Source organism: Schistocerca piceifrons, chromosome 6 (assembly GCF_021461385.2).
Source record: "Schistocerca piceifrons isolate TAMUIC-IGC-003096 chromosome 6, iqSchPice1.1, whole genome shotgun sequence".
NCBI lineage: Eukaryota > Metazoa > Arthropoda > Insecta > Orthoptera > Acrididae > Schistocerca > Schistocerca piceifrons.
Window position 1 is genome coordinate 485,017,386 of NC_060143.1, and position 131,851 is coordinate 485,149,236.

The 131,851-nt window shown below is 44.0% G+C and overlaps 1 protein-coding gene across 1 annotated transcript; it reads right to left on the reverse strand.

Moving 5' to 3' along the window:
• Positions 1 to 40,097: 40,097 nt before the first annotated feature.
• On the reverse strand, positions 40,098 to 119,086 carry LOC124803398. Its single transcript, XM_047264582.1, has 6 exons — positions 119,036 to 119,086; positions 101,865 to 101,970; positions 74,282 to 74,922; positions 63,959 to 64,255; positions 59,215 to 59,409; positions 40,098 to 40,712 (listed from the first exon to the last, which is right to left on the reverse strand). Exons 1-6 carry the CDS (start codon positions 119,084 to 119,086, stop codon positions 40,098 to 40,100), a joined length of 1,905 nt encoding a protein of 634 aa, XP_047120538.1.
• Between the last annotated feature and the right edge of the window lie 12,765 nt (positions 119,087 to 131,851).

A 131,851-nucleotide genomic window follows, 5' to 3' on the forward strand; every position in this document is an offset into this window, starting at 1 on the left:
TTTGGATTTGAACATCAATATGTTCTATTGGCTCATAGAGTTCTGGTTCTTCCTCAACAAAGATACGACAATTTACAACAACAATGACGATTGTTTCTAGGCCTACCCTCCTCTGTTGTCCTGCGCCTTTTAGGCAGATGCCCTTTCCGTAGTTTCGCAGATCCCTTAAACCCTTAAAACCACACAGTTTCCTCCCCACAGCCCCCACTATCCATGTAGCCGCTTCCTGTGTGTAGTGGACCTCTGACATATTAAGCAGAAGCTGGAAAAGCCACCACTATGGGGCCAGTCGAGATATCTGCAGCCTACACGGTCGCGGAACCGCATGAGCCTGCGCTAGGCTCTGTAACGAAGGACCGCAGTCGGTTCAGTCGACGATGCTACAGATGATGAGCTCCATCTCGCAAGCAATACTCGCAGTCCTTACCGCTTCAGCTAGCCACCCGAAACCAGAGAGAATCACTTCCGATGCACAGCGACACACATCGTTCGTACCGACTTAAGCAACCACCTGTAGTTGGCTGGACCCTGTGGTCTTCCTGTCACCCACAATCGGTCTTTTCACATCTGCGTATGTGCAATGACTGCTACCGCTATGCGCAGGGAGAGGTTGTAGCCCGTGTCTATTTGTTAATTACGGAATACGTTATGTCACATCAGGTCTATTTCTTAATAAAAATTTAAGATTGCGTCATTCGAGACACAGCAGGGGCCACACCAAAGCAGGCAGGTAAACACATCCATTCTTCCATATTTTCCACAGTTTTACACATTTTCCACAATTTCTCACATTTTACCCAACTACGGAAGTTCTTACCCACTGTTCTGGAAATCGAGTTGCTGCGTTGCATCGCATCACGTCACGTAACGTCGCATCATGTAAATGTCACGGTGCAAAATGTGACCGATTTGTTTGTCACTAATAAACCACCACTTCACCGCTGATGTGTGTGACAGCGTAGTGTGTTAGAAACGAATACGTTTGATGAAATAACTACGTCATAGCAAATTCTATAAGCATTGCAGTTTTACCAATTTCTGATGAAAGATTCTGCACGCATACGAAATACCACACTATGTTAAACAATTCCCTGCAAAGTCACCTCTGCGTTACATGATTGTGTGACGACGTTGTAAAAATCTCACGCTTCCAAGCAAAAATAGTATATGTGTATAAGAACAGTGATACAAAATACGCACCTAGAAAGAACGAATTTATTTATAAATTTGCCTCTTGCGAGTTGTTAGATGTTTTGTAAAATCGTAGTCTGTTCACGAATATAGGTGAATCGTGTGCGTCCATCAGCTCGATGAGGTTGGGCTGTTGGGAACACTTAGGAAAAATACCACAGATCGATACATGAAACTCTCGCAAAGCCATCCCTGCAGCACTAGGGTGCATTAAAACGAGTTCGTTATCATATTGGTGCAAGTAACGAAATCACTGCAAAATTATGATGTTCCCCACTTAACATATTGTGTGTGTAGCACAGCGCTACAAAATTATACACCCGTAGAGGTGAGCAATATCTCAAACAGAAAAGCTTCAAGTAGCCTGAAAAGATACCCACGCTTCAAACTCCGACATGTGATGTATGGTCGCGGACACTGCTCAAACCCAGCAATGGCCGATAAAGTAGCATACTTAAAAGTGTTATCATCTCTGCCCTTGTGGCTGGCACAAAAGGTATTCAATCGATCACGGAGGGGACATCCTGCCACATAAAGCTATTCGTAACTCTCCAGCGGCTTTGCTGATAAACACTGCTAACAGTTTAAGTGCCAAGCTTTCTCTCTAGATCAATAAGAAGCAAAATCGCACTTCTTCCCCGAGCACCATGCTTCTCACATTCGCGCTCGAGGGTGGGCGACGGCGTTTTAGCCGGGCAGCAGTCCCAGGTGAAATGAAACATGTTTATAATTAGGATATCGAAGCAAAATAAACGCTGTAATGAGATTTTCACTCTACAGCGGAGTGTGCGCTGATATGAAACGTACTGACAGATTAAAACTATGTGCCGGACCGAGACTCGAATTCGGGACCTTTGCCTTTCGCGAGCAAGTGCTCAACCAAATGAGCTACCCAAGCACGAATCACGACCTGTCCTCACAGCTTCAATTCTGCCAGTAACTCGTCTCCTACCTTTCAAACTTTGCAGAAGTTCTTCTGCGAACCTTGCAGAACTAGCACTCCTGGAATAAAGGATATTTCCGGGACATGGTAGAGCACTTGCCCGTGAAAGGCAAAGGTCCCGAGTTTGAGTCTCGGTCTGGCACATAGTTTTAATCTGTCAGGAAGTTTCAAAATAGACGGTGCATTATTATTAGTATTCCACATGAAACGTCCCCTTTTGAAAAATTACGAGGGCCGTTCAGAAAGTAACCTCTGGTTGATTTAAAAAAATACACCAAGTTAAATTAAAATATTTTAATATATACATCTTACAACTACATCTTTGCATTATTTTTCTACATAGTCTCCATAGCGATTGAGGCACTTATCGTATCTCTTCACAAGCTTTGAAATTCCTTCTGCATAAAAATCACCCGCTTGAGCCTGGAGCCAGCCTGTGACCGCATCTTTGAGCTCTTCGTCATCATCAAACCGCTGTGACCCGAGCCATTTCTTCAAATGCATGAAGAGGTGATAATCACTTGGCACCAGGTGTGGGCTGTAAGGTGGATGGTTGATAACGTCCCACTTGAAGGACTCAAGAAGGGCCGTTGTTCTGCGAGCAGAGTGAGGACGGACGTTATCGTGCAAAAAAACGATACCGGAAGTCAGCATACCATGGCGTTTGTTCTGTATAGCCCGTCGTAACTTTTTTATTGTTTCACAGTACCCGTCTTGATTAATGGTCGTACCACGTTCCATGAATTCAACCAACAACACCCCTTCGGCATCCCAAAACACCGTAACCATCAGTTTTCTGGCAGAAAAATCTTGCGAGGCTTTTCTTGGTTTGGTAGGCGAATTTGAATGTGCCCACATCTTTGATTGTTCTTTTGTCTCAGGGTTCACGTACTTAATCCAGGTTTCGTCACCGGTCACGATTCTGTTTAACAATGGTTCTCCTTTGTCCTCATAACGTGACAGAAAGTCTAATGCAGAGGCCATTCTTTAAGTTTTGTGGTGGTCGGTAAGAATTTTGGGCACCCATCGTGCACAGAACTTACGGTAACCCAATCTTGCTGTCACTATCTCGTACAAGAGAGTCTTAGAAATCTGTGGAAAACCAGTAGACAACTCCGACATTGAGAAACGTCGATTTTCACGAACTTTTGCATCAACTGTCTGAACGAGTTCGTCAGTCACCAATGATGGTCTACCACTCCTCTCTTCATCATGAACGTTTTCTCGTCCACTTTTAAATAAACGTACCCATTCACAGACAATTCCCTCACTCATAACTCTTGGTCCGTACACGGCACAAAGCTCATGATGAATAGCTGCTGCAGAATATCCTTTGGCTGTAAAAAACCTTATGACAGCACGCACTTCACATTTGGCGGGTTTTCTATTGCAGCACACATTTCAAACTGCCACAAAAACTAAACTAGCGCAGGTACGACGTTCACTCGACCACGGCTTGATGCCGACTGACCTGTTGAGTGCGTGAACGCACAGATGGCGTCGCTACTCCCCCCACAACCCGCACTGTGACCAATCGGAGGTTACTTTCTGAACCGACCTCGTATATACGACTGTGCTTAAACTGACACACAATATTTTTAGCGCAACGCAATCTGACTTTCAATAATCCCTACAAAAAAATGGCCCTGACTAACATTAATCTATACGTTTCACAAATCGCTTACCTCACAAAAATCTTGCTTACTCGAACTACTGCAATACAGCGAGCGCCACGACTGCCAGCTAAATAAAAGATTCAAACTACGGAAGGCACTAACTACTGATAGGCATAGTTAGCAAATGAAAGATTTTAATAGAGAACAAACAATGTATTTACCTTAACAGTGTTGAAAAATCATAATATACATAGCAGTTCATGACATCCAGTCTTACAAATTTCAAAACTCGGGCATCTCTCTCCCCACATCCACCACTGCTGGCGGCTCACCTCCAACTGCCGAACGCTATGCGCTGTTAACATCCAGCTGCCCAACACTACAATGGCAGACAGCAATAAAAACTAGCCACAGACTGCACAGAGCACAGCCAGTGATTTTCATACAGAGCGCTACGTGGCGTTACCAATAAGAAAACCTTAACAGCCTACTTACATAGCCCCATGCTTCCCACAAAAAAATTTACAATTTTTTTTTGGGCATTGGCCAATACATATTTGTTAAAATCTTTTTCACAATTACAATAACAAAGCAATCAAATGCACACACTTATTGATACAATGTTGGTCAAAAGCTAAAATTTTCTCACTGTCCATAAAGACAGTCCTGATCATCCATCACAGTAAAATTGCAGTGCTTTTTTTCTCAAAGTCTGAGCAGTAAAAGAAAATGCACATGGAAGTAGTGGATTTCCATGCAATCTTGAAGAAGTAGTGTTGTCCTTCCAACGGAAAGACAGTGCTGACTCTTGACATGCAGACAGGTATTGGTCCACAACAGAGCAAACCCACAGCAGAGTCAGTCGAAATTTTGAAGAGTATTGGTAGGTAGGTCATCACAGAGCAGACCCACTGTGGTCCTGGTAGAGATTACGCTATTGGTGGGCCACCAGAGGTGCAGACCCACTGCAGTCCTTGTAGAAATATTGGTACTGGTGAGTCAGCAAAGGTGTAGACCCACTGTAGTCCTTGTAGAAATAATGGTATTGGTGGATCATCAAAGATGCAGACCCACTGTAGTCCTTGCAGAGATGGCCAGCAGCCTTCTGTTGTGACTGTGCAGGTGCACAATCACCACTGCGGACAATATAGCAAGTCCATAACCACCACTTGTGCACTCACGAAGTTTTTGGAATTGTCCTTAGAACCAGCAATGCTGTTATCCAGTCCATGGGTGAATTATTAACACACGTGCAAACACTAACAGTCCCCACTTCTCACGTATTGTCCATATACTATGACCAACAGAAATGTGCGTAGTGAAATGTAACTTACAAGAACAGAATTAATAATGTCTAACATCTTTACAAAGCAAATAAGATATTATTAATGCAAATTATATTTGAGGATAATAGTATCCTCATCATAGTTCATGTAGCTGAGTATTAGAAAAATTCTACAACATAAGTCTTATCAGATAAACATATAAAGACAGGAAGAACATAAATACACAAGGGTACACAAACACATAGTGGGATAACACAAGGAAAGGACAGGGTTTGTTTTACTGCAAACAAATCTTTCTCTACTTCTCGGAGATCTCCCTTCGTTCTTCATTATATCCAAAAAGTCCTATCTATACCTGCTTTCTGTACTTTTCTTGTATAGCCTCTCAGTGCATTTCTTCAAATTCATCACAACTCATTCTCTTATAGGCTACCCCCTCTTAATCTAACTTAAATCTACTGAGCTCAGACGCTAAACCAAGGGACGAGGCAATGCAGCAGCACAAAACAATTAACACAAACAGCAATGACAAAAAAAAATGGAAAATTGCAAAGCAAGCTACAGTAAATCTAAGTTACCAAGCAATACAACATTACAACTAATATGAGCCAATGTGCAGCAACAAGAAAAATTAATCAGTAGTAAAACTAGCTTAACAGAGTAGTACAAAGTGAAATTTAGTAGCACTATGCCTGGCAAACAGTAGCAGCAAATGCAATAACTTATATCTGAACATGACATAGCTCAAGCAGAAAAAATATTACGCTAAAGACAACAATGCAGACAAGGGAAATGTATATTCACATCTTAATGTCTATGTAATTAAAGTGGTGCACCACAAGAAGTTATTCTACCAAAAAAATTGCCATGTAGTTGAAAAGAAAATTCTGTATGCAATTCCTGTGAAGGGAAATGTCTTTTTATGCTCCTTCGTTTTTTTTAATAGATCATAAAATTATTTACTGGATCTGTAGGCATAAAATATTTATATTACTACATCTATGAAATTTTATTTTAACCAATGCTGCTGCAGCTAGAAACTTGATATTAAACAAAATGAGCAAACTCTCAACTAGAAAGACAATAGATGTAAAATGTTTCTCATCATTTCATTAGGCATTTTAGTAAATATCATAAATTAAAAGCTCCACAGTATAATCATATGTTTTCAAGTTTGAGCATGTCGTATTTGCGATGTTTTCTACAAAGAAATGTCAATAGCGTGGGTAATGGCCTCTTTTTTTTTCCACCTGTGCCTCTGAAAGGCACACACTAATGGCTTTTTTTTCAGGTGATTGTTGCGCAGCTGCGCACGACGCATTACATGCAGGTAGTCACGTAACTTTCTTACGGAAATATTTACGACAGCAGTTTCCGCTACAGTGACAGTCTCATATAAAATTTCACAGGTCGAGAATTTGCGTTGCAAATGTGTAGAAACAAAATCTTATGAATATAACAGTGTCCAAAAAATTTTCGACGGCATTGTGATACATTCACGCATTTACACACATTTCATAACTCTTAAAGTACGATTCTTGGTTTCGAACATCCTTTTTAACAAGTCAGAGTCCCTAACCACTATTCATTACTCCTTACCTTATTTGTCGACACTTCTTCAATATTTCATCATAACAGATACGTAGCATACTCAAATATCTCATATAGCATCAGCTTATTGACCATAAACATACCGCAACAGCATAATACACATAGTCATCGTAATAATAACATCATAACACCTCAGTCAACTCTCAAAATCGTCGTAGCTTCCTCCAATAATTTCAAAACAAAAAAAAAATTCTCTGCTCATTTCAGTAATGTCATCTACCTCAAACGTATTTTAAAATCATGATCCCATACCAAATACATCATTCAAAGCTCTCATAGTATCACAATGGTTCCAAAAAAATATGAACTTATTCACAAAGTACAGACAAAATACAATTTCATAAGTGTGATGTTATCCAACTGATTACGTAAACATTTGTCACTGATGTAGTAAAAAAATGTTTATCTCTCAGTTAAATGATCAGATAGCTGTGTAATTCTGTGTTGGAGAAATATGCTACCGATGTGTAAATTTGTATAAGCATATACCATATTAGCTAGGGCTCCTTGTGCTTGACACACACATGGTACACAAAGTAAGCGTGTACCCCCATGAGGATTAATGTAATTATACCCTCAGGTGTTACAGATTACAGCAATGGAATGAAATGTATCATGGGAAACTTTCTTTGTAATTCAAAAATCTTTAAAAATAAATGTTTTAAGTATAAAATTAATCACTCAAATATGTGTACTGTAGCGCTAAACTGTGCGTCTTGTTGCAACATAATCTCTGTGGAAGTGTCGTAGTTATCGTCCTCCGAAAGGTAAGTTCTGCAGAAGTCAATGTACTTACCTCATGATAAACAAAAATGAACTGCTTTTCGTATAGATATCGTAGTTATTATGCTTATTGGCGTGATGAAGAAAGTACTGTACAGTAACGTATTGTTGTGCCACGAAAAAGGCTGTCTCATTGTTGCTATACCACAAAAGTTACTACTAAAACAGGTTTTACTTTCCAGAAGAATTCAGAAAACTATGCAGATATGAAACAGATACACCGCAAAAGCAACATTGTAAATTGTCACTCATTAGTAGCGTCGTGATAAAACCGAGTAGTTGTCACATAAACTAACCACTGTGTCGTCTGGTATCTCACAGAAAGTACTTTAAATCCAGAATGTATTTTCAAGTAAACCAAAATGTTGCATTAAAATCTCATTAGCAGTACTGGTAAATGTTCTCAGTTGTGAGCCTTATAGTCGTTACGTAATCGTGCAACTAACAAGCAAGAATGTACACACGCAATAACACTGTGACATCTGTTCACAATAACAATGCATTTGTAATTTCTGTTTCAATACGTTCTCTTGGTTCTTGACTGCATATTTAACTTCAAACATTGTTGCATGTAAACAGATTCTAAGTCTGACAAAGCATACTAGTTATGTAAAGTGAAAAATGTTATGGCAAAGACTAAGTTATAAAGCAGATTATCTTTCAATAAACGGTTTTACATGTGAAATGTGGTGCAATCCTTTACTCTTCCTAGTACGCAGAGGTTCAACTTGAACGGAATTATCATGCGGTATACGTCGGTGAGGAATGCTAAAATTTTTCTCAAGGTTAGCGTCTATGTTATTTTTCACTGAGCCAGCCGGAGCACGCCGCTACCTGCGGTGAGAGTCATTGTCTGTTCCTTTGTTGGTGCGCGTCGTTATTGGGATTAGGAGACCTAACTTCTACAAATTCACCTTGACGAGAAGGCCCTGCCCTGTTTGAAGCTCGCCAGTTCTGTTGCAATTGAGGTCTGTCATTACGATTATATCGTCTGTCGTCATTTCGGTAGATTCCATAGTTTCTTTCTTGTCAGTTATGTGGTGGAGAATTTCTCCCAGAATCGTGACTGCGTGGTGGACCGTTGTGTCTGAAGTTATTCTGTCTCCCTTGATAATAATTATTTTGGTTCCCATATTGTCTGTTTCTATGGTTGTCCCTGTCACATTCATTACTACGAAAATGCGATCTTTCTCTGTAACTATTACTCTGCCAGTGGTTGTCATACGGGTGGTGTCTGTTTCGGTCACGATTTACGTTGTAAGAATAGCCTTGTCATGTCCAGTAATTATTTCTGTCATTGTGGAATTGTGATGGATGTGACCTGTAACTGTTGTGCTCCTGTTTTCGCGTTCCACGATTGTCAGTGTCAATTTCCAGTTCTTGTAAGAGCCCCTGAAAAGCTTCAATGTCGTCTTTGCAACGTCCTGCCAAAATAATATGTCGTAAATGTTCAGGTAATTTGACTAAGTAAATACGGATGATTTCTGAGGGGCTGTATGGGTTTGAAAGATACTGATTCATATGCAACATGTCTTCAAAATATTTCATAAGACTCGAAAATTCAGATTGTTCGAAACATTTCATCATTATGATGCTATGTTTTACTCGGTCTTGTGTAGCTTGAGACCAATATGCTGAGAGGAAGGCATGATAAAATTCTCCTTCACTGTGACAATCGTGAATGACCGATCGCATTTTTTCAGCTGGTTCATTGTCTAAGTAGACACACATAAATTCTAATCTGTGCTCTAACGACCAGTTGGGAGGAAAACAATGAGAGAATTAATGGAGCCATGCTTGTGGATGAATGTCGTTGCCAGAATTCTTAAATGTTTTGAATTTACGTGTAGTAATGAACTGCTTATAGTCAAAATCATCATGTCGGCGAGTCACATGTCGGTCATTGTTACGTCGTTTCGGCGGTTCCATCTCAAAATTCGGTGTGCCTTGCCAGTTTCTTTCATAATTTCCGAAGTGTCCTGTGTTATTATATTGTGGTTGTTCCGTATTTCTAAGTCCCTCTTCCCATGTTGGAACGCGAGTGTCCTCTGAAATATGTAATTTTTGTATTACTTGTGCCAACTGATCTTGTACTCCCAGATTTCTCTTTTGTGTTGCATATTAATTTGATTCTGATTTTGTTTGAATTTCTTAATTTGTTCATACTCTTCTGCGTCAGTGGTGGCTACAGGTCTTGTGTCATTCAGATCATCATCTACCTTTGCAGATAAGTTAGTGAACTGATTTGAAAGTTCGGCTACTTCATCTGTTAGTGAAATTATTTCCTCTGTGTGTTTTTCTGAACCAAATTTCAGAGTGTCCATTTGTGTTGAAATCGTGTCTACTGTGTCCTTTAAGTTTTCCTGAGTTTTTGCACGTTGCATAACCGAATCGGTAGATGCAACTGAGTCAATTTTAGTTTGCAAGATGTCGTGATTTTCATGAACAATAGTTTGCAGTTCTTTTATGGCTGCTTCGTGATTTTGTAATGCATTTTCATGACGCGAAAAAATAGGTTGGAAATGCACACAAATTTGTGTTTTTACATCATCACAGACTTTTTGATATTTTGATTCGATTTTATGTAACTCAGTAGTTAAATCTTCACGTGTTTGTTCAAGTGTGGTATCTAACTTTTGAAGATTTTGTTCCATTGCGTCTAACTGTTGCTGTGTTTGTCTCTGGTGTTGTTCCATTGTGTCTAACGTTTGAAGATTTTCTTCCATTGTTTCTAACTTTTGAAGCATTTGCTGTGTTTGTCTCTGGTGTTGTTCCATTGTGTCTAGCTTTTGAAGCTTTTGCTGTGTTTGTCTCTGATTTTGTTCCATTTGTTGCATTAGCTGTAATAACAATGCATTAGTGTCTGGAATCTGTTCCTCTACGCTTTTCGGCAGTGCATTTGCACCAGCAACATTCACATTTTGAAAAGCAGAAAATGTGTCTTGACTTATTTGAGAAAAGGGTGAGGACGCAAAACCTGAATCTACAGTATTTGCAAAATTGTGTCCTGTCATTTCGGATTCCTGAGGCGAGCTGTTGCCGACCGATCGATCGATAATGCTTCCCTGTTCACTAATTCTTTCACTACATACGCCATTGTTTGCCACCCACTCCATTTCCCTATGCATAATTACCAAATTACTATGTTTAACATTAGTTAATTCATTACACGGTGGCGCTAACACACTGCTTTCGTCTTCACTGTCATTTCTCAGTTTTCTTTGGAGCCTTGTATTACGTTTTTCAAACGCCATTATTGTCACAATATTTCACACGACAACACAGAAAAACACAATTTGAAGAGCAAAAAGGAGAACACATTAACATAGCACTGAAAATAATATCTAGTTAATTGCAAGTGCAGCTGCGAAATACTGGCTGCAAATCTACATACATGCCACAACTGTTTTACTGTACAACAATGAAAAACTACAACTACAAAGGAAATTCTATCTATAATTATGCACTAGCAATAAACAAAAGCTACACTAATTACACAAACTACAAGAAAAAATCAGTAGATTCCAGTGAAGTATCCTGGCAGGGTCGCCATATGAAACGTCCCCTTTTGAAAAATTATATACGACTGTGCTTAAATTGACACACAATATTTTTAGCGCAACGCAATCTGACTTTCAATAATCCCTACAAAAAAATGGCCCTGACTAACATTAACCTATACGTTTCACAAATCGCTTACCTCACAAAAATCTTGGTTACTCGAACTACTGCAATACAGCGAGCGCCACGACTGCCAGCTAAATAAAAGATTCAAACTACGGAAGGCACTAACTACTGATAGGCATAGTTAGCAAATGAAAGATTTTAATAGAGAACAAACAATGTATTTACCTTAACAGTGTTGAAAAATCATAATATGCATAGCAGTTCATGACATCCAGTCTTACAAATTTCAAAACTCCGCCATCTCTCTCCCCACATCCACCACTGCTGGCGGCTCACCTCCAACTGCCGAACGCTATGCGCTGTTAACATCCAGCCGCCCAACACTACAATGGCAGACAACAATGCAAACTAGCCACAGACTGCACAGAGCACAGCCAGTGATTTTCATACAGAGTGCTATGTGGCGTTACCAATAAGAAAACCTAAACAGCCTACTTACACACAATACAGTAGAGAGAGCTGCTGCGTTCACGAGGCGTTTGCTGACAAGGATCTGAAAAAACTTCGGAGCAGATCCTGCCCGTCTGTGTTGGTGCAACTGACCCATGGGCCGCAACCAGCGATGTGAGCCACCAGTCAGCCCTGAGGATGCTGACCAGACAGCTACTGCCCACCAAACTTCTGCCATAGTACTTCTCGCGTAAGGGTAATGGCTTGTCATGGGTAAGAAGCACACAGCCTCAAAGTACGGACACTGCTTGACAGCATCTATGGGAGAACGTCATACGAAAATTAATAAATGGGGGGAAGGAGGGGGAGGGGGGGGAGGGAAGTGTGGTGTCACCGGCCTGTGTGTGTCGCTAGCAGTAGCAGACAAGAAATTCCTTCCCCGCCCGTAATCGGCGAGTCTAGAATACTGAGGCCTGCTCTGCGGCTGTTAAGTAAACGCGATCTCAGCAATGTCTGCGCACTAGTGATATGCTTGTAACTAACCTGTTACTAACGGTTATTACGTTATTACTGGGAATGTAAATACTTATTGCTTGTGAAGTTAACATGAGAAGATTAGGGTCGCCACCGACTCTAACCATACAACTAATCGAAGGTTTGGTGAAGTCGGAAAATAAATTAATTTGATCACAGACCAAAAACTCACAAAAATGCATACGTTGAGAGGTCGCTCATAGCGGATACGATGTAATTAATAGTATTGCCTGTGCACTGTTCACGACAATCAAACATTTAAAATAAAATAGAAAATGCATAAACACTGCATAAGATCAGCTCCCAGCAACACACCTGAAAATAAGACTTAATCTAAAGAATTTGTTGTGAAATACAAGGGGAGACTAATCACTGGACCTGTGCATAAGAAAACGCTTTGAATGTGCTTACGGGAAAGCTACGAGGTGAGTGGCTTAGGTGCAAAAACGTAATCTCGGAACACAAGAGAAAATTGTAGATAAAATCATTTATTCTTAAGATAAGGGTGTGAGGCATGTACACGATTCCTGATAACTCGTGGTTTGTGGAGACACAATTCCAACAATATCACATCATACAATCATGTTAACATTTTCTAAAACAAACATGCGGTCGGACAGTTAGTGATGCCGGTAGCCCAACAACTATAATGTTCTACCACGTGGTTGGCTCCCCACGGACGAAAGACACATAAAGCAAGGAAAATTTACGAGAAGGTAAGGCTCTAAATATTTAGAAAGGTGAAAGCTTATGCAGGCACAGCTGAAGGCAAACAGACATTCATACAGAAGCGAGTGCTCACTTCGTATCGACACCTTTGTGTAGCGCTCTTCCGGCGGATCCAAGTCTGCTACAGAAATTTGCTAAAAGAAAAATCTGCCAAAGTTTTGCATTCCTTGCTGTGACAAGGCAAAGCAATCTTCCAGATTTCAAAAGCGAGACCAAAAGCTAACAGCTCTCCCCTCGCCAAGTAACAACGCGCCACGCGGTCAGTCTAACTCACCCTTCTTCGACTGGAGCACAGCTGTGAACGCTTCCCGTACCGGCGGCAGACTGCCTCCCTGTTTCCTCTCCAGCCTCCTCCACGCTCCGCGTTGACCGGAAAGCCCAAAGATGCCATTTCCGCCACCAACCTAACGCAGGTGGATTTCTCACAAGTAGCGCAAACCTCTTTGCCTACTTGACCACTACGAGAGTTGGCTATTCTGTACCAGTGCTGCTGAATCTGTACGACTATCGCAGACTTTCTGCAGCAGACTACGCCACCGTCTAGCAACGTGACACACAACCACATTCATTCAATCACGCCACTATGAGAGTAAAGAGAAAAGACAAACAAGGAAAAGAAAGAGAAATACTTGTGAATTTGGGCTACCGGCCTAATGAAAGGTGGCTACAGGACACTTTCATCACCCCAAACGTCCCGGAGAAGACTGTGCCGCGAATTTTCTCGCCATGCTAGGAGATTCGCCAAGTCTTCGAAACAAACATACCCTAACGAGTAACAATTGCAACAGCAAACAGCAGCACAAAGGAGTTGATTAATCTCTTGTATCCAAGTGAGCTTTATCTGACCTTAGTCAATAATTGTGACCTCATGCGGTCCGCAAAGCAAACAGAACAAATTAAATTAAGCGTGATATACTACGCTAACATCATGTCATCTGGCCTACTACAACCACAACCATGAGATATTATTTTAAAATTGCTTTAACCAATTATCAAAAGTTAACATAGAGACATAGATGAACAAGTACATAATATATATAAATATATAAACAAATACAATGATGCAAAATCATTATCACGAACCAAAGCAGTATCATCTGATGCTGACATATATAAAAACATGCAAGTGAAAGTGCAAAATACAATATTCACAACAAATACAGTGATACAAAATCATTAATGAACCCAATGGAATGACAGCTGGTAAATAATCACCTATGGAAAATAAGACATGAGTACAAAAACACATCCAGAAACAACTCGTTGACACGCTGTCATTTTTCAGTTTCGTCACATGGTTGTTTCACTGAGTATTCTCTTTAGGTGCTGGGGTGGGCGTCTCTTCTAACGGCGACTTGAAGGATAAGCTACTAGGGGACCACAACACTGAACTTGGGAGTTCGCAGCGGCGTTGATTGTAACGTCCTTTGTAACCCAGGTTGTTCATCCTAGACAGCACCCCGCGACGTTGCCTCGCGCCCGTTTCCACCCTCTGCGTCCATACTGTGGGATGCTTCGACGTTGCAGATTTGCAAGACATCGTCGCCTGTGGGCCCTGCCTCATCATCGAGAAGGCGGCTTGGCGGTCGTCGTCCGTGTGTTGTAGAGGAATGTGTTTGACGACACACGCCCCTGTCTCCGGTCGTGTCAATGGAGAGACACGTGCTCTTCTCCGTCGCATCGAGGTCGACATAAACTCGTGCGGGTGTCAGGCTTGAGACCCGCTTATCATCTCTTTGCACCGTGTCAGCTGATGCGTCAGTGTTGGGACACGCGTCCCTCCGGGCAGTGGGCGTTACCTCGCCGAAGCGGCCGTCTGGACTAGCGGCGCTCAGGGATCGGCGGCCTCGCCTGGCGTGCGTCATACTTTCCCTTTCGCTTGTCAGATGACTAGCGGTTGGAGGGGAACGCCAGCCATCAGCTGGCGCTGCCGTGGTGACACGCCTGCGGGCCCCGGTGTGAGCCTGGGCTCTGAGGAAGACCAGCATCCCCCCCCTCTGATGGGGAAACAGCTGTGACCTCTCGCCGCACAACTGCCTCCCCGTTGATAGCAGGGTTCTGCAACGCCTGCCGTTTGACCAAGCCCGGTGCTTTCTGATAAGGAGGCTCCGTAGGCGGCCTTGCACCCACTTGAGAACTGCGCTCACATACTACTAGGTACGGTTGAGGGCACCAGAATGTGAAACCCCAGAAGACGTAAATGGAAACAGCTTATTAACTCAAGCAACTTGATATTTAATAGAGAATCAGTGCGACTACCTCCAAGCGGGTCTCATGCCTGACACCCGCACGAGTTTATGTCGACATCGATGCGACGGAGAAGAGCACGTGTCTCTCCATTGACACGACAGGAGACTGGGGCGTGTGTCGTAAAACACATTCCTGTATGATTAAATGATGATGGCGTCCTCTCGGGTAAAATATACCGGAGGTAAAATAGTCCCCCATTCGGATCTCCGGGCGGGGACTACTCAAGAGGACGTCGTTATCAGGAGAAAGAAAACTGGCGTTCTACGGATCGGAGCGTGGAATGTCAGATCCCTTAATCGAGCAGGTAGGTTAGAAAATTTAAAAAGGGAAATGGATAGGTTAAAGTTAGACATAGTGGAAATTAGTGAAGTTCGGTGGCAGGAGGAACAAGACTTTTGATCAGGTGATTACAGGGTTATAAATACAAAATCATATAGAGGTAATGCAGGGGTAGGTTTAATAATGAATAAAAAAATAGGAGTGCGGGTTAGCTACTACAAACAGCATAGTGAACGCATTATTGTGGCCAAGATAGACACAAAGCCCATGCCTACTACAGTAGTACAAGTTTATATGCCAACTAGCTCTGCAGATGATGAGGAAATTGATGAAATGTATGATGAGATAAAAGAAATTATTCAGGTAGTGAAGGGAGACGAAAATTTAATAGTCATGGGTGACTGGAATTCGTCAGTAGGAAAAGGGAGAGAAGGAAACATAGTAGGTGAATATGGACTGGGGGGAAGAAATGAAAGAGGAAGGCGCCTTGTAGAATTTTGCACAGAGCATAACTTAATCATAGCTAACACTTGGTTCAAGAATCATAAAAGAAGGTTGTATACCTGGAAGAATCCTGGAGATACTAAAAGGTATCAGATAGATTATATAATGGAAAGACAGAGATTTAGGAACCAGGTTTTAAATTGTAAGAGATTTCCAGGGGCAGATGTGGATTCTGACCACAATCTATTGGTTATGAACTACAGATTGAAACTGAAGAAACTGAAAAAAGGTGGGAATTTAATGAGATGGGACCTGGCTAAACTGAAAGAACCAGAGGTTGTAGAGAGTTTCAGGGAGAGCGTAAGGGAACAATTGACAGGAATGGGGGAAAGAAATACAGTAGAAGAAGAATGGGTAGCTCTGAGGGATGAAGTAGTGAAGGCAGCAGACGATCAAGTAGGTAAAAAGACGAGGGCTAGTTGAAATCCTTGGGTAACAGAAGAAATATTGAATTTAATTGATGAAAGGAGAAAATTTAAAAATGCAGTGAATGAAGCAGGCAAAAAGGAATACAAACGTTTCAAAAATGAGATCGACAGGAAGTGCAAAATGGCTAAGCAGGGATGGCTAGAGGACAAATGTAAGGATGTAGAGGCTTGTCTCACTAGGGGTAAGATAGATACTGCCTACAGGAAAATTAAAGAGACCTTTGGAGAGAAGAGAACCACTTGTATGAATATCAAGAGCTCAGATGGCAACCCAGTTCTAAGCAAAGAAGAGAAGGCAGAAAGGTGGAAGGAGTATATAGAGGGTTTATACAAGGGCGATGTACTTGAGGACAATATTATGGAAATGGAAGAGGATGTAGAAGAAGATGAAATGGGAGATATGATACTGCGTGAAGAGTTTGGCAGAGCGCTGAAAGACCTGAGTCGAAACAAGGCCCCGGGAGTAGACAACATTCCATTAGAACTACTGGTGGCCTTGGGAGAGCAAGTCATGACAAAACTCTACCATCTGGTGAACAAGATGTATGAGACAGGCGAAATACCCTCAGACTTCAAGAAGAATATAGTAATTACAATCCCAAAGAAAGCAGGTGTTGACAGATGTGAAAATTACCGAACTATCAGTTTAATAAGTGACAGCTGCAAAATACTAACGCGAATTCTTTACAGACGAATGGAAAAATTGGTAGAAGTGGACCTCGGGGAAGATCAGTTTGGATTCCGTAGAAATGTTGGAACACGTGAGGCAATACTAACCTTACGACTTATCTTAGAAGAACGATTAAGGAAAGGCAAACCTACGTTTCTAGCATTTGTAGACTTAGAGAATGCTTTTGACAATGTTAACTGGAATACTCTCTTTCAAATTCTGAAGGTGGCAGGGGTAAAATACAGGGAGCGAAAGGCTATTTACAATTTGTACAGAAACCAGATGGCAGTTATAAGAGTCGAGGGTCATGAAAGGGAAGCAGCGGTTGGGAAGGGAGTGAGACAGGGTTGTAGCCTCTCCCCGATGTTATTCAATCTGTATATTGAGCAAGCAGTAAAGGAAACGAAAGAAAAATTCGGAATAGCTATTAAAATTCATGGAGAAGAAATAAAAACTTTGAGGTTCGCCGATGACAGTGTAATTCTATCAGAGACAGCAAAGGACTCGGAAGAACAGTTGAACGGAATGGACAGTGTCTTGAAAGGCGGATATAAGATGAACATCAACAAAAGCAAAACGCGGATTATGGAATGTAGTCAAATTAAATCGGGTGATGCTGAGGGAATTAGATTAGGAAATGAGACACTTAAAGTAGTAAAGGAGTTTTGCTATTTAGGGAGTAAAATAACTGATGATGGTCGAAGTAGAGAGGATATGAAATGTAGACTGGCAGTGGCAAGGAAAGCGTTTCTGAAGAAGAGAAATTTGTTAACATCGAGTATAGATTTAAGTGTCAGGAAGTCGTTTCTGAAAGTATTTGTATGGAGTGTAGCCATTTATGGAAGTGAAACATGGACGATAACTAGTTTGGACAAGAAGAGAATAAAAGCTTTCGAAATGTGGTGCTACAAAAGAATACTAAAGATAAGGTGGGTAGATCACGTAACTAATGAGGAGGTATTGAATGGGATTGGGGAGAAGAGAAGTTTGTGGCACAACTTGACTAGAAGAAGGGTTCGGTTGGTAGGACATGTTTTGAGGCACCAAGGGGTCACCAATTTAGCATTGGAGGGCAGCTTGGAGGGTAAAAATCGTAGAGGGAGACCAAGAGATGAATACACTAAGCAGATTCAGAAGGATGTAGGTTGCAGTAGGTACTGGGAGATGAAGAAGCTTGCACAGGATAGAGTAGCATGGAGAGCTGCATCAAACCAGTCTCAGGACTGAAGACCACAACAACAACAACACAAGTCACCAAGTCGCTTCATCAACATCGCAGTACATTTGAAAAATCTCACTGAATCATGCTCACCTAAGGGGAATAAGAACATTACAACTGTAATTTATCATCAAGAATTACCTTACTTCCAATGACTCGCCACGTCAATACGCCCGATACCTTTTTAGTCATCATAAAACAAAAGCCATCTTACTGTAATAGGATACGCTTCACCTGAACCTCATAATCATTCACATTCATACGTTATGAATCTGCACAACACTACTCTTTTCTGCTCAGAAGAAGAAATAACTACACATATATTGGGGGACCCTTCACAATTCACAGAAAATATACACTGTAATTTTAATCACACCAGAGTGATTCAAAACATTGGAAAATATGCACTGTAATTTTACTCACGAAAGAATGAATGCGAGAAAAACATATGGGCAATACGTCATTCCGACCTCCGAGGCGCAAGATCGTCTGCTTCTTATTCAACATCAGGTTTTGCGTTGGAGATGTGGTGCAGGCCCTTCGACTTTCGTGAGCGGAGTTTTTCTACTTCAAGCGCATTCGGATGTTGAATCCACTTGATTCTGTATGGCCCGTTGAATAAGAAGAAGAACTTCTTTGACAACCCAGCCCATTTATTAGAGAGCTTGTGCGAGCGTACAAGTACTTTCAGGCCTACGTGAAATGTTATGTTCCGCACCTTCTTTTTGTAGGCTCTTATCCGAGCCTCGGCGGTACTCTTTATATTTCTCAGGGCAAGCTCCACAATTGCAGATCTTCGTAACCTGGGTTCTGCTGGCCAGGGAACCACCTCTTTTATTTTACTCGGAGGCTCCTTGTTTTTCAGGACCAGAATCGGTGGCAACATCGTCGAGGCATTTGGCAACTCATTTAATATGTTCTGGAAACCGGCTAGTTTCATGTCCCACGTCCGGTGGTCACGGTGTCAGTATAACCTACACAATTTTCCAATCTCCTTTATCCACCTTTCACAAGGATTTGCTGAAGAGCAGAAAAGGGAGATAAAGATCGGTTTTACTCGCTTTCTCCGAAGCATATGCTCCCAGTGACATGACCTGAATTGTGGCCCGTTGTCCGAAATCACACGCTTCACAGTGCCAACCTCTCGTAAGAAGTGATTTGCGAACGCGGCAGCTACTGCCTTCCTGGTGGCCCTACGCAGCGGGGTGAGGCAGACGAATTTTTACGTCAGCTCTACTGCCACAAAAATGTACGCAAATTCGTTCCTAGAACGCACTAGCGGACCGAATAGATCTACTGCTGCGAGATCCCTGAGTTTATTGGGAACGATCGGGTGTATTGGTGCGGCAAACGACACAGTGGGCGGCTTGGCTTGCTGACAGGGCTTGCATACCCTAATTACTTTACGAATACGCCGAAGCATATTATTAAAGTAACAGGTTTCCCGCAGCTTCTCCAAGCATTTCCTCGCACCAGAGTGACCGTAGCTCAAATGCACGTACCACATGAGCTTGTTCACCAGTTCCTCCGGAATCGCTAACAGCCACCTGGAGTCATCCAGAGCTCGCCTCTTAAATAGGATGCCATTCCGGATAATATAATACTGCCTGATGGCCGCGTGGGATTTATCATGCCATTTCTCTTTGTTGTCATGCAAGACTTCGTCCTTGTCTTGTTCCGCCCCGATATTGCCTAGTGACGTAGTGACATAAATCTCGAATGCCACATTTGGAAGGTATAACACACTGAAATTATTTTCATCAATAGCGTTATCCTCAGCATGGGTGAGCCCAATAGGCATCCGAGATAGAGCATCAGTAATGATGTTCTTGTGCCCCGGAATGTACTCTATCGTGAAGTGGTATTCCTTGAGGAACACCGTCCACCGTCCGAGTCTACCGTGATTGATTTTGGCGCTCATTAGGAATTGTAGTGCTCCGTGGTCGCTGTACACCCTGGTCGTGCGCCCGAACAAATAGTAACTGAATTTCTTGAACGCCCAGACAATCGCCAGGGCTTCAAGCTCCGTGACAGAGTAGTTCCGTTCATTCCGCGAGAGCACACGGCTGGCGAACGAGATAGTTTTCCAGGTGGACGGGTCCTTTCCACCATCCGTCTGGAACAACACCGCTCCCAGCCCCGTCAGTGAACTATCTGTCATCAGGCAAAACTCCTGATTCAAATCCGGATGGGCGAGCAATGGAGTGTTAACCAATGCATTCTTTAATTCGTCAAATTCGCTCTGTGCGTGTTCGTCCCACATCCAAACGGTGTTCTTACCCGTCAGTGCACATAAACGAGGGGTGGACAAAACATTGAGATTTATAAATCTCTTGTAGAAATTGCAAAGCCCCAAATAACCCCTGAGCTGACGCTTTGACGTGGGCGTTGCGCACTCCGCAATCGCTGAAATTTTTTTGGGATCCGGATGGATTCCATCCGCCGACACAATATGACCCAGAAACTTTATGCTTTCGCGCCCGAACTGGGATTTGCCCAGATTCACGGTCACCCCCGCTTTCTCGAATACTTCGAGCAATCGATTTAGAACCCGGTTGTGTTCCTCCCATGACTTCTCTGCAATTAGAATGTCGTCCACATACACAGTTACGCACGCTCTTAGGTCGCCAGGAAGTATGCTATTCAGGCCTCTTATGAAGGCGGCTGAAGAAACATTCAACCTGAAAGGGTGGCGTTTAAACTGGTAGCAGCTCCCATAGCAGAGGAAGGCAGTGTACTGCCTGCAAGACGAATCGAGCATAATTTGCCAATAGCTGTTTCGGAGGTCAACGGATGACAAAACTTTCACGCCATGAAACCTTTGCAGCAGTTCCTCCAATCCTTCTGGCCTATCTGTCTCAGACATGATTACCGTATTTATTTGCCGCGAGTCCAACACCAAACGCACGGACTTGTCCCGCTTTGGCACAACGAGTAATGGCGAGTTATACGAACTCCTAGCTCGCTCTATTATACCCTGCTCCAGCATCCTACTTATTTCGGCTTCCACACTGCCCTTGTGCACCAGTGGGATGGGGTAGGGCTTAACAAAGAAAGGAAGATGCTCGCGCACCGTCAAGCAGTACAGAAATCCATCAATTGCCCCCGGTGAATCCGAAAATACTCGGGAATGGCTTCTCAGAACGCGACACAGTTCCATACGATTCGCTTCCGAGGCTCCCGCACCAGGAATACACCTTTTCACAGCGCTCGTGAAAACATCGTTCCTACCATACTCATTAGGTTGTGAATCTAGGTCACTAATCAGATTGACCAAAACCTCCTGCCCAGGTTGCGACTCAGTCCTAACGTGAAATTTCAGACAGCTCACCTCAGACTCCTTGAGCAAAACACATTCCTCGAGAATTAGACTGACAGGGTTGCTCCCGGCAACGATAGTCATAACACCGCCAGCCACGTCGATTACGGCGCGGTGGGCATTCATAAAGTCAGTCCCCAATATCATCGCCACGCTCATTAGCGGCATCACAAAAAAATTGAATTCAAACTCATGTCCTTGACAGACGAAGTTTACTCGAGTCTGAACTTTAATTTTAACACTTTTTCCATATATCGCGCCCCTGACTGTGGTTCCTCTCACCTGGAAAGTTGACCAACTCCACGTTTCCTCAGACTTCCGAAACGCCGCCTCACTAATCAGCGAAAAAGGGCTGCCTGTATCGAGTACACATCTAAGACTGACTCCCCGAATGTAAACACACACGACTGGGTTTACCGCGGGCACACCAATACTGTGGTCCTCCCTCAACGAATCATCCCTAATATCGTCTTCCTCTATCAAATGCACATCAATAGCACTGGTCCCCATTAAGTTGACGCCAACCGAGTCAGCCGCTAGTCATTGATCCCTTTGATTAGGGTCATGTGGCGGATTGTGACGCGGGTTTGCGGGACGAATTTCAACACCCACTGGCGGACCACCCGTACTGTTTACGGCACCCCTGTTGTTGCTTGTTCGATAATTATTCTGTGGTCGATCACGACTACCGTTCCTAGGTCCACTATAATTGCGCCTAAATCTCTGCTCATTACCGTATCTTCTAAACTCCCCGGGGTGTCTCTGATTTACTCTCGGCGAATGACGACCATTGGCATCGTTTGTTCTGCCCGCGTTCCGTGAGGAGTCGCGACGCTGCCAACGCTCGCGCGCCCTGTAACTCTGAGGCGACCCGATACGTCTGGAGTGCCACCTGTCCCTACGGCTGCGGCTTCGCTCGCGCGGCCGCTGCTCGTAGGCGCTCTGACCGTAATTCTGCGTGGTGCCATTCGCATCGCACTCAAGCTCTAAAAGGAAATTGCGAAACCCCTCTACGTCATCCTTACATCGTCCTACAAGGATAACGTGCCGCAACTGCATTGGAAACTTTCCCAAGCAAATACGAATAATTTCCGCAGGTCCATAAGGATCGTCAAAATGTTCATTCGCCTGCAGCATGTGCTCGAACATCTGCACAGGACTGGAGAATTTCGATCGGTTTAACTCTGGTAGCACAATGAGTCCGTGATTTACACGACTTTCCGCTGCCACTGACCAATAGATCGACAGGAAGTGTTGTCGAAACCCCCCAACAGTATAGCAGTTGCGTGCAATTGACCTCATCCGCGCCGCTGGCTCACCTTCGAGGTAGCCGCACATATACTCCATCTTGTGCGCACTGGGCCACGTAGGAGGAAGGGAGAACTTGAAATGCTGTAACCAGGCCCGCGGGTGAATCCCCGTAGCCGAGTTACGGAAGACTTCAAACTTCCTCACCGTCAGAAAATGTTTAAAGTCAAATTCGTGAGTTTCCCTTGGCGAACGTTCCTGAGGGGATCCGCTCCGTTCCCACCTGGTACGAGATCCGTGATCGTGACGATGATCAAATTCGCCATCGTTCCCGGAATCATCGTCGGAATAATGGCCCTTTCGTTCATTTCTTTCAACTTCATGGGCCTTTAACCCTTTTAGGTGAAGTTCTAAACGGGCCATGCGCTCACATATTCCCTCGGTAACCACTCTTTGTTGTATTTTTATTTCACACTGTCCACGCGGACATTTCGTTATCGACCGTATTTCGTCTGCATCCGCTGATGACGAGGTAATCGTTTCCCATTTATTGTCAGACTTACGCGCCACTGCGTCTGAGATCCTGGCTATTTCTTCTCGCATCTCTCGGTGGGCCGTGTCTTGTTGTGTTTGCGTAAGCCCTTCCTCTCGCTCGAGAGCTATTATCGCTTGGCTGAGGGTTACTACCTGCACGCTAAGGTGGACCGGGTACTTAGCCGCAGTGTCCTCTATTCGGGAAACAAGAGCCGCGTGGTTACTCTGGCATTGTTCTGCTAACTAGCGGAGATCGCTGGAGGAATTTTGTCCTACTCGGGACTCAAGAGCCGCTTGTTCACTCTGGCATTGTTCTGCTAGCATACGTATATTCCCAGCGAACCTTTCTTCTTGCTCCATCACCTGCTTGCTAATGACTTGGTGCCCCTCTTCTAAGACGGAGATGCGTTGGTCAATGATCGCCAGTTTCTCCCCAACACCCTGTACTATTTCACTAGTCAATCTTTTATTTGCTTCCTCGATATGCCTCCTATTTTCTTCTGCTTGCTTTTTATTCACTTCCTCGATATGTCTCCTGTTTTCTTCCGCTTGTTCTTTATTCACTTCCTCGATATGTCTCCTATTACTGTCTAGTAATTGTCGTAGCATAGTCTGTAATGAAATTGCATCTATCGAATGATTCGAAATCACTACAGCGGGCACAGGATGGACAACGCTTGTACTTGCGTTTTCCGCGTTTCGTTCCTGGTCGGACTCGACGTTTTGACCTCGTCCTTGTTCAGGGTTATTGTCTGGCAGGTTTTTCCGATCGCGGCTCCCTGAACAGCTACGCGTCTCCACCATAAGGATAGATACTCCGTGCTCCAAAATACGACAAGAATAATGCCAAAGTCTCCTAATGGACTCACAGTCCCCACGAAGCACCCAAGATTTACTATATGACACCGATACACGACTCAGGACAAGAATCAACCCACACTTGTAACACAACTGAATACTAAATCACAATGTCGATACAGTAATACATATACAAGATAAAATATGTAAGAAAATGCAGACCTATATCATAAATTCACGTAAATTCTGTATTACAGAAAGACAATATACCAATTAGCACATCCAACTGAAAATAAATAATCCTCACTGCGCATCAGAAGATCTCTGGTTTACCGAAATCCGTGAGCAGGGTAAGCCACGTGTAACTAACCTGTTACTACCGGTTATTACGTTATTATTGGGAATGTAAATACTTATTGCTTGTGAAGTTAACATGAGAAGATTAGGGTCGCCACCGACTCTAACCATACAACTAATCGAAGGTTTGGTGGAGTCGGAAAATAAATTAATTTGATCACAGACCAAAAACTCACAAAAATGCATACGTTGTGAGGTCACTCATAGCGGATACGATGTAATTAATAGTATTGCCCGTGCACTGTTCACGACAATCAAACATTTAAAATAAAATAGAAAATGCATAAACACTGCATAAGATCAGCTCCCAGCAACACACCTGAAAATAAGACTTAATCTAAAGAATTTGTTATGAAATACACTCCTGGAAATGGAAAAAAGAACACATTGACACCGGTGTGTCAGACCCACCATACTTGCTCCGGGCACTGCGAGAGGGCTGTACAAGCAATGATCACACGCACGGCACAGCGGACACACCAGGAACCGCGGTGTTGGCCGTCGAATGGCGCTAGCTGCGCAGCATTTGTGCACCGCCGCCGTCCGTGTCAGCCAGTTTGCCGTGGCATATGGAGCTCCATCGCAGTCTTTAACACTGGTAGCATGCCGCGACAGCGTGGACGTGAACCGTATGTGCAGTTGACGGACTTTGAGCGAGGGCGTATAGTGGGCATGCGGGAGGCCGGGTGGACGTACCGCCGAATTGCTCAACACGTGGGGCGTGAGGTCTCCACAGTACATCGATGTTGTCGCCAGTGGTCGGCAGAAGGTGCACGTGCCCGTCGACCTGGGACCGGACCGCAGCGACGCACGGATGCACGCCAAGACCGTAGGATCCTACGCAGTGCCGTAGGGGACCGCACCGCCACTTCCCAGCAAATTAGGGACACTGTTGCTCCTGGGGTATCGGCGAGGACCATTCGCAACCGTCTCCATGAAGCTGGGCTACGGTCCCGCACACCGTTAGGCCGTCTTCCGCTCACGCCCCAACATCGTGCAGCCCGCCTCCAGTGGTGTCGCGACAGGCGTGAATGGAGGGACGAATGGAGACGTGTCTTCTTCAGCGATGAGAGTCGCTTCTGCCTTGGTGCCAATGATGGTCGTATGCGTGTTTGGCGCCGTGCAGGTGAGCGCCACAATCAGGACTGCATACGACCGAGGCACACAGGGCTAACACCCGGCATCATGGTGTGGGGAGCGATCTCCTACACTAGCCGTACACCACTGGTGATCGTCGAGGGGACACTGAATAGTGCACGGTACATCCAAACCGTCATCGAACCCATCGTTCTACCATTCCTAGACCGGCAAGGGAACTTGCTGTTCCAACTTGACAATGCACGTCCGCATGTATCCCGTGCCACCCAACGTGCTCTAGAAGGTGTAAGTCAACTACCCTGGCCAGCAAGATCTCCGGATCTGTCCCCCATTGAGCATGTTTGGGACTGGATGAAGCGTCGTCTCACGCGGTCTGCACGTCCAGCACGAACGCTGGTCCAACTGAGGCGCCAGGTGGAAATGGCATGGCAAGCCGTTCCACAGGACTACATCCAGCATCTCTACGATCGTCTCCATGGGAGAATAGCAGCCTGCATTGCTGCGAAAGGTGGATATACACTGTACTAGTGCCGACATTGTGCATGCTCTGTTGCCTGTGTCTATGTGCCTGTGGTTCTGTCAGTGTGATCATGTGATGTATCTGACCCCAGGAATGTGTCAATAAAGTTTCCCCTTCCTGGGACAATGAATTCACGGTGTTCTTATTTCAATTTCCAGGAGTGTAGTTCCGTACGGAATACGTGTGTGTGCGTGCGTGTGTGTGTGTGTTTGTGTGTTCTAGAGAAATTTTGGTAGAGGTGTCATGATCGCATGCTCTTCTGACCGCAACACATTTGCGATGCGTATGTTTCTGCCAACCACAGCTGAGAGTGCATAATAAAGCGTGTTTCACAGACTTGTTGCTGCAGGAAATAACGGGCCTGGGGAAATGATTTCGGACACCAGGTAGAGTAACCGCGCATTAGATCATCTACAACAAAGCTGTCAGTATTGAGGTTGTGGGTAATCGATTTTGACGTTAAAACTGTATGATTACAGTGCATGGTTTTATGAATCATTGTACGTTCTGAATGACTTTCTTAAGTAAAGTAAAAGTAACTAGCTCTTTATTCGCATGAAGTGTTGAGTGCTATTGACAAGGGATTTCAGATCGATTCCGTATATCTGGATTTCCAGAAGGCTTTTGACACTGTACCACACAAGCGGCTCGTAGTGAAATTTCGTGCTTATGGAATACCGTCTCAGTTATGTGACTGGATATGTGATTTCCTGTGAGAGAGGTCACAGCTCGTAGTAACTGACAGAAAGTCATCGAGTAAAACACAAGTGTTTTCTGGCGTTCCGCAAAGCAGCGTTATTGGACCTTTGTTGTTCCTCATCTACATAAACGATTTGGGAGACAATCTGAGGAGACGTCTTCAGTTGTTTGCAGATGACGCTGTCGTTTATTGACTAGTAAAGTCATCAGAAGATCAAAACAAATCGCAAAATGATTTAGAAAAGATATCTGAATGGTGCGAAAAATGGCATTTGACCCTAAATAACGAAAAGTGTGAGGTCATCCACATGAGCGCTAAAAGGAATTCGTTATATTTTGGTTACACGATAAATCAGTCTAATCAACAAGCCCTATTCAACTAAATACCTCGGTGTTACAATTACGAACAACTTAAATTGGACGGAACACACAGAAAATGTTGTGGGGAAGGCTAACCAAAGACTGCGTTTTATTGGCAGGACACTTAGAAAATGTAACAGATCTACTAAGGAGACTGCCTACACTACGCTTGTCTGTCGTCTTTTAGAATACTGCTGCGTGGTGTGGGATCCTTACCAGATAGCACTGACGGAGTACATCGAAAAAGTTCAAAGAAGGGCAGCGCGTTTTGTGTTATCGCGAAATATGGGAGAGAGTGGCACAGAAATGATACAGGATTTGGGCTGGACATCCAATCACCAACTTTCTCCTCCGAATGCGAAAATATTTTGTTGATACCTACCTACATAGGGAGAAACGATTACCACGATAAAATAAGGGAAATCAGAACTCGTACGGGAAGATATAGGTGTTCGTTCTTTCCGCGCCCTATACGAGATTGGAATAATAAGAATTTTGAAAATGATTCGATGGACCCTCTGCCAGGCACTTAAATTTGATTTGCAGAGTATCCCTGTAGATGTAGATAGATGTGTTGCATTGCATTCTACCATTACCGAATAATCCAGTAAAGCTACAGTCTTCCACAACATCTATAGATACAGCTAAACATATTACACTTAGGTATTCTAATTTTAGGATCTTAACGAGAAAAGACGTCATTATCAGATGATCAACAACTTCTAAGCTAGTATTACGTCCCAGGATACAAAATTATAGAGCGACCTTTAGACTAAGTATTTTAAAGCTCGACACACATTGCGCCTTTTACATATGCGGAAGGTATAATTTGGTCTATATCTCTGCCACAAGACAGTCAAGTTCCTACAGATGTATAGCTGTTCTTTGCATTCTCAGGTCTACTACCGTTAGAAGTTTCCATATTCTTAACTTAGAAAAAGGCTCTGGTAAGTTATTGTATCCCATACTGGTTGGCGTATGGCGAATAGGCAGTAGAACTGTCGGCATCGCTGTTTGGTAGTTCATGTAATCGATATCCAGAAAAATAATTAAAACTATAAATATACGAAAACTAGCTTTCTCACCAGTAATCGGTCCTCTTTACCTGTATTGTATGCGCATCCACAGAAGCCCGCACTATTTACTTTAACTTTCCTGAAGATGCTAGTTGACACCTGACGTCAGTCTGTTTAATAATTGTATAGCAACACAACCACATACAGAAAATGCTTTTGTGTGTATGTGTGTTTACAACGGAATGACGTCGGCACTTTACTACAAATGCAAACCATATACGGGAATGTGTATTTTAACGTTGGCTGTGGCACTCAGTGTTGAGTTTGGAGAGAGCGGTTTGTAGGGACCCTTGCTGATTTGGGACTCCGTATCACAACGGGATGGTAGAAAAGAAGTAGCAAGCCACACTTAGTTACATAAACAATAAGAGCATATATACACTGTGCATTTACATGAGGAATATGCAAAATTTTAGGAAAATATGGAAAAAATCGAAAAAACGTAAAAAAAATGTGGAAAATGACACAAAATTCTGTGAAATCCGGATACAGCATGATTATACGGGACATCTGTATTTTATCACAGTGTAACCGAAATTTTATTTGTCGTAAGTAATAGGTCAAAGGGCTGGAGATCTCTTTTATAGCTTTCTAGAAAGCCACAGGGAAGAGAGAACTATTATAATCACAGCACCATATGCTTCCAAAGTAACAGAGATCTGCGCAAAAGGTTGATACATGTACAGCAGGCCAACCAGATTACGTAAACAATAAGAGAGCATATACATTGACATTTACATAAGGAATATGCAAAAATATGGAGTTAAGAATATGCAAAATTCTGGCGACAGTAAATCTGAGAATTCAGAGAAAACTATACATCTCTAGAAGGCTTGACTGTCTTGGTGGCAAAGATATAGAAGCAAAGATATAGAACACATTATATCTTCCCGATAGGTAAAGGCGGCAATACGTCATGAGCAGACTTTGACTATTACCTGTTCATGTTTTCATATACGTAGTCCAAATATCGCTCTACAGTTTTGTCTACTAGCTTAGATGTTGTTGATCATTTGATCATGACGTCTTTTGTAGTTAGGAAACCCAAAATTTGAATACTTAAGTGCTATATTTTTAGCTGGGTGTGTACATGTTGTGGAAGACCGTGGTTTTAATGGATCATTAGGTAAGGGCAGAATGCAATACCATACATCGGTGCTCTACTTAAAAAAGACACTCAGGACGCATAATGGTTTATAAAACCATGCCCTGTAAGCCTATAGTTTTAACGTGAAAATCGAGTACCCAAAACAGCAACAATGACAGTCCTTTTGTAGGTGATATAATGCTCGGTTACTCTGCCAGGTGTTTGAGATCATTTCGCCAGACCCGAGAGATGTAAGAAAATTTCCTGTGGTTGCTGTCAGCCGATGTCTGCACTATGAGGCGGTCGTAGTTCTTATCCATCATTAGCCGTTTAATTTACGTGAGCAGTACCGGTGCAGCACTGATATTGGTGCCCGTCGCCCCTGGATCGGTAGCGTCGACACAAACGTGCACTTTCTAGTCCGAGATTTTTCAGAGGTTTTTCGAGAGATGGCTAATGGACGTTTCAGCTCTCTACGACTGTGTTTTATAGCACAGCAGCAGAGTTGTCGTAACTTTATTCCGTCTGGGAGCCTGGTACATCTTACCCACAGTCAGTGTTCTTGTAGGAATTTATTAATACATCTTACGGCGTCGCTACAAACTAATTATATTACAGATTTTAATTGTATAAATATCGTGTTGTGGCAGGTTAGTAGTAATGCCTAGTAGTAGAACAAAGTATGTGTGGCCCCACATTCCATTGTTGTCAGATGTATCGACGATGGCACGATATGAACTAAGCCAGTTGGGCTCTGGAGCTCGTGGTGGATACACTGGGTGCAGCCATCTTGAATGACAGTACTTGTGTCATCAGCAGATGTCGTGGTGGCGTCGTCTGCTGGCGCTGACCCAATGGAGAACACACCTGCTTGAAATTGGTTAAATAATAAATATGCCATCTTGATTGAAGTCACAGTCGCCATCTGGAGTGACCTGCTTTGGGGTTACATCATCTTGGAGTTGTGTCTGTGACGTCACGTCCGCCATCTTGGATGATGTCATGCACTGTTGCCAAGTACACACTACTCCATCTTGGATGACATCATCGTCGCCATCTTGGATACATCTGGCAACAATGGAATGTGGGGCCACACATACTTCATTCTACTACTATGCCTTAGTTTCCACTATTAAAGCACAGTTACAGATGTGTCTTCACTTGTTGTTACTGTCCAGAAAGTTTTCATAAGAATAATTTATTTATTTTATACTACAGTGTGCTAGTCGCCCAATATGTTTCTCTGGAATTCTATGCATCAGTCGAAACTACAACCTCGAACATACTTAGATTTTCCTGTACTTAATGTATGCAACTCAGAGTAATGCCAAATACGCTAATAATAGTACAGGGTGTGTTTTATCCAGCATTTTTCCAACAGCGTGAAAACAGGGGCTCATGAAATAATTACCCAAGAAGGAAACTTCCCAACAGCCCTCCAACTGCAAACCCATTTGCATTCTACCAGCATTATCAAAAGTTGTGGAGTGCGTAGTTCACAACAACTTACTAATTACTTAACATCAAGTAGGCTTTCTTAGCAAAATTGCAGCACCACGAGTGATGAACTGAAACAAGCTATGGGTAAACAGCAGGCCACTATTATGTTATTTTAGTGTTTAAGCAAAACTTTCGACACTGTCGACTCTGACATTCTACTTGCTAACCTCACAAATCAAAATTTTGCTTGAAACGCTGTACAGTCATTTCACTCATAGCCCACATCTTGCCAACAGTGTTAACGACAGCAACAAGTAAGCTCCAGTGGAGGGATGTAGTATCAGAGGCCCCACAAGGATCAGTATTGGGCCCAGTACTATTCTCATGAAATGTTAATGTGCGTCAACTATTCTCTCCCACTGAAAATATCATCAATACGCTGACGACATTCAGTTATACCTAACTGCAAGTCCGACAAATCTTCCCACAATCATCCAGCATATAAATGACGATTTACTTCCCTATCAGTGTGGGTGAAGAGCATATGCTTAAAACATAACCCACCTAAACGCAAGCGACCTTAGTCGCTCACAAACCTTACTACCCCTCAGTTCAGAGAATCTCTGTCACTAATCATCCTAAGCACAAATAGCCATTTCTTCTTCTGCAACGGATTTTCGGATAATTCTGAACCATCAGTTAGACTCGACTAAATGTACAACTGTAGTCTGTAACTGCAGAAATGTAAAAATGTATCTTTCGAGCTTAAAAGGAAGCTCCTAGAGACACTAATACTCTCCATACTTGACTGTGGCGAGGCCTTTCTCCAAGAACTTTCGTACGAGAGCTCACGCAAGCTGTAAACGGCAATGAACGTTTGTGTACGATACATTTGTAACGTGCACTTTTTCGATCAGCTTGTGAACATTTATCAGTGCTATATGTCGATAAGAGTAGAGAACATCATACTCTATGTTTGCTCTACAGTCATCTCAGTCACTGCACTCTCTCTTGTCTTGAGCTCATAGTCTACTATCTGAACAGCACAGCAGAGATACTCGTTCTCAACAAAGTAAAATTTCCTCTGTACCATCACATAACACTGTCACATTCCATAAATATTTTTCTCTATCAGGTCCACCATATGTCACAAAAACCATCATTCCTAAATTCTGCGTAGCTCATTCTTGTCAGTCCCCCTCCTCCAGGACTTTTCCCTACCCCTTGTCGGCAGGTTTCTCTACTTATATCATGTTGTTTCCTAACTGCGACTATCGCTGCCATTTGAATCTTCTCCTCTTTCTTCATTCATTCCGCTTCTGATAACACCAAACGTGGCTTGTTATTATCATCGTAATTTTTATTATTATTGTTATTATTGGGAAGTTTCGTAACATTTTTTGAATGACTTGCTCCTCGTCAGATGTAAGAGAGAGCCGTAAGGCCCTAATCTGATCAGGCTAAATAAGCAATAAATAAATAAATTAAATTAAATCGGGCGGAAAAATTAACACTTTAATCTTGCAAACTCTGATTTCTCCTATTTTATTACGTGATGATTTCTTCCTGTGAAGTTGGATGTGAATCATATTTTCGCAAGAGGTGAAAGTTGGTGATAGAAATTTCGGGAAAAGATCTTACCGCAACGAAAGACACCGTTATTTTAATGACATTCGCCCCAACACCCGTACCATATCCGTAACACTCTCACCCCATTTCGCCACAATACAAGACAAGCTGCCCCTCTTTCTTTTTCGATGTCCTTCGTCAGTGTTTTCTGGTAAGGATTCATTACCGCGCAGCGATAATTCAAAATAGGACGGACAAGAGTGGTGTACGCCTCTTCTAATTGTTCTATCAATATAACAAAGTCTTATGTTCGACTCCTCAACTACATTATCTATGTGATCCTTCCAGTTTAAGTTGTTCGTAATTTTAATCCCTAGGTACTTGATTTTATTGACAGCCTTTAGACTTGTATGATTTATCGAGTAACAGAAATTTAAGGAATTCCTTCTAGTACTCATGTGGGTAACCCCACGCTCTTCATTGTTTATAGTCAATCGCCATACAGAAATCTTACTTAAATCATTTTGAAACTGGTTTTATTTTCTGATGACTTTGCTAGATGATAAACGAAAGCATTATCTGCAAACAATCTAAGAGGGCTGATTGGGCGTCTCTTAATTCGTTTATAAAGATTACTAACACCAGAGGGCCTATAACACTTCCTTGAGGAACACCAGGTATCTCTTCTGTTTGCTCGATGATTTTCCATCGATTACTAAGTACTGTGGCCTTTGTGAAATCACGAACGCAGTCTCACAACTAGACGATACTCCACATGCAAGCAATGTGATTAGAAGTCACTAGTGAGGAACATGATCAAAGGCCTCCTGGAAATGTAGAGATATGGACTCTTAAGATCCCCTGTCGATATCACTCATTACTTCGTGTGAATAAAGAGCTAGTTGTATTTCAAAAGGACGATATTTTCTAAATCCATGCCATTGTCAGTAGATCGTTTTCTTCAAGATAATTCATAAGCTTCGAACACAATATACCTGAGCGAGGTGGCGCAGTGTTTAGCACACTGGACTCGCATTCGGGAGGACGACGGTTCAATCCCGCGTCCTGCCATCCTGATTTAGGTTTTCCTTGATTTCCCTAGATCGCTCCAGGCAAATGTCGGGATGGTTCCTTTGAAAGGACACGGCCGACTTCCTTCCCCGTCCTTCCCTAATCCAATGAGACCGATGACCTCGCTGTTTGGTGTCTTCCCACAAAACAACCCCAACCCGAACACAATATATGTTCCAAAATGCTTCTGCAAATCGGCGTCAGTGATATGGTTCTGTAATTCAGTGGATTTTTCATTTCCTTTCTTGAGTATTGGTGTGACCTGTGCAATGTTCCAGTCTTTAAGTTACGGTTCTTTCGTCGAGCGAGCCGTTGTATGTCTGGTAATCTTCTCAAGAAGAAGTGGCGACTTTCTGTAATTGGTTTCAGATCGCTGTTAGCGCAGGAAAAAATAACGAAGGTGCAGACGAAATGAATAAACAATCTTTTCAAAATATTTTCAAACTTCTCTTTATTTTCACTGAAGTCGTAAGAAACTTAATGTAATGTTACGCATAAGAAATTAATGTAAAGACTATTTAAAAACATAGTACAGGATACAACTTAATAAATGATTAATTTTGTGCATATACTAACAAAGATCGTGTATAAATCAAAATTTAGAGAGGTATGTATTAGGGGCGTAAAATCTTCGGCAGCATCATTTGAGTTTGGCACTTCAAATGCATAGTTCCATTAGTAACAACAGTTGTTGCAGCTTATTGAAAGGTACAATATGTGTTTGAAGACTATTAACGTGTAAACAATGGTCCGCTATTTGAAACGTTGGCCTCTACTGCATAGTTAATGATTGATAGAGCCACCTTGATGAAGTTTATGTTACGGAAGCTCAGAAATGTTGCTTTTCATAAATTGCTGATTGTCTTATATTACGCATAGTAACGGTGAACAGTTCACAGGTTAACATACACAGTAGCTAAGCGCTGCATTTCACTAACTGTCAGTACTAAAACTATCTCCAGCAAGTGCTACACACATTCATTCTGATCAACAACAGATATTAACATTTTTGTAATCCTAAATGTTTCTTATTAGCTCGGCACATAGTTATTACGAAAATATATCTTGCTATGGATGTTTCACACATTCCTTACATGACACTGCAGCATCAAAAACATAAAAATGTCTTAATAAGTGTCTATAACAGTGGAAGCAATGGATATCTGCGAATGTTGTCTTTCTTCTAACTCCATATTGATCAGGCAAATACACACTTTCTTAAATTCAAAATCAAACACCTCGAAGACGCCCATCAGCGGGGTAGTATACTGATATCGACAGTTTATTAATCATCCATTTTTAAGTATGAAGTATTTGTTCATTACAGTAATGCAACAGGTGGCCGATGTAGTGTCTTTCCAATACTGCCACTAGTGAACTGTTGTGTTAATGTCACAGTATCTAACACAATGTGGCAGGAGAAGCATTGTTCTTTCATTTATATTTTGAAATACTTGTGTCGTATTGGTTATAACAAACGTATTTAAAAATACGTTCACAAACGGAAAGAAATGCACGCTCACATCTGGTTCCTGACGGTCCATGAAGAAACAACATAATTTGAGACAGTACTAAGCAATTACATTTTTCAAACACAGACTCATAATTTCTAGTTTTGTTGTACTTTAATTTGTTTACGGATGTAATATAAGGTAAAAATTTGTTTTTCTCCTATAATTATCCATAAATCAGCGTAAGACGACATGGCGTGTCCTGACAAAGTCCGCATGACGTCCTTATTTCTTGACAGTGAAGTTCGGACTCCAATATGCCCTAGCCCAAGAGTACTATTACGAATGTCATTTGAGAGAGTCATTTCAATGATTTTATCTGCGTTCTATGAACATCCTCATGAAATGGAAGACAGGAAACATTTGGCACAGCTTTAGGAATGGGGTTCTGAAGTACGACTAGCAATGTTTGGGTGAAAAGATGTAGAACAGCAATTGTCGGAGTAGTATAGCATAGTGTTCCGTAGATATCAAAACTGGGAACCGCTAAGTACTGAAAGAAGTGAAACGATTGTGCTGTGTGGGGAGTAAGATTGCTCAGGATGATAGGAAGGAGGAAGATCGAAGATATCCGAAGTAATTTGGTGAAGGCTCTCCCGGTTTCCGATGTTGAGATTGAAATGAGGAAGACTTTCCTGCGAGTAGCTGGACATCGTATGGAAGCGAAACGTGGACCACTGGAAACCGGGAGCGAAAGAGGCTGGAAGCTTTTGAAATATAATGCATTTTATGGATGACAGAAGCGAAGAAGACAGTTAAAATATGAAATGAAGTGATATGAAGGATAGGTAGAGGAAAAGACATGTGGATGATTCTTATGAGAGAAAGATACTGTTTAGGGAGGCATCTGATACGTTATCCACTTACAGTTGCTTGAGGCTGGAAGCAACAATTGAGGGGAAAAGAACAGCACAGGCACACAAAGACTTGGATATGCAAAACAGAGTATAAGAAATGCTGAATTTAGCAGTTACGAAGACATGAAAACATTAGCGCAACATAGAGAAAGGTGGAGACCAGTGTGAAAACTGTCAGAAGATTTATAACCCTAATGATTACGTGTATATGGTGAATCATAATTAATAGCGAACTATGGCGCGGGTGAAAATATACAAGTAGTAAAACCATTCCAGTAAAAACGTGTATCTGCAGACGAGACGATTACGAGGGCCTACAGTGGAAAGTGTGCAGTAAATTGGCATATAACGGGTGTCTATCCTAAGATTCGTCAGGCACATGTTGCCTGGCGTTTCTGCAGTTATTTTCAATTTCAGTTATGCTCTTTATAGCTCCAGTCGGACCAAACAAATGCTGCTCGTCATATCTTTCATGGGACGCCCAGTATCAACAGAAAGCGTCGGTTTGTTTCAAATTCCAAAGAAAATTATTTTTAAATCGGGATTTTACGTGCCCATTCGACAGAGTGCTCCCAGATTAGTCCAGTGCAATATTCGTTTTAGTAATATAGAGGGGTCCAAAAAAATGCATCCACTGTTTAAAAGTCCATAACTGGCAAACTAATTGACGGAGTTGTCTCATCTTTGGTAGTGTAATAGTTTGTTAGATTGTAGTTCCGGCAATCGCCACACAAGCATTGTATTGCATTGTTTTGTTTTGTCAGATGACAGTCGCCAGATAGTAAGTGTTTTGTTCTTAGTTGCACCTAGTTACTCGAGTAAACATGGCTGGCGCAAGGCTTACGTTCGATGAAAGGAAGTCAGTTTTGAAGTGGTATTTTAAGTACGAAAACACTAATGAGGTTCAACGGCAGTGGCGAAATGAGTATCAAACAGAGCCACCGACACGTTTAGCGATTCGTCGCATTCGAAACAAATTTGAATCCGAAGGCTGTGTTAAAGATGTACACAAACAACGATCTGGACGACCTGTAACAGTAACAAGTCCAGTTAACTCCCGTCGTGTGTTACAACAATTCACTCGCTCACCACAGAAGTCTGTGAGACAGTGTGCCCGTGAAACTGGAGTGAGTCGCTCAAGTGTTCGGCGAATTTTGAAGACAGCAAAGTGGAAGTGCTACATCCCACGATTGCTACACGGAATGAACGAGGACGAGCCAGATCGTAGAATGGAGTACTGCGAGTGGTTTACTAACATGGTGCGCAACGATGAAGAGTTTGCAGAGATGATTGTGTGGTCTGATGAGGCACATTCAAACTCAATGGTACAGTAAATCGCCACATTTGCATCTACTGTGCCGCCGAAAATCCGAACGTCCATGTAGACAAAGCCGTGAATTTGCCAAGAGTAAATGTGTGGTGTGGGTTGTCTTAACGGGGCTTGATTGGGCCATTCTTCTTCGACGGCACAGTTACCGGTGAGGTGTACCTTCAGAAGCTTCAGACATCAATTTTACGTGCCATCCGAGACTTGTATGGAGACGGGAGAGTTTACTTTCAACAAGATGGTGCCCCAGCCCACTACCAAAATCGTGTTAGGGCGTATCTCGATGAAAATCTACCAGGAAGATGAATAGGCCGTAGAGGTGCTGTGTCCACCACGTTCCCCAGACCTAACTCATCTGGACTTTTACCTGTGGGGAACACTAAAGGCCATCGTTTATCGACAAAAGCCACGCACATTGGATGAACTTCGAGAATCCATCGTACATTCATGTGCAAATATCCGACTGAACACGTTGCAGTCAGTAGCTCGTGCTGCGATTCGGCGGCATCGTTTGTGTGTGGATGTTAATGGTGACCATTTGGAACACCTACAGTGATATCTTTAAGTTGGACTTCGAGCTACACTTTCACCAAAAATGAGACAACTCCGACAATTAGTTCGCAAGTTATGGACTTTTAAACAGTGGATACATTTTTTTTGACTCCCCTGTATATTAGGAGGGACAGTAAAACGCGAGGGTTAAACATCAATCCAAGAGCGACTCAGCACCTTTGAGTGCATGGCAGTAGCAGTCAGCGCGGGCCAGGGTAGTGCTGTCGTTTCTTCTTCGTGTTTCACCGTCCCTGCTAATACACATCGATAAAACGAACATCGCACTGGACTAATCTGGCAGCACTCTGTCGAACGAGCACGTGAAATTCCGCTTTAAAAATCATTTAGTTTGTAACGTTGAACAAACCGTCGCTTTCCGTAGGTACTGGGTCTCGCATGAAAGACGTGCTGATCACTAATTGCATGGGCTGACTCCAGCTGCACAACGCGAAAAAGAAATTGCAAATGACTGCGGAAACAACAGAGAAAATTCCCCTACGACTATTAGGACAGACGCGCTGCATAAGGTTCTCGAAGTAGTACTGTATATCTTGTTATGGTAGTCTACAGGTGAGATTCACCCACTAACAGAGGGGGAATTCATCGAAAAGTTGATATTTCAAATACATTTCTACTAACTAGGAGAATAATTCATACCGAAATCAGTGGCGGCTCGTAACCACGCATTAACAAATACATCGCAAACGGCTCCTTTTAATACATCGCAAACGGCTCCTTTTCAACCCTTGCCTCGCGGAATATTTTGCTCCTGTTACTGCGCACTTTCGCCGCTGCCAGTTACCGCTATTAACTATACTAACCCTAGCCTTATGTATCATGTTCCATGTTTCACAAAATGTTATGTGAGACAGACGCGCTTCTTCCATGAAAACGTCCTAAACACGTATCCTAGTGTGTGACAAAAGTAGATGAAGTGACGAATCACAAATTTTAAAAAATCTGACGTACTGCCCAAACAGAGGTGTGAGACCTTTTAGATATTTCTGTAATAATAATTCATTATGCCCAAGATTGCTTAAACACACAGTGTTTATATCACCGGTTTCAGAACTCGACTGCGATTTTCAGAAATGATTCATCTGCTAACAACTTCGGTAAGACATATAAGAATACCATCATCAGTGAAAAAATCCACTACAGTTGTAAATATTATTTATTTCTAAACAGGAAAAGCAGAATCCGGTTTCGGTTTCTGAGCTTTATCCCATCTTCAGCGGGAACTGTGAAATATGATATCGACAATAGCACGTATCCACATATTGTTAACATAAGAAAAGCTAGACACAACCGACGGGAATTCATTAGAAAAACCCCTGTATTTACTTTCATATGCGAGGCCATAAACTGATGCTGCGTACCCACCCACCGGACCTGTATCAAGCACTGGTGAGTCGAAAACTTCACTTACGGGGCTTACATTGTGTTCTCGCACATTCTTGCAGGTGTACAGTCTATATACCCATATCTTCATACGGATACATGTGTGGCACGCCTTTATGCCCGGACCGTTGGGAATTTGGGATGTCGGGCCGTAAACATAATTGATCTGGCGGGACTGGGGTAGAAGAGGATATCTTGCTTATCCCATGTACCTCAGACGCACTATTTTAAGATACATTAAACTCAGTTATGCGTTATCTTATGGACTAACATTTTAAGAAACGTACGGGAGTTTCTCTAACGAATTCCTATCTGTTCTGGTTACATTTTCGTATGTTAAATGTGGCCAGGTGCTATTATCCTTTTAAAATTTGCAGGTGCACCTCAAGATGGCGCAAATCTAATAAAACCAGGTGGTGTTTTCCTTTTTAGAAATAAATAATTTTTGCAACTGAGCAGATTTCACAATTTACGCCTATAAAATACGCCAATAAATACATCCTATCGTCGCATATTAAGGAACTGTATTCATGATTTTCAGAATGCTTGCGTGCAATTGTCATATGAAAGAAGATGCACTCCGTCTTCAGGCCACAAGTGGCCCATCGGGACCATCCGACCGCCGTATCATCCTCAGCTGAGGATGCGGATAGGAGGGGCGTGTGGTCAGCACACCGCTCTCCCGGTCCTTATGATGGTTTTCTGTGACCGGAGCCGCTACTATTCGGTCGAGTAGCTCCTCAGTTGGCATCACGAGGCTGAGTGCACCCCGAAAAATGGCAACAGAGCATGGCGGCCCGGATGGTCACACCCGACAGCGCTAAACTTCGGTGATCTGACGGGAACCGGTGTAGCCACAGCCCTCAATTGTCATATGCCATAACAAATGTTTAAGCGGATTAGTCACATATGAATGTGGCAATGAAGTGCTGAAACCGTTTATGTAAACATTGTAATTTTAAATGATCTCGTGCGTATTAAATTTTTGTTATATGATGAATCATGTTTTGTACACATTCCACTGACGTCACTTGAATTAAGAACGATGCATCGCAACAACGACTCGTAACATTATTACCGAAGCCCTGTTACAAAAATACTTGTCGCAGAAAATACATGTCTTAAAGGATTTCCCGCAGGGCCACAATATACTTCATTCGCGGTAGGCAGGGTTCTCGTGTCCGGCAGGAGTGCTGAGGGGCTGCAACAGGTCTTTGGTCGGAAGACCAATCCTGCGAGGGGGCAGTAGCAGGCTGGTGGAACGGCAGCTGAAGAGGCGAAGCCTGCTGGCCGCGGGGGCGGACGGCGACTGCTGCTGCTGCTGCTGTGGTTGGAGGCCAGACGTCCAGGAGGCGGTGGCATCGGCGCCGCTGCCGGCGAACGAGCCCGAGTAGATGACGGACGGCGCCCCGGGGGCGGCGCCGGTGGCGTCGGCCATGCGATGGTGCCGCAGGCGCCACGGCGCCGACAGGAAGGACTGCAGCAGCGCCTCGCCACCGCCGCCGCCGCCCCCGGCGCCGGCGCCGCCCCCGGCGCCGCCGCCCAGCAGGCAGGCGGCCAGGCCGCGCAGGTAGCGCGCCGAGGCGAGCAGCAGCGCGCCCACGGCGGCCACGGCGCAGGCGCCGCCCAGCACGCAGTACGCGGCCAGCTCGCCGTCCGTGTAGCGCTCCGCCGCCTCCAGGTCCTCCGCGTCTCCCTCTTCCTCTTGGTGGCCGCCGGCGCCGCCGTCTCGCGAGGACTTCCGGGAGCGCAGCGGCAGCATCCGCACCTGCAACCGGGTTCTCCGTAGTGGCGAGCGGCGACTAGACCCGCAACAGCAACGATGAACACGTTTTATTGACATTCATTTCTTACAGATGTAAGACGTGTATATTTCTATTGTCTATTGTCAAACCACAATTTATGAAAGATGATTATATTTTATTAATAGGATTAAGTAGGAATAATTAATATTTGTTATTGTTGTTGTGGTCTTCAGTCCTGAGACTGGCTTGATGCAGCTCTCCATGCTACTCTATCCTGTGCAAGCTTCTTCATCTCCCAGTACCTACTGCAACCTGCATCCTTCTGAACGTGCTCGGTGTATTCATCTCTTGGTCTCCCTCTACGATTTTTACCCTCCACGCAGCCCTCCAAAGCTAAATTGGTGATCCCTTGATGCCTCAGAACATGTCCTACCAATCGATCCCTTCTTCTAGTCAAGTTGTGCCACAAACTTCTCCTCTCCCCAATCCTATTCAATACCTCCTCATTAGTTACGTGATCTACCCATCTAATCTTCAGCATTCTTCTGTAGCATCACATTTCGAAAGCATCTATTCTCTTCCTTTCCAAACTATTTATCGTCCACGTTTCACTTCCATACATGGCTACACTCCACACAAATATTTTCAGAAATGACTTCCTGACACTTAAATCTATACTCGATGTTAACAAATTTCTCTGCTTCAGAAACTCTTTCCTTGCCTTTGCCAGTCTACATTTTATATCCTCTTTACTTCGACCATCATCAGTTATTTTGCTCGCCAGATAGCAAAACTACCTTAAGTGTCTCGTTTCCTAATCTAATACCCTCAGCATCTCCCGACTTAATTCGACTACATTCCATTATCCTCGTTTTGCTTTTGTTGATGTTCATCTTACATCCTCCTTTGAAGATGCTATCCATTCCGTTCAACTGCTCTTTCAAGTCCTTTGCTGTCTCTGACAGAGTTACAATGTCATCGGCGAACCTCAAAGTTTTCATTTCTTCTCCATGGATTTTAATACCTACTCCGAATTTTTCTTTTGTCTGCATCACTGCTTGCTCAATATACAGATTGAATAACATCGGGGAGAGGCTACAACCCTGTCTCACTCCCTTTCCAACCACTGCTTCCCTTTCATGTTCCTCAACTCTTATAACTGCCATCTGGTTTCTGTACAAATTGTAAATAGCCTTTCCTTCCCTGTATTTTACCTCTGCCACCTTCAGAATCTGAAATAGAGTATTCCAGTCAACATTCTCAAAAGCTTTCTCTAAGTCTATAAATGCTAGAAACATAGGTTTGCCTTTCCTTAATCTAGCTTCTAAGATAAGTCGTAGGGTCAGTATTGCCTCACGTATTCCAATATTTCTACGGAATCCAAACTGATCTTCCCCGAGGTCGGCTTCTACTAGTTTTTCCATTCGTCTGTAAAGAAGTCGTGTTAGTATTTTGCAGCCGTGACTTATTAAACTCATAGTTCGAATAATTAATGTTTTTCATGTAGGAAATAATTGTGGTAGCAGGGAATGTCTGCAACAAAGTATTGTTGGTAGGAGAGACCGCACATTGATATAATTTTAAGAAGGGTGGAGGAGACCGCGTATGGATACATTTTAAGAAAAGAGCGGGAAAGACCGCGCATTGATACATTTTGTAATGGTAGCAGGGATTTTCTGCATCAGAAAGCATTGTTGGCGGGAGAGACCGCACTTTAGCGTTCGTAGGAGTCAGTAGCAAGCGAGATGTGAAGCGAGTCGGTAGCAGGTCTGAAGCGAGAGGTTGAGAGGAGCGGTGTGCCCGCCAACCACCAACAATGATTTACAGGAGATTATAAACGGATGTACAGAGACATCTGCTACCTATTATTATTATAAGAGGAACTAATATTGTTGAATTATTTTCTTTGCGAAACTCAAGACTACTGAAGGTATGTTTCGCGCAATGCTAGTTGTAAGATTATTGTAAAAAGTAAGTCCCATTTGAAAGTTTGTAAAATCATTTCATTCAGAATATAATTAACTTTTGCCAGCGATATTGCGTTACTGATCATAATCCATCCCAAAAACCATCAACGTAAAACTTTGCAAAATTTTATTGTTGCCAAGAAAAAGTTTAGCTATGAATTACGTAACTTCAGTCAAATGAATTAAAGAATAACGTCAACTTTGGTATTAAAGAATGTCAGCTTTGGTAATAAATACAGCCACTTATTATGAAAGCCCACCAGCAGCTAAAAGAGTACAGTAAAACAGAGTAAGTATATTCACGACGCAGTTCGATGTAGCAGTCAGATGGCGATTCAGTAACAGTAAAAAAGGTAAGAAACAGTTTTGGGTTATTGCACACAACGACTGAGGGACACGCCGACGACACATCCAATGTTTCTTCGAAATAATCAAAAAATCACTTTTAATAAGTAGCAATTAAATTTGTATGCGAAGATAGAGAAAGAGAATAAATTTCAAAGGGAAGATTTCATTTGTTATTATTAAGCAAGAGATAGAAATCCTAAGGAAAGGTTTCATAGTTTATTGTAAAAGGGAAGGTTATCATTAACAAAAGTGGTATAGAGGAGAGGGGAAGGTTTCAAAGATAAGTGCATTTTGTAACTCCACTGTTACACTCTGGTCACTCACATAAATGTGAATATCTCTCAAAAGCCTGATTAGACACCTTTTGCTGTGCGGAGGCGCGAGGCGTGCAAGGACGTAAGTGAGGTTCTGGAATGTGCGACAGCGACGAGGAGCCTTGCCAATTTCAGTGCTGTGACCAGGTTTCTCGGTCGAGGATCTACGGCGCGAACAGGTAATCCGGGGAGTCTCGTGGTTAGGGGAATCGGTAAACTTAACCTGGTGCTCTTCGAAACAGGTCCTTTATCATTTAGCTACAATATAGCAGGTCAACAACTGGAAGCAGTTAAGTCCATAAATTATCTGGGAGTAGGCATTAAGAATGATTTAAAATGGAATGATCATATAAAGTTGATTGTCCGTAAAGCAGATGCCAGACTGAGATTCATTGGAAGAATCCTAAGGAAATGCAATCCGAAAACAAAGGAAGTAGGTTACAGTAGACTTCTTTGCCCACTGCTTGAATATTGCTCACCAGTGTGGGATCCGTACCAGATACGGTTGATAGAAGAGATAGAGGAGATCCAACGGAGAGCAGCGCGCTTCGTTACAGGATCATTTAGTAATCGCGAAAGCGTTACGGAGATGACAGATAAACTCCAGTGGAAGACTCCGCAGGAGAGACGCTCAGTAGCTCGGTACGGGCTTTTGTTGAAGTTTCGAGAACATACCTTCACCGAGGAGTCAAGCAGTATATTGCTCCCTCATACGTATACCTCGCGAAGAGACCATGAGCATAAAATCAGAGAGATTAGAGCCCAAACAGGGACATACCGAAAATCTTTCTTTCCGCGAACAATACGAGACTGGAATAGAAGGGAGAACCGATAGAGGTACTCAAAGTACCCTCCGCCACACACCGTCAGGTGGCTTGCGGAGTATGGATGTAGATGTAGATGTAGATGTAGATGCATGTACACTGCGAGCTGGGTGACACGTTTTACTGTCCTGCTGGTAGATGTCAACGTGCGAAGGAGCAACAAACTGCATGTAGATGTTGTTGTTGTGTGAGCCGTGCTGGCCCCGGCTAATGTGTTGGTTTAAACCTTGACTGTTACTCTGCGTCTGGTTTCCCGCGGTTATTGCGGTTATGCCGTGGTTCTTCCTCTTTCTACGTGTGGCAGCAGTGGTGTGTATCGATATTTGCACCTTGTACTATCTTTGGTCTGGTGCCTATAGTTGCCAGCTAGCCAGTGTGCAGTAGTCGGTCGGTTGGTGTGGATCAGCCAGGAAATCTCCGCGCGGCGCAGTGGGCCGGGCCCGCTGGCGGTCTCTGCGCAGTGTCGGAGTGTGTGGGAGCTGTTCCGATTGCTACAGGTTTCGTGGCTCACCGACCCAGGACATCAAAGTTGGGCGGTGATTTAATTACCGAAGCCAGTGTGTTCATATTGTGCCGTGGGTTTTCATGGTTGGCTGTTGGGGGTATTCCCCTAGAGCAACAGCGAGTGTTCGAGTTGGCGAAAGTTTGGCCATCATCCGGTGGAGTTTAAATGTATTTTGGTTATTTGAAGTCCAAGTGCATCGGCGGAATTTTCTGCCTTTTGGCCGTTAGCGTTCCGGTTACCTGCCCTAGCCGCTGACATAAAATTCAAGCAGTGTCCTTTCCTCACCGTGTTGTCGCTATCCAACACGTGTGTGTAGTTTTGACAGCTTATGTGTACATGGTTGTGGGAGGCTACGTCTTTTACGTTTTGTCTTTGGAGTTCCTTGTGTACTGGTCGGGTGGAAACCAAGTCGTCTTCTCGGGGGCTGTCTCTTGGTTGGGTTGCCGGTGGATCGGATACAGTTGGGCCTACTACATGTCTCCCCTAAGCGAACGTTAATATTTCAAGTACAGACCGACCCCCGGAAACATCTGAGCGCCGCTGGCTGTACTGCCTTTTCTTATTGGTGTTTGACTGTGTATTTTCATGGCTCATAGCCGATGGTTTGAATTTGTATGCTTTTAGTTGGCTTTTAAATAATGGTTCTTCAGCCGTTTTAAACTGAAAGTTTCTTATATGTGAAGTCTTGCATTGTTTAGGCCTTCAGCCTCTTTTAAAATATTTTTGGATAAAGCTTTGGGCCTTCTGCCTTTTGAAAATTTATTGTAGTTGTGTCTTCCAATCATGGGCCTTCAGCTGTCTTAAAATGTAAATTCCTTACTTGTTAAGTCTTAGATTGATTGGGCCTTCAGACTCATTTAAAAAAATTATTTAAGGGTAAAGCCTTGGGCTTTCTGCCTGGTAAAAATTTATTGTAGTTGTGTTTTGAATCATGGGCCTTCAGCCGTTTTAAGAATAAAATTCCTTATCGTTAAGTCTTAGATTGTTTGGGCCTTCAGCATCCATTTTTAAAAATTATTTAAGGATAAAGCTTTGGGCCTTCTGCCTTTGAAAATTTATTGTAGTTGTGTTTCTAAATCATGGGCCTTCAGCCGTTTTAAAATTAAAATTACTTACTTGCCAAGTCTTACATTGTTTGGGCCTTGAGCCTCATTTGAAATTGCATTTAAGGATAAAACCTTGCGCTTTCTGCCTTTTGAAAATTTATTGTAGCTGTGTTAAATCTTGGGCCTTCAGCCGTTTTAAAAATTGAAGAAGTTGTGCCCTTAAGCCATAAGATTGTGTAACATATTCAGTAGATAGTTAAGCTCGGAAATTTGCGCCGTAATGTTTGGGCAACTAAATAAAGTTATATGTGTTCGCGTGTAACTGACAGCCACTCATTTTTGGCCCCTTTCCACAATTCCAGCTACCTGTTTTGCCCTGCGGATTTAACCAGGAGTTTGATTGTGCGGTTTGTGGGGCGTTCAAAAAAATGGTTCAAATGGCTCTGAGCACTATGGGACTTAACATCTATGGTTATCAGTCCCCTAGAACTTAGAACTACTTGCAACCTACGTCCTCAGCTATTTGTTTGATACATTCCGATCTGTCTTCATGTACAGTTTTTACCTCTATCCCCTCTCCTTGTCGGCGTTTTCCACATATTCCTTTTGTCGCCGATTCAACGGACAACCTCGTCATTCCTTACCTTATCAGTCAACCTTACTTTCTACATTCTTCTGCAGCATCACATCTCAAGTGCTTCGATTCTCTTCTGTTCTTTTCCCACAGTCCGTGCTTCGCTACCGTACAAAGCTGTGCTCGAAATGTACATCCTCAGCCGGCCGCTGTGACCGTGCGGTTCTAGGCGCTTCAGTCCGGAACCCTGCTGCTGCTACGGTCGCAGGTTCGAATCCTGCCTCGGGCATGGATGTGTTTGATGTACTTAGGTTAGTTAGGTTTAAGTAGTTGTAAATCTAGGGGACTGATGATCTCAGATGTTACGTCCCATAGTGCTTAGAGCCATTTGAACCAATTTTTGTATATCCTCAGATATTTACCGTATTTATCGCTCAAATTAAAGCTTTGTTTGATACTAGTTGATAGCTCTATCGTCGTGATATTACACGATGCCTAGAAGTGTGCTTCTGTTCTTTAAGCATGTAACAGATGCCGTAGAAGACTCGAGCGAAAACAGAGTTCATTTTTCATCGCTGACGATTATGGAACTTTGTTCTTGCTAGAGTCTACGCACATTTGTGTACACCTCCCATGAGGAAATGGTATAAAGCTACGGCGATAGGAGTTGCAATTGGAAATTGCAGATGGCTTACACTGATCATGTGATATAAAAGGGCAGTTATTGTAAGACAGGTAAGGTGGAAATCGGAACTGCATTTTAATAAATTTGACACCTGATATGTAAAAAGGTTATTATTTATTTACTGTAATCTCTTTCACGTATTCTATTCCGTGGGACTAGGCGAGCCAACGAATGAATCAAAGGACAGATGAATAAACGGAATTTTGAGAGGACATACGAATAAATAACGTAGGCTCACTGCAAAGAAAAGTGTTCAGTTCGTAGGACACACTCCTGTAAAGACAGAGACAATGTGCCCACCTTTCGCGCTACCGCAAGAAATCACCGACTCTCGCCACTAACAACAGCTATACGAAATATGGTTTCCATCTGATGATTGTTAACCATCGATATGTCCAGTGGATGAAGTAAAATGTGACTGACGGAGAATTATATACCTCGTCATGCCATAAAATTTCGAGAACGAATTAATAACAGTAGTGAAAAGTTAAGATACTGATTTTAATGCTTCAGGTGTTCTACATAGTCACGCAGCCCTCCCCAACCTTCTCCACACATACCCACACCTACCTGCACAACCACACCTACCTACAAAGCTCAGAACGCTTATACAGCCATATGAGACTGTGAGAAAAGCATTTCTTTGGGACTCGCGTGCTACATTTGCACCTTCTTTGGTCATGGAGACCCATTCTGCACATTGTCGTTTTATGGTAGGTTCGTGTTGATAACACCAAGTCTCGTCATCCATGATGATTTTTTTTCCAGAAAACTGTTGACCGCGATTTTTATTTCAATCAATTCGCGGCCGGCGTCCACGCGTCGTTGTTTTTTGTTTCTGAGTCAAGGTTTTCGTGACAAATTTTTCACACACGTTTGTCTTCTTCGAAACATTCTGGAGAATGTCTTGAACACGTGAGTTAGTTGTGTCCAGTTCGTTGCTCCATCGCGATTACTGAGACAACAACTTTGAGGCACTATGGTCGCACGCACACTATTTAACACTGCCTATTCACAACTGACTGGCTGGCCTTGGTGGCGAGCGCGGTTCTAGGCGCTTCAGTCTGGAACCGCGCGATCGCTAAGGTCGCAGGTTCGAATCCTGCCTCGGGCATGGATGTGTGTAATGTCCTTAGGTTAGTTAGGTTTAAGTAGTTCTAAGTTCTTGGGGACTGATGGCCTCAGATGTTAAGTCCCATAGTGCTCAGAGCCATTTGAACCACACGCCGGCCGGAGTGGCCGTGCGGTTCTGGGCGCTACAGTCTGGAGCCGAGCGACCGCTACGGTCGCAGGTTCGAATCCTTCCTCGGGCATGGATGTGTGTGATGTCCTTAGGTTAGTTAGGTTTAATTAGTTCTAAGTTCTGGCGACTGATGACCTTAGAAGTTAAGTCGCATAGTGCTCAGAGCCATTTGAACTATTTTGTGAACCACAACTGACTGGTCGAATACACATCTGGTGTTCACAGACGCCAGTTTAGGTTGCTATCTTAATCACTGCGCTGACGTCGTCAACATGCCAGGAATAAAATCAGTCGCGAAACCTTTTGGACGGACGATGTATTTTTCCAGGCTGATGTTGTCCATTTAGCCACCGAACTACAGCACGATACGAACAGATAATTTCTAAAATTCGTATGCGTGCCCAAAAGTAATCTACACATGTAATGTTACAATATTAAAACAAAACGAGACAAATACAATTTATTATTATTATTGAGCTTATCACTTAGAAACGGGCGAAATTTGAAATGAATACACAGAGATCATAAATAACTTGATTTGGCTTAGCGAGCAGTGTGAAAGGTGTAGAGGTATGAAACGTGAGGTAGACAGAAAAATAGGCTGCCAAATTTGAGGGTAGTTGGGTGCAGCAGTGTTTGGGGAGAAGTACCGTACTTTGACGATAGATTACGGATTAGTCAGTAAGTATTTCAAAAATGTACCGCCAAATACGAATTAAGAGTCATTTCCATTTTCCAGCTTAGGTGTAAGACGATCACAATAATTTATTTCACAGTATCGCGTTTTCAAGTGCTTACTCATATCCTCTCAATTTTACACAGTCGCCCTGTGTGAATGTATACAGTGTAAGTGAATGACGTACATTGTGTACATCCACACAGGGTAACCGTGTAAAAGTACGTTTACACACGTGTGAGTACTTGATACTGGCACTTCGTCGAAATCACCCGGTCGTGTAAAAAAAAATAATTGAGATCGTCTTACAACCAAGATATTTTCGCTAGAAAGAGTAGAAATGAAATAGTTAGCATCCCACTTAGACAACGAATTAATATCATTTAGTTCCAGTCCGATACATGCAGAAAAATTATGGGTAAAGCTTAAACTGACAATAATCTGCAATCTGGAGAACTACTTGCCGAGTATGTGGATTAAGAACAGAAAAGAGTCACCGTGGTTTAATAATAAAACCTGGTAAATGTTGAGGGAGCAAAGACTGTTGCACTCTCAGTTTAAAAAACAATGCGAATAAGACGACAAACAAAAGTTAGCAGAAATTCGTGCGTCCGTAAAAAGATCGATGCGCGAAGCGTGCAACAACTACCAACGTCATATCTTAGAAAAAGGTCTTTCCGAGAACTCGAGGAAATACTGGCCCTACGTAAAATCCCTAAGCGGGTCGAAGGCTTCCATCCAATCACTGGTCGACTAGTCTCTTGTGGTAATAGAAGACAGCAAAAAGAAAGATGAAGTTTTAAATTTTGCGTTTAAGATACCGTAAGAATTCATTCACTTAGGAGGGCAGTACAAAAATATCGTTGTTTGACCACACACAGTACCGTATGGCTGACAAAGTAATAGGCATTCCTGGCGTAAAGAAGCGACTGAAAGAGCTGAAAACAAGTAATTCGCCAGGTCCAAATGGAATGCCAGTTCGGTTTTACAAAGAGTGCTCTACAGCATTGGTTTCTTATTTAGCTTGCGTTTGTCGTGAATCTCTCGCCCAGCATAAAGTCCCAAGAGGCTGAAAGAAAGCACAAGTGACTTCTGTGCATAAGAAGGATATGAGAACGGCCCGCAGTATCCTAAACATCGTTTTGCTGCAGAATTCTTGATCATGTTCTCAGTTCAAATATATGAAATTGAGACAGAAAAGGTCCTATCGACAAATAAGCTCGAATTTAGAAAGCATCGCTCGTGTAAATCTCAGTTTACCCTTTTGTCACATGATATACTGCGAACCATGGATGAAGGGCAATAGGCAGATTCCATATTCCTACATTTCGGGGAATCGTTTGACATGGTGGGCCGCTGTAGCCTGTTAACGAAGGTACGATCATATGGAAGAGGTTCCCACATATTTGAGTGGCTCCGAGAATTCTTAATGGAACGCGGTACGTTGTTCCCGGCAACTAGTGTCCATCAGAGAAAAGGGTGTTGTTATCAGTGCCCCAACGACATGTGATAGAACTATTCATATTATCTACAAACATCAACGATCTGACGGGCCATATAACCAGCAGTATGTGGCTATTTACTTACGACGCATTGATGTATGGGAAGGTGTCGTTGTTGAATGGCTGTGGTAGGATACAACATGAGTTATACAAAATTTGTATATGTTGTGATGGATGGAATCTTGCTTTAAATACAGAAAAATGTAAATTAATGCAGATGTCTAGGATAAAATCCTACAATGATGGAATTCTGCATCAGTAGCGAGCTGCTTGACAAAGTCATGTCTGTTAAATATTTGGGGATAACGTTGAAAAGCGATATGCAATGGAATGAGTGCATAAAGTTGGTTGTAGGTAAGGCAAAAGGCCGACTTAAGTATATTGGAAAATTTTCAGAAAAAAGTAACTCATCTACAAAGGAGACTGCACTACAAAGGAGACTACACTACAAAAAAGACCGCCTACAAAGAGGACGCCACACTGCAAAGGAGACCGAACTACAAATGAACCGCACTACAAAGGAGACTGCACTACAAAGGAGACTGCACTACAAAGCAGACTGCACTACAGAGGAGACCACACTACAGAGGAGACCACACTACAGTGGAGACCACACTACAGAGGAGACCACACTACAGAGGAGACCACACTACAGAGGAGACTGCACTACAGAGGAGACCGCACTACAGAGGAGACCGCACTACAGAGGAGACCGCACTACAGAGGAGACCGCACTACAGAGGAGACCGCACTACAGAGGAGACCGCACTACAGAGGAGACCGCACTACAGAAGAGACCGCACTACAGAGGAGACCGCACTACAGAGGAGAGCGCACTACAGAGGAGACCGCACTACAGAGGAGACCGCGCTACAGAGGAGACCGCGCTACAGAGGAGACCGCGCTACAGAGGAGACCGCGCTACAGAGGAGACCGCACTACAAAGGAGACTGCACTACAGAGGAGACTGCACTACAGAGGAGACTGCACTACAGAGGAGACCGCACTACAGAGGAGACCGCACTACGGAGGAGACCACACTACAGAAGAGAACACACTACAGAAGAGACCACACTACAGAGGAGGCTGCACTACAGAGGAGACTGCACTACAGAGGAGACCACGCTACAGAGGAGACCACGCTACCGAGGAGACCGCGCTACAAAGGAGACCGCACTACAAAGGAGACAGCACTACAAAGGAGACTGCACTACAAAGGAGACTGCACTACAAAGGAGACTGCACTACAGAGGAGACCACACTACAGAGGAGACCACACTACAGAGGAGACCACACTACAGAGGAGACTGCACTACAGAGGAGACTGCACTACAGAGGAGACTGCACTACAGAAGAGACCGCGCTACAGAGGAGACTGCACTACAAAGGAGACAGCACTACAAAGGAGACTGCACTAAAAAAGGAGACTGCACTACAAAGGAGACTGCACTACAAAGAAGACTTCACTACAGAGGAGACCACACTACAGAGGAGACCACACTGCAGAGGAGACCACACTACAGAGGAGACCACACTACAAAGGAGACCACACTACAGAGGAGACCGCACTACAAAGGAGACTGCACTACAAAGCAGACTGCACTACAGAGGAGACCACACTACAGAGGCGACCACACTACAGAGAAGACCACACTACAGAGGAGAACACACTACAGAGGAGACCGCACTACAGAGGAGACCGCACTACAGAAGAGACCGCACTACAGAGGAGACCGCACTACAGAGGAGACCGCACTACAGAGGAGACCGCACTACAGAGGAGACCGCGCTACAGAGGAGACCACGCTACAGAGGAGACCGCGCTACAGAGGAGACCGTGCTACAGAGGAGACCGCACTACAAAGGAGACTGCACTACAAAGGAGACTGCACTACAGAGGAGACCGCACTACAGAGGAGACCACACTACGGAGGAGACCACACTACAGAAGAGAACACACTACAGAGGAGACCACACTACAGAGGAGACTGCACTACAGAGGAGACTGCACTACAGAGGAGACTGCACTACAGAGGAGACCGCACTACAGAGGAGACCGCACTACAGAGGAGCCCCCCTACAGAGGAGACCGCGCTACAGAGGAGACCGCACTACAGAGGAGACTGCACTACAGAGGAGACTGCACTACAGAGGAGACTGCACTACAGAGGAGACTGCACTACAGAGGAGACCACACTACAGAGGAGACCACACTACAGAGGAGACTGCACTACAAAGGAGACAGCACTACAAAGGAGACTGCACTACAAAGGAGACTGCACTACAAAGGAGACTGCACTACAAAGAAGACTTCACTACAGAGGAGACCACACTACAGAGGAGACCACACTGCAGAGGAGACCACACTCCAGAGGAGACCACACTACAAAGGAGACCACACTACAGAGGAGACCGCACTACAAAGGAGACTGCACTACAAAGCAGACTGCACTACAGAGGAGACCACACTACAGAGGCGACCACACTACAGAGAAGACCACACTACAGAGGAGACCACACTACAGAGGAGACCACACTACAGAGGAGACCACACTACAGAGGAGACCACACTACAGAGGAGACTGCACTACAAAGGAGACTGCACTACAAAGGAGACTGCACTACAGAGGAGACCACACTACAGAGGAGACCACACTACAGAGGAGACCACACTACAGAAGAGACCACACTACAGAGGAGACTGCACTACAGAGGAGACTGCACTACAGAGGAGACCACGCTACAGAGGAGACCGCGCTAGAAAGGAGACCGCACTACAAAGGAGACCGCACTACAAAGGTGACCGCACTACAAAGGAGACTGCACTAGCAAGACCCATCCTTGAGTAGTGCTGAAGTGCTTAGGATCCCCTCCACGTCCGATTAAAGGAAGACATTGGAACAATTCAGAGGATTCAAATGGTTCAAATGGCTCTGAGCACTATGGGACTTAACATCTATGGTCATCAGTCTCCTAGAACTTAGAACTACTTAAACCTAACTGACCTAAGGACATCACACAACACCCAGTCATCACGAGGCAGAGAAAATCCCTGACCCCGCCGGGAATCGAACCCAGGACCCCGTGCTTGGGAAGCGAGAACGCTACTGCGAGACCACGAGCAATTCAGAGGAGGCCTCTTAGCTTTGTGATCGGTAGTTTAGGTGGTCACATGAGTTACAATGATTCGTGAAATTAAATGGGTGTCTCAGGAGGGAAAATGACATTCTTTTCGCCGACACTATGGTGGATTTTTAGAGAACTGGCGTTTGAAGTTCACTGCAGAATGATTCCACCGGCGCCAGTGTACAAGGGACTGCTGAAAAGCAATGCCTCCGAATTTTTATGTGAAAATCCTTAAATCTCTTCGTATTGAACAATCGATATTATCATTCCAGAATGAGATTTTCACTCTGTAGCGGAGTGTGCGCTGATATGAAAGTTCCTGAAAGATTAAACCTGTGTGCCGGACCGAGAGTGGAACTCGGGACAGTTTTAATCTGTCAGGATTCTGTCACTCCGCTACAGAGTGAAAATCTCATTCTGGAAACAGACCCCAGGCTGTGGCTAAGCCATGTCTCCGCAATATCCATTCTTCCAGGAGTCCTAGTTCTGCAAGTTTCGCAGGAGAGCTTCTGTGAAGTTTGGAAGGTAGGAGACGAGGTACTGACAGAAGTAAAGCTGTGAGGACGGGCCGTGAGTCGTGCTTTGGTAGGTCAGATGGTAGAGCACTTGCCCTAGTTCGAGTCTCGCCCCGGCACACAGTTTTAATCTGTCAAGAAGTTTGATATTATCATTGTCTATCTTTATTGTTCATGTCTACATATTTAGTTTTCAACATACTCACCGTTGCGATGAATACATTTCACCCAACGAGAGACCAGTTTGCTGATACCGTCACTCTAGAGTGTTTGACTTTGTTGACGGAGCCGCACTCTCAACTCAGCTTTCACCGCTTCATGATTAACGGATGAAAACTGGGTGGGACGAAGTCGGGAATGTATGGAGAATGATCGACAACAGCGAACGCAAATTGTCGGATTGTTGCAGACGTCGCAGCGACTCATGCGTGTTATGGTATTGTCATGCTGACGGAGAGAGTACTCCATGTACGGAGGAACTCTTCGAATTGGAGAGTCAATTACAGCACGCTCTCACGCACCGATATAGTTACGTTACACACTTCCATGCTGAAATTTGGAGGCCTCTTGTGACAGAGGGCTGTCAATATGTATAAATTAATAATAAACGTGTAGAAGGTTAACTTTTGTGTTATTTAAAAAGCCTTAAGAGTTTTAGCATAAGAAATTCGGTGGCATTACATGTCAGCATGCCCCCGTAAATTTCGCGTAAGGATCTCAAGGTTCAAAATGGCTCTGAGTACTATGGGACTTAACTTCTGAGGTCATCAGTCCCCTAGAACTTAGAACTACTGAAACCTAACTAACCTAAGGACATCACACACATCCATACCCGAGGCAGGATTCCAACCTGCGACCGTAGCGGTCGCGCGGTTACAGACTGTAGCGCCTAGAACCGCTAGGCCACCCCGGCCGGTGGAACACAAGGGTAGGGGAAATAAGTGCTTGTACGGAGGCGTAGAGATAGTCCTTTTTCCATCAGTCTATTTGAGAGAGTAACAGGGCAAAATGTCTAGTAGCGGTTCAAGGTACCCTCCAAAATGTGCCACACGTTGGCTTGCTCAGTATGTATGTAGATGTAGATGTAGAAGGTAGAAAATGGAATAGTATTTTAATAAATTTGTGGCACGCGACATAAAAATCTTATTTACGTCAAATTTTTTCCTTTTTTAGGGCCAGCACCGTGATGTATGTCAGATAATAACGTTATTATTAGAGAAAAAAATGGTTCTGAGCACTATGGGACTTAACATCTGTGGTCATCAGTCCCCTAGAACTTAGAACTACTTAAACCTAACTAACCTAAGGACATCACACACATCCATGCCCGAGGCAGGATTCGAACCTGCGACCGTAGCAGTCACGCGGTTCCGGACTGCGCGCCTAGAACCGCTAGACCACCGCGGCCGGCCTATTATTAGAGAATAGCTGCTTATAATAATCTTTATTAGCGACAAATTGTTTCGGCATTTATCACCTGCGAACACAATTTTGGCGCGACCGTGTTTAAATGAGAATGCCAATTATATTAAAGTGACTACTTTGTAGTCACGTCTAGTATGATGTGACGTCCATGTCAAGTCGTTAGCGACAAGGTTGGAAACCATAAATTTCCGACTGCCCTTTCGAACAAATAAAAACCTTTCGATAAAATGACGTTCTGCCAGCACTAGAACATCTGAAAATGGTATCTTTTACACTGACCAAAAATGAAGAAATTTTAAAGTCAGATATAAGGAACACATTAGAAACAGCGAGAATAACCAATCGAGCATCTTTATGCCTTTAAAAAAGCGAAACCACGATGTTGATAAATAGAAAATACACAGAGTACCAAAAGTTGCGGAATTCACAATACTGGAAATCTATATACACACGCGAAAATACCCACAAGAAATATTAAATAGCATATAGAATTTAGACGCAAATGCTACCTCAAATATTTTGTTGAAGTTTTAGAACATGAAAAGAAATAATTCGGAAATAACACACGCAACAAGCAAAGATAATAGAGACAAAATTTAGTTACTAAAATTATATCTCCGTTCATCTGTGTAATCTTTGTAAACATACGAGGGTGAGTCAAATGAAAACCTTAAATATTATTTATTGTGCAGAATTGGTACAACGCTGTATCACTTTTCAACATAATCTCCCCCACGCTCCATGCAAGTCCTCCAGCGCTTACAAAGTGCATAAATTCCTTTAGAAAAAAGTTCTCTTGGTAGTCCTCGCAAACACTCATGCACCGTGTGGCGTACCTCTTCATCAGAACGGAACTTCTTTCTTCCCATTGCGTCTTTGAGTGGTCCAAACATATGGAAATCACTTGGGGCAAGGTCTGGTGAGTATGGTGGATGAGAAAGACACTCAAAATGCAGATCTGTGATTCTTGCAACTGTTGTACGGGCAGTGTGGGGCCCTGCATTGTCATGTTGCAAAAGGACACCTGCTGACAGCAATCCATGTCGCTTTGATTTGATTGCAGGCCGCAGATGATTTTTTTAGGAGATCTGTGTATGATGCACTGGTGACAGTGGTCCTTCAAGGCATATAATGCTCCAAAATGACGCCTTTTTCGTCCCAAAAGAGAGTCAGTATAACCTTCCCAGCTGATGGTTCCGCGCGAAACTTTTGGTGATGGCGCCATTTCTTGCTTGCTCTCTTCGTTTCCGGTTGGTGGAAGTGAACCCAAGTTTCTTCCTAGTAAGGATTCGTGCAAGGAAGCCATCACCTTCTCGTTCAAAGCGCCGAAGAAGTTCTTCAGAAGCATCAACACGTCGTACTCTCTTTTCAGGAGTCAGCTGCCGTGGCACCCATCTTGCAGACACTTTGTGAAACTGGAGCACATCATGCACAATGTGGTGTGCTGACCCATGAATAATCTGTAAACATGAAACAATGTCATTCAGTCTCACTCCCCCGTTATCCTTCACTATGGTTTCAACTGCTGCAATGATCTGTGGAGTCACAACTCGTTGTGCCTGACCTGTACGAGGAGCATCTCCCACTGAACTCACACCATTTGCGAACTTCCTACTCCATTCGTAGACTTGCTGCTGTGACAAATGTGCATCACCGTACTGAATCTTCATTCATCGATGAATTTCAATAGGTTTCACACCTTCGTTACGCAAACACCGAATAACAGAACGCTGTTCTTCCCTGGTGCAAGTCGCAAGTGGGGCGGCCATCTTTATACTGATACTGTGATGGTATGTGTGCATTTGCGCTATGCTGCCACCTACAGGCCATTCTGCGCGCTGTTTGTAGCACGCTTACCAACTTACAGAATAACGGCGCGAAATTTCGATTTGTTATTACAAATTTAAGGATTTTATTTGACTCACCCTCGTATAACCCCGTAGGAGTGGACTCCTCTCAAACCATAATTAACGTATTGTTTTAAATATATTTACATTTACCATCTATTCAAAACATTGACAGTTATATGATAGTTCACTAACGGGGTAATATGGACGTCACATCAGCCTAGAGATGAATACAATACAGGGTGAAAAGCATTTAAACCGACAAACTCTGGGAGGTTGTAGGGGACATCAAAAGAACTATGTTTCCCTAATGTCATTCTTTCCTATCAGAATTACTTAAACGGGTGGAGGCCGTATTACGCTCTTCAGTTGCTAGAGGCCGTATTATGATCTTCAGTTTTTAGAGGGCGTATTATACTCTTCAGTTGTAGGCAACTGCTGTCCACCAGTGTAGTAGTGTATTGTCTCTGTTTACTAATGGAGCGATACATCAGGAGTGAGTACACTGATATGGTTGGTACGTACTATGTAGCACACCACAACGGACGAGCTGCACAGCGGGTTTATCAATAACAATATCCTAATAGCCGTATCCCGCATCATACGACCTTTGCTGCTGTGTACCAACGTCTGCATGAGACCGGGTCATTTAGCAGATTACCTGGATAGGGACGCGCCGCACGGTAAGAACGCTGCAATTTGAGGAAGCTGTCTTGCAGCATGTGGAGCGGGATCCTTCAATCAGCACTCGTGCAATTGCACGTAACGTGGGGACGAATCAGACGAATGTAAGAACAGCCCTTCGAGAGCAATTGTTACGTCCATTTCACTTACAGCGTGTCCACAACCTGGAACCAGTTGATTATCCACCCAGAGCACAGTTTTCGCAGTGGTACCTGGAACAGTGTGAAATGCATCCTACATTTCCATCCTCTATGTTGTTTAACGATGAAGCAACGTTCAGGCGTGATGGAGTCTTCAACATGCGCAATTCGCATGTTCGGAGTCAGGACAACCGACATGCCACATTTACTAGCGCTCATCAAGTGCGGTTCTTCGTTAATGTGTGGGTCGGTGTTCTTGGGAACTGCTTATTTGGGCCGTATCTGCTACCTAGGCCATTAAATGGTAGGCACTATTACAATTTTCTCGCCAGAGCATTGCCAGAATTGCTGGAAGACGTCCCGCTAGCTACAAGACAACGCATGACGGGGATTTCAGGCGTCGTGTGCATCGATTCCTGGACCGACCGTTCCAAGAAACGTGGATTGGCAGAGGTGGTCCTGTACTATGGCCTGCTCGATCCCCAGATATGTCCCCTCTGGGCTTTTTTGTGTGGGAAGAGATGCACAACCTTGTTCACGCAACTTTTGTTGCATCAGAAGAGGATCTGGTTGCCCGGAGAGTAGCAGCAGTAGGAACAATTCAGGATACTCCTGGATTTTTTGCCCGTGTCAGACAGAACGTGATCCGACGGTGTAACCTTTGTTTACGTGTCAATGGAGGCATTTTTGAAAATCTACATTAATTGAGATTGGGTTGTGTTAACGTGTTGTCTCTTGGTCATAAAAAAAATGGAAAAGTGTTTCTTGGTTTAATTAATTTGCCGCCAGAGAAATCTTCCTCTACCGGTTTAAATACTCCTCATAGGAAAAATTGACATTAGGGAAAAATATTTGTTTTGATGTCCCCTACGACTTCCCAGAGTTTGTCGGTTTAAATACTTTTCACCCTGTATAGTCACTTTCATATAAGTGGCATGCACGTTTATACACGGTCTCGCAAACATTGACAATGGCGATGCACACCGAAACAGTACGCTGTTAATAAAGAGCAGCTACTCTGGCACATCTGTCTAGTAACTTATTTGCAGGTTAGGAGCAGTCCCCATTAGAGTGTCCACAGCCTGGGGCCGGCCGCCCACTTACCACGTGGTACTCCTCGCCGGAGAGCTCGAGCAGCGTGGCGTTGGCCTCTGCCAGCGCGTGCAGCGGCTCCTCCTGCTGGTCCTCGGGCTGCGGCCCGCCTCCCGCCGCCCCCGCACCGCCCCCGCCGCCCTCGTCTGGAGTGATGACGCTCACGTTCACCAGCAGGCGCGGCGGCTCCAGCAGCACGCGGTTCACCTGCAATGAAACAGCACGCACTCACTGAGCTGTCCTTACGCCGCGGAAGGAAATCAACCATGAGCTTTCAAAGAAACCACTCCGGAATTCCCTCAGAGGATTTAGGGAGACTACAGGAAACTCAAATCTGGAAAAATGGACGGGCATTTGTACCGCTGCCATACCGAATGGTTTAAATGGCTCCACGCACTATGGCACTTAACATCTGAGGTCATCAGTCCCCTAGACTTAGAACTACTTAGGCGGCCGGAGTGGCCGAGCGGTTCTAGGCGCTACTGTCTGGAACCGCGCTACCGCTTCGTTCGCAAGTTCTTACCCTGCCTCCGGCATGGATGTGTATGATGTCCTTAGGTTAGTTAGGTATAAGTAGTTCCAAGTTCTAGGGGACTGATGAACTCAGAAGTTAAGTCCCATAGTGCTCAGAGCCATTTGAACCATTAGAGCTACTTAAACCTAACTAACCTAAGGACATTACGCACATCCATGCCCGATGCAGGATTCGAACCAGCGACCGTAGCAGCAGCGCGGTTGTTGGCTGAAGCGCCTAGAACCATTCGTGGCATACCGAATACGACTCCATTATCTAGTCACCTAGGCGTGGTTGTCACTGAAGGGATACGATACGTGATGTGACTCGTGATGTGATGGATATTGTCTTAGTTGAAGCGGGTTAACTGGTTTATGTTGGGATGACGGCCAAAGAACAACGATAAGATTCCATATCGTATCGCCACGTGGAACATGGAATGCTGGTTGCTTCACGCAACTGTATTTACCGTTAAACCATGAGGGTAATTTCAAGTCATCTGATGTGCCTTAAAAAAATCTGTTTTGTGGTAATGAACAAGTTTGTATCTTACTCTGTAGTTAGGTTCTCAAAAAAAAAAAGAACAACTTTTTCTCCACTATAAATCTTTATCATTCGATTTTGAGAAAACTGTTCAATTAAAAAAATTTATGAGGTTGAAAAAAAGTCAGCCAACCAGTTGCAAAACAAAAGGCTTATCAGTCACTGACCTAGGTATCGATATTTCTAAAAATATCTTCTTCAGAAAGAGTAGACCCTAAAAATGTATACAACCAGTTACAGAAATTATTTTTACAAACATGGAAATGAAATGAGCGTTTGGCGTCATTGGCAGGGAGGTCCCTCATGGGGCAGGTCCGGCCGCCTTGGTGCAGGTCTTATTACATTCGACGCCACATCGGGCGACCTGGGCGCCGGATGGGGATGAAATGATGATGAAGGCAACACAACACCCAGTCCCTGAGCGGAGAAAGTCTCCGACCCAGCCAGGAATCGAACCCGGGCCCCTTACGACGGCAGTCCGTCACACTGAACATTTTTTTAAAATCTCATTTTGTTCTACATATTGTTCGTTGACTTTGTTCGTGGCGGACGTCGGATGACACTCGTTCAGGTTGTTCGTTGATCCGTTTACTCAGTTCTTTTATTACATAGGGTAGCTAAACCCTCTGACCGAACACGTTGAGCTACCGTGCCGGCGCATTCAGCTATCAGCGCGGACTTTACAAACTTAACAAAATATTAATAGAAAAAATTTGTGAGATAAGCGTACTCACTTGTTAAATCACATACATGGTGGTATATTAGATTACCTGAAGCCGAGCGGCTCTTGTCATATATAAAACTGACAAAAACAAGAATTATCCGTAGCCATGACTTTAGATAGCAGCCAGATTACATTTAGCGTACTTCAGAATGAATGCCCACTCGTAGAGGCTCTTCTCAACATAAAATTATAACAAGAGTCACAGGATAAAATATTTACACAACTGTACAACATGCCAGCGACAAAGGCCAACTGCTACGATTATACAGGTTCAAGCGACCAGGAAAAATAGGGCAGCAAGGGGCGCTAAATACATGCGCGTACGAACTGTCTCTTGCTTGGGTTAAATAACGACATTTTACATTAAAGAGAGCATGAAATTTCCTCTACAAGGCTACTGTAAATGTAATAGATTTACTAGTATGCATTGCATATAAATTACTAGCACATTTACTGACAGAGTAACACCGTACATAAATTCAGCGTGCAGGAGGTAGAAATATATCCACAAAGCATCACTGTTACAAATGCACGGGGAAAGTAGAGCAAATATCCTTGAACATATCAGCGTCCTCTACACCTCTCGCTGCCTTGATCCCCCTGATCCCCTGTTAGCTCCCTCTCTCTCAAACCCCCGCCCTCTGCCGCGCCTTCATAGCAAAATGTGAAGACAGATGGCGCAGTTAATCATCTTTTCATACGGCTGTACACATGTATTAATTCGTCCCGACCGTTGACACCCAGTGATTCAAATATGGACTTCGATTTAAAGCCACTGCACTTCCCCATGTGGCTTGGATTCGCTATGAGTGTTAACAAGGCACAGGGCCAATCACTTTGTGTGGAAGGTACTAAAATTCCCGAACAACGGCGGACACTCGAGCTAGTGAAATATAAAATTGATGTAAAAAAAATACCTGTCAATGTTATTATGGACTAAGGCTGCTCTAGGAATGACCTTATGAAAACTTGTGCTGCTAACACTAGAGTCACACTGTCTATGTGTGTGTGTGTGTGTGTGTGTTCGTCTGTTTGTTTATTTGTGATAGGCATGTGAGTATCCAATCGGTGCCTATTAAAGGCGACGCGAATGGTGGTAGACTTGTAAAATTGATCTCTCGATGTTCTCGGTGAGAAAGTTTGGTGCTGGACTAAGTGGCCGGTTAGCACACAGAACTCGCGTTCGGGAGGACAACGGTTCAAACCTGCGTCCGGCCACCCTGATTTAGGTTTTCCCTGATTTTCATATATCGCTTCAGGCAAATATCGGGATGGTTCCTGTGAAAGGGCACGATCGACTTCCTTCCCTCATCCGACGGGACCGATGACCTCGCTGTTTGATCCCCTTCCCCGAATCAACCAACCAACCAAAATTTGGAAACGCGATGTAGAATATTGGTATCAACGGAGATGTAGTTCCTTCTCTAGATTGTCGCACAGATGTCAAAATGGTAGATATCGAAATAGATGACAGAGGGATAGAAAAACAATTAAAATCTCTTAAAAGAGGAAAGGCCGCTGTACCTGATGGGATACCAGTTCGATTTTACACAGAGTACGCGAAGGAACTTGCCCCCCTTCAGTACAGTACAGTAGTGTACTGTAGGTCTCTAGAAGAGCGTAGCGTTCCAAAAGATTGGAAAAGGGCACAGGTCATTCCCGGTTTCAAGAAGGGACGTCGAACAGATGTGCAGAACTATAGACCCATATCTCTAACGTCTATCAGTTGTTGAATTTTGGAACACGTATTATGTTCGATTATAACGACTTTTCTGGAGACTTGAAATATACTCTGTAGGGATCAGCATGGGTTTCGAAAAAGACAATCGTGTGAAACCCAGCTCGCGCTATTCGTCCACGAGACTCAAAGGGCCATAGACACGGGTTCCCAGGTAGATGCCGTGTTTCTTGACTTCCGCAAGGCGTTTGATACAGTTTCCCACAGTTGTTTAATGAACAAAGTAAGAGGATATGGATTATCAGACGAGTCGTGTGATTGGATTGAAGAGTTCCTAGAGAACAGAACGCAGCATGTCATTCTCAATGGAGAAAAGTCTTCCGAAGTAAGAATGATTTCAGGTGTGCCGCAGGGGAGTGTCGTAGGACAGTTGCTATTCACAATATACATAAATGATGTTGTGGATGACATCGGAAGTTCACTGAGTCTTTTTGCGGATGATGCTGTAGTATATCGAGAGGTTGTAATAATGGAAAATTGTACTGAAATGGAGGAGGATCTGCAACGAATTGTCGCATGGTGCAGGGAATGACAATTGAATCTCAATGTAGACAAGTGTAATGTGCTGCGAATACACAGTAAGAAAGATCTTTTATCATTCAGCTACAATATAGCAGGTCAGGAAATGGAAGTAGTTAATTCCATAAATTATCTGGGAGTAGGCATTAGGAGTGATTTAAAATGGAATGACCGAATAAAATTAATCGTCGGTAAAGGAGATGCCAGACTGAGATTCATTGGAAGGATGCTAAGGAAATGCAGTACGAAAACAAAGGAAGTAGGTGACAGTACACTTGTTCGCCCACTGCTTGAATACTGCTCACCAGTGTGGGATCCGTACCAGATGGGGTTGACAGAAGAGGTAGAGAAGATCATTTAGTAATCGCGAAAGCGTTACGGAGATGATAGAAAAATTCTAGTGGAAGACTGTGCAAGAGAGTCGCTCAGTAGCTTGGTACGGGCTTTTGTTGAAGTTTCGAGAACATACCTTCACCGAGGAGTCAAGCAGTATATTGCTCCCTTCTACGTATAACTCGCGAAGAGACCATGAGAGAGATGAGAGCCCACACAGAGGCATACCGACAATCTTTCTTTCCACGAACAATACGAGACTGGAATAGAAGGGAGAACCGATAGACGTACTGAAGGTACCCTCCGCCACACACCGTCAGGTGGCTTGCGGAGTATGGATGTAGATGTGGATGTAGATGTCTGACAGTCGGTGGTGGGCACTCACCTTGACGTTGTCGTACTCGAGGGAGAGCCTGGCGGCGAGGTTGAGCTTGAGGTACTTGGCGAAGTCGCTGCGGCGCAGCATGACGATGGTGGAGTTGCCGGCCAGCTGCAGCAGGTAGGAGCGCTGCGTGGTCGCCACCGCGGCGGCCGCCGGCTGCCCCTCCGTGCTGCCCGGGCCCAGCGAGTCCTCGTACTCCAGGCCGCCCAGCGTCTCCTCCTCCTCCTCCTGCTGCTGCTGCTGGTCCCGCTCCTCCTCCTGGGAGCCGGCAGCAGTCTGCGGGTGGTGCTCCTGCTCCACCTGCCACGGTTCGCCTACAGTTACTCAACAGGAACAATACAGCCAAGACCTTAACCGATTCATGTCTCTACATTATTGACAACGTACAGGCGGACTGTAAAAGCCGTCTATATGTACATTATGCCCCACTTAAGGACAGGCATAGGGCAAAATGCACTCTTGTACTTAAACATATATAAATCTCCAATAGTAAAACTTGAGTGAGAAGTGGCTGGCTCATGCTGTGCGTTGGATTAAACCTTGGTTATTATTCTGTGTTTAGCCTCCCGTGGTGATCGCTATTATGCTCTTATCCTCCCCTTCCGCGGGTGGCAGCAGCCGTGTATATCGATGTTCGCACCTTGGACTGTCTTTGGCCTGGCACTCATAGTTTCTGGCCGGGCTGTGTGCGGGCAGTTGGTCGGTGGGCTTAGAGTAGCGAGGAAATCTCCACGGAGTGTAGTTTGGCCGGGCCTGCTGGCGGCCTCTATGCGGTTCGGAGTGTGTGGTGCTGTTCCCATTGCTATGAGGTTCGTGGCTAACCGATCGTGGACATGAAAGCTGAGTTTTCACTTAATCTACCAGCAAGTCACGACTGTTCACATTGCGTCGTTGCGAGTTCGTTGTCGGCTGTTGGGATATTCCCGCGAGCAACAAAGTTTGTTTTCAAGTTGGCAAATTTTAGTCACCCTCCGGTGGAGTTTAACTGTACCTGGTTATTCGAATTGAAGTGCACCAGCGGAATCTTCTGCCTTGTGGCCGTTAACGTTCCGGTTACCTGCCCGGGCCGTTGACGAAAATTCAGGCGCGTATTTTCCTCATCGTGTTGTAGCTGTCCAGCATGGTGTGTTGTTTGACAGCTCAGTGTATAATTGGTTGTGGGCGCCAATACCTTTTCCATTGTTCCATTGAACTCTCTGTTGTGTGCTGGTCAGGTGAAGCAGAGGTTATCTTGTTCGTGGGTCCATAGATTGTCGCGCAGTTGGGTTGTCGTCGGATCGACAATGGTTGGGCCAACTGCCTGTCTCACCTAAGCGAGTGTTAGTGTTTGAATTTCAGGCCGACCCTCGGAACTTCTGAGCGCCCCTGGGTGTACTGCCTTCTCTTGTTTATTCTTGCTTTTTGTACTTGTATGGCTTCTAGCCGATTTTTAGATTGAGGTTGTTTTGCCCTTAAGGCATCAGATGATTTGGGCCTTCAGCCTAATTAAGGAAATGTATTAAGGTAAAGGTTGCCTTTTAAATTTCTGATTTTGGTTGAGCTTTATTTTCTTTTAGCCGTTTTTAAATTACCGTGGTCTTGCCCTTAAGGCATGAGGTTGTACACCGCATTCAGCCACTAATTAAGTTCCAAAACGAAAGCTCTGTTTTTTTTTTAATTTTCTTGGCTTTTGTAATGTTTGATCAAATAAAAGCTTGTATGTTCAAATGTAACTGACAACCGCTTATTTTGGCGGCCCCTTTCCACAACTTAAACTACCTGTCCTGTCCTGCGGGTTTACCAGGGCATCTCACTGAGAGTATTACACACATCAAAAATGTTTTGTATCACCGCCGTTCCTAGAACTCCTGAAGACAGACATTCACTGTGGATTTTGCATCACACACACACAGTCCCTTTGACTGTTCAGAGATGTCACTAAACCCGCCCACTGACCTAAACAACCATGCATGAGCAGAGCCTGTTATATGGAGGGGGGGAGGGGGGCGACAGCCAATGAGTTCCAGTGATTCCACCAGCAAGGAGGTACATGGCTCGTCTTGTCCGTAGTTCAACCATGCCTAGACGGTCAATACCGCGTTTCTATAGCGTCCGCATTGTTACTTTCTGCCAGGAAGGGCTCTCAACAGGGCAAGTGTCCAGGCGTCTCGGAGTGAACCAAAGCAATGTTGTTCGGACATGGAGGAGATACAGAGAGACAGGAACTGTCGATGACATTCCTTACTCAGACCGTCCAAGGGCTACTACTGCAGTGGTAGACCGCTACCTACGGATTATGGCTCGGAGGAACCCTGACAGCAACGCCACCATGTTGCATACTGCTTTTCGTGCAGCAACAAGACGTCGTGTTAGAACTCATACTGTGCGCAATAGGCTGCATGGTGTGCAACTTCTCTCACGACGTCCATGGCGAGGTCCATCTTTGCAACCACGACAACATGCAGCGCGGTACAGATGGGCCCAACAACATGCTGAATGGACTGCTCAGGATTGGCATCACATTCTCTTCACCGATGAGTGTCGCATATGCCTTCAACAAGGCAATCATCGGAGACGTGTTTGGAGGCAACCCTGTCAAGCGAACGTCTTAGACACACTGTCCATCGAGTGCAGCAAGTATGGGATGTAATTGCCGTATGGCGGCGAAACTTCGTTGATATGCTAATGCGCTAATTGGAAACCGATTTATGCTGGAAAAAATTAGCTCCTGTTTAGGTAACCATGTGCGAATCTGGCGCTGTGCATTGTTTGTGTGACGGTATGACATCAACGCTGTCATTTGACAAGGTATAACACGAGCGAACAGTATGACTATCGACAAGCAAGACCATGCACCGATAGTGAAACCGTTTTATGTGGATAGCAGCAATTATAGTGCTGCATTAAGAGAGTACCGCCGACTGAAAGGACCGAAGAGTGGCCCGAGGTCATTAAATGGGTTAAAGAAGATGATAATGAAATTCGTAAACAAGGTTGAGCTTGATGTGGCACTTGGAAGAGGAACGAGTCGCTTCCCGGTGGAAGTTGTTGATGAGTTTGCTGTTGTTGTTACTGACCGTGCAGCTCGTGCCCCGGGTAGTGGAAGTGCTCGTGCAATCATCACGAGAATTGTCCGTCCCATGGCCAAGAAGACAGTTTTGCGGTCTGTTTTAGACTGGTACACGTATGAGATCCAGACGGTGCGGCAACTGAAACCTCATGATCCGCAGCAATATCCTGAATTTTCTCTTCAGTTTCTGGCACTGATCGAAGTTGATACTATGTGGCAGGGCAGTATTTTGTGGAGTGACGAGGCACATTTTATACCACATGGTGCAGTGGATATACAGAAGTGCCGAGTTTGGAATACTGTGAAACAGCTTGTGCACGAGGAGCCATTGCACTCGCCGTATGTGACTGTGAGGTGTGGATTCACAAGCAACTAATTGTGTGGAGGAGGGTACTTTCGGTACCACTATCTGATCCCTCCAACCATGTTCCAATCGCGAATAGTGCGTGGGAAGAATGATTGTCGATAAGCCGCTGTATTGGCTCTCATTTCACGAATGGTGAGGGGAAAGTAACATGTTGTCCGACTCCTCCTGGAAAGTGCTGCCCAGAAATTTCAATAATACACTACTGGCCATTAAAATTGCTACACCTCGAAGATGACGTGCTACAGACGCGAAATTTAACCGACAGGAAGAAGATGCTGTGATATGCAAATGATTAGCTTACCAGAGCATTCACACAAGGTTAGCGCAGGTGGCGACAACGTGCTGACATGAGGAACGTTTCCAACCGATTTCTCATACACAAACAACAGTTGACCGGCGTTGCCTGGTGAAACGTTGTTGTGATGCCTCGTGTAAGGAGGAGAAATGCGTACCATCACGGATTGTAGCCTATCGCGATTGCGGTATAGCGTATCGCGACATTGCTGCTCGCGTTGGTCGAGATCAAAAGACTGTTAGCAGAATATGGAATCGGTGGTTTCAGGAGGGTAATACGGAACGCACTGCTGAAGCCCAACAGCCTCGTATCACTAGCAATCGAGATGACAGGCATCTTATATGCATGGCTGAAACGGATCGTGCAGCCACGTCTCGATCCCTGAGTCAACAGATGGGGACGTTTCCAAGACAACAACCATCTGCACGAACAGTTCGACGACGTTTGCAGCAGCATGGAATATCAGTTCGGAGACCATGGCTGCGGTTACCCTTGACGCTGCATCACAGACAGGAGTGCTTGCGATGGTGTACTCAGTGACGAACCAGGGTGCACGAATGGCAAAACGTCATTTTTTCGGATGAATCCAGGTTCTGTTTACAGCATCATGATGGTCGCATCCGTGTTTGGCGACATCGCGGTGAAGCGTGTAGTCGTCATCGCCATACTGGGGTATCACCCGAGGTGATTGTATGGGGTGCCATTGGTTACACGTCTCGGTCACGTCTTGTTCGCATTGACGGCACTTTGAACAGTGGACGTTACATTTCAAATGTGGGACGACCCGTGGCTGTACCCTTCATTCGATCCCTGCGAAACCCTACATTTCAGCAGGATAATGCCAGACCGCATGTTGCAGGTCCTGTACGGGCCTTTCTGGATACAGAAAATGTTCGACTGCTGCCTGGCCAGCACATTCTCCAGATCTCTCACCAACTGAAAACGTCTGGTCAATGGTGGCCGAGCAACTGGCTCGTCACAATAAGCCAGTCACTACTCTTGATGAACTGTGGTATCGTGTTGAAGCTGCACGGGCAGCTGTACCTGTACACGCCATCCAAGCTCTGTTTGACTCAATGCCCAGGCGTATCAAGGGCGTTAATACGACCAGAGGTGGTTGTTCTGGGTACTGATTTCTCAGGATCTGTGGACCCAAATTGCATGAAAATGTAATCCCATGTTAGTTCTAGTATAATATATTTGTCCAATGAATACCCGTTTATCATCTGCATTTCTTCTTGGTTTAGCAATTTTAATGGCCAGTAGTGTAGTAAAAATGTTTTTCTAGATTTCCTTCAATCATTTAAGAAGGATGCCGTTATGTTTTCCTTGAAAGGGCACGACAGATTTCCTTTCTACAACATTCCTCTATCCGAACGTATGCTCCGTCTCTGCGGACCTCGATGTTGACGAGACGTTAAACTCCAATTTTCTTTGGCAATAAAGACGCGTGGGAAACGTAGCTACAGAATTCCTGACGGAATAGTGCTGTGATTATTGCACTAAGAATAAAGAGAAAATATAAAAAAGCTACATACCAAGCAGCCTCCACCCCGTAATGTGTATACGACCCCTATATCACCAAGTAAATTATACGTATTAACAATGAACCAGATGACGTGTTTTTGAATTAGGGCGCTACTGGATTGACAACAAGGATAACAAAAAGAGGAATAAAATTGGTTTAGAGAACTTTTGGTACACAAAATGGAGTTTTCAGAACGAAGTCTTCGCTGTGTCTCCAAAAATTTTATAATCTGTAAGAGCAAGCATTATTGGTAACACGTATTTGTAACGTGAAAATATCGAGCGAGGTGGCGCATTGGTTAGCACAGTGGACTCGCATTTGGGAGGACGACGGTTCAAACGCGAATCTGGCCATCCTGCTTTAGCTATTCAGTGATTTCCCTAAATCGCTTCAGGCAAATGCCGGGATGGTTCCTTTGACAGGGCACGGCAGACCTCCTTTCCCATCCTTCCCTAATCCGATGGGATCGATCACCTCGCTGTTTGGTCCCCTAGGTCAAATCAACAAACAACAACAACGTGAAAGTCAGTGAGCTGTAGCAATGAAAAGTTGTATGTCCTGAATTACTAAGGGAGACGGAAGACCAAACAAATGGTTAAAGAAACTGAGTGCAGGACGTAATTACGACTGTATCGAAACTGAAACTGGTTGGCGTGACACGTAACCAGGCAAATGATAAGTATGTGGACCAAAAATTCATCGGAAGAATCCCGAGGAAAGCAGTCCACCCACGATGGAGGTAGCTTATAATTATTCGCCAAATACTTGAATATTGCTCATTAGTCTGGTATCTGTACAGATTGGTTTGATAGGCGACATAGAGAAGATCCCAAGAAGAGCAGGAAGTTTCGCTGCAGTTACATTAAGCATTCGCGAAATCGTCGCAGAGATGCTCATCTACCTCCAGTGGCAGATTCTGCTATAAAGACGATCTGCGTCACTGTATAGCTTACTGTTAATAGTTCCGAGCGCGTAAGTTCCAAGAAGAACCGTCCGATATATTGCTTCCTACAACGTATGTTTCGCGGAAAGACCATGAACGTAAAATTGTATAGAGTCGAGCATACACGTATGTTTTATCAGCAGTCGTTTTTTCGGTGAACCATTCGCGAATGGCACACGAAAAGGGGGAAGTGACAGAGATACACGAAGTAGCCTCCGCTAGAGGAGGATAGATATAGATGCTGGTGTAGGGAGTTCCAGGCTGGATTCCGGGAGACAAAAAAAGACTGAGACATGGACTTAATGGAAGGCGGGGAGATGACATCAGAAATCATGTACGTACAATATCAATTCGTTTCGCTGAAGCCTTTATGCATTGGTGAGACCTTTACCCAGGTTAAAAGAATGTCAGGGAACGAACAGAAATGAAAAGCGTATTTATGACTGCGGCGAAACAAATGGAGGTAGTATGGCAAAATAAGCGCTGTGTTATTGTGAAAGATATAGAGACGAGCGAGTGTGCAGGGACTTACCCCAGTTCACTGCCACTAGCGCCACGTCATCATAACGCGACTGTGTGTAGCATACAAAATGTTACGCCATAATATAAGGGTGAAATTAAAAACTGAAATAGCTTTTCTAAACTTTGTTAGTATATGCTTCTGTGTATTAATGTTAAAATTGTTAAATTTCAGAATGATCAGATGAATAAGTTTTGCTAAATATGCTGTTTTAAGAAAAAATAAATGGCGTTAAATAATGGAGCTAGGTAGCAAAATTTGTTCAGAATGTGCAAATGTATGTCACTATCAAAAGTTACAAGTCTCAACTTGATCGGTGCAATATTTTGGTCAAAATCGGCGGTTTTACGAAAAATTGAAGGCACTGAATATAAGGCTGAGAAAGATGGAAATTCGTATGATATAAAAACATTAATTATGTGACTCCATTAAGCTACCTCTATTAGTTTTCAAGATATACACTAAAAACCAAATTTGGAACAAAAACGTCCCTAAAATATTAAGTGTCATTTGTAATTGTTATAGAAAGATATAACTACAGGACTCGTTTACATTAAGAAAATAATACAGTTGTGCCAAGGTTCAAGACTTGAGTGTAAATAAATGGCTCTGAGCACTATGAGACTTAACACCTGTGGTCATCAGTCCCCTAGAACTTAGAACTACTTAAACCTAACTAAGCTAAGGACATCACACACATCCATGCCCGAGACAGGATTCGAACCTGCGACCGTAGCAGTCGCGCAGTTCCGGACTGAGCGCCTAGAACCGCTAGACCACCGCGGCCGGCGATGCAAGATGTTCCATATTCTGAGAAAAATAGGGGAAAGCTATAGGGAGAGACAGGTAATATACACTATGTACAAGAGCCAAGACTGGACGAACAAGAACGAAGTGCTCGGCTTGAAAAGGGTGTAAGCTATGGTTGTAGTGTTTCGCCTCTACTGTTCGAGCTGTAGATCGAAGAAGCAATGATGGAAATAAAGGAAAGGTTCAGGAGTGGAATTAATGATCTGCTGAGTGGAATGAACAGTCTAATGAGCACAGAATATGGATTGAGAGTAAATCGAAGAAAGACGAAAGTAATTAGAAATAGCAGAAATGAGAACAGCGAGAAACTTATTATCAGGCTTGATGGTCACGAATTAGATGAAGTGAAGGAATTCTGCTACCTAGGCAGCAAAATAACAGACTGACGGAGCAAGAAGGACATCAGAAACAGACTAGCACTGGCAAAAAAGGCATTCCTGGCCAAGAGAAGTCTATCAATATCAAACATAGGACTCAATTTGAGGAATAAATTTTGAAGAATGTACGTTTGGAGCATTGTATTGTACGGTAGTGAAACATGGTGTGTGGGACAACCGAAACAGAGGAGAATCGAAGTTTCTGTTTAGGCTCGAGTCTTCTACGGCAGCTGTACTGAAAGGACAGAAGCACAATTCTGTGAACCTTTCAGGGTGACGGTAGAATATCACGACGACAGAACTATCAACTTTTATCAAACATAGCCATAATATGAGCCATAAATACGATTAATATCTAAGAATGTATGTTTGGAGCACAGCATTGTACGGTATTGTAGAACGGACTGTGGGAAAACTGGAACAGAAGAGAATGTAAGCATTTGAGGAGGAGAGGAGGATATTAGGAGGATATTAGTGTTTAACGTCCCGGCGACAACGTGGTCATTAGAGACGGAGCGCAAGCTCGGGTGAGGGAAGGATGGGGAAGGAAATCGGCCGTGCCCTTTCAAAGGAACCATCCCGGCATTTGCCCGAAGCGATTTAGGGAAATCACGGAAAACCTAAATCAGGATGGCCGGAGACGGGATCGAACCGTCGTCCTCCCGAATGCGAGTCCAGTGTGCTAACCACTGCGCCGCCTCACTCGGTATAAGCATTTGAGATGTGGTGCTAAAGAAGAATGTTGAAAATTAGATAGACTGATAAAGGAAGGAGTGAGGAGGTTCTGCGTGGAAGCGGAGAGGAAGGAATGTGTGGAAAATACTACACTACTGGCCATTAAAATTGCTACACCAAGAAGAAATGCAGATGATAAACGGGTATTCTTTGGACAAATATATTATACTAGAACTGACATGTGATACATTTTCACGCAATTTGGGTGCATAGATCCTGAGAAATCAGTACGCAGAACAAACACCTCTGGCCGTAATAGCCGCCTAGATACGCCTGGGCATTGAGTAAAACAGAGCTTGGATGGCGTGTACAGGTACAGTTGCCCATGCAGCTTCAACACGATACCACAGTTCATCAAGAGTAGTGACTGGCGTATTGTGAAGAGCCAGTTGCTCGGCCACCATTTACCAGACGTTTTCAGTTGGTGAGAGATCTGGAGAATGTGTTGGCCAGGGCAGCAGTCGAACATTTTCCGTATCCAAAAAGGCCCGTACAGGACCTGCAACATGCGGTCGTGCATTATCCTGCTCAAATGTAGGATGTAATGAAGGGTAGAGCCACGGGTCGTAGAACATCTGAGATGTAACGTCCACTGTTGAAAGTGCCGTCAATGCAAACAAGAGGTGACCGAGAAATGTAGCCAATGGCACCCCATACCACCACGCTGGGTGATACGCCAGTATGGCGATGACGAATACACGCTTCCAATGTGGTTCACCGAAATGTCGCCAAACACGGATGCGACCATCATGATGCTGTAAACAGAACCTGGATTCATCGGAAAAAATGACGTTTTGCCATTCGTGCATCCAGGTTCGTCGTTGAGTACACCATAGCAAGCGCTCCTGTCCGTGATGCAGCGTCAAGGGTAACCAAAGAGATGGTCTCCGAGCTGATGGTCCGTGCTGCTGCAAACGTCGTAGAAGTGCTCGTACAGATGGTTGTTGTCTTGCAAACGTCCCCATCTGTTGACTCAGGGATCGAGACGTGGCTGCACGATCCGTTACAGCCATGCGGATAAGATGCCTGTGATCTCGACTGCTAGTGATACGAGGCCATTGGGATCGAAGACGTCGTTCCGTATTACCCTCTTGAACCCACCGATTCCATATTCTGCTAACAGTCATTGGATCTCGACGCACGCGAGCAGTGATGTCGCCATACGATAAACCGCAATAGCGATAGGCTACAATCCGACCTTTATCTAAGTCGGAAACGTGATGGTACGGATTTCTCATCCTTACATGAGGCATCACAACAACGTTTCACCAGGAAACGCCGGTCAACTGCTGTTTTTGTATGAGAAATCGGTTGGAAACTTTCCTCATGTGAGCACGGTGTCGCCAGCGGCGCCAACCTTGTGTGAATGCTCTGAAAAGCTAATCATTTGCATATCACAGCATCTTCTTCCTGTCGGTTAAATGTCGAGTCTGTAGCACGTCATCTTCGTGGTGTAGCAATTTTAATGGCCGGTAGTGTAATAGAGAGAAGGGACGGGATCAGAGGAAATTTGTTAAGACATCAGGGAATGAGTTCCACGGTTCTAGAGAGAGTTTTAGAGGACAAAAGATATAGAGGAAGACAGAGTTTGGAAGATAAATAATTGAGGACGTAGATTGTAAGTGCTACTCTGAGACGAAGAGGTCGGGACAGGAGGGTAATTCGTGGCGGGCAGCATAAAACAAAAAGAGCAGGAGCTTACCTCCATTTCCTGCTCCTCGCTGTCACTGTCAAAATGGTCGTACGGGTTAGCGGGGTCGTACGCATGATGCTGCAAGTGGAGCTGTGGCCCAGTGGCGTCTCTGGAAGCAGGTTTCGTTTCCGCCTCGAGCTCTTCCTCCTCGGTCCCGACCGCTGGGTCCTCCGCAGACGTCCTACAGTCTTGACACTGCAGCTCAGCACCTGTAGACGCTTTCTCGTCCTTTTCCAGCGTGTCGGTGGCCACCGTCCTGTCTGACTCTGCAGTGACGTCGTGGGAGTCAGAATTCTCCACATCACCAAGAGCGCCGTTGAGCAGCGTGGATTCCTGCGTCGTCCACTCCGCCCACGTCTGAGTCTGCGTCTGCCGGAGCTCTGCGGTCGCTGCCTGCTCCGTGTGGTCGTCGCCAGTGGTGGTGGTGATGCCCTCCTGGTCCCTGAGGGTCGACCAGGCCAGCTCCGTGGTGGTCGGGGGCACGATGTCGCCCGACGTACTTGCAGTATGGGTGGTGAGCTCCGAAACACCAGCCTCCGTATCCCAGGTCGTCGTCATACCACGTTCTGCGACGTCAGACTGTGCTGTCGTTAGCTGGCCGTTGCTGTGTGGGTTGAACATCTCCGCTGTTGGAGCTGGGGCGGTGCCTCCTTAAGAAAGACAGAAATGTCCTTTTATTACCGATACAATGGGACTCATACATCTAACAAGTTGCACGTCGGTTGTTTGTTCATACCTGTACCTACGGTTCGACAGATATAAACCTGTCTTCCTCAGAAAAAGTAATTACATCTAAAAATAGTATACAGGGTGGTCCATTGATAGTGACCCGGCCAAATATCTCACGAAATAAGCATCAAACGAAAAAACTTCAAAGAACTCGTCTAGCTTGAAGGGGGAAACCAGATGGCGCTATGGTTGGCCCGCTAGATGGCGCTGCCATAGATCAAACGGATGTCAGCTGCGTTTTTTTAAAATAGGAACCCCCATTTTAATTACATATTCGTGTAGTACGTAAACAAATATGAATGTTTTAGTTGGACCACTTTTTTCGCTTTGTGGTAGATGAATCTGTAATTGTCACGAACGTATAAGTACGTGGTATCACGCAACATTCCGCCAGTGCGGAAGGTATTTGCATCTTGATACATTACCCGTGTTAAAATGGACCGTTCACCAATTGCGGAAAAGGTCGATATCGTGTTGATGTATGGCTATGGTGATCAAAATGCCCAACGGCCGTGTGCTATTTATGCTGCTCGGTATCCTGGACTACATCATCCAAGTGTCCGGACCGTTCGCCGGATAGCTCCGTTATTTAAGGAAATAGGAAGTGTTCAGCCTCATGTGAAACGTCAACCACGACCTGCAACAAATGATGATCCCCAAATAGGTGTTTTAGCTGCTGTCGCGGCCTATCCGCACATCAGTAGCAGACAAATTGCGCGACAATCGGGAATCACATAAACGTCGGTGTTGAGAATGCTACGTCAACATCGATTGCACCCGTACCATATTTCTATGCACCAGGAATTGCATGGCAACGACTTTGAACGTCATGTACAGTTCTGCCACTGGGTACAAGAAGATTACGGGACGATGACAGATTTCTTACGCGCATTCTATTTAGCGACGAAGCGTCATTCATCAACAACGGTAACGTAAACCGGCATAATATGCACTGCTGGGCTACGGAAAATCCACGAGACTGCGACAAGTGGAACATCAGCGACCTTGGCGGGTTAATGAATGGTGCGGAATTATGGGAGGAAGGATATTTGGCCTCCATTTTATCGATGGCAATCTAAATGGTGCAATGTATGCTGATTTCCAACGTAATGTTCTACCGATGTTACTACAAGATGTTTCACTGCGTGACAGAATGGCGATGTACTTCCAACATGATTGATATCCGGCACATAGCCCACGTGCGGTTGAAGCGGTATTGAATAGCCTACTTCATGACAGGTGGGTTGGTCCTCGCAGCACCATACCATGGCCCGCACGTTCACCGGATCTGACGTCCCCGAATTTCTTTCTGTGGGGAAAGTTGAAGGCTATTTGCTATCGTGGTCCGCCGACAACGCCTGACAACATGCGTCAGCGCATTGTCAATGCGTGTGCGAACATTACGGAAGGCGAACTATTCGCTGTTGAGAGGAATGTCGTTACACGTATTGCCAAATGCATTGAGCTTGACGGATATCATTTTGAGCTTTTATTGAATTAATGTGGTACTTACAGGTAATCACGCAGTAACAGCATGCGTTCTCAGAAATGATAAGTTCGCAAAGGTACATATATCACATAGGAACAACCGAAATAAAATGTTCAAAAGTATATACGTTCTGTATTTTAATTTAAAAAACCTACCTGTTTTCAACTGTTCGTCTAAAATTATGAGCCATATGTTTGTGGCTATTACAGCGCCATCTATCATAAAGCGAAAAAAGTGGTCCAACTAAAACATTCATAATTCTTTACGTACTACACGAATACGTAATAAAAAATGAGGGTTCTTATTTTTAAAAAACGCAGTTGATATCCGTTCGACCTATGTCAGCGCCATCTAGCGGGCCAACCATAGCGCCATCTGGTTTCCCCCTTCAAGCTACACAAGTTTCGTTCTTGTAGTTTTTTCGTTTGACTCTTATTTCGTGACCCTGTATATTACAACCAGTACATGTAAATCATATGCGCAGCAAGAAGAAACGTCAAAATTAACGTACAGTATAAATATAAAATAAACTTATGTGCCACATATTGCGTGAAAAGAGAAACGAAGTCATAAGGCTTATTCAACAATAAAATGATCCATGTAAATGCTACAGCAGAGCTATAAGGCTTAGTCAACAGTAAAAATGATCCATATGAAATTTAAGGCAGACGTGCATCATATACAACAACAGAAGGGACAAGCCAGCAGGTAACTTACACCCATGTGGCGCTCACATACAAGAGGTGCCATCCGCAAAAGACATCTGAATGTTGATAAAATTACATTAACAGAACACTAAAGAAACGGTAGCATAATAAGAAATTATTAAACAGCATATAAACCTTTGCAAATGGTGAACAAAACTACGAGGCACATTACAGTAGGATAACGACAGGTTGCGTCTTTGAGAAAAATAACATCTTGTGTAAAACCCAATACAGCTGCTATGTCAATTTAAGAACAGCTCGAAAGTCATCGAAAAAGTTTATAAGTTGTGACTGACCATTAAGAATAAAGCACCTACAGTTTAAATTGCGCATCAAAATTTAAAATTTTTCCAAGATGTCTACTCTAAAACCTTCCTCTTCCTTGTGTCAAAGAACCGTGTCTTCCAGTTTAATAGAGGCTGTGCACATTAGATGAGATGTTTGGCGTAAGTGGAACCATGAACGTTACCGTCTCCTTTACCCATACATGTTCTTTGATTTTAACTCTGAATACTCTTCCTGTCTGCCCATTTAGAAACAGGGAAAGTCATTACACCTTATTTTGTAGGCACCAGGATGAGAAAACGGTTAGTTATAACTCTTTAAGAAATGAATTATATATTTTCCAAGACTGTTGTTGGTTGGAAACGAATCTCAACCCCAATATTTCTTAGTACGAAGGCGGGTTGTGTTATTAGAGGGAAAATTTTTAGCGGTTTTATTACCCAATATTCGGAACAGTAAAGACTATTTTAAACGTTTTTACTGGCTATAGTTTTAATCAAATTTATCTCTTACCAATAAAACCTTCAGGGATAACGGAGTAATAAAGCAATTGGAATATTTGGAAGGAAAAAGGCTAGATTCTGTTTTTGGGTAAGGGGGGGGGGGGAGCCAGATCAACGGGGATAGTGTTATCTGAAAAGGTTTGGTTACGGCACATTCTGAAGTCAATTTAATCATTTTTTTACACCCAAAGTAACATCAAGGAAGCCCGCCCGGCTAGCCGCTCGGTCTAACGCGCCGATCCGCTTCGAGCGCCGAGCGGGAAGGTCCCTGTTTATTTCAATTGCCGCAGCGTCGCTTGTGTGAACTTTTACTCGTTAGTGTTGTTCTGTCTGCCGAGTGGAGTGAGTCGTAGCGCCTCCGCTCGTTGTTGATCGTTGTGTTTGGTCGTTGCGGACGTCACATGACATCCGTTAAAGTTCGTTTGTTGATCCTCGCACTCAGTTTTTTATTACAGAGGCCAATCAGCTCTCTGACCGAACACGCTGAGCTACCGTGCCGGCGTTTTTACTGTCTGTCTGTGTTCGTCTACTTGCAGCGGCGTCGGCCACTCCGCTCTTGTTAACATGATTCCCACGTGTATTCCACGAAAAGGTACTGCGGGCTTTACTTTCGATAAAACAACGCGACACGTGCAGCCCGGGTCCCTAGAAATCCACGACTGGCTTGTCGATACAATTCATGTGAACTCAGATCAGATCCACACCGCTTATTTTGATACTGACGAGTACGTGTTTTACGTGAAGTTTATGGATCCCCTTCAAGTTGAAAGATTACTGTCGCGACATGGTTCTCAAGTGCCGCTCAAGCATCGCAATGACTCCGTTAATATGGCGTCACTCTCAGATGCTGGAATCGAATATACCAACGTTCGAGTGTTCAACCTCCCACCGGAAGTTGATGTAAACTTTGTAAAGAAATGTTAACTCCTTATTGTAGCGTGAAAAACGTCCGTCGCGAACGCTAGTCTACTCAACCCAGATTACAGTGTGACAGTGGAATTCATTCCTTGGAAATACACTCCTGGAAATTGAAATAAGAACACCGTGAATTCATTGTCCCAGGAAGGGGAAACTTTATTCACACATTCCTGGGGTCAGATACATCACATGATCACACTGACAGAACCACAGGCACATAGACACAGGCAACAGAGCATGCACAATGTCGGCACTAGTACAGTGTATATCCACCTTTCGCAGCAATGCAGGCTGCTATTCTCCCATGGAGACGATCGTAGAGATGCTGGATGTAGTCCTGTGGAACGGCTTGCCATGCCATTTCCACCTGGCGCCTCAGTTGGACCAGCGTTCGTGCTGGACGTGCAGACCGCGTGAGACGACGCTTCATCCAGTCCCAAACATGCTCAATGGGGGACAGATCCGGAGATCTTGCTGGCCAGGGTAGTTGACTTACAACTTCTAGAGCACGTTGGGTGGCACGGGATACATGCGGACGTGCATTGTCCTGTTGGAACAGCAAGTTCCCTTGCCGGTCTAGGAATGGTAGAACGATGGGTTCGATGACGGTTTGGATGTACCGTGCGCTATTCAGTGTCCTCTCGACGATCACCAGTGGTGTACGGCCAGTGTAAGAGATCGCTCCCCACACCATGATGCCGGGTGTTGGCCCTGTGTGCCTCGGTCGTATGCAGTCCTGATTGTGGCGCTCACCTGCACGGCGCCAAACACGCATACGACCATCATTGGCACCAAGGCAGAAGCGACTCTCATCGCTGAAGACGACACGTCTCCATTCGTCCCTCCATTCACGCCTGTCGCGACACCACTGGAGGCGGGCTGCACGATGTTGGGGCGTGAGCGGAAGACGGCCTAACGGTGTGCGGGACCGTAGCCCAGCTTCATGGAGACGGTTGCGAATGGTCCTCGCCGATACCACAGGAGCAACAGTGTCCCTAATTTGCTGGGAAGTGGCGGTGCGGTCCCCTACGGCACTGCGTAGGATCCTACGGTCTTGGCGTGCATCCGTGCGTCGCTGCGGTCCGGTCCCAGGTCGACGGGCACGTGCACCTTCCGCCGACCACTGGCGACAACATCGATGTACTGTGGAGACCTCACGCCCCACGTGTTGAGCAATTCGGCGGTACGTCCACCCGGCCTCCCGCATGCCCACTATACGCCCTCGCTCAAAGTCCGTCAACTGCACATACGGTTCACGTCCACGCTGTCGCGGCATGCTACCAGTGTTAAAGACTGCGATGGAGCTCCGTACGCCACGGCAAACTGGCTGACACTGACGGCGGCGGTGCACAAATGCTGCGCAGCTAACGCCATTCGACGGCCAACACCGCGGTTCCTGGTGTGTCCGCTGTGCCGTGCGTGTGATCATTGCTTGTACAGCCCTCTCGCAGTGTCCGGAGCAAGTATGGTGGGTTTGACACACCGGTGTTAATGTCTTCTTTTTTACATTTCCAGGAGTGTACATGTCAAACGCAATATTTCATCGCATTTACAAGTGTGTGGTTGCCGCGTTCGTGTCATGTATACTGGACAAGAAGGAACCTGCTTCCTATGTAATGAAAGTGGACACGCTCGGTCTAACTGCCCGCGGAAGGTTTTTGTATTAAAGCCGCCATTAGTGCAGCGTCGCAAATGGACAGTTGCTGATCTTGTGCCCTTCCCTCCCACCGTCGGCCCTACTTTTGCTTTGGAGCATAATGAACAGCCGGCCGGGGTGGCCGAGCGGTTCTAGGCGCTACAGTCTGGAACCGCGCGACCGCTACGGTCGCAAGTTCGAATCTTGCCTCGGGCATGGTTGTGTGTGATGTCCTTAGTTTAGTTAGGTTTAATTAGTTCTAAGTTCTAGGGGACTGATGACCTCAGATGTTAAGTCCCATAGTGCTCAGAGCCATTTTTGAACCATAATGAACAAACAGTCAATTATGATAATCGTGGCAATGACTTTCTGCCTTTATTTTCGCGACAGTTTCACAATCTTATTGGCTAATGGTTCAAATGGCTCTGAGCACTATGGGACTCAACTGCTGAGGTCATCATGTAATACCATAGCTCTAATACTCTACTCATTAATTTGGTTTTGTTTTATTTTATGTTACGTCGTTGGGCTTCTGTAAATGTGTTTGATTGAATCGATAACATAAAATTGTATACTCTTTTCTTTGTAAAAACTTTGGATGTCATGGTTTCATTCTATGCAATGTAGTATATCTGTCATTTAAATTCTTTGTCCCATTTGGAGGGAGACAAAAATTTACTGTATATATTTGAAATTTGTTTAAATAATTTTGTTTAGAAATACTAATATGTGCAAATTTTCTGTCTCATTTAATGTGTTTGTTGCTGTTATGCAAACTGCTGATCCTCACTTAGGGTTCTTAGTTATTCTGTATGTAAAAGTTGTTGTGGTTCCCCTCGGGAACGGAACTGTGTAGCGCGCGCAAATTGTGGTTGGCCTAGGTAGAAAAAGTGGAACAAGAGTCAGTCGGGGACGAGCTATGAGTCGGGGACGAGCTACCAAACTGTGCACTGCCACGTAAAAGATGCATATTGTGCTGGTTCCGAGAGAGGCTTTTTCTGCTACTTTACAATGCCTCGGATGGATGGATAAATAGCTGGAACTATTCTGGAATTTGTATCTATCATCGCCATCAAGAAATGACAGAGTCCAGCAGTTCTACCTGCAATTCCACCTACCAACATGCAATCGCCACCTCATTTCGCAATTACTGTAATGGAGCACTATAGTAATGTACAGTGAAGGATCAGCTTAATGGATGTGTTAGTGTGCTCAAATATAAGGTAATTTATATCTGAAATTATGTACCTACTTTGATTTTTCTCCTTATCATAATACCTCTCAGGTTCCTCTTCGTTTGAACTAAAGTGATTTCCGAGTGTCCTTACTGAAAGAACATTAAAGCCCAGTGTTTTGCTGATTGATGCCTCTTGAACATAGTAAAAAGAAAGTTAAAGTTAATGTGGCAAGAGAGTGAGTTAAAGTTAATGATGCTTGATGAAAATAATTTTCCTAGTAAAACTGCTTATTAATGGGTTGTTGCCAACTTCAAATTAAAAGCTCTTAAGACTGAGGCCTATAAAGTTTTGCTTAGTAAATGATCACATTGCTGCCTGTTGTAAATCGCAGAAGGTGAGTCAGTAGCTTGCAAATTTGTCAACATTGTGTCTCACTGTAGTAAAAGTCGTGAATTGCATTTATGGAAGGTTATATACTCGTTTGCTAAGTGTTTGTCTCTCTTGTGTATGGGAAGTGCATATTAATAGTATAACAGGATCCACAGTTTATCTATTGTGTTAATGCTCGGTAACACGTAACGGAAAGACCACTAATTATGAAAACTATAATTTCTTTATTCAAATGATAGTGAGGAGCAACCTGTTAGTGGATTCCAATTAACTTTCATTTAAATAGTAAAACATTTAACTGATAGAGACTTAACCTATGTCCAATTTGTGATCCTGCAGTGAATGTTAATAGTAATGTTATAAAGACCGTTCAGTTTGAACAAGCCCTGAAAGTAATAGTGTGTTTCGGTATCTGTTATATTTTTGAAAATAGTTTGTGCTGCTCCAGTTGTTAGCTTCGGTCTTAAAACATATGTATGTGTCAAAGTTCATTGCACTCGCGTGTGGCCAAGTCTAGGTTGTGTTTGTCCGTTATAGTTACTTATACCTACTTGCTTAAACGAGAACGTTAATCTTTCTCTTGCCTAATTAGGCTGGCGACCGTTTTCCTTATTCTTTAAACAGTATAGCTAGGCAAAAATATTGTTTGTTACTGTTCGAATATTTACGTAATTCTGACTTTCATTTCCGATAAGCCATTTCCGTTAGGTACAACACGGTCAACCTAGCAATATTTCTCTCAGAGGGTAACACTGTTCTGTTGCGTTATACCATAATTGTTTTAAGATTGTTTTATTTCACAACCTGCCTCCACTTTCGAGGTTATGGTGTAGCAGTAGCAGACGGAAGTGTTATAATCAGTCCCCTAGAACTTAGAACTACTTAAACCTAACTAACCTAAGGACATCACACACATCCATGCTCGAGGCAGGATTCGAACCTGCGACCGTAGCTGTTGCGCGGTTCCAGACTGTAGCGCCGAGAACCGCTCGGCCACTCCGGCCGGCTACAATCCTATTGCCCCCAGGATAGAACCTGTAACAGTGACAAACAAGAGACGTCGGACTAAGGATGGTGATGGTGAGGATATGGCTGTGCCTTCTGCGCCAACCTCCTCCACATCGATTGCTGTCTGTGTGTGGAGAGGGAGCGGCGTCCCCCCTTTCGTCTTTGTGTCCTGCGTTACAGTCTGAGCCGATGAAATGCCCTCCTGTTCCTTCGTCTTCAGCCGCCGACTGTTTCCTGAATTTTTCGACTACGGTAACTCCCGAGGAGAATAAAATTAGCGACCATGTATGACCTGTTGCATTGGCAGTTCCACAGAATACTTCCGCCTTAGTGACTGGAACAGCATTACATACCCTAACTCAGAGGGGCAGGAAACTGTGCCGTATGACACCTCCCACCCCTCCGTCTGCAGAGGCCGCCATGCCACGTAGACGACAGAAACAGTGTGTACAACCTGACCGTGCGGTGGCACGTAAGAAAGCTAAGAAAAAAGGTTATGATGATTGAGGTTCTGGTCCTCCGATGTCTGATTCGTCTGTGGATTCTGCCGTGGACCTTGACTCTCAACTGTCTACCTAACTCTGCTCTTACACTTCCTATACAACCCTGTATAGCTGTGATCAATGGCCCAAGTCTAAACACTCCTTTTCTTAAATGTTAATCATGTAGAATCAGAATTGCGATTGGCTTCGCTGCTTCAGTTCATTTATGATTCATCTGCGGCCTACACTCCTTTTCTTAAATGTTAATCGTGTAGAATCAGAATTGCGATTGGTTTCGCTGCTTCAGTTCATTTATGATTCATCTGCGGACGTAGTCTTCTTAAGGAGGTGCTATTTAGGCATTTCTCTTTACCTGGTTTTCGTCCGATCCTTAATGTAGCACCCAAACATTCTACGGGGACCGTCTTATTATTTCGCGAAGGCATTCCTATCGCTGAGGTGGAAATGTTTGATTCTGGCAGGGGCATAGGTTGTCAACTTATTTAATATTACCTTGGTTCTTTTATATGCTCCTTCTCGCACTGGGCGTGCAGTGGATCGTTCGCGTTTTTATAAAGAGGGTATTGTTTATTTGTTGCGTAAGAGTCCTCAGTGTGTTCTGTTGGGTGGTGATTTTAACTGTTTGCGTCCTGCAGTTCAATCTCCAAATTTTAATTTCGGTCGTGAATTACATGAATTGGTTGAACTGGTCCACTCCTTACGCCTGAAGGACGTCTGGATGTGTAAATATCCGGCTTTAGTCAAATTTAATCACTTTACTGCGACTTCTAGTAGCCGGTTACATAGGTTTTACTTATCAGACTGCCTGTGCGATTGCATTCTTAATGTTGAAGCCATCCCAGCTTCCTTTACGGATAACTGTGCTATGACTACAACCCTCAATGTAGAACGGCAACCAGTTAAATTGTTTCGCACTCCGTGGATGTTAAACGTCGCTCATCTAGCTGACCCCTCTCAATGACGTAGTGCGAGCCATCCTTGACTGGTGAACACAGCTGCAAAACCGAGGCTCAGGCAAAATTTGATAATTTTTTGTGCTGCCAAAGCGCGAGACTTTCGGACAACTTACGAATATTACTATTCCATCCTGGGTGAACAATATGATGCTGCGGATCACGCCCCTCTGCGAATAGCGGATGTTAGGCGTGTAAGGGCAAACTTGTTGACCTTGAAAAGAATACAAGTGAAAGGGTTGAAAATGTGATCCAAACCACGATCATTGGTGACGGAAGAACTGACTTCCTTATATCATTTGCTTTGGCATCAGACCCGTCGCCGACGCACTTTGTTTCATTCTGTCGCGACAAATAATGGACGTATCATATCGGAGCAAGCTGATACACTGCGTGTCTTACACCAATACTATGTCGACATTTACGACATCGATAAGTCCAATGAAACCATTTTCGACCCACTTGTCAGTATCTTGGATACGACAATTACACCTGAACATAATGCTATGCTATTAGCTGCATTTCAGGCTGAGGAAGTTTACAAACTTATTGTAGGATCGCCTTCTCAAAAGTCTCCGGGTCTGGATGGACTTCCCAAGGAATTTTACGTGCGCTTTTGGCCGCTGTTGGGTGCTACCTTTAAGTCTCTTTTGAACGAAGTGTTACAGGATAGAGTGGTGCCGACCTCGTTCAAAGTGGGAAAAATTGTTTAATCCCGAAACGCCCCGGGCCAGCTTCTCCTGATAGCTTTCACCCGATTGCTTTACTAAACTTTGATTGTAAGACTGTGGCGAGGGCAGTTAATAGTAGGATGTCGGCCCTGATGGAGATGATTGTTGCCAGACATCAAAGCTGCGTACCTGGTCGTACCATTCTTACTCTGGTAATCGAGTATCGTGACGTGGTTTCGGTTGCTGCTGTCATGTCCGTCCCTTGCGCCTTAGACTTTGATAAGGCATTTGTTAACAACTACTTTTTGCTTCGGTTTCTGGAGGCAGTTGGTTTTACTGTTGACGCACGGCAAGTGCTCTCAAATCTTTGTACGGGTATTTCAGCTTCGGTGGTTGTTAATGGCCGACTGACTCCCCCGATAATTGTCCGTCGGGGTGTACCTCAAGGAAGTCCGCTGTCAATGACTTTGTTTGTATTGTCTCTGGAGCCCCTACTTCGGATGCTGGCATCCCAGCTTAAAGGTTGGACGCTTTCCGGAGGGACTATAGCTGTTCGCGCATACGTGGATGACGTGACGGTTCTACTTCGCAATTCTGCGGAGATACCTCGACTGAAGGCTGTAATTGATGATTGTGTGAGAGTTCCGGTGCTCTACTTAATGAAGGTAAATGCAGGCTTCTTACTTTGCCAGGTTTTGATGACGCCGTTGTTCCGTGGGCTACTGTGATGGATCGACATACGTCACTTGGTATCATCGTTGATCGTTGTCCATTCAAAATGGCGACGCTCAACTGGCAGTATGTTACGGAAAAAATTCAGGGAGCGATACTAGAACATGAAATGCTTTCTCTTACTCTGCTCAAGAAAGTCTGAATACTGTATACATATGTCTTATGCAAAGCCTATTACGTAGCCCAAGTTTATCCGCTTCCCTCGATGATGGCGAAGAAACTACAGGAACTGTCTGGTCGTTTATTACGGAAAAGCCATATCTTTCGCTAACGGTATGAGGTGGTCACGAAGCCTCGTTCCTTTGCGGGGTTAGGTCTAGATGACATACGAAGGAAGACGCATATGCTCTTTGTGCGACGTACTGTTTTGGTAACTCAAGAAACACATTCACGTCTCGTTTATTTTTCTGTGTCCGTCCTGTTAAGTCTTGAACCCCCTATTGTTTTAGGTCGCATAAATTCTGAGTTAAAACACATTTGTGACTTCTATCTTGCGGTGAACTATTTAGGAGCTGACATTTTAAGGAGACCCGTCTTCACTATGAAATTCCTACAGGCTCATTGGAAAGCAGTGCCTTGTCCGAACCTCATTGAAAGAGGATCGACGCAAACAAACTGGGCGACATTTGGTGCAATATCAGTTTTCCAATTTTGCCTATGCGCTTCACGTCCTCTTAGTATAAGGTAGTCAATAACTTGATTCCAACCAAGTATAAGTATTAGCGGCACGGATTTATATAGTCGTTGTTCGTCTACAATATGATTAGACATCGCTATACTTGTGGAGGTCATATGGAAAATTGATCTTGGATTAGGACGCAATTGGCCTTCCTTACTCGATCTTATGACACTTGATACTCTACGGACATCTTACTGCGACCAGATTCTTCCTCCTTTCCACGGTCGAAAACACATACCGTTATGTGGTTACTGGGACACTTCGTTCATTATGTTGTAGAAGGCGAGGGGGAGGATCATACGAACTTCATGCAGTGCATGATCACGGACTATCGGACATGCTTGCAAATGCCTCGATATCGGGACCTCTTCGCTAACATGTTAAATCTTGTTTTCCGTCGGCAAGGTGTTGGTTAATTTCATTTTTCTGATGATAGGTGTTTTCCTTGTTACGTGTGTTTCCCATCTGATTTGCTTCGGCTTATTCTCTCCTAGTTTACCTGCTCGTTTTGTTTAAAGTTTTGACTCTGAATAGATGAAGTATATATATACACGAGCGTGTACACTCTTTGACATCATACTGGTTTTTTTTTTTTTAGTTTCCTATTTAGAATATAATTTGATTCATTTGTCTTTCTGCTTTTAGATTCTATATAAAAACTAATACACATAATAAATAAAAATTCAACAAAAAGCTAAAAATACTAAAACTACTAAAAAATTGTTTATATACATCGTGAGAGCTTGGTGGTGGGTTTTCGGCTATGTTCTAGGGATTTTTTTCCTTTCTCCTTCTCTTATTCTTTTGTTATCATAATTAATTTTTTCTCCCATTCTCAGCTTATATCACGTGATGATCTGACTATGGTCTACTGAAGTTTCATGATATTACCCTCTGATATTAAAACAAAAAACCTTGCTTCCCGAGGGGGAAGGCACGAATCCGCCCAGTGCATTAATGTCGAGGTCCGGTGTGCCGGCCAGTCTGTGGATGGCTTTTAAGGCGGTTTTTCATCTGCCTCGGCGAATGCGGGCTGGTTCCCCTTATTCCCCGCCTGAGTTACGCTATGGTCTACGATTGCTGAGCAAACACATTCTCTACGCACGCGTGCACCATAATTACTCTACCACCCAAACATTTGGGATTACACTCGTATGGTGTGAAACGCTCCCATGGGGAAGGGGGTGGGGTTCACTGGGGGCCGAACTGCACAATAACCCTGCGTTCGGTGTGGGGCGGCGGTGGGGTAAGTGGACTGCTGTAGCCTGTTGTGGGGTTGTGAACCACTGCGGGCTATGGCGGGGACGGAGCCTCTCCGTCATTTCTAGGTCCCCGGTTCCAAACAATACAATACAATACAGCAAGAAAATTCAGCTCGATATTTTCGTTCTGCAATTATTTAGTGAATACTATTTTCTCATGAAACTGATTGTAAGTATGAAACAGTTTGTCGTATTTCTGGCTTTTCAGCCATCATACGCAAGTACAAGAAGCTCTTCTTAGAGCAGTTGAGAAGGCAGAAGTGATAATGTAATGTGGTGTGAGGAACCGAAGACAGGTGGTTTGCTCCATATGGGTATCGTGAGAAAGACCGCGTAAATTGTGGTCCTTCTCCGCGATTGGGTGCTGCCTTTGGTAGTTGACCGCCAAAATGACAATCTTCTGTTATCAATATTAGACAAACTAAACAGCGTATTTGCTTGCATTTCAAATTAAAGCATCTCTCAAAAGTGTGCTATCATTCCATTATTTCACAAGTATTAATAGTCAGCAGGGGAATAAACAACTACTAAACGAAAAGGCGAATGTAGCACTTCGGTGATTTTCGGATCGCGCCTAACTTGGTTCGGCTGTAAGATCAGAGCTCGGGCGACAGACGTGTTGTCTGCCGCGGTCGGTATTAGTTAAGACTCTTTTAGCAATCAATGTATGGTTATTTGGAACATATAGTTGAGAACAGTGTGGTAGTAATTACGGAAATACGCAGATCATTATTTTGTTAAGGAATATAAATTATATGTGGCCCTAAAGTGGAATGTTATTGTGCAGTTTCTCGTGTTCTGCTCATAAAAAGGGAGTCGCATTCCGTATAAACAAACTGATGGGAAATTTAATTATTTCTATAACAACAGTTCCTCGTTAAGAGTTTCTTACAGCCTCAAGATAACGGTTTCAGGACCTACGTGCTGTTTTCCGCGCAGAGGATAACTACTGTAGAAACGGCAGGTTGGTGAGCATTTATTGCAATTTATGCATTCCATTCAGGGCGGTGGAAGCAAATAGGCACCTTGGGTGTACTGCAGTATTAGTACAAATGAGACGAGTGTCACGCCATCTGTGGTAACACGGAAGGGGTACTAAGGAGAGAAATTCTTTTGAGGGAAGAGGTTTATCATATTCACATATATAGCATCCTGTATCTCACCCTCCCACTAACTCTCTTTTTCAACTTACTGTAAGTTGATCTAATTCTTCATAAAGTAGGGTCGAGCACAAAAATTAAACCGTCAACGTACCGGCCGTAGGAGCTAATGTTACTTTTTAAGTCTGAAACACTTTTAAAGAAATCTTCTTCGAGGGAATTTATGAAAATGTCAGTTAAAATTCCGACTAGGGGACTACCCATGCAATTGTCAGAAGGCTGGATATATAATTTATTGTTAAACATCAAGTAATTGTATTCAAGCACTATTAGAAACAACAATGTAAGTTCACCAGTTTCAGGATCGGTTAGCTTTTTGTGAGCAAGCAAATTATTTTCAACAATTTACAATAATCTTCGAGCTATTGCTAGCCCCACACACACTTGTTTTGTTCTTCGCAACGCTACGAAACCAACTCCGGTCATTACAATCCCTGAAGTTCAAGGCAGCACTCCACTATGAATGTTAATTCTGAGTGCTCCAGCAGACTTTCGAAAGTGTAGTGCCACAGAAGAGACAAGATAAAGCTTTTAAGGCACTGATATGAGGTCAAATAGCAAAACTAGGCGTGCACTCTCCTGAAATGGCAGGTATCCAAGTAGCGGTTCGCTCTGTCGGGTACCCATGAAACTCCCTGTTAACTTCTAATACTGGTGAAGCAATTTCGAGTCATCAGGCTTCTGAATGATTTGATGCGGTCCGCCACGAATTCCTTTCACGTCCCAACCTCTTCATCTCAGAGTAACGCTTGCAACCTACGTCCTGAATTATTTGCTGGATGTATTTTCCAGTCTCTGTCTTCCTCCTCAGTTTCTGCACTCTGCAGCTCCCTCTAGTATCATGAAAGTCATTTCCTGATGTCTCAAAAGATAATGTATCATCCTGTCCCTTCTCGTTGTCAGTGTTTTCCACATATTCCTTTCCTCTCCTATTCTGAGCAGAGCCTCTTCATTCCTTACCACAACAGTCAGCTTTGTTTTCAACATTAGTTTGTAGCACAACATCTCAAATGCTTTTATTCTCGACCGGGCGAGGTGGCGCAGTGGTTAGACACTGGACTCGCATTCGGGAGGACGACGGTTCAATCCCGCGTCCGGTCATCCTGATTTAGGTTTTCCGAGTTTTCCCTAAATCACTCCAGGCAAATGCCGGGATGGTTCCTCTGAGAGGGCACGGTCGACATCCTTCCCTAATCCGATGAGACCGATGACCACGCTGTCTGGTCTCCTTCCCCAAACAACCAACCAACCAACCTTTTATTCTCTTCTGTTCCGGTTTTCCCACACTCATGTTTCACTACCATGCGAATATGTGCTCTAAACGTACATTCTCAGAAATCCCTTCCCAAAATTAAGGCCTGTCTTTGATAGTAGCAGCCAGGAATGCCCATTTCATCTACTTCGTGACCATCAATCCTGATGTTCAGTTTCTCGCTATTCTCATTTCCGCTATTTCTCATTACTTTCTACGATTTAGACTCAGTCCACATTCTGCACTCATTAGACTGTTCATTCCATTCAACAGAACATGCAGTTCTTCTTCACTTTCACTCGGGACAGCAATGCCATCAGCGAATCGTATCACTGATATATTTTCACCTTGAATTTCAAACCCACTCCTGAGCATTTCTTTCATTTCCATCATGGCTTTACGAAAGCTCTATAATGTTTTCCAAATGTAAGTCCTGCCCCCCTTCCTGTCTTCTTTCCCCTCTCTCAATTCCCTTCTCTCCACTTTTACCGAGCGAGGTGGCGCAGTGGTTAGCACACTGGACTCGCATTCGGGAGGACGACGGTTCAATCCCGTCTCCGGCCATCCTGATTTAGGTTTTCCGTGATTTCCCTAAATCGCTTCGGGCAAATGCCGGGATGGTTCCTCTGAAAGGGCACGGCCGATTTCCTTCCCCATTCTTCCCTCACCCGAGCTTGCGCTCCGTCTCTAATGACCTCGTTGTCGACGGGACGTTAAACACTAATCTCCTCCTCCTCCACTTTTCTCCCCGCACTCTCTTGCCCTTTCCACCTCCTCTCCCCTCCTTCAAAAAGTTTCCTGTTTAAAACATGGACAAAAGTTGCATACCACAGTAGTCTGATGTGTGGTTCTGATGGAGATAGGACGGGCGTCCAATGAGTAATGCAACACATTTTTTCTGAAAGTAGGTTGATTTTATTCAGGATCCCGATACACCACATTATGCCCCATTCTTTTGGTTACAAAACAATAATTTTCAGCGTAATCTCCATTCAATGCGACGGCCATACGTCAGCTAACTGGTAGAGTCTGTGCGCCCGCATGGTATCACTCTACTGGTCGAAGTCGGGTCCAACGTGTTGCTGCGTCAATAACTTTCCCATCATCCACATACTGCTTCCGACCGAGTGCATTCGTCATTGGACCAAACGGACGGAATTCGGAAGCTGCGAGGTCCAGGCTGTAGGATGGATGAGGAAGAACCGTCCATTGGAGTTTCTGTGAGCTACTCTCGAGGGCGCAGACTTGTGTGAGGCCTTACGTAGACATGGAAAGGAGAAGTTCGTTCGCATTTTCGTGGCGACGAACAAGTCCTTTCTTTACCTTCGTGAGGGTAGTACTTCGTAAAAGTTAGAGCTGCGTGCGGCCGGCCGCCCCACCCGGGAGGTCGGACAAGTTTGCACCCGGTAGGTCGGACAAGTTTGCGTGATCTTGTTTCTATGATGACGGGCGCCACATCCAACGACTCGCCGTGCTTTTGTTTACTGCCAGCTCTCCGCAGGCATTTTGGAAGGGCCTATGAATACCTGCGATGCCCTAGTTTCCCACCAAAAGAAACTCAATGACATCTCTCTACTTGGGACTCACCTCCGTTACAGACGCCATTTTGAAGGCTACATACAGCCCACCACCTAAGAGAACTTTAAGAAACTAGAAGGAAATTCGACATTTCTTCAACCGAAATTTCCGAGAAAAAAAGTGTTGCATTACTACTGAACGCCCATTGTAAATTGAGTATGTACGTACACTACTTTTTACTTTCTGTGAAATTATAGGGTGTCTATATTTAGTTTTACTTTGTTTTTAGTTCTAAAAATGATCGAGGGAAAATGAAACTAGTTGTGTGTAAACAAAAATGTCCCAACTTGGACTGAATAATAAACTATGAATAAAAATTTATGAATGCATGTTTTCGCAACGATGTGTACTGACAAATTTCTCATGATCTTCCAGCGGCCTCAAGTAGTTTAAAATCCACGAGCTTTCGTCCGAGTACTGCTCGGCTATTGTCAACTGGTGATTGTCTTTTGGTTGCGGCTACCATCCTTATACAGCAGCGCTGCCTTCTGTGACGTCACTATTGCTCGCTCCAGCGCCATATAAGGTGGTGGCCTAGGAGCGCCTGCCGAAAGCTCGTGGATTTTAAACTACTTGTCGTGGCTGTAAGATCGAGAGATTTTTGTTACGATGTGTTAAAATTGTTTTAAAAGCTATTTCAGTACTTTCTTTTTTTTCAAATTTTTAAGTACTTTCAACTGAAATTGCTCTCTGACGCCGAGTACCCTTGGCGAAAGCGTGGAACCGACAGATAAGTTGGAAGAGGGGTCGGATTGAGGAAGTGGCCAACAATGGGCGACCGAAGACCTTCTTAGTCGAGGTTGGTGGAGTGGTATCAGTGTCCAGCAGCCGGCTGAGCGGCCCGTTAGGGGAGGGGAGTCGCTACTTCTTCCTCAGGCCGCGGTTGGCAGGGCAGACGGAATGACAAGGTCGTTACGGTGGGCGGCCGCTACCGGCAGCCACAGCACAGCCTCTCTTGGCAGCTCATGACCTTCTGTCAGGGTCGCGGCCCACTGGATAATTAGCGGCCGTGGCGGTGTGGCCGACTGCGTCAGCCATCCCGGAGAAATGTCTGGGAAGGTCGGTTTCTCTTTGGGTGTAAAGTGAGTTTTGGTGCCGCTCCTCCTAATGCACACACAGTTGGGTGCATTAAAAATGTCTCCATTTACTTCAATACTAGAGATAAAAATACGAGTAATACATGGTGTACCATTTATGTGATGATCACGTGCACTGGGCAGTGAATGACCGATATCGAGCGCTCCGTTGCCCGGCGAATCAAATGCTGTGTCGCTCGTCTAGTACCGCAGTACAAAATTTAAAATACATGCAGATAAAACTTTTACTCACTCATGCGACGCGTAGAGATGCTGGAACTGCCTGTCGTTGCTCTCCACACATTCCTGACATGTACTCAAGAAAATATTCATCACAAGATGTAATTTGCTTTGTGTAATTGAATTAATTGACTCGCGTATGTTACCCTAGACTTCCTGCAACGTGTGGGGATTTATTATGTTGACTCTATCCTTTAGCGCTCCCCATAAACATAAATCGTGCGAGGTTAAATTGGGACCTCCAGCGGGCCAGTTGTCGTTGCTAATGACTCTACGATTGAACAAATCGTGAACTGCATACAAAGAAACATTGGGCGTACGAGTTCTTGCCGAATCATGTTGGAAAATGGAGAAGCTTCTTTCTCCTTCACTCAGTTCATTAAAAACGTTTGCAAAATGTCTTGTACATATCTTTCACTGCTGACTCTATCGTAAAGAAACAATAAAAAAATAAAAAGACTGGCACTATTAATGTGTCACCACTAACTGCTCCCTACACTCTTATTTTCTGATGGTGTTGCGGTTCCGCATAAAGCAGAGTATATCTACTGGCGCTCCAATGTAGTCAATTCTGGGAATTAACATACCTCTATAGCAGAATCGAGGCTCGTCTGAAAACAGAATGAGGTAAGGATCCGACACACCGCGCTGCACTTGTTCCAAAACCCATTCGCAAAATCTATCCTTGTGCGTGGGATTACCAGGTTTACGTTCCTGCACTTTTGTTACTGTATAGGGCTTAACCCAAGTAACTTAGCAGCTTGAGGGTATTTTTGTTCTATCGTTGCGTGATTTTTTTTTCTTCACCAGACGCGTTTCGCTTTATTGAGGTAAAGCATCATCAGTGGTCTGTAATTAAGTTATTTACATTTTGATTTGTTTTTAGATCGAAAAACAGTTAGTTAAGAATAGGTTGATTTGTACTTACGGTGATGTTTCGGCTGATTTCTCGCTTACACCGGGAAATGCCGTCTGCTGGCGCATCTTTGTTTTTCCACCCTCAAGAATTATAAAGCAACTACGGACACTATGGTCACACAAATGAAGAACTTAGCAGCTGTTTGTACAGAGGGGCGAGAAATTTGCGTTTGCTGTGAAAAAGTCTAAGAGATTTTTTTAGGGGAATTTTCCAGCTACTGTGTAGTGTGATCTACATGAGGTTTTACGAGAATTGTACATCATAGTTTACGTTTATTGCCGTGAACACTACACGTTTGACGAAATTTCTTCACTAATTTGTGAACTGCATCACGACAAGGAGTTCGAACACCTAGAAATTTCAGTTCAAACAATCTCTGGGTAATACGAACGGACTCCGTACGCAGATACGAATCGTATCTAGGACTGTTGATGTTTTCAAAAATATCGGGATTCCGATATATCGACATTTAACGAAGTATCATTATAAGCCGTCGATACTTCGAAATAAGTATAGATATATTTTTATGTTTGTATATTTAAGTATTAATTTATTATTAGATATTCTGTATAACAACAAGTTAGCTGCATGCTTATCCCCCTTGGAGCAAGAACTGATAGGAAGATGATGTACATTCAGGCTTGGCGATAACTACTTAGCCAACAATAGTAACTGCGTGTAAGTGGCGCAATAAAGGTGTCCGATGGATCTGTCGATCCGTTTCGTCAGATATCGAATTTGTCAGGAACGCTTCATGCCGACTTCCCTGTTTTTTTATTTCTGCAAACTACAGCGACCTACCAGCTTTAATGTCAAAACTGCGTGGTGAAGTTAAACGTTGCAGGTTCTATTGGTAGCGCCGAGCGCCGATAACGTCAGCAAAGACCCTCACACATCTCCGCCCACCACAGAAACCAACCATGTCATTTAGATTATGGTCTTCTTTTTCAGCAACTGTTTTTGATGAATGTCGATGTGAAAATAGCACACTAGTTGTGTTAAAAATTATTTTTAATGCAAATGGTGTGCTGTTTCACCACATGGGAAATCCTGTTATTCCATTCACACCTCCACCACAACCACCAGCACAACCATTCTTCTTCATTGTTCCACCTATACTTGCTTCACACAGTCAAAGGTTAAGATTGGACGTCATGGGAGCTCAAAAAGTAGTAAGACTCCTTCAGTGAAAGAAAAATTGCGTTCTACAACAATTTCAAAAGAAGAATTTCATATATTTACCGAAAATAGCGAAAAAAATGTAATATAAAATAAAAATATTGGAGCTCAATAGTGCCATCTCGGTTTTGATATATCGATGTATTGTGGTAGGGAATACTGGACATACAGAGTGGTCCATTGATAGTGACCGGGCTAAATATTACACGAAATAAGCATCAAACGAAAAAACTACAAAGAACGAAACTTGTCTAGCTTGAAGGGGGAAACAGATGGCGCTATGGTTGGCCCGCTAGACGGCGCTGCCATTGGTCAAACGGATATCAACTGCGTTTTTTATTACATATTCGTGTAGTACGTAAATAAATATGAATGAATTAGTTGGACCACTTTTTTCGCTTTGTGATAGATAGCGCTGTAATAGTCACAAACGTATAAATACGTGGTATCACACAACATTCCGCCAGTGCGGACGGTATTTGCTTCGTGATACATGCCCGTGTTACCAACTGCGGAAAAGGTCGATATCGTGTTGATGTATGGCTATTGTGATAAAATGGCCAACGGGCGTGTGCTTTGTATGCTGCTCGGTATCCTGGATGACATCATCCAAGTGTCCGGACCGTTCGCCGGATAGTTACGTTATTTAAGGAAACAGGAAGTGTTCAGCCACATCTGAAACGTCAACCACGACTTGCAACAAATGATGATCCCCAAGTAGGTGTTTTAGCTGCTGTCGCAGCTAATCCGCACATCAGTATCAGACAAACTGCGTGAGAATTGCGAATCTCAAAAACGTCGGTGTTGAGAATGTTACATCAACATCGATTGCATCCGTACCATATTTCTATGCACCAGTAATTGCATGGCGACGACTTTGAACGTCGTGTACAGTTCTGCCACTGGGTACAAGAGAAATTACGGGACGATGACAGATTTTTTGCACGCATTCTGTTTACTGATGACGCGTCATTCACCAACAGCGGTAACGTAAACTGGCATAATATACACTATTGGGCAACGGAAAATCCACGATGTCTGCGACAAGTGGAACATCAGCGACCTTGGCGGGTTAATGTATGGTGCGGCATTATGGTAGGAAGGATAATTGGCCTCCATTTTATCGATGGAAATCTAAATGGTGCAATGTATGCTGATTTCCTGCGTAATGTTCTACCGATGTTACTACAAGATGTTTCACTGCATGATAGAATGGTGATGTACTTCCAACATGATGGATGTCCGGCACATAGCTCTCGTGCCGTTGAAGCGGTATTGAATAGCATATTTCATGACGGGTGGATTGGTCATCGAAGCCCGGATTTCTTTCTGTGGGGAAAGTTGAAGGATATTTGCCATCGTAATCCACCGACAACGCCTGACAACGTGCGTCAGCGCATTGTCAATGCATGTGCGAACATTACGGAAGGCGAAGTACTCACTGTTGAGAGGAATGTCGTTACACGTATTGCCAAATGCATTGAGGTTGACGGACATCATTTTGAGCATTTATTGCATTAATCTGGTATTTACAGGTAATCACTCTGTAACACCATGCGTTCTCAGAAATGATAAGTTCACAAAGGTACATGTATCACATTGTAACAACGGAAATAAAATGTTCAAACGTAACTACGTTCTGTATTTTAATTTTAAAAACTACCTGTTACCAACTGTTGCCTAAAATTATGAGCCATATACTTGTGAGTATTTCAGCACCATCTATCACAAAGGGAAAAAAGTGGTCCAACTAAAACATCCATATTTGCTTACGTACTACACGAATATGTAATAAAAAATGGGCGTTCCTATTTAGAAAAACGCAGTTGATATCCGTTTGACCTATGGCAGTGCCATCTAGCGGGCCAACCATAGCGCCATCTGGTTTCCCTCTTCAAGCTAGACAAGTTTCGTCTTTGTAGTTTTTTTTCGTTTGATGCTTATTTCGTGAGATATTTGGCCCGGTCACGATCAATGGACCACCCTGTATATATCGATATATCCTGGAAGATACATCGATAACTAGGTATTTCGTTATTTTTACGTCAGCCCAAATCGTAAATACCCACTCTTTGTGGAATGAAATAATTCAGTCCTACCACTGTTAACAGTTCGCAGATTTCGCTTTTACACTCGTGGTGCTCGTTTCACAGTTCGAATGACAATGACCGACAGAACGCGTACCGTGGCTTTAACTGGGAGACCCGGGAAGTATTCGACTGGCTTGCGCTGATCCGTTGGCTGGCAAACACAATCCCACACGTGCTGTCATCAGATAAAAGTAGCACCATGTGTATTTTTGGGGATTGTAGATTGAGGTCAGTTTAGAATATATTATTGTTATAATGATAATGTAATCAATTTCCCTAACACAACGAACGTTGCAAGGTTGGTAATAAAAACATTTGATTGACCGTGAGATATCACAGATAGCACGAAACGTAGAAGTTTTACGCGCTATTCTCGCTTCCAAGCAAACCTCTACTACAAATTGATCTCCACTTTAATTACCGTACATGTTCAACTACAACTGTATTTCCTAATTCTTTATCTGCACTTACTGAACATGAATCTCGTCTAGTAAGAGGTCTATTGTATTCAAGTTGTAGAAAATTTCATTTTTATTTAGGCCAGATGCCCTTCCCGTTAGCAGGCCGGAGTGGCCGAGCGGTTCTAGGCGTTACAGTCTGGAACCGCGCGACCACTACGGTCGCAGGTTCGAATCCTGCCTCGGGCATGGTTGTGTGTGATGTCCTTAGGTTGGTTAGGTTTAAGTAGTTCAAAGTTCTAGGGCCTGATGACCTCAGAAATTAAGTCCCATAGTGCTCAGAGCCATTTTTTGAACCGTTCCTGTTGGCGCATTCGTCACGTACGTAAGGGAGGGAAGTCGTGAGCGCCAACTGTCTGTGAGTTGTGTAAACTTTTTTCTGTGTCTGATCGTATCTTCACTGTTTGTAAATCACATTTTGTGAAGCGAAAATTGGCTACCAGCCCAGAAACCCCTAAACAAACGTGGGAAACAGCTTAAAGCCAACATCGAGCAGCCACGGTTGTTAATGTGACAAAGTCGACAACTTTTTTAATAACAATCTAAAAAGCGCCTAACTACACATTTACAATAATTATTATGGTATTTTCATAAATAACATCTCTCACATGGTATTTAAGGTTTTTAATTACTGTACCTAATTATGTAGACTTGGCCACCTTTCATTGTGCTTATCTGTGTAAATAAAAACGTAAATATTCATGTGTTCAAAAAAAATATCCGGGAGATCTCAAACCGATTCCTCTCAAAATTTGACACAACGTTGCATTAGAATACATACTTAACTTTAGATACGGACTGGAGCGACATAGCCCGCATCTCGTGGTCGTGCGGTAGCGTTCTCGCTTCCCACGTCCGGGTTCCCGGGTTCGATTCCCGGCGGGGTCAGGGATTTTCTCTGCCTCGTGATGGCTGGGTGTTGTGTGATGTCCTTAGGTTAGTTAGGTTTAAGTAGTTCTAAGTGCTAGGGGACTGATGACCATAGATGTTAAGTCCCATAGTGCTCAGAGCCATTTTGGAGCGACATAAGCCATATAAATAGGCTATACATGTAATATACGTAAAAAATAAAATTATTATGTATGTAGTGTGTCTTCATATGCCATATGGAACTTCAGTAGGTATATAAAGACATGCGTGTATTCTAATCCAACATGCATCAAAATTTTAAAGGAGGCGGTGAAGAACTTCCAGAGATTAAAGATTTTGTGGAAGCAAATCGTTAGATCTACAAAAGTAAAAATGTAAACGTTTGTGTGTTTAACATCTTAAACCTTCCTACGTTCTTCATCGGTTGCTCTGAATTTTTAAACAGCGTTGCTTTCGAATTCTTGCGTGTTTTTATGTACCCACTTTTCAAAATATATATAAATGGGTAAATATGTAAGCGGGTAACTTTATTGCCAAAAGTTTCCGGAAGTTCTTGACCGACGCATTCGTACTTTGTTTCCCATGTATAGCGCTTCTACATATTCCTAGCGCAGTGGTTAGCACACTGGACTCGCATTCGGGAGGACGACGGTTCAATCCCGCGTCCGGCCATCCTGATTTAGGTTTTCCGTGATTTCTTTAAATCGCTCCAGGCAAATGCCGGGATGGTTCCTTTGAAAGGGCATGGCCAACTTCCTTCCCCTTTCTTCCCGAGACCGATGACCTAGATGTCTGGTCTTCTCCCCCCAAAACAACCCAACCCAACATATTCCTTCCAGCCTTTAACCTTTCTCTTCTTTGCTTGGTATTAGTTTCTTCATCTGGGCTCTTGATATTCATGCAGCTACTTCTCTTTTCTCAACGGATTCTGTAATGTTCCTATAGACGACAGCAATCTTCCCCTACTTATAAGTGCTTCTATATCGTTGCATTTCTCGTCTTGCTACATCTGCTATGCTATTTTGTACTTCCCGTCTAGCTCTTTTTTTAGACCCTATGTTCCCTTTCGCCTGCTTTATTGGCAGCATTTTTATATTTTCTCCTTTCGTTAAAAAAGGTGCTATCCGCCACGTAGAGACAAGAGTCTCAGAAACAGCCAATTGAATTACGCAGATACACCCCCTAGCTTACGAGGAGACGTTCTCAGAGTCAGTTTCCTCCACGAAATCTGACGGAAGTCAGAACAAGGAGACCAGTGTTTCCTTAATTACTTAGTAGCTGAGCTCAGGTGGGTCGGAACCTCTGGACTCATGTGACAGTTGAGGCTTTACCGAGAAGTCAAACTCTCGTCATCTAATTAGGAGCGGATGTCGTCGTATGCTTCAGACTTAGACGTCTGCAGCTTATCAAACTCCTGAGACATGTAAGTTACCACTTTTTCTCTTCGTCTTGTGAGTCTCATACCGTACACGCACCCCTGCGATTAACGCGTTTTGTTCATTGCGATTTCAAGATTTTCTTTTTTGAGTCCTCAGTCTTCTAACGGTTTCGATGCGATCGGCCACGAATTCTTCCCTAGTGCCAACCTCTTTATCTCAAAATAACATTTGCAACCTAAGTCCTCAGTCATTTGTTGGATATATTCCAGTCTCTGTCTACCACTGCAGTTTTTAACCTCTACAGCTTCCTCTAGTATCGTAGCAGTTATTCCCTGACGTCGTAACACGAGTCCTATCATTCCGCCGCTTCTTGTTGATAGTGTATTCCATAAATTCCTTTTTTCGTCGAGTATGATGTGAATCTCCTCGTTCCTTATCATATCAGTCCACCACATATTCAACATCATTCTATAGCACCACATCCCAAACACTGGGATTGTCTGCTTTTGCAGTGTTCCCACAGTATATAATTCACTATCATACAATTCTGTACATTATCAAATATTTCTTCCTTAGATTAAAGACAATGTTTAATACTAGCAGACTTCAATTGGGCGGTAATGCCCTCTTTGTTCTTGGTCTTCGTTTCCTACTTGTCCCTCTTCGTTCTTGCACATACAGTATACCATTCGTCTTTCCCTATACCTTACTCTTATCTTTCTCAGGATTTCGAACATCTTGCACCACTTTACCTTGTCGAATGCTTTTCCCATGCTGTCCTATCAGCATGCACTGATTTTCCTTCTCTTGCTTCATAGCGCCAAAGCTGCCTGTCTGGTGTCCTTACCTTTCCGAAAGACAAAGTGAGCTTCATGTAACAGATCATCGGTTTTCATATAAACATTTAGCAGTCCTCGTACTAGGAGGTGAAGAAAAATAGCCTCCAACCTTGTCCTCTTCCAGAAGCAAAGCTCCCTGGTATCCCCTACTACAAGGGACCGAGCGAGGTGTCGCAGTGGTAAATCACAGGTCTCTTATTTGGGGTAACGCCGGTTCAAATCCACTCCTAGCCATCCATACTGAAGTTTAGCGTGTTTGCCACAACTGTTAGGATCCGCAGCTCGTGGTCTAGCGGCTAGCGTTGATGCCTGTGGATCACGGGGTCCCTGGTTCGATTTCCGACCGAGTCAGGGAGATTTTCTCCCCCCCCCCCCCCCCCGCCCCACTGGAGACTGGGTGTTTGTGTTGTCCTCATCATTCGGGAAAATGGCGAGACTGGACAGTGCAAAGGCTGAGATACTTGTACGGGCGCTGATAGCCGCCCCGCAAATCAAATGTCATCACAAATGTTGGGACGGTTCTTTTGAAAGCACACGGCCTGCTTCCTTTCAAATCTTTTCACCACTGGCGACCTCGGCCTCTTCGCTGCCGTTACAGCTACGACAAAGTACCAGAAATCAGCATCGTCACAAGATATCTCAGGGAGTTATCGAACCAGTCGTCCAGATCGGGCAGGTCATTTCGTACATCCAGCAGTTACCATCTAGCGACGTTAGCAGGTTTGTAAGAGGATAAATCTGGACCAACTTTCAGTTTTTTTTAAAATTTTGAAAACGCACTTTAAAAGACGATATCAAGTTGCAAAGTTGAGAGCACTTCTGATCTGTGTAAAGTACAAATAAAACACTCCGTAAAGAAAGTGCAAGCATCGTGCAAGTGTAAGAGGACAACCAATGTGTGTTGCCTACCGTGAGGGGCGGCGCTGCAGACCTTGAGCAGTAGCAGCAGCAGTGTCACGGCAGTCCCAGTGCTATGCATGGCGTAGGTCGTGCTGTCACGCCGGCGCGATCGCATCTGTAACAGCCCACAACCACAAGTCTTAATTACTTGATGCAATCCAGAAGGAAACTGATATATATGAAAACAGATATCAGTTGCTAACAATTATAATTCCCATCAGGTTGATCTGTTGTATCAAAAATTACCAGAAACAAACGATGCTGTTATAAATTCCAAGAAGAGATTTACAAAAATGACATACATGGGACCTATTTCAGATAAAATAAATAAATTATTTAAGAATACAAGCGTGACAATAGCATTTAAAAGCAATAACCCATTACAGATGAAACTGAAACACACAATTGGGGAATCAAACATATACCAAAAGTCAGGTGTTTACAAAATACTATGTAATGACTGTGAGAAACAGTATATTGGCCAAACTGGCCGTAACTTTCTAACACGTTTTAAAGAACATACTACTGGTACTGCACGTACCAAATCAATATTTGGTCAACATCTGGATGGATACAATCATTCTGAGGGTTGCATCTCTAACAATTTGAAAATATTACATACTGCGCCAAAAGGACTACTGCTACATACTTTAGAAGAAATTGAAATCTTTTCACTTCATAAAAGTAATCCGTTATCTGTTTTAAACGAACAACTTCAATTCAAAGAAAGACATTTCTTTGAGCTTTTCGATGATCTGCTTTAGAATGTTCACTCTTCTGTCCTTCGTTTTTAAAATTATTAAGACTTTTGGGAAATATTTTATCTTTACTTTGTAATTTTATATCACCAAACATTATCTTATGACTGACTATCTGATTTAGAATGTTTGCTTATATGCTTTTAGACGCCATATTCCAAATTCACATCCTTTCATTTTTGACACTACGGCTCATAGTATTATAATTTTAAATTCCTTCCATTTTTCATTATTTTTATCTGTTTATAAGACTGTCATGCAAGTTAAGTAATAGCAATACCTTTTTAAAAATTATCACATCTAATTTAAAAAATAAAAGTTTGCAATCTACATAAGAACTTCATAGACAATATTTCATAAATATGCACAACTACTTCGTATCGTATCTGTGCAGCATGTACTATACTTGTCAGCTAAAGATTATTGCAGCCTATTCATTGAAAATCGTTCCAATAAAGACATGTTGCTGCTCAATAGTACATTGTCTGACGTGACAGTCTTTGCCATTCCACTTTCGCAACAACTCCGTTAGAAAGAAGCCTGCTGCCAAATCTTTGCACTGGCGTTTATCATCAACATGGCAACCACAAGTTTGCCTATCGACTTTACAACAACTTCAGTGGAAAGAAGCCTGCTGCCTCATCTTTGGAACGGTGTCCAACTTCACCATGGCAACCAGTGGTTCCAAATGGTTCACTTACAGGCCTTGAGAGGGGAACCCATGTACTGTCAAAACGAACTTCATTTTCCTACATGTTTAAGTATTTTTAGCGCTTCTTAATTGGCAATAGCTGTTAAATAAGCTAAGTTTAGTGTGTGTTTATTTTTATTTCTTGACAACGTTGTTTTAACTAAGAAACTTTACATTGCTATTCGACTTATAACTCATTGGTTAATAATGACATCATAGCGTTAGAAGTGAGCGGAGCCTCCATTATACAGGGTGTTACAAAAAGGTACGGCCAAACTTTCAGGAAACATTCCTCACACACAAAGAAAGAAAATATGTTATGTGGACATGTGTCCGGAAACGCTTACGTTCCATGCTAGAGCTTAATTTATTACTTCACTTCAAATCACATTAATCATGAAATGGAAACACACAGCAACAGAACGTACCAGCGTGACTTCAAACACTTTGTTACAGGAAATGTTCAAAATGTCCTCCGTTAGCGAGGATATATGCATCCACCCTCCGTCGCATGGAATCCCTGATGCGCTGATGCAGCCTTGGAGAATGGCGTATTGTATCACAGCCGTCCACAACAGGAGCACGAAGAGTCTCTACATTTGGTACCGGGGTTGCGTAGACAAGAGCTTTCAAATGCCCCCATAAATGAAAGTCAAGAGGGGTGAGGTCAGGAGAGCGTGGAGGCCATGGAATTGGTCCGCCTTTACCAATCCATCGGTCACCGAATCAGTTGTTGAGAAGCGTACGAACACTTCGACTGAAATGTGCAGGAGCTCCATCGTGCATGAACCACATGTTGTGTCGTACTTGTAAAGGCACATGTTCTAGCAGCACAGGTAGAGTATCCTGTATGAAATCATGATAACGTGCTCCATTGAGCGTAGGTGGAAGAACATACTGACGAAACTAAAATGAGCTCTAACATGGAAATTAAGCGTTTCAGGACACATGCCCACATAACATCTTTTCTTTATATGTGTATGAGGAATGTTTCCTGAAAGTTTGGCCGTACCTTTTTGTAACACCCTGTATGTAGTAAGACGTACACTGGTTTCTCCAGTAGTGATTCTCCAGCAGAAGTAGGTAATTCATCGATTTACAGCTTTATAACTTTATGTATTTTCTTTATTGTATGTAGCCCTAACGAATAAATTGTGATCAAGACTGTTTTTAATAGTAAGAAAAAAGTGTTAACCTTTGCCTTAGCTCCCAGACTTCCTTCTTACATGAATTTCTTTTGATTATTATTTTTGCAGATCCATAGGTCATCTTTGTCTTTGTCTTCTGGTTTTACGTTTCCTTTTCTTAAACGTATAAAACTTGCTTTGGTACGTCAGGACAAATCTTAAACAATCACAAGAGAATCAAACCACGTGGACTGAAAAAAAGGTAAACGGTTAATCACAGAAGAAAGAAAGGTCAGCGGGATGAGCGCTTCATGAATTTAAACTTTCAAAGGGAGGCCACGACGTTCAGATCACGGATTCACTTCAAACTTTGTACAATTTTAGTAATCTATTAGGACAAAATGTGCAAATACTAAGGCGAAGTACGTAGACGATTTCGAGAAAATCACAAGAGACTTCTTGACGTACTGGTGGGTTGTAACCCTGAGCACGAGATGGTGCCTGTCTTATGGTCAGCGTTCATGCTCCGTAATCAGTGGATCGCTCGATCAAGTCCCACTCATGTTTTTATATTCTTATTTTTTTCAGCATTAGTCATATATCATACATATTACATACGCCAGGTAACATAATGAAAAGACACGTCCTTGCATGAATTCTTACTGAATTCCCAACGTTATTTGGTTGTTTACTAAATTTTTTTATCACAATGAATATTATCGACTGCCGGCCGCTGTGACCGAGCGGCTCTTGGCGCTTCAGTTCGGAACCGCGCTGCTACTACGGTCACAGGTTCGAATCCTGCCTCGGGCATGGATGTGTGTGCCGTTCTTAGGCTAGTTAGGTTTAATTAGTTCTAAGTGTAGGGGACTGATGACCTCGTATGTTAAGTCCCATACTGCTTAGAGCCATCTGAACCATTTTTTTTTTTTATTATGCGACTTTTATTTCTATAGACGAGTTACAGACTTTATCTAGCGCCTTCAGACGTCTTCATATAGGCACTCCCAGCGTCTCATGAAGATGCTATTAAAATACATTCAATCGAACAACACCAATTCTCGGCACCAATAATAACGAAAACGTCACGTTACACATGGTTTGCATCCAGACTGTCGAAAGAAACAGAAATTTTTCAAGATGTCAACGAGCTTTGTTGTTCTTTAGAAAGCTGAAGATTCATTTTGCTTGCAGGAAAACTACATTCATTCTATGTCACAGATGCATTTTTAATTTGTCTTTTGCGTGTATGCACGAAAAATACTACCTTGAATCTTGTAATGTCAAAAGGACATCCGACGACTAATTGAACATTACCCCCGTATTCTGGCATACTGTTACTTGTTTTACTACTAAATAAAGTTATTAACAGCTTTATTTATCGATGTTTGATCTGGGCTTTCCACGCCAGTCCCTCGACGTTTAAGCGTTTGTCTGTATCGCAGCGTTCAGGTGCGAAACAGTTCTCTGTATCTTACACGATTGTAGGTACAAGGGATTTCGGAAATCACGACTGGCATACTTTCTCAGAATAAATTTATTCATTTGTCGGTTTACCTGCCGAAAGTTATAAATAAAATATTTGCTGTAGTAATAAAAATTCGTAAGCAATAAAATAAGATTGGAAATTCAATAAAATTTCATGCATGTACACTTGTCCTTGTCTTTTTAAAATATTACCTTCCAAATATGTATGAAATATTAGGAGCCCCCTGCGGGTCTAGGGGTAAGAATAGCCCCGAGGTCTTCCTGCCTGTCATAAGAGGCACCTAAAATGAGTCTCACACGTTTCGGCCTTTATGTGTTGGTCCCCTGTAGGGTTTGACCTACATTTTTCAAAATTTTTCCGAAGAGCGAGCCAATTGGGGAAGGGCGCCTTACATGGTGCATCGTGTCCATTGTGCACTGAGATCTTTAGCCCACTTTCTCGTCGTTGCATTGCAGTCCAGCTCATCCTCCATCTCTTGAGCGAGGACACCTTCCTGGGTGCGTTTCCCTCCACCCACTATCCAGTGTCGTTTTCTGCTCCGACGATGACAAAGGAATTCTTGGTACCTCATATCCAGCGCGGTAACCAGTCCGTTGTGGTGGGGCCGCCATGTACCCTTTTGGTTGTGGCCCCCTGACAACACACGGATCGCTCTGCTGCTGCCTGCGCTGTTGACTCCCCACGTATGCCAAGGAGTAGATGCCCATCTCCCTGGGACATAGGCACTCCCAAAAATGGCCATCCTGCCAGGTGGCTCTTGCTGAGACTGGCTGGCGCCCTAGGGGAGGGCCCTTGGTCGGAGTGGGTGGTATCAGGGCGGATGACACACAACGAAATGTGGTACGTCATCTCTTGCTGGTGGCAAACCACCAGCAGTCTTTAAGCGTTCCAGGGCTCAATTCAATGCACAGAAGTATGACCCCAAATCGTTTCCCTCCCTGGCCACACCATGGGAGGAATGCATGGCTAAGGATGGCAGCGAAGCTTATTAACCCTAGTATGGTATCTTGTATGTACGAGAGTTGATGGGGAATCATTCATGTCAACGAAGCCTAAGTTTTTTGAGGAGCATTTAGAGGACAAGTTTGGGGAGGTGGAGGGCTCTGTGTCACTCTCAATAAAAACAGCATCCTCTGCCCAGTCACGTGCATTACTCGATTGTGACAAGCTGAGGGATGTTTCTGTTTCCATCACGCCCCATGAGAGCTTAAATATGGTTCAGGATAATATATTCCATAGGGACTGTCTTTTACAGCCTGATGACGAGCTGCGTTCCAATTTAGAGTGGCGAGGTGTTCACTTCACCCGGCGCGTCCATTGGGGTCCGAGGGATAATCAGGTTGACACCGATGCCTTCATCTTGGCCTTCGAGGGTGACACATTACCCAAGAAGGTCGAGGTGATCTTCTACCGATGTGATGTCAAGCCATATATCCCTCCCCCGATGTGGTGCTTTAAGTGCTGAAAATTCAGTCATATGTTTTCCCACCGTACTTCCAGCGCCACCTGTCGAGATTGTGGACGTCCATCCCATCCCAATGTTCCATGTGCCCTGTCTCCCATCTGTGTCAACTGCAGAAATCACCATTCCCCTTGCTTTCCAGACTGTAGGATTCTACAGAAAGAATGGAAGATAATGGAATATAAGACCCTGGACCACTTGACCTACACTGAGGTTTAGCGAAAAAACGAGAGGCTCCATCCTGTGTGTATGACATAAACCTACGCCGCCACTACGACAGTGGTTCTACCATCTCCTGTTTCGCCATATACAGTTGGCTCTCAGAGCCGTCCGAGTCCACCTACCTCCTTGAAAGTTGCGGGCACTTCCCTCCCTGTTACTCCCACATGACCTACCTTGGGAGCAACACCCCTCCCACCAACCATTGGGGACATCAGTCCCCACTTTTCAGCTGGAGAAGCGTACATCCTCTTCGGCTCCTCTCGCCAGGAAGGGGTCCCTTGGGTCACTCCCTTCCCAGGTTCCGACCAGTGGAAAAGCGGATACCCACCAGTGGCTGAAGCAACGACAGGTAGCTGGTCATAGGGCTTCACGATCCTCCTTAGTCCCTGATACTGACCCAGTGAGGCCCTCCCAGCCAGAAACACCGATGGAACAACGAGAGATACCAAAACAGAAGAAGGCACCCAAGATTCCAAACACTGTGGTGGCACCCATACCACATCCGCCTACATGCTCTGCATCTGAGGATATGGTGAAGATTCTGGCGTCTGCTGAGTACCTAGATCTCGCCGTACCCGCAGACACAATGGATGTCGATCGCACAGGTGCTCAACCGGTGGCAGCAGGTGACCCTCAGGCATAGCTTGCTTCCTTGAGCGCTTCATACCTTCCCAGCCTAACAATGACATCCTCCAGTGGAATTGCGGCGGTTTTTCCCACCACCTGGCTGAGCTACAGCAATTGTTAAGCTTTATACCTGTTTTATGCATTGCCCTCCAGGAAACCTGGTTCCCAGCAATACAAACCCCTGCCCTCCGTAGCTGTGGGGGATATTACAAGAACCGTATCGAATATAATACGGTGTCAGGCGGCGTTTGCTTCTGTGTCCTGAACTTGGTGTGTGGTGGACCTGTACCCCTTCAAACTCCTCTTGAAGCTGAGGCTGTCAGGATAAGGACGACGCAGGAAATAAATGTCTGCAACTTATATCTTCCTCCAGATGGTGCAGTACCCCTGAAAGTCCTGGCTGACCTGATTGATCAGCTCCCTGAACCTTCCTACGGCCATAACCCCTCGCTGGGGCAGAGGAGTCCAAAATTTACTGTCCCAACTCGACCTCTGCCTCCTAAATACTGGGGCCACCACAGTAGTAGTTACTTGGCCATTGATTTATCACTTTGCAGCCCAGGATTCCTTCCATCTACCCACTGGAGAGCACATGACGACCAGTGTGGTAGTGACCATTTCCCCATCTTCCTGTCACTCCCCCAGCGTCATGCCTCTGGACGCCTATTCTGACGGGCTTTACACAAGGCACACTGAGAAGCCTTCACCTGTGCTGTCACCGTTAAATCTCCCCCACATGGTGCCATCGATGTTGTGGTCGACCAGGTCACCACAACGGTCGTTTCTGCTGCGGAAAACGTGCTCCCGATGAAAGATAGTCCCGTGGGGGTTGCCAGAAGTCGCTGAGGCCATTAAAGAGCTTCGGCGAGCTCTACAGCGACATAAGCGGCACCCTTCCCTAGAGCACCTCATAGCCTTTAAACGACTCTATACCCGCATTTGCCAGCTTATACAAAGACGGAAACAGGAGTGTTGGGAGAGGTATGTCTCGACCATTAACATACGTCAGCTTCCCAAATCTGGAACTAGAGCAAACGTCTTCTCGGGTACCACACCCCATCGGGTGTCCCTGGTGTTCACATCAATGGCGTGTTGTGTACAGACGTAAACGCAATTGCCGAGCACTTTGCTGACCACTATGCTCGCGCCTCTGCATTAGAGAATTATCCCCCAGCCTTAGCGTCCTCAAACGGCGGATGGAAGGGAGGGTTCTCTCGTTCACTACACGCCACAGTGAACCCTATAACGCCCCATTTACAGAGTGGGAGCTCCACAGTGCCGTTGCACATTGCCCCGACACAGCTCCTGGGTCAGATCGAATCCACAGTCAGATGATTAGACATCTCTCATCTGACTACAAGCGACATCTCGTCATCTTCAACTGGATCTGCTGCGATGGCGTCTTTCCATCGCAATGGCCTGAGAGCGCCGTCATTCCGGTGCTCAAACCCGGTAAGAACCCGCTTGACGTGGACAGCTATTGGCCTATTAGCCTCACCAACGTTCTTTGTAAGCTGTGGAACGTGTGGTGTGTTGGTGGTTGAGTTGGGTCCTGGAATCACATAGCCTCCTGGCCCCACGTCGTGGCGGCTTCTGCCAGAGTCGCTCTACCACTGATAATCTGGTATCCCTCGAGTCTGCCATCCGAACAGCCTTTTCCAGATGCCAACACCTCGTTGCCGTCTTTTTTGACTTACGTAAAGCATATGACACGACCAGGCGACATCATATCCTTGCCACATTGTCGGCCGGGGTGGCCGAGCGGTTCTAGGCGCTACTGTCTGGAACCACACGACCGCTACGGTCGCAGTCTCGAATCCTACCTCTGGCATGGCTGTGTGTGATGTCCTTAGGTTAGTTAGGTTTACGTAGTTCTAAGTTCTAGGGGACTGATGACCTCAGAAGTTAAGTCCTATAGTGCTCAGAGCCATTTGAACCATTTGAACCACATTGTATGCGTGGGGTCTCCGGAGCCTGCTTCCGATTTTTATCCAAAACTGCCTGTCGCTTCGTACTTTCCGTGCCCAAGTTGGTGCCTCCCATAGTTCCCCTCATATCCAGGAGAATGGCGTCCTGCAGGGCTCTGTATTGATTGTACCTCTTTTTAGTGGCGATTAACGGTCTAGCAGCAGCTGTAGGGCTTTCAGTCTCACCATCTTTGTATGCAGACGATTTCTGCATTTCATACTGCTGCTCCAGTACTGGTGTTTCTGAGCGGCGCCTACATAGAGCCATCCACAAGGCGCATTCATGGGCGATAGTCCACGGCTTCCAGTTTTCAGCCGCAAAGTCGTGTATGATGCACTTCTGTCGGCGTTGTACCGTTCATCCGGACCCAGAACTTTACCTTCATGACGATCCACTCACTGCAGTGGAAACATACCGATTCTAAGGACTGGTTTTCGTTGCTATATTGACTTGGCTTTCTCACCTTCGTCAGCTTAAGCGGAAGTGCTGGCAGCACCCTCAATGCCCTCCATAGACTGAGCAACGCCAGTTGTGGAGCAGATCGCTCTACGCTGCTGCAGCTCTACAGAGCCCTTGTCCAATCCCGAATTGTCTATGAGAGTGTGGTTTATGGTTTGGCAGCGCCCTCAGCGTTGCTTTTACTCGACCCAGTGCACCACTGCGGTGTTCGACTAGCGATGGGAGATTTTAGGACGTCCGGTGACCAGCATACTGGTGGAGGCTGGCGTCCCCCCATTGCAAATCAGACGTGCACAACTGCTTGCCAGTTACGCTGCACACATTCTTAGTTCTCCTGAGCATCCGAATTACCGTCTCCTTTTCCCGCCCGCGGCAGTCCATTTCCGGCATCGGCGGCCCAGGTCGGGGCTAACGATCGCGGTTCGCGTGTGGTCCCTTCTCTCCGAACTGGTGTCCTTCCTTTTACCACATCTATGTGTGGTCTGTTCACGTACACCTACATGGTATACTCCTCGGCCGCAGCTTTGTCTGGACCTTTTGCATGGCCATAAAGACTCAGTTAACTCCGCCGCTTTCCACTGTCACTTCCTCTCGATTCTGGACGTGTTCCGGGGTTCTAACGTGGTCTATACCGGCAACTCGATGGCTTATGGCCACGTAAGCTTTGCGTATGTTCATGGAGGACATAAGGAACGCCACTCCTTGCCAGATGGCTGCTGTGTTTTCACTACAGAGCTGGCGGCCATACCTCGTGCTCTTGAGCACATCCGTTCATGCCCTGGCGCATCATTTCTCCTGTATACTGACTCACTGAGCAGCCTACAAGCTATCGTCCAGTGCTTCCCTCCCCATCCTTTGGTAGCGTCCATCCAGGCGTCCATCTATGCCCTGGAATGGTCCCGTCGTTCAGTGGTGTTTGTGTGGACCCCAGGACACTCGGAATCCCCGGCAACGAACTTGCCGACAGGCTGGCCAAACAGGCGACGCGGAAACCGCTTCTGGAGATGGGCATCTCCGAAGCTGACCTGCGTTCTGTCTTACGCTGCAGGGCCTTCCAGCTTTGGGAGACGGAATGACATAACAGTCCTCACAGCAAACTGCGTGTCATTAAGGAGACAACGAATGTGTGGAAGTCTTCCATGCGGCCCTCTCGCAGGGAATCAGTTGTCCTCCGCTGGCTCCGCATTGGCCATACATGGCTAACGCATAGTTACTTACTCCGTCGTGAGGACCCACCTCTGTGGTGCTGTGGCTCCCAAATGACAGTCATCCACATCTTGCTGGACTGCCCATTTTTAGCCGCTCTTTGACAGACTTTTCCCAGCTCGCTACCTTCGGTGATGGGCAACGATGCCTCAGCAGCAGCTTTAGTTTTACGTTTTATCCCCGTGAGTGGGTTTTATACTTGTATGTAGATTTTAGCCCATGTCCTTTGTTCCTCTGTGTCCTCCACCATAATGCTTTTAGGGTGGAGGTTTTAATGTGTTGCAGAGTGGCTGGCTTTTCCTTTTAATTCTCGTGGTCGGCCAGCCACTGTAATCTGATTTCTTGTTATACTCTCTTCTGTTTCTAGCGTCTCTGTGTGTTTTCTTATCCTCTTTTGTTCCTTTTAGTGTTCGTTGCTTTTCCTTCGTTCTTGCGTTTCCTTTCTTTCCGTTTTGTGTTATATGTCTCGTCCGTTTTATTCTCACACATGTGGCATTTTTTTATTAGGAAAAAGGGACCGATGACCTCGTAGTTTGGTCCCTTCCCCCCTTTTATAAACCAACCAACCAAATAGTAGGACTAATGTAGGAAAAATATAAATTAGAAAACCATGAGCGGGACTCCATCCAGCGGTCCACTGATTAAATAGCTTGAACGCTGAACACATGATCGCCGCCTTCTCGTGCTCTGGGTCGCGACACACATCATTGACGCGTAAAACTTCTCTTCCGTTTTTCTCTAAATCTCCTTTGTAGCACGCCTTGCTGCTTGCACACTATGTTGTCCTAATGGACTTCTAAAGGTGTACAAAGTTTGGAGTAAATGTGAACTTCGTAACCTAACTTTGTATGTTTATGCATCTAATTTCTTGCAAAGAAGAGTGAGATATACGCTTCGTTCTGATCCGAGAGGCGTGCTGGGAGAACTCATATTTACTACAACAGGCTCACTTCTAATCCAGTACGTGCACCGAAGTTCAGTACTTCGCACTGCTGCTACATTATCGGCTCTTCTATTGGTATAATACCTTATATGCCAATCTCTTCATTTTAGAGTATAACCTGCAACGAAGACTCTCAATGAAACCCAAAACAACTTCATCGTCTATCACTGAAAGAAATTTTCTCTTCGGTATACGACGCTGTAGCCAGATCCTCGTTTTTGTAGGGGTTGCCCAAATAAATGATTCCTCCTCTAATAGCGCTAACACCTCCTCCTGGTTCTCAAGTGAGAGAAAACACTGTAAGGGCCACCTCTGTTTCTTTCGATGCATTCGAGTAACAGTCTCCATTTGCAAGTTATTGGCCAAAAAACCTTTGTACTCATTCATCCTTGCCATTCATATTGATACAGAGACTAAAGAGATAAACGTACTCGATTCAAATTGCCAGTAGCATTCAGTTTAAAACGCGGATCGAACTACTAACCCGAATATGTTCTATGATCATCAGTTCTGTGTTGGAATACGTTGCCTAAGAATTAATATTCGATTCGTTGCTGTATATGGACGCGGTAGAACATAATTTTCAATATCATCTCGAAAGTGTTGTTAGAAACGTTTCAGTGAAATAGGACGCTTTTCTACCTGATAACTCACATTCGCGATTTAGAAGAGAGTCATTAATCACACACTGAAAGTTTTTATTGCTCCAGCAACACTAAGTAAGCGAGAGGTGAATCGCAGTGTATGACCAAATTGGATCATCAGCTGTTTAAATTATTGCCATACATTACGTAAGCCAAGTTTCCATCTCTGTAGATGAGCGATTAGTAGATGAGCGATTAGCGCGGCTGATTACCATGCAAGAGAGCCGGAATCGATTCTGGTAGTTGCAGGGATTTTCCATGGCTGGAGCCGCGCGATACCAATTGAGGAACTACTTGAGGAGCAATATTGGTTCAAGGTCACGGGAGCCGACAGCGGCAGCGGTCTGTTGACCCCAGGCCACTCCATACCACATCAAATAACGACAGTGGGGAGGATGACACGGCGGTCGGTTGGTACCGATGGGTCTGCTAGGACCTGTTATATCGTCTCTCTCTCTCTCTCCCTCTCCTCTCTCTCTCTCTCTCTCTCTCTCTCTCTCTCTCTCTCTCTCTCTCTCACTCTCCCTCCTTTGGTGTTAATGTATACCGATTTAAATGTAAGATGTGGTCAGGATTATTTGGAAACAGGAAAGGATATTTAATACGCTGTTGCCGTCACGTATATTCTGCACGCTCGTAAATGTGGCTTACATATACGCCAATGATAATCAAAGTTGCTACACAGGCAAAGATACTAGTAAAAATAGGTACAGTTTTGCTTGCAATGGTTTACGTTATGCAAACTCACAGCTAGCTCAAAGATAATCAGAAGTAGCGTGAAACTATTAGTGTACTACCCAATAAATTAATTGTTATGAAGAGAGAGGCGATATAATCAGCTGTGTAGCGTAAGGATTTGTACTCACGATAACTGGCCGGGGTGGCCGAGTGGCCGGCCGAAGTGGCCGTGCGGTTAAAGGCGCTGCAGTCTGGAACCGCAGGACCGCTACGGTCGCAGGTTCGAATCCTGCCTCGGGCATGGATGTTTGTGATGTCCTTAGATTAGTTAGGTTTAACTAGTTCTAAGTTCTAGGGGACTAATGACCTCAGAAGTTGAGTCCCATAGTGCTCAGAGCCGTTTTTTTGTGGCCGAGTGGTTCTAGGCGCTACAGTCTGGAACCGAGCGACCGCTACGGTCGCAGGTTCGAATCCCGCCTCGGGCATGGATGTGTGTGATGTCCTTAGGTTAGTTAGGCTGAAGTAGTTCTAAGTTCTAGGGGACTGATGACCTCAGAAGTTAAGTCCCATAGTGCTCAGAGCCATTTGTACTCACGATAAACAATTTGATTGATATCACGCTGGCTTCATTTTAGGCTAAGTATTTCCTAGATAGAACTAAATTTAATTGCAAACTCAGAGACATCGTGGAGCAAACCTAAGCTTTATTGTCTACTGCAGTTAAACTCATCTATTCAATTCCGCAAAAATTCTGATAAAATGAAATTTGCAAATATCAACGCATGAAAATTATCATCGATGTTCAAAGTATTTACTTGAGGGTGAAGGACAATCTTTAATATTTTAATTAAATTCCAGTTAATGGTCGCCTGTGCGCTCTTACGACAGAAGAAAGTCAGATGGGCAATCTTCTACAAAACTCACTTTAATTAACTATTTTCACTTAAATATTTCCACAGGGAGGGAGAGGATTTTAATAAGAGCAGGGAAATTCACTTTTACCATATACTGTAACAGAAAATACGTACATCAAATACATAGTGCGTTAGAACAGTTAACTGAATTAATTCTTCAACAGCAGAGACAGAAATAATATTATATCTTTGAACCAAGTCTTTTTAACATTAAAGACAAAGGATTTCCGTGGTCACAAAGAATGGCTTTTCATTGTATAGTTATTCTTCGATACTAATATACATACTTTATTAACATTTTCAACTCAGAAAATATCATATTAACGACTTGTAGGATTTATAACTATCTGTCCTATTAGCTACGGTATTTATCGACAGAAATACACTCAGTTTTGTACTTGCTTTAGACTTCACATTTACACATCTGGTATAGGTTTATTTTATTTTTTACAGGTTTTTCAAGGAAACGTCACACTGTGAATGGAGTACGTTTCACGTAACCTTAAATCTCAATACTCCCCTACTTCATTACTTTACTTTATTGCACCACAGTTTTCATTCCTTACCCTGTGACAGCTGAGAGGAACGTACGACAACTTACTTGTCGATCTAAAATTAAATGAAGGTTGATGGCTTATCTACGTAGTTAGGAAATGAAATCACGGGAAAATAATGCCATAGCACAAGTTAGTAATAGTTGTGACCACAATGACGGAAAATATGTAATAAGCCAAAATGAAACCGCCCCTTTCCCTGGGGCGATGATGCCACGCACTTCGCGGTCGACAATGACTTCGCAGTGCGATAAGCGACTGAAAGACGTTCTTCACAACCTCTGACATCGCTGACACCCTCGGGCATTTCAATTCTTCTTAGAGAAGTAATGTCGCCACTTACGAGTGCATCGCGGCCCGCAGGTTTTACGCTCATGTGCAGGCTGAAACCACTCCGACCATTCAGATCCATTTGAAGAAATCTGAAGATGATCCGATGCAGCTAAGCGGGCTTATGCTTTTTCAGCGTTCCTGTTTTACGTCCAATTATGGCATAATCATGGGAGGTATTGGACACTGAAACATGCATCAATAAAACGGCAAAGTGCCCGTCTAACATCCTCCAGTTCGCCAGAAGCCCTCGGTGTCAACCTTCATTAAGAATTTTAAAAATACTCCCGTACAGACAAACATCCTAGGCGCCTGCAGACCGGCAACCCCTTCGCCACTGTTTGATTCCGGATGGCCTACTATCATGATCAAGACACTTACTGTAGCGGCGAAAGAGCAGAAGCATAGCAGGTCTACAGGCGCCTGGTACTCTCGTCAAGAGTCCTTTTTGAAGACTTTTCTCATACAGCGAGTTCTGGGGATATAAAACTCAAGGAAACTGCACCAGCCTTGCCTGGAATTCGAAGCTGGGTGACGACTCGGAAGTTCTTAGTTGAGAACGATATGAAACAGACCTTTTTCCATGGATATTAATGAAATGATTTTTCCCCACTTGCCACTTTCTCCCACCAATCAGCAACAATTTGAGATTAATATTTACATCGATTATATTTGAAATTATTGCTTTAGAGGGGAGTAGTGAAAGAGTACACTATGTCCCACTGACCTAGAATCATGCGATTTAACAAGGAAAAAAGTTTCACAGTTCACGTACAGGAAAAAATACTGTTAATTTGTGCGAAAAAAATATTTTTAACAATTGTTGTCCGATTGTCTGTCTGACCGTTAAAACCCCTTTTTCCCAGGAATGGGTAGACATATTAAGTTGAAAAGTATGTCACAAACTAAAGTCGATGGTCGCTTGGAGGTGTAAAACGTTTAACCTTCTAAGTTAACGCAATTAAATGAGATGCCCATTTATGTCACATATTCTGACAGTGCAACCTCACTAATCAAAACCTATAGAGTGATTCCCTTTGACCTAGAATCATGGAATTTGGCAAGAAGCGAGGTTTCACAGAACAGGTATAGGAAGAAAATCTAAATCTGTTATACTGTAATTACGTAACATACAGTTTGTTGTCATTACAACTTACACTGCATTCATCATGCGCCAAAATCATAATAGAAAAATATTACTCTGTGCAAAAATTAAATGTAGGTGGTAGTCATATTTTAGTAAGTAAATAAAAATATTTTATTAAATTTTCTCTCTAAATATATAAACTGTAATCTCCTGCTCGCTTCTTTCTGAATGTCAGGACTAGTCTCAGGAACTACTGACGAGAATTTTATACGGCCTTGGAATTAAAGGGCTCAATATCTAGCCAGTATCGACATTGATATTAGGCAAAAATTGTCGAGATTTTCGATTTCTGTGATGGATGAACTATCTATATTCATCACTATGTTTGTATGAAAAACTCATTGCGCAAGTCCTACTCGCGCTTGGTCATTCTTTAATTACAGTTATCCTGTCTTTAGTACATATTGGAACACCTGCTTGCAGTAAACAGTGAAACAGTGTAGACTGGTTGATGCTGATAAATCCAGACCTATGAAGATTTATCATGCTGCTGATGTGCTGGTGAAACTTTCCTGAAGCAATGACACAAAGAAATCTAACTTCAGACTTTATAAAAAATGGAATTTATCCACGCTATGTCAATATCTTGTCCAGTCGGATTTCCTTATGCCTGGGACTCAGGAGAGCTCTCTAATTCTGTTGATGTACGTAATCCAGTAGGAACATTGGCTTCAGATAGATGTGAAAGCCTCTGAACACTTGCAACAAAAGCACTAGCAAACATGTCAGACATAAAATTACAACATAAAAGTAATAACAGATAAAAATTAAATTTTTATGAACCCAAAAAAATTCAATCCACAGGTTTAAGGAAACACAATCAAATACAAAAGAATATGCTTAACTTTGCAAGGAACACCTCCACATAATAGGAGCGACCCATGAGGATACCTCAGTTTTGATTTGAAACCATCTGGATTACTGATAAGATTTTTGAATTCGAACAGTAGCTTACTGAAAATGGTTGCAGCAATATACTGTGCAATTTTCTGCACAAAAGTTCAGGTATTCCGATCCGAATGCAAGTTGCATATCTGCAGAGTACAAACTGAGTGAAAACAGCTTTTATTGGGAATAGGCTAATATTGTTATCAAGAAATGACAATAAAAAATATTTATATTGTGAGGCCGATGTCAAATACCCAGACTCGTGAACATTGGTTGACAAGATTTGAGCAACTCTAGCAGTGCGACTCTAGCCGAGTGTCTGTACCTGTGCCAAATCCCCACACAAATGCATATTCGTGACTCCGTTCGGATGGCTCTGGCCTTAACAGGAACTCAACAGATTAAGAGTGACCCATAAGGAGACTTCAGTTTCGATATGAAAACGTGAGGATTACCACCAAGATTTTTGAATATGAGTGGTTGCTTACTGAAAATGGTTGCAACAATATCCTGCACAACACATGCACAAATGTTTAGGAAGTCCAATCTAAATGCAGATTTGATATCTGCCCAGTATTAACTGGGTGAAAACAGCTTTTCGTGGGAATAAGCTAATATTAGCAAGAAATGACAATAAGCAATATTTATATTAAGAGGCCAACGTCGAAATAACAATACTCGTGAACATGGGTCAACGAGAGGTACATGAATCTTGAGACGTACATCTAGCTGCGGAACTCTAGCAGCATGACATATGCAACGTGAATTTACTCCTTTGACTCTAGCTGCATGAATGCCACCCGCACAACTAGGTCACTGCGACTCTGGCCGCAAAACCCAAGTCACGCGAATCAAGGGGTGTGACTGAAGCTTCAGAATCAGGCCACGTAACCAGAGCTGCACACTACAGCACCGTGACTACAGCTGCTCGACTGGGGCCGCTTGACTGCGGCCGCTCGACTCCGGGCACATGCATCGGGCGCGCGAGTCCATCCGCACGATATCACATGCACAATAATCAGAGGCCGATGTCAAAATGCCCAAACTCATGAACTTGGCATCAAGAGTGTTACCGCAGCCTTGTGTCTCAAGCTCTGCGACTCCAGCCACGCAACTCTAGCCATGCGACCCTTATGGTGTGACTCTTGCTGCACAACTACAACAATGCGACTCCAGCTGCATGGCTCCAACACAACAACTCCAGCTGAGAGTCTCCAGCCACTCAACGCAAGCCACGTAACTCCAGATAGGCGACCAGCTACGCTACTCCAGCTGTGTTTATTTATTTATATACACATCACGATCCAAAGGATCAAATTGAGGAGCAAATCTTCAAGGTCATGGAACATGTCAGTACATGAAATTACAACATAAAAGTAATTACAGATAAAAATGAAATATTTCTAAACAAAAAATTTCAACCCACAAGTTTAAGGAACGCAATCAAAAATATAAGAATCAGCTTAATTTTTGAAGGAACTCCTCAACAGACTAAAAGTGACCCATGTGGAAACTTCACTTTCGTTTTGAACCGTGTGGATTATGGCTAAGACTTCTGAATTCGAGTGATTGCTTATTGAAAATGATTGCTGCAGTATACTGTACAATTTGCTGCACAAGAGTTAAGGATTCCGATCGAAATGCAGGTTTAGTCACCTCTACAAACAACTACCCTCCATTTATTGCTCCCGCCAGGCGGAAACAGCCCATAACCGAATATGCATAACTTACAGTAGTACCTTGTCAGTGCTTCACAGTAAAACAAGTAAATTTTTTTGTATACTTTCTGGTCAAAAGCATCTGGACATCTAGTAGCGACATTATTATGGGATGTGTCTGCCCTTCACCTTTGTCATGGCTTTATCTCTGCTGGGAATGCTTTCGATAAGTTATCTGGAATTCTGTACATGTGTGGAGGAATGGCACTCAATCTGCCTCAAGAGCGGAAACAAGAGAAGGTAATGCTTTTGGAGGCTGGGGTGTGGATCAAAGTTGAGCTTGTAACCCACCCCAAAGGCGTTCCATTGGATTCAGGTCGATACACAGGGCAAGCCAGTCCATTTCAGTAATATTCGACGTATACACGTACGTAGATACTCCACAAGCCACTGTATGGTGCGTGGCGGAGGGGACCCTTTACCACTACTAGTCATTTCCTTTCCTGTTCCATTCGCAAACAGAGCGAGGGGAAAACGACTATCTATATGTTTCTGTATGAGCCCTAATTTTTCAAATATTATCATCATGGTCCTTACAAGAGAAGTCTATTGGCGGCTGTAGAATCGTCTGGCAGTCAGCTTCAAATGTTGGTCCTCTAAATTTTCTAAATACTCTTTCTCGACAAGAATATTGCCTTCCATCCAGGCATTCCCATTTGAGTTCCAGAAGTATCTCCATAACACTTCCAGTGTTTTTCGAACCTATCGCTAACAAAATCTAGCAGCTTACCTCTGAATTGCTTCGATGTCTTCCTTCAATCAAACCTCGTACGGATCCCAAACACTCGAACAATACTCAAGAATAGGTCACACCAAAGTGCTAAATGGGGTCTCCTTTACAGACGAACTACTCTTTCCTAAAATTGTCCTAAAAAAAATGGGAGTCGCCCATTCGCGTTTCCTAACGCAGTTCTCACAGGCGCATTATATTTTATATTGCTTTGCAATGTTACGCACAAATATTTAAACAACGTGACTGTGTCAAGCAAGACACTACTAATACTATAGCCGAAGATTAGAGGTTTATTCTTCCTTAAATTCTTCCCTAAATTTTTCCACACTAATACCTAGCTGCCATTCATCACACCAACTAGAAATTTTGTCTAAGTCATATCTTCCTTCACTCACTTAACTTCGACACCTTACAGTACGCCAGAGCATCATCAGCAAACAACAGCAGATTGCTGCCCACCCTGACAATCAGATCATTTATGTACATAGAGAACAACAGCTGTCCTATCACACTTCCCTGTGAAAAACAGACTGGGTTCTATCACTTAAGTTGTTTCAGAGTCACTCACGTATCTGTTAACTTATTCCGTATGCTCGCACCTACGTTAACAGCTTGCATTGGACACCATGTCAAATGATTTCCGAAATTCTAGAAATATGGAACCAGTCTGTTGCTCTTCACCCATAGCTCGCAATACATCATGTGAGAAAATGGCAGGCTGAGTTTCGCACAAGTGATCCTTTCCAAAGCCCTGCTGGTTCATGGACATAAGCTTCTCAGAGACACTGCTTTATGACAGGGTGGTTTGTTATTCTGATACATTCATTGTCTCTGAACTGTAGTGGAACCACCGTTTAGGATAGGGAAAGTTAGTTTTTTGTGATATTCTGAGTACAAGTTACAGCCAGGTGCGGGCCAGATTGCATTCAGTTACACATACCAACGGTTGCAAAGTAGAATGGAGGCCACAGGCCCGTTGAACCACTGAAAAGAGTAAATGCAGTGGTTCGCATGGTGCAATCTACAGGGAGAAGACGCCCTCTGGCGCAACTTAGGTAGGGTGAGTACATGACTTGGAGAGGCACATTAGCAAAACAGGGGCGCACAGCCGACTATAAGTAGGTGCCATTTTCTAACGAGATTCATTCAAGTTTGGCAGCTCTCCTGGACGGCGGGGCATGTCACACCACCAGCTTCACACAGCAGCAGATGGAGCACCAGCGTTACATGGTGGGTTGCTTGTTCGACCCCCTGAGGCCGATGCGGGGTCTGTAGCCAGCGAGCCAGCGTCGGGCTACTCCACAGCCTGCTATTGCCAGCTACGCTAGCGAGGAAGGACACAGTGAGCCACATAGTGGCTCCCAGCAGAGCAGCGCTGAGTCAATGGGGAAGAAGAACGATGAGCCGGCTGCAGCCGCAGCCCTGACAATGCAGTCCTATAAGGCCAACACACAGCAGCACATTGTGCTGGGTCACTGGGGTGGTGGCCTCAGCATTGTGGGGCCCTGTGACACCAACTGTGGTGAACATGGCTCTGTAGTAGAAATAAATAAATAATTTGGAAAGCTCAGATGAGTTTCAATATGGCACCTCCTGGCATCACCCACTACAAAACTGTTCCTTTTCTGTATGCAGTACATAACGCAGTAACATGTGTTTGAATCCTTCAGCTATTTATGTTTACTTAAACGCAATAAGGGGAACACACCTAATCACCTCTTCCACGCTTCACTGTTCACACTACATGGCATGACACATGACATTCTCCAGTCATTCGTCAAAACCAGATGTCTTCATTGGGGTGCCACAGGTTACTGTGATTCATCACTCCAAATCATTCGTTTCTAGTCGTCCAATGTCCAGTGGCATCGCTCTTTACATCACCTCAAGTGTCACTTAGGTTTTACATCACCTCAAGCATCACTTAGCATTGAGAACAGGTACACCTGGCTTATTAGGAGTCGCTCATTGTGTTTAACTCTGTTAAGCAGAGTCATTATGGTAGTTGGACTGCTCATGAGTGATTCTCTGCTGGTTTCAAGCGATTATAACAACCATTCTCAGCATTATGCAGTTGTCCATCAGTACATGAGATTTGCCTAGTCTTGGTTTGGCTTTAGATTTTCCTTCACGTTTCTACATCACATCCCATCACCAATTTGGGCAGCTTTGGAAAGTTTGAACAGTTCATGGCGGATCTGATACTCAGGTGACATCCAGTGACTAGTCAACATTCGAAGTCACTCAGCTTCCTCGACTGACCCATTCTCATGTTACTGCTTCTCAACTGACAACACAATACTCCCCACCAGTTTTTATACTGATGGGTTCGCCACACACAACATCTGGTAGCTAATTTCGCACTACATAGGGGTGTCCAAATATTTTTCATCAGACAGCGTAATTGATATGCACAGTTTGATGAAGTAAATGAAATTGAGATAACTTCATCGATTTATAACTCTTCAAATTAGAGTCGCACAGCTGGAGTTGTGCGGCTGGAGTTGTGTTACTAGAGTCACGTTGCTAGAGTCGTGTCACTAGAGTCGTGTACTCCTTGACCCACGTTCATGAGTCAGGTACTTCCAAATTGGCCTCTCAATATAAATAATTCTTATTGTTATGTCTTGATAGCAATATTAGCTTATTCCAAGAAATGCTGCTTGCACCCAGTTAATATTCGGCATATATCAAACCTGCATTTGGATCGGACTTCCTTAACTCTTGTGCAGAATGTTGTGCAGTATACTGCTGAAAGCATTCTCAATAAGCTACTGCTGGAATTCAAAAATTTTTGCCGTAATCCAAACAGTTTCAAATCGAAACTGAAGTTTCCTCATGGGTCACTACTATTCTGTTGTGGAGTTCCTTGAAAAATTAAGGAGATTGATGTGTTTTTGATTGCATTTCCTTAAACTTGTTGATGGAATTTTTTCGGGTTCATAAACATCTTATTTTTTATCTGTAATTTCATGAACTGACATGTTCCATGAACTTGAAGATTTGCTCCCCAATTTCGTCCTACGGATCTTGACATGTATATAAATAAATAAACACCAGTGGAGTCGGGCGGCTCGAGTCGCGTGGTGTGGGTCTCGCTTCCGGAGTCACAGGGGTAGAGTTGCACGGCTGTCATTCCGCAACTAGATTCCGCGGCTAGAGTTGTGCTGCTAGAGTCGCGTTTTCTCATTGTCACTACTGTTCTGTTGAGGAGTTCCTTAAAAAATTAAGCTGATTCTTGTATTTTTGATTGCGTTTTCTTAAATTTGTGTATTGAATTCTTTTGGGTTCATAAACATTTCATTTTTTCGTAATTACTTTTATGTTGTAATTTCATGTACTGACATATTCCATGAACTTGAAGATTTGCTCCTCAATTTGGTCCTGTGACTCTTGACGTGTATATAAATAAATAAACACTGCTGGAGTAGCATGGCAGGAGTCACGTATCTGTAGATGCGCGGCTAGAGAAACGTGGCTGGAGACTCTCAGCTGGGGCCGTACAGTGAGACTCGCGCGTTAAGAGCCGCACGTTACGAGTCGCGCTGTAAGAACTGCGTGGTTGGAGTCGAGTGGTCGGAATAAAGCGAGACCAGGAGATTTCGCTAGCTCCGCGGTTTATAGTTTTATTTCATTGACAGAATACAACAAATCTCAGTAGTGGTCAGCGATCGTCTTGACCAACACTTAAATAATTATGGTAAAGCCTTGACCACATTTCATTTGACACCACTTTACATTCAGTATCATCAGAATCAGGCCTGCTCTGAAATAAGAAAGTAGCTAAACGAGAATTGGAAACCATTTTACGATCGCAGTTTTCCGATTGTGCTAGCTGATCTGAAGCTGTGACCTCTAGAGTCAAATGTATAGTGACACAGCCCAAACAGCTGATACCAGTCGGTGGAATACTTGTATTAGATCGGGGATGGAGAAAGAAATCGACTTGACGTTATTCAATTCTATTGAAGTTTGAATAACTTGCAGTATTTCCGGGAGCTAAAGTGTTTGATGCTGAAGTGACTTTTTCACCTACACGTCTTTGATTACCTTGAGATTTTGTCACCGAAATTTACGAGGGAATTGCAGTGTGATATTTGGATGCAAACGGTGACTGTTTGCATTTTATGTTTCCAATCGGTTTTTGGAATTCATCTGAGCAATCGGATTGACACGAGGTGGTTATAGTGATGCTGTCTATCTTTATCATTAACTGTTTCAATAGTCTGGAAGTCTAGAGCGTATATTCGGGTCTGCTGACTAACGGTTCCTCCACCGATAGTGATCCTGTCAAGGAGAGGCAGAAAAATCGGTTGAAGAAGAGAATAAGAAGCACAGAGGCAATCTATAGACAGCAAGCCCCCACCTATCTGTGCACACATATGATGATAGTTTCAATATAAGACAGTGAAAGAGTGATAAAATGGCGCGAAAACAAAAGAGACAGTCTGAATGATATAAATGAAACGTTGGAGAAACATTCTTTTACCTAACAATACTGTGTTACCTGTTTGGTGAATGCGATGCAAGCGCCTCCACTCCTCTGGGAGCATCTCTAGCACCAAAGCAGCCCCTGCGCTCAAGTCAGGTAAGCCACTCATTGTGCTTAGCTTAAGCCGGAGGCAGCCCGCAATGAATCAATCTACAGCGACCGCACAAAAGCTTACGGCGCCCCCTAACTGCTCACTTCCATGTCCCGGCAATAAATTAGGCTCTCTGTAACTGAACAGTTTCACGTGGGAGTTTCCTCAAGACATCCTAACATACCTAATAATACACTACTGGCCATTTAAATTGCTACACCAAGAAGAAATGCAGATGATAAACGGGTATTCATTAGACAAATATATTATACTAGAACTGACATGTGATTACATTTTGACGCAGTTTGGGTGCCTAGATCCTGAGAAATCAGTACCCAGAACAACCACCTCTGGCCGGAATAACGGCCTTGATACGCCTGGGGATTGAGTCAAACGGGGCTTGGATGGCGTGTACAAGTACAGCTGCCCATGCAGCTTCAACACGATACCACAGTTCATCAAGAGTAGTGACTGGCGTATTGTGACGAGCCAGTTGCTCGGCCACCATTGACCAGACGTTTTCAATAGGTGAGAGATCTGGAGAATGTGCTGGCCAGGGCAGGAACATTTTCTGTATCCATAAAGGCCCGTACAGGACCTGCAACATGCGGTCGTGCGTTATCCTGCTGAAATGTAGGGGTTCTGAAATGTAACGTCCACTGTTCAAATTGCCGTCAATGCGAACAAGAGGTGACCGAGACGTGTAACCAATGGCACCCCATACCATCACGCTGGGTGATACGCCAATATGGCGATGACGAATACACGCTTCCAATGTGCGTTCACCGCGATGTCGTCAAACACGGATGCGATCAACATGATGCTGTAAACAGAACCTGGATTCATCCGAAAAAATGACGTTTTACCATTCGTACACCCAGGTTCGTCGTTGAGTACACCATCAAAAAATGGCTCTGAGCACTATGGCACTTAACATCTGCGGTCATCAGTACCCTAGAACTTAGAACTATTTAACCCAAACTAGCCTAAGGACTTCACACACTTCCATGCCCGAGGCAGGATTCGAACCCGTGACCGTAGCGGTCACGCGGTTCCAGACTGAAGCGCCTAGAACCGCACGGCCACACCGGCCGGCTGAGTACACCATCGCAAGCGCTCCTGTCTGTGATGCAGCGTCGAGGTTAACCGCAGCCATGATCTCGGAGCTGATAGTCCATGGTGCTCCAAACGTCGTCGAACGGTTCGTGCAGATGGTTGTTGTCTTGCAAACGTCCCCAGCTGTTGACTCAGGGATCGAGACGTGGTTACAGCCAAGCGGATAAGATGCCTGTCATCTCGACTGCTAGTGATACAAGGCCGTTGGGATACAGCACGTCGTTCCGTATTACCCTCCTGAACCAACCGATTCCATATTCTGCTAACAGTCATTGGATCTCGACCAACGCGAGCAGCAATGTCGCGATACGATAAACCGCAATCGCGGTAGGCTACAATCCGACCTTTATCAAAGTCGGAAACGTGATGGTACGCATTTCTCCTCCTTACACGAGGCATCACAACAACGTTTCACCAGGCTACGCCGGTCAACTGCTGTTTGTGTATGAGAAGTCGGTTGGAAACTTTCCTCATGTCAGCACTTTGTAGGTGTCGCCAGCGACGCCAACCTTGTGTGAATGCTCTGAAAAGCTAACCATTTGCATATCACAGCATCGTCTTCCTGTCTGTTAAATTTCGCGTCTGTAGCACGTCATCTTCGTGGTGTAGCAATTTTAATGACCAGTAGTGTATGAGGATGGGAGAACATTGAAGCAAACAAATTACGTTAAAATAGTGAACAGTTGCAAAATGTATTTCTATCAAACGATGATGACATACTGAATATTACATTTGAAAATCTTGATTCTTTTCCCTAGAAACAAGCAGCATTTGACTTCAGTGTTAGTGTTAACAAGTAAAAGAATATATAAAAGCGTACTCACAATAATAATAAAACTATTGTGTGCAGTGGGTGACTACGGTGCGAGACGGAGCATTGCTTTTGGCGAACGGGGGTGAAGTGAGATTACAGGGAATACGTAAGTCGATTAGTGAAAATGAGACATGATTGGGACAGGACCAAAGGGTTTTATTCTGAGGATAAAAATTTGGTGATGGAAGCTGAACTTGTCAATGGACATATAATACACTGATCTCCTGTAACTATGCCTGAGTCTTAAGGCAAAATATAAAGTTTTATCAGTGTCAATATTCACAAAAAAGAGTATAGATTTGTTCCTTATTGTACCCCACAAGAAACGTGATACTTGGTTAAGACAGCAAAAGTAAATGGCAAGATGAACAGGGGAAGTGAAAGCTGAACGTACTAGTGGTGGCAACAAATAACTCAGGTGGGATAAATAACAGGTTACTGAGTATTCACAATTAGCGAAATAAGCGGATATCAGTATTTGACAGTTATTTCAATAACAGCCAGTACCATCTGTTTTCCAACGTGTATACATCGTACTCTGTATTTCCTCTTCGGTCTCGCTCTGTCTCACCACGCCGGCCAGAGTGGCCGAGCGGTTCTAGGGGCTTCAGTCTCGAACCGCGCGACCGCTACGGTCGCAGGTTCGAATCCTGTCTCGGTCATGGATGTGTGTGATGTCCTTAAATTAGTTAGGTTTAAGTAGTTCTAAGTTCTAGGGGACTGATGACTACAGCAGTTAAGTCCCATAGTGCTCAGAGCCATTTGAACCATTTTTTGTCTCACCACGACTAATGAATACAACTGCTTCATAGCAGGTACCACAGCAATAAATTTATTGAAAGGAGGTGGCATTCTTACAGCAAAAATGGAAAATACCACCTTCTTTTAGTGAATAAATTAACCATATGATGTTCATACCACCATGGCAATAACTGGTGAGTAACTGCTAACGCTAGGCGCCATATGTTTACTGATGAATGTGCTTCTAATTTGGTGTCGCTCTATCTGGCCGTTGATTATGAACAGTGATTTTATGATATTCGTACATCCGCGGAAATAACTGATGGAACAACTAGTTAATTCTAAAGATGTAGAAATATTAGGCGTCACTGGTAACAGGAATACTTGATAACTGGAGAAGACGAAGTGTCGTCAAAGGAAAAGGTGTACCGAGGTGAAGAAATCCAAGACCAACAAAATTTGGAACTACCGTACTTCACTATTTTAGATAACGAATTTGCGAATTGTGATTTCTGCGAAAGAAATGATCGAATAAACTATACATGACGAATTTTTTAAATACTTACAAAACTGTCACGTACCAGTGAATTTGTCGGCTTCAACAATTGTGGCGACAGATTTAAGAAGTAAAGGAAAAATCATTTGTATAATGACATAGTTGCCGGCCGGGGTGGCGGAGCGGTTCTAGGCGCTTCAGTCTGGAACCGCGCGACTGCTACGGTCGCAGGTTCGAATCCTGTCTCGGACATGGATGTGTGTTATGTCCTTAGGTTAGTTAGGTTTAAGTAGTTCTAAGTTCTAGGGGACTGATGACCTCAGATGTCAAGTCCCGTAGTGCTCAGAGCCATATGAGCCATATGAGATAGTTGCTTTAAGCCAGGCCTGAGTGCATTTGTTTGTTTATCCTAACAGAAGTAGCTCAGGATTGGCATCACGGATGAGTGTCGCTTATGCCTTCAAACAGACAATCGTCGGAGACGTGTTTGGAGGCAACACGGTCAGGCTGAACACCTTAGACACACTGTCCAGCGAGTGCAGCAAGATGGAGGTTCCCTACTTTTTTGGGGTGGCATTATGTGTGGACTATGTACGCCGCTGGTGGTCATAGAAGGCGCCGTAACGGCTGTACGATACGTGAATGCTATCCTCCGATCTATAGTGCAACCATATCGGCAGCATGTTGACGAAGCATTCGTCTTAATGGACGACAATTCGTGCCCCCATCGTGCACATCTTGTGAATGACCTCCTTTAGGATAACGACATCGCTCGACTAGAGTGGTCAGCATGTTCTCCAGACATGAACGCTACCGAACATGCCTGAGATAAATTGAAAAAGGCTGTTTCTGGACGACGTGACCCCCAACCACTATGAGGGATCTACGTCGAATCGCTGTTGACGAGTGGGACAATCTGGACCAACAGTGCCTTGATGAACTTTACTATGCCACGACGAATACAGGCATGCATCAATGCAAGAGGACGTGCTTCAAAATGTCAAATGCGTGTGAAATCTTATGGGACTTAACTCCTAAGGTCATCAGTCCCTAAGCTTACACACTACAAAGTATCCTAAGGACAAACACACACACCCATGTCCAAGGGAGGACTCGAACCTCCGCCGGGATCAGCCACACAGTCCATGACTGCAGCGCCTTTGACTGCTCGGCTAATCCCGCGCGGCAGAGGACGTGCTACTTGGTATTAGAGATACCGGTGTGTACAGCAATCTGGACCACCACCTCTGAAGGTCACGCTGTATGGTGGTACAACATGCAATAAAAAGGGCCGAAATGATGTTTATGTTAATCTCAATTCCAGTTTTCTGTACAGGTTACGGAACTCTGAGAACTGAAGTGATGCAAACCTTTTTTTGATGTATATATTAACCACAACTGACCAAACGCTTACTAAAAGTTTCACGTTTAACAGCACAATTAAATTTTTCGTGCACTTTACTTTTGAAACCGAGTTCCTGAAGTTGCTTCTCGTTTAACAGCACCATTAAATTTTTCGTGCACTTTACTTTTGAAACCGAGTTCCTGAAGTTGCTTAGATAAATACATTTCACATTAGCTCAAGATGTTCCTTTGAAACAATATTAACTGAAAGTGTGGCACAGATGAGCAGATATTGCTGCCCGTTACTGATAACCGCAGAAACTGCCCCATGTTCTGCGACTGCTACTCTGATAAATAACCGCATCTGCAATAACTAATACCAGCTGCGGACGGATCTTGTTGTCGCATTTGGCAGCGCATCTCTAGTACATACAGCTTGCAGATATGCGTTAATAACTTACGTCCTGTATTTGCAGTCTTCGCTATCACTATATCTTGTACACAGTGAACGCACACCGAGTGGGCAGCAACAGAATAACTGGCACAAACTGCAATAAGTGAATAATTTTAAGTTCGTTGGAATTCTGTCGAACGCCGCTTTCTCTGTGTATAAAATGTCACCAAAAAATAAACTGGTCACTCGACAACTTGGTTTACAGACAATGAATCACTGCGAGCTAGAGTGAAACTGAAGAAAATGACAAGCGCAGGAAATAATAATAATAATAATAATAATACAACTATTATAATAAAACGTATTCTTTCGAGTCTGCTGTATTCGAAGAACCCTAACATATGTCACAAGATAGCAAGCGATGGTTCTGTGAAACTAGTCACGTATGTTTTGATGCGATAGCACTTCAATATAAACGGCACATCCGTATTAACACATACATTGATGCTACGTCTCCGTGTAAGGTAAATAAAGTTTAGATCCGCTGTACACGGACAGGCCACTCCCAAAGGTCCCATAGAAGTTACCATAGAGTTAATTTTGGAGGGATGCACTCACATACCAACATTTGCAGTACTCCAAATGAGGTAATACATGTAAGTATTCCACCACGAAGCACAATAGTTTTTGTGGTGATTTGGAGAGAATGTTGATCGTGGAACGAGAGGTACAGCACATGGGTAAAACTCTGACATTAAAATGCTGCTCTATTGGTGAAAAAGAACAGCCAGTTTTGCGTACAGTTTATGCTGAATAGTCCCGTCATTCAGAAACATTGTTTGTTCTTACACAATTTTGATACAAATAACAATTCGTGAGCTCTACCTGTCTCATGAATGTGCTACATTCACGCCACCAAAAACACTTCATACAATTAATGACAAAGATTTGATTGTACATCTCTGAGCGAAACAACTTTTCAAGCAGGGCTGCTCAAGTTTGTTTAACAGGATAAAGTTAGAGTATATTATTTTCTTGCCAAATCTGAGTCTGCATTGATTATATTAGAGCACTCATCTTAATTATTCCAACTTGCAGCAAACAACAAAACGTAACTAGTGAGATGATGAAATACTTTGTCGGTGTTTTAATCCTCCGGTTTCTGGTCACATTTATCAACATCTCATTAGTAGATGGAATGAGAGAGTACCTGGAAAAGTGCATCAATACAGCGAGAGGCCCTGTGGATTACGTGTAAAGACGTCAATGCTAAGAGATTCTCATGTAACTGCCTGTACGCAGCTCTTTCATGTCTCATCTGTGTGAATAATCTGCCGCTTTTGTCCTCGTCTCGGGCGGTACTACGTCAAAGGCACAGTTTCACCTCGGATTCTAACTTAGATAATGTAGATATATTTGTACTACAGCTGTACAAATAGTAAATTTCACGTGGAAGAAGTTGTCACTGTGTTGTTGTTCATGTCCTCATTGTTAGAACTGTTAAAACAGTAGACGAGTAACGTCTTTCGACTGGGTTGTGCCAATATTTACTACGGTTGTGTGAAACTCTCTGTTGGGGACGCTATCACATGGATGTATGGAACACATCATGCTAATCCACAACAATGTTCACTGTGATATAGTTTGATAATAACAAACGGAGAAAAATTGACTAACTGCCAAACTATGCAATAAAGATTTTATTTCAAATTCGAATAACAAGCGACACAGAAAAATAACTTTCTCCAAGAAATCATAAAACCGAAATAAGGAACTTGGTACGGGGATGACTGGTTTGAAAGCTAAGAAACCATACGTGTTGTAGTAGCATAACTCTGCCAGGGGGATATGAAATCCTACGAGTCGTTATTTATACGATATAATAATGTTATTATTCAAGTAGGCGCAAACAGTAAAGCGGTCGCAAACGTCATATTTTCCACAAAATGT

Excerpts from the sequence above, each read along its gene's own strand:
- LOC124803398 (XM_047264582.1), bottom strand. The coding sequence starts at position 119,086 with ATGGCTAGAGTTGCGTGGCTGGAGTCGCAGAGCTTGAGACACAAGGCT. Across the intron at positions 59,410-63,958 it reads TCGAGTACGACAACGTCAAG|GTGAACCGCGTGCTGCTGGA; the intron begins GTGAGTGCCCAC and ends GTTTCATTGCAG. Across the intron at positions 40,713-59,214 it reads CCGGCGAGGAGTACCACGTG|GTGCGGATGCTGCCGCTGCG; the intron begins GTAAGTGGGCGG and ends ACCCGGTTGCAG.